Source organism: Diabrotica undecimpunctata, chromosome 8, assembly GCF_040954645.1.
Source record: "Diabrotica undecimpunctata isolate CICGRU chromosome 8, icDiaUnde3, whole genome shotgun sequence".
NCBI lineage: Eukaryota > Metazoa > Arthropoda > Insecta > Coleoptera > Chrysomelidae > Diabrotica > Diabrotica undecimpunctata.
This window is the reverse complement of record NC_092810.1, coordinates 127,266,747-127,410,925: the sequence shown is the minus strand read 5'-3', so window position 1 is coordinate 127,410,925 and position 144,179 is coordinate 127,266,747. Positions and strand designations below refer to the sequence as shown.

At 33.1% G+C, this 144,179-nt stretch overlaps 1 protein-coding gene and 1 non-coding gene across 2 annotated transcripts; one reads left to right on the top strand and one right to left on the bottom strand.

Moving 5' to 3' along the window:
* The first annotated feature begins 40,585 nt into the window (after window positions 1-40,585).
* On the top strand, window positions 40,586-90,866 carry LOC140449102 (uncharacterized). The gene is made up of 2 exons (XM_072542245.1): window positions 40,586-44,154; window positions 90,592-90,866. Exons 1-2 carry the CDS (start codon window positions 40,586-40,588, stop codon window positions 90,647-90,649), a joined length of 3,627 nt encoding a protein of 1,208 aa, XP_072398346.1. The 3' UTR covers window positions 90,650-90,866.
* A 28,590-nt stretch (window positions 90,867-119,456) lies between these two features.
* On the bottom strand, window positions 119,457-119,567 carry LOC140449268 (U6 spliceosomal RNA). The gene has a single exon (XR_011951775.1). It is a non-coding gene; the product is annotated as a U6 spliceosomal RNA (small nuclear RNA).
* Window positions 119,568-144,179: the final 24,612 nt, after the last annotated feature.

The following is a 144,179-nucleotide window of genomic DNA, read 5'->3' as shown; positions in this document are numbered from 1 at the left end:
TTCCCCGAGAATAGCAGGTAAATTAAAATAGATTCATGAACTCTTCCCTGTAAAATTCTGAATCAGTATTAAAGTATGACACCTTTGGGCAGGGTTACCAGGTCTACTGATTTTTTAGTAGATCGACTGAATTTTAATCTACTTGATCTACTGAATACGTAACACCGAAGCATTCTTAGGCGTAGTAATAATCTTATATCCCGACAGCAAAGAAACTTTTTAAGTTGCTATTTTAGTACATGTCTTAATTTCTTTGGTTTGGTCTATATTTGATGTTATGCATGTTCCTAAGTATTTGTAGGTATGCACACTCAATTACAGTAACCTCAACAATCAATTGGATGTTTGCATCTGCTGATTTAGTAATGATCATGCAATTAGTTTTTTTTTTTAAATCCATCCTTAGTATGTATTTATGACAGCATTCATTAAGTCGTTGCATTACGTTCTGTAAATCATTGTTGTTTTCCGTCATTACTCTATCGTCTGCAAAACGCAAGTTATTCAAAACTGCTCCATTGATAGATATGCCATCTATTGAATCTGAGAGTGCTTCTTTAAATACCGCTTTACTGTAGACATTGAAGAGTAGTGGTGACAGCAAGCAACCCTGGCGGACTCCTCTTTGGGTATTTTGGTTGTCGGTTTAACTTGTGTATACTTAATTATCTGATTTTTTAAGATAGTATTAAGAAAATAAAATAGTCTAAAACATTTTTGGTTACCTTTGTAACTTATATAGAAGAGTTATTTGATATTAATGTAACATAATATAAATTCATAAACAAATCTGTTTGAAGCCCTGTCTAAGAGAATGAATACTTAACTTATATAAATTTTAAAATTTATGTATAGCATTTACTAAAATAAACTGAACAATTTTTTTACAGAAGGAATAAGGTACAGCAAATAAATCACTATACTTGCCTCCGTTTTAATATGTTACACTTTCTGTAACTTATTAAATGTGGCAGTAGTATAGAGAAAGTGCCGATGAAGTTAGCTACAAATGAGGGACAGATTTGTATTTGGCAGTGTTGCCATATCACAAATAAATCACGAAAGAGCATGCGATATAATATTAATTAATGTTAGTAAACATTCTTTTTAAGTTTTTAAAAGAAGCTTAATTATTAATTTAAATTTAATTTCTTATAATTTAAATTAACTTTAATTTTTTATTCAGGTACCATTTCATCCCAAAATTATAAGAAAATTGTCATAAAATTGAAATCTGCTGAACATCTGTTGCAATCTGGCAACAAGTGTTTTTAAAGTTTTGACAGTATTGCCAAGTTTATTTTCTAATCTACCAAAGGCCAATTATAATTTTTTTTCTAATAACTAACTGCAACTAATATCAAAAGAAACAAATATTCATTCGTTCGTGTTTTATATAAATTTAAAATATTTTAAAAAATACCCAATTTTATGAAATAATATAAAAATGTATTGTTTCAAAGCATATTTGAGGCATAAAACATATACATAATAAGGACATGGCAATACCGCAAACACAAATTTGACGGATCATTTGTAGCTAATTTCATCGGCACTTTCTCTATACTTTTGCCTTAAATGTTTATAATGCTTTCTTTCTCTTCTTGTTTTTCGATGTTTATATTATCATAATTGAAGTTTTTTAATTTTATGTATTTTTGACTCTAATACATCTCAGTGATTGTTAGAGAACTATTCAATAGGTATATTAGTTTCTCAAATAGGTTCAAATACAACATATATGAAATATCTTACATATAGTTGCCCTGTTCTACGTCCATGTTTTACATGAAAACTTTCTCCGTTCGGTGTGAAAGAATGCACATCCGTCGTCCACAGCAAAATTTCTCTGGATCTAAACGTACACACACTCTGTGAAGTATTGATCGGAGTCTAACCCCATTTCAAACCCCTTGCATCGTATCACGCTGACAAGCACTTTGGCCAGTGACGAACTTATTCTCGAAATATTAAAAGTTCAGTTCAATATTTTCGATAAACTAAACAACAGATTGGCAGAAGATTTCTTAATATAGACAATTTTTTCCAATTAAAAATGAAAAATTATTAAAATATTCACATAATAATGAGGAGATGAAGTTCCTTACAATTGGATGAAATAATAAAGATAACAAGAAAGGTAAGAAAAATTACAGGGCAGCCAAAATTATGCCTTTTTGAGAAGACTGTATGGATGGTATACTTAGAAAGACTAAATAGCAAAATGTTAAAATTAGACTTTACTAAACCAACAAATAGCGATGAACTATGGACATGAAACAAGACAATTTTAGAATTTGTACTATTGAAATACTGATACAAATGAAAAGGATAGGCGCGATCAAAAGGCATTCTTAAGATATGTCCTGTCCAATTCCACTTTAGGTCAGTTATATTTTAAGTTACCTCCTTTATGACCTCTACTAAATCCATGGCATTTTCAAGCTATTTAACCCTCCTTGCTTGGTCGGGATCGTATCTCTCTCTTTAAGTAATGGTCATCTTGATGTAGTGTATTATCCGTCTCCAAAGATCTCTGTCTCTGGTCATTTCTTTTAACTCATGCATAGGTATGTTGCATGTACTTGTAATTGGGTTGATCCATCTTCTTGGAGATATTCCTTGTAATCTTTTGCCTTCTTCCTTTCCTTGGATAATAAGTCTTTCCATGTTTTCTGTGTCTATGTGTCCTTCTGTCCTTCTCTGTTATGTAGTCTATCCACTATCATGATCTTTGTCTTTGAAATGTTTAACTGCATACCAAATATTTGACTTTCGTTTTCAACCAGTCGTATCAATGAACTCTTCTTGACTATTTGCAAAAAGGACTGTGTCGTCTGCAAAACGCAGTTTGTTTATTTTTCGGAATTTATTGAGATGCACTTTTCCCATCTTTTACGCGCTCTTCTCATAATATGCTCCCCGTATATATATTAAATAATTGTGGAGACAGTATACATCCTTGTCTAACACCTTGTTCTGGGTGGAATGCGTTTAAGAATGTGTCAAGCACTTTAACTATTCCAGTAATGTGTTCGTATAGTTCAGTTATAAGCGAAATTAAGTGATGTGGTACGCCTACTTCTTTTAGTATCTGCCATAAGTGTTGCCATTTAACCCTGTCGAACGCTTTGCAATAATCTATAAAAATTGAATTCTCTAGATTTCTCTATTATTTGTGTTTTATGCAGAGGATGTTTTCGAGTACCTCTATCTTTGGTAAATCCAATTTGCTCTTTTGGGCATTTCTCTTCGTAGGAAAGTTCGCAGTCTCTCATTAATTATGTGTAGCATTATTTTGCTGGCATAAGAGGTAACAGAGGTGGTTTTATAGTTGTCGTATTTATATAAGCTGCCTTTTTATCTATTGTCGTTATTGCAGATTGTGTCCATTCGTCAGGCCATTACTTGGAATGCCATATTTTGTTACAGAGCAAGTGAAGCAATTTTATTCTGCTTCCTTATGTAGCTTTAAGCATTTCTGCTGTTATAATATATGGACCTGGTGCTTTGTTATACTTAAGTTTACTAATCGCCAGTCTTATTTCATTCTCGAATATGTTAGATTCTTCTTCGATTTCTTCAGGAGTTTGGTCAACAAGTTTCTGGCGTTGATCATCTTTATATAGATCGTTAGATAGTTAAATATCGTATTTTTCTAAATAGATCTCTTGGCTGATTGTTTTGATCGTGGTTCTCAATTTTTTGCATATATTGTGATAATATTGTTGTTTATCAGCCTTGCATTTTAGTTTTATTTCTTTCTTGAGGTCTCTTAAACTGGCTTTTTCCGTTTCACTATGTACACCACTGTGATAAAAAGATTTCTTAGAGATCGTACATGCGGAACTTATAATCTTTTGGCGTCTCCTTTCTCCTTACATGTTGAGAGAGATACAACTTGCTCCAATTGATTATGCAGGAAAAGATCAAAGGGAAGAGAAGCATAAAGAGACGTAGAATATCATGACTGCACAACCTGAGAGAATAATATGGATGTACATCAAAAAACTTTTCCAAACAGCCGTCTTTAAAGTCCAAATAGCTACGATGATTGCAGACCTCCATCACGGAGATGACACTTGAAGAAGAAGAAGCCTCCTTCCTAATCTCACTTTAGAGGTAAACCAATTTAAAACATAATTTTTTATCCCTGCCTTATTCTCTGACTAGTTGTTCCAGTCCTGCTTGACTTTGTGCCCATTCTGCAACGTAGTCTGCTAGTTCACGTTTCCTTTTTTTATTCAGCGTAATTATCACATCTTTGTTTTGTTTCCTGTTGGGACAATTTTTTTTCTCTCTGCTGCTTTGGTTCCGTTAAAGTTATTTGTATATGTCACAATAGTGGCGACACATATATATTCTCTAATATCACACTAGGAGAGTATAATAGTCTGGTATAAGAAATAGCAAGAAGCATAGTAGAAAGAAAACTAATCGTTGCTGGGGATCTGAATGCAAAATCTATATAATGTATAATGAGATCATCCAGGCTCTAAATTTGGTAGTACTCAACAATGGTAAGGCGAACTTGGTCAGGGGAGAATGGCATCGTCACAATAGCAACGATGCCGATAAGTAGCAAAGTGGCAGAATGAAACGTCCTGGATGGAAAATAATCACTTATCACAGGTAAATTTGGTTTAAAATTAGAGGAAACGCAAAAAAACTAAGGAAGAGAGGTAGATCGAAATATATTGACAAGACAAGACTTAAAGAAGAAATCCAAGAGATGGAGGGTCACGCCACGCCTGAAACTTTAAAGAGGGATACGAGAAGAAAAAAGATATGGAAAAAGGTGCAGTTCGCAGGGTAGGAGGGCAAACAGACTTTGTAAAAATATTGAAAAGGATACCTGGAAAGACGCCTACCGAATAGTTTTTAAGAATTTTAAAGGGACAGTAGGCTTCTTTATGTTTGAGGAGAGCTGGAGGAAAGAACTAGTGAAAGCTTAATTTCCACAGAGAGAAGAGGCAAGCTTTACGCCAGACCAGGTGGAGAAATCCGTAAGTGAACCACAAGAGAAAATGTGACGGAAGCTGGACCTGATAGGATAGCATCTGAGATAATAAAAATCATCATTAAGGAGAAGGTGCAATGGGTACAGCATATTATGAACAACCTGCTAAGAAGGCAAGAATTCCCAAGAGATCTGAAGACGGCAAATCTCATACTCATTCCGAAACTAGAGAAGGTAAAGGAGGTTGGAGCGTACAGAGCTACATGCCTGTTAAATACGTTAAGCAAGGCCTTGGAGATTCTTGTGAAGACATAAATGAACAAGGACATAATGGAGAACGGTGGCATATCCGAGAGCCAGTATGGGTTTAGAAAAAAAACTGCTGTAGACGCTATAAGCAGAATATAGAGGGAGATATCCATGTATACTAGCAGGTGGATGGTGGCTTTCTTCCTCGATATAAGAAATAGATTTAATGATACTAGTTACTCCGGAAAATTATCGTTAGACTACCGGACGACTTGGGGATATGTTCCTATCTGAAGAACTTGGTCAGTGCCTACTTCACAGATAGATACATCAACATTGCGAGGGGTAATTCTATGAAGACCACGGCTGAAGTGTCGCAGGGCCCTGTCCTGGGGCCATTGCTTTGAAATGTTCTGTACAATCAGATTTTGGAGACCGACCTGGGCATTGCTGTACAGGCAATAGCATATGCGGATCATATGGAGATGTTAGTGGAGCGCAACGAAAACTGCTGAATCGTGCATAGAGGGAACCTAGCCCTCTTTTTTCTTCTTAAAGTGCCTATCCGTTCCGGATGTTGGCGATCATCACGGCTATCTTTACTTTGTTTATTGCAGCGCGGAACAGTTCAGTGGTAGTCGTGTTATACCACTTTCGTAAATTTTGAAGCCAGGAAATGCGTCTTCTTCCCGGTCCTCTCTTACCATTTACTTTCCCTTGGAGAATCAGCTGGAGAAGGCCGTAACGTTCTTGATTTCTCATTACATGTCCTAGATATTCCAACTTTTTAGTTTTGACGGTCATGAGAATTTCACATTCTTTCCCCATTCTACGCAGGACCTCCACATTAGTAACTCTGTCAACCCAGGATATACGTAAGATGCGCCTATAACACCACATTTCGAAAGCTTCGAGCCGATTCATAGATGCAACAGTCAGTGTCCATGCTTCCATTCCGTAGAGCAGAACTGTGAATATGTAGCAGTTCAATAGACGGCATTTTGTTTTTAATGATATGTCTCGACTGTTGAAAATAGTTCTCATTCTAACGAATGCTGCTTTTGCTTTTATTATTCGCTGTTTAATTTCTGTTGAGTGGTCCCATTGGCTATTTAAATTGGTGCCTAGATATGTATATTGCTCGACTCTTTCGATATTCTGTTGGTTGATTGTAAGTTGAGCGTTTAGTATTGGTTTTGTACTAATTGTCATAAATTTGGTTTTCTTTATGTTAAGAGCTAGTCCGTATCTGTTGCTGACTTCTGTTATGCGATTTGTTAATATCTGTAAGTCATTCAGATTATCGGCAAAAACTATAGTGTCATCTGCATATCTAATGTTATTCAACCTAGCCCTCAATAAACTAAATACGTGAATGGAAAGTAGATACCTCATGCTGGCAACCTAGAAAACTAAAATTATGCCATGCCTGCCAAAAAAAGTAAAGTACTTGTGACAAGGATTATGCCCAATGCAAGTATTGGTAAAAGGTACTGTCAAAAGAAGAATTTTAATGGAAGGAGTCGACTCTATCGGACAACAAAGGAAGAATAATTATAGAATAAAGCGAGCAAATTTAAGTATGGAAGGAATTTATCGAAAAATCCTTTGCGGATGACAGACACGAATTGCAGCAGATGTTGACGTGGAAAATGAAAGGACTCTCAATACTAGATATAGAGGTAAAACATGCGATACAATGTGCAAAGAATTGGAAAGCTCGTGGACCAGACGAAGTAGAAATACATGTAATAAAACTCACAGAAGATAACAACATAAAACTACTTACACATATTTTTAACAACATATATGAAACTGCCGTAATACCAAATGAATGACTTAACTCAGAATTCATAGCTATACGAAAGAAATTTAGTTCCGCAAATGCGACGAATTTAGGTTCATTAGCTTAATGAGTCACGTAATAAAAATATTCTTAAAGATCATAGAGAATCGAATTTATAAAAAATGAAAAAAATAGTCATAAGTTATTCTCAATTCGGATTTAGAAAGGCCTTGGGAACAAAAGAGGCGCTGTTTGTGACTAAAAATAGTTCAATCAGCAGAAAAAAGTATATGTCTCTTTCATCGACTACCAGAAGGCTTTTGACAGAGTTTAGCAGAGTATGAACTACAGACAATAAAGCTAGACGGAAATAAGAAGCAACCTTAAAATATTCCAACCACACTACTAAAAGCGTCCGTATACAAAGGGGTGTCCGACAAGGCTGTGTCATGTCTGCATTGCTCTGTAACTAACTTGTACTCTGAATGCATAGTCAAACAAGCACTAGACGGTATGCAATATCAATATAATAATATCAGGTATGCAGACTTCTGATAGCCAGAAAAAAGACCCGTTGTTCCATGACGCTCGTGACGACTGCATATTGTGGCGCCAGTTCCGTGACGCTCGCCTCAGCATTTCACTATAGGGAAAAAAGTAAAATAGAACGCCAGTATAAAAGCTTCGCTTCAATATTCGGAAAGCTGATTAAAAATCATAACTTTTAGAAACAAAAGTAGAGGTCCTTCGACCCTTAGTAGCCAAGATAGCCCCATTTTTTTTACGTTAATTAACAACATTAAAGACTGAAATTAATCAGTCTGTTATTAAAAAAGCTCAAAAAAGTTTTTAACAAAATATTTAGCAAAAAAAATTTTAGAAACTTGTTTTACTCTTATCACGTTCTGACTTGACTAAAAGTAGTGAGGGTAGCCAACTAATAAGCCAGCCGCGCTGTCTAAAAAATGTAACACGGTTTCAAAATAGAGCGGTCGGACAAAAATGATATATCTCTGGTTCTACTGAACTAAATTTACTCTTTCTTTTTTTAATCTTGGTACAACGTAATCTCTTTTTCATTGCAAAATTATCAATTATCCAACAACAAAGTAGCTAATAACAATGGGATGTACAAACCTTTTCTTAAGTCGCTTTTTATTACGTAAAGATAGTGCAAACACTCCTGACCATGGAGCTGCGCGAAGGCGGAGTCAAAATTCATGTAAAGGCAGAAAGGTTCTATTGTAAACCAAATTTCGTCTACGAAATTTGACCACTGCGCCCTGGTCAGGATTGTTTGCACTATCTCTAAAGAGAGCTTTTATATATATATATATATATATATATATATATATATATATATATATATATATATATATATATATATATATATATATATATATATATATATATATATATATATATATATATATATATATATATAGATTATAATAGCACTCGTGACTTTATAAATATCAAAGTTTGGTAAAACAGTCTAGATTACAGTTTTCTGGTAACTTCCCTTCTATTTCGAGTAATCTCCCTTCTATTTCAAGCAACCTAAGAAAACCACTTATATAGAATAGTTTTTGGTATAATTGTAGTTTGCTATGAAATAAAAGTTTCGTATCTATCATGAGTTCTCCTCACGCAACAGGCATAGCTTCATTTTTTAATGAGAAAGTACATCACGCGACACCTCATTTAAAAGCTTCTGTTCTCAAAATAGATAAGATAATGGGGTGAGGTAACACCTTCCAGGTTTTACGGCACTGTATATTCTTTACTTTGCATGCATGGTAAGTTCTTTCACACTAAAATCAAGGTAAACTATTATTTATTATTGTCTATGTTTATCAAATGTTAACTTAAAAATTATGTGATTATGTCTTAGAATAAAGATAAATTGCAATAAAATATGTGAATTCTAGTTCATATCTATAGGAGAATAAAGATACATTGTAATTAAATATGTGAATTTTCGTTCATATCTTTCTGCAAAAAAATTCAGAAAAATATCCAGAAAATATGTTTGTGGGATTAATAGAGAAAAGGAGGAGTGTATTTTGAACTTTACTTCAGTCTAACATTATTTTACCCTTTATTTGAATTTCTCTATTTAAAGTGTCTCATTAAAAAAAAACTAATACAACCCTGTGGCAAACTGATTCATGTTTACAAGCTCTTTGTCTGAAACACAGCTCTTAAATGCATCTATCATGCTGTCCATTTCCTCCTATTCCTGGTTCTAGTATAACAGGTGTTTGCGCTGGTACATTCAAGAACATGTCCCTTTGATAAACACTAATTTACTTCGAGGAACGGTTCCAATTATAGCCGCTCAATAACAATATCACTACCGTAGAAGAAATAAGGTACATCTTAGATACACACAACTATTATATTCTTGCCCAGTGTGGACTATTTATAAATACTTTCATTAATAGAAAACGCTCGATAATACATGTGCTATAATATAGGACACTGATATCTAACTAAAGTTTTATTTAACCTGAAAAAATAAATATATATATATATATATATATATATATATATATATATATATATATATATATATATATATATATATTTATATACATAGTGGTTTTTTGTTACTATGCGATAAACGTTATCGTTGGAAATGTATGGTAGCTATGAACTTGAAGCGTAAAGGTGTACCCAAGGCTGACCGAAAAAACTAATGCAACTACATTTAAAAGAAACGAATTAATTCTTTGAGTTGTCGACAATAATTAAAATTCTGATTGTTGGAAAGTTCACATGTGAGGTTCTCTTTTGCCAGAATGCATGCGCTGACATATCAAAGTAGTTCTTATGATTCTTTTTAACGTCGTTAAGGTTCATTGGTGTAACAAAATGAAGTTAATTCCCAGTTTAGGGTAATATTATTATTTAAGATTTTTCTTAATTAAATTTTTTTTAAAAATTATACTGCTCATGTATTATTATTATAATATCTTATTGAGATGGGAATTTTATCTTTTTTAATTAATGAAAATTATTATTTAAGTAGGTTAGTTGTTAATGCAGCTTATTATAGAAGGGAAAATAGAAGGCAGACGCGGCCCGGGTAGACGACAAATGACCTGGCTGCGCCACATCAAAGATTGGACAGGATTAGACTTTCAAAGTTTAATAAGGAAAGCCCAAAATAGGGAAGACTTTGCAGAGGTCATCGCCAACCTTCGCTAAGAAGACGGCACATAAAGAGGAAGAAGTTGTTAATGGATATATCAGTCAAGTTAGTTCTCTGTGATGTTGTAGTGTTATTGGTATCGCATTTAAGTAAAAAGTTGTATATATCGCTTAGATTCTTAATGTCACTCTTAACATTGATGGAGAAATCGTTAAGGAAAATATATGACATTTCAATGAACTCTCTTTTAGATTTATTGTTCTCACGGTGGCGAATTGTAGTGTTAGTATAGTCCATGACATGACCAGTGGAATGTACATGTTTGGCTAATGCACAACGGTCAGGGTGAAGTCGAGAATCACTTTTATGTAGTGTGATACGTGATTTCAATAATTGAAAGGTTTGGCCGATGTAGGAATTGTTGCAAGAGAGGCATGGAATGTTGTAGACAATGTTACTAAGCATATCTATAGGAGTCTTATTTTTGATCTTAGAATAAAGATTATTAATCCTTGTTAATAAGAATCCTTGTTAACCCCGGAGTGATATCACTGAAGTATGGCAATGAAAAATATTTGTTGATAGGAGTATCCGAGACTGGGTTCCCACGTAAGACATCAGGATCAGCATTGTTAGTTACGAAGGAAGGTGAAGTACCCTCGTTATGGACAGTGTTAAACAAAATCTTATTCACTAATGGTGTTGGATAAGCGTTTGAAATGAAAAGTTTCTGTAGGATTTGTAGGTTTTTTGTATGAAAAGAAGGATCTGATAGTTTTATTGCTCTATTTTTCATCCATTTGACTGACTTTGGTAGAATTAATGTGGTAAGAGCGGTAGTTAAGGTATCTACCAGAATGGGTCGGTTTTTGATACCATTCTATTTTAATGTTGTTATTTTCCCTGATCATCCTTATGTCGAGAAAGGGGACGTACCAATTACCATCTTCTCTCTCTCTATAGTGAACTGGATGTAGAAGTCATAACTATTGAAGGTGTTTAATAGTTCATCTACCTTGTCATTGGGTATAGCTAAGATGATGTCATCAACATATTTTTTAATAAATGGAATTTGAAAGGATAATAAAGGAATGACTGAGTCTAACAAATAATCCATAACGTAAGTTGCAATGGTAGGAGAAATCTTTGCTTCCATAGGTACAAACTTTCGGTACCCCTATGGGAGCAAATATTTCTCCTATCATTGCAACTTACGTTATGGATTATTTATTGCTTCCAGTGTAAAAAGCCGCTTATAGGGTGTGTCCAATGTGGAGCTGATTTTGTTTCAACCTCACATTTATTTGTCTCTGGTCGTCTTTCCAGACCATTTGAAGCAGTCCCTTTTGTTCGTGCGTAGCAGAAATTCCAGTATAATTCAGTTCTAACCTCAGAGGTTTTAGTGCATTTTTTTTGTGAAACCAAGGTAACTTTCTTGTTTTAAACTTTCGAATAAAAAATAAACATTAAAATAATAATTCCTTTCATAATTTAAATAATAAAAAAAAGTTTTAATAATTAATATTATAAATCTTGGGGTGTGGCTATGCTGTCATTTTAATTGTTCTCTATCATAAAATATTAAATATTGACATATGACAGCTAGCGACTAGTTTTATTATTTTTGACATTAGCTTATTTTGTTTTTAGAAAAGGTTAACTTCTATGCATGGTTTCATTTAAAAAGATAATTCTTTAATTTTAATAATTTATTTCTGTCATAGTTTATAGCTCAGTTAACTGATAGCTTAATAAAGTTTATAGCTCAGTTAACTGATAGACTAATACCAATTTTTGAAAGTTTTGTAGCATCTTCCACTTGTAAACAAGAGTTTTTAAAACAGATAGGACATGTAAGTGTTTTTTTTTTATTGTTTTGGTATAAACCTTTGAAACTATTAATATAGTATTTTTTGTACCATCTATGTTTTGTAACTGTTTGTAGTGAGACAACAATAAATGCTTAATTAATTTCTCTATATCATTTTTGTTTATTTATTTTAGAAAAGTCTCCTAACCCCTTTTTGTGTTTCTTATTTTAGGAAAGAAGAGCCTTTTCCTTTTTCCAGCAAGACTAGGATCCTTCGAAGCGGCGTCCTTATTTCAAATAGCTAGAGGTCTTTCTTGTTGTTTTTGTTTGCCCATTTGTCCAGAAGATTTATGTAAGTACCAATTTGTTTCATTTTTTTCTAGTTGTCCCAATCCAACCCCCTTGCCATTCACTTATTTACGACCCCAGCTCTCCAAATAAGCCCTGAGTGCCGTTCGCACAAGTATCGTTTATTTTGCTTGCCCAATAGAATACCAACCTACTAATTTAAACACATCATTTTATTTTTAATAATGAAAACAGCTGTAAGTGTAATGAAACTGGATGTGACTCAATGTTATTATGTCCCTAATTATATTTAAAACTGAGCAGAAATAAGTTAAGTCCACCCATAAATAATAGGTATTTGTAGTTATTTTTATTTTCTGGAACGAATAAAATCAAATTATATGATTACCTGACTACCCTATATATTTGAAAATACCCTACTATATTATTGAGACTGAATGAAATTGTTTGTATGTACATATTTTATTTATTACGAAAAAATAAACGCAATATGTTGTATTGATTTTGCTCATAAAATATGATACAATGCCACTCTCCATTTAATATTGTAAATGGTTTATGATTGGGGTCAAAACAGAAATGTCACAAAATATGAAAAATACGGGAATTTCAAATAGTGGACCATTCAGCAGGTATATAAAAATAATCGACAAAAATACGTGCTATAAAATAAGGGTAGATCTTCGACAAATTTTAGATCTGCTACCGATTGGAAATAGTATTTTTCTCAACTATGATTTACACGAACATTTTTTATATTTTGTTTTCCGCTTACGACCCTTGCAGACTGAGCATTATTTATTCCTATTTATCAAAACAGTAAATTCGGTCTTTTTTATTATTCCTACGAGTGTTCCAAAAGAAACACTCATAAATAAGAATATCCATCAAGTTCGAATTCGTTAGTCAAGGTGGGTGGACGTATTCGAGTTTTGTGAATTAGCTGGTGATTGTTTCTTGTAAAATATAAGAAGTGTAATTAGTTGTTAGTTTTGGTATTGATATTTACGGAGAGCATATTAGAGTTTTTTAAGGCGTAAGTGATGTCAGAAAAAACGGGCGGCGATAAGCCGCCCGATGAAAAAAACACTGATAGTGATAATAGCAGGTATGTTCACAATGTTCAGCAAATAGATATGAATAACAGTTATAGACCAGGAGATAATGGCCCATTTTATGTGTTTGTGGAACATAAAATAAAAATTTAGGGAGACTTTTTCCAATTAAAATAGGGCACTTTCTACTTAAAGATGAAATTTTAAAAAAAGATGTAATAGACATTAAACCGGTAGGAGTTAATAGGGTAAAGGTTATTTTTAATACCTTAGAAATAGCCAATAGTTTAGTTAACCACGAAGTTATATTAAAAAATGAGTTAATAGCATTTATACCTAAATTCTACACTCACAAAAAAGGAGTTGTCAGGATGGTAGATACTTTCTTTTCTGAAGAATATTTATTAACGGCTATCAAATCAAACAAACAGGTATCAAGTGTCAATCGTATGAAAAGGAAAATTATAGACTCTGATGGAAACGTAGTTTTGGTAAATAGACAAATGATAATAGTAGAATTTTTAGGAAATGAAATTCCAAAATGTATACAAATAAATTTATGCAATTTTCATGTTGAACCTTACATACAACCCGTTGTACAGTGTTTCAAATGTCTGAGATATGGCCACTCAGCTAGACAATGTAAATCAAAAAATGAGAGATGCCAAAAGTGTACAGATACAAGTCATACAAAAGAGGATTGTAAAGAAAATAATTTGTGTATTTATTGTAATAATAACGACCACCCCTCAATTTCACGTATTTGTCCTGTATATGCAAAGCAAAAGGGGATAAAACAAATTATATCAGTTGAAAACATTTCTTTTAAAGAAGCCGAAAATATATACAATAATCCATCATATGCGAAGGTGGCTACGAATAACCGTTTCTCTATTTTAAACAACGATAACAATTTTCCAACTTTACCGAATACTTCTGGCGACAGTCCATCATCTAATAGTACTTTTAAAAAACCAAAACCAGCTTCTAAAGTGAATACTGTTAAAACAATTAAACGAACACACCCAACCTCTCCTACATCAGATACGATGCCTGTAAAAAAATCTTTTAAACCTAGTCAAAAACCTAAACCCATTATACCTAACCCCTACAGAGAAGAATTTATGGACTATAAAGAGAAAACTATAATGTTAATTACTTCCTTCATAAATAAATTTCAAAAAAATTTTCAATTACCACCAAATACTCTCATGGAATCTAATATCCGGGAGTTTGTAGAAAGTGCGTTTGTTCCAAGTGATCCAAATGATGCCATGGAAACATATAGTGAATCAGATTCAAGTGAAAAACTATTTTACTGATTAAACTTTAAAAATGGCTAATACACAAACAATTAAAAACCAATTAGTAATTTTGCAGTGGAATAGTAGATCAATAACATCTAATAAAAATAATTTGTTAAATTACCTTAATAAAAACCATGTTGATATTATCATACTTTCCGAAACTTGGCTTAGGTCTAATAGTAATTTTAATATTAAGGGATATAACTTCATTAAAAGGTGTCGTGATGACGGATATGGCGGAGTTGGTATATTTATCTTACAAACAATTAACTACCAAGAAAGTGAAATAATTCAAAATTTTTCAAGGGGCATTGAAGTATGTGCAGTATTTATTCCAGATATAAATATTTCTTTCGTTTCAGTATACCTTCAGACATAGCAGCCACAAAAAAAGATTGGTTAAACTTATTGGTACAGTTTGATATCTCTCGTACAATTTTTTGCGGCGATTTTAATGTACACCATTACAGGTGGGGCCCTATTCCGGAAGATCGCGGGGGAAAGGATTTAACAGAAGCTTTAGATTTTTTGGAACTAATTACTTTAAATGATGGATCGCCCACTAGAGTTAATCCCAATGGTAATCACTCTGCAGTTGATTTAACTCTTATCTCCCCTTTTTTGGCAGAATTGGTAAATTGGTCCGTATATCAAGACACTTTAGGTTCTGATCACTACCCTATTCAGATTCAGCTTCAAATTGCTCCCATAGCTATCGAAATCAATCCGGCAACCAAGTGGAATGACGGTCGTGCCGATTGGTCAGCCTTTCAAGCATTTATTGAAAATGAAATCAGTTCAAATTTATCTCTAAATGATTCAGATAACTGTCAAATAACAAAAAAATTATTTGAAGTTATATCTTCAGCAGCATCTGCATCCATGCCCGTTAAAAAACCTTTCATTCCTTCTGTCCCAAGGCCCTATTGGTGGGACAAAGAATGTTCTGATATAGCTGAAAGTCGCTCCCACGCACTTAAATTGTTCAGAAGACAAGGAAATATTACAAATTATCTGAATTACCAAAATATCGCAGCAAAGGCTAAACTCATTTTCAAGTTAAAACAAAAACATAGTTGGATAACCTTTCTTAATCAACTCAATAGATCTACACCCCTTTCAAACATTTGGAATTGTGTAAAAGCTATAAGAAACAAATATCATAAACAAAAGAAACCTCCATTGCACGAAGATTTAATTGAGGATGTTCTGAATCAGCTGGCCCCGCCTTCGGTCTCTAATGTCAATGTAGACAATCAAAAAAATTTTCATTTTTGTTCTACTTCAGATACTATGTCTAAAACTTTTACTTATTCAGAGTTAATTTTGGCATTAAACCAAACCAGAAGCACGGCTCCCGGTTTGGATGGTTTCACATATAAAATTTTACACAATCTTCCAGTTTCAGCTAAACAAATAATTTTAAAAATTTTTAACAACTGGTGGGTAAAACAAGATTATGCTAAGGATTTAAAAAATATTGTTATATGTTTAATTAAAAAACCATCTAAAGATCCAAAATTACCCTCATCATATCGACCTATATCGTTAATGTCTTGTCTGACCAAGACTTTTGAACGCATGATTAAGTTTCGCCTAGAACATTTTATTGAAAGTAATTCTCTCCTACCCACTACACCATAGATAGATGCATTGACCCATATGGTTACAGATGCACAAATATGCTTATCTGATAACAAATACATGTTATGCCTATTTGTGGATCTAAAAGGTGCATATGATGTGGTTGATTTGAGTATTTTAAAAACAAAATTGTGTAAAATGGGTATCAGCAAACAGGTATCAAATAACTTAATAAATTTGTTTCTAAACAGAAAAATTTATATTCGTGACCACAGAAATGTACTCCACGGGCCAAGAACAGTATATAACGGTTTGCCGCAGGGATCAATATTGAGTCCACTTTTATTTAATGTATACACAGCAGAGCTGCATAGTTTGATGAATGACACTATAAAAGTTATACAGTACGCGGATGATATTTGTTTCTATACTATCCATAGTTCATATGAACGATGTATTACAGATTTAGAGTATATTTTTTGCTGCATGCGTGATTGGTTACATACTATGGGTTTTAGTGTTTCACAGCAAAAGACAGCGGTTATGTGTCTTACTAGGCATAGACTTAAAACACCCGATTTGTATACCATAGGTGATTTTACTATACCCGTAGTGAAAGAATATAAATATCTTGGCATCCATATAGATAATAAACTCTTATGGACCAGCCACATAAAACACGTAAAGCAAAAATGTGAGAAAGGGCTCAATCTTCTGCGTGTAGTTTCTAAATATAAATGGGGTGCAGATATCTCTTACTTTTTACAAGTCATACATCCGCTCAATAATAGATTATGGATGTACTATTTATGCCTCAACTAGCAAATCAAACTTATTAATCTTAGACAGAATTCAATATAAGGCAATTAAAATAAGTCTAGGAATTATGATGTCGTCACCGAATTGTGCAGTTCTCGCTGAAGCACAAGAACCGCCTTTGTGCCTTCGAAGAGAGTACTTAGCTAATAAACAGCTAATAAAGTATAGGACGTTTAGTACATTTATGGTCAAAAAAATATCAAATATAGTGGTCCAGAATCTTACAAACAAATATTGGAGAATTAAAACGTCTCCCCCTCTTGCTGATGCTTTTATTGACACTGAGAGACATAAAGAACTAATACATAGTCAAAAAAAATATCCTATTTACGAAATCAATTTTGCAGCCTTAATATTTAAACCAACCATTATAATTCCAAACTATCCAGATAATATATTTCTATCAAAATTAATTTTCAAATCTATACTCTGTAATTTAGGAGAGAATAAAATCATCATCTATACGGATGGATCAAAAAAAAGATTTAAAACAGGCTGTGCATTTTTAGTTTCTAATATTAACCATGTTGAGCAATATCAAGTCCCTTATTATTTATCGATTTTCAGTGAAGAGGCTATAGCTATTAGCAAAGCTTTAGATTGGTGCGAGATGAATTTACCTTTATCTGTGGTAATTGTAACAGACTCTCTCTCAGTTTTGAATGCCATTAAAAGCCCTCCTTTTAATCATTATAATAAAAATATTCTTCTATCTATAAAAAATAGTCTATATAAACTGCAGGAGTATGGTGTACGAGTTACACTAGTCTGGGTTAGAGGTCATTCAGGGATAACTGGGAACGAGGCAGTTGATATCGCAGCTAAAAAAGCACTTGACTCAGAATTGAAAGTAAACATGTGCAACCCATCAGATCTTATTAATTTATATAAGGCTGATGTAAGGGTTAGATGGGAAACTCAGTACAGTAAATTTTCAACTACATCAGAGAACCTCTATTTTAAACTTCAACCGGTTTTACCGACGAACATTCCTTATATCAACTCGTGGGATTATAATAGATATAAGTCATCAATTCTATCACGTTTAAAACTTAATCATGGTCGCTTTCCAGCACATTTGTTTAGGATTGGTATCTTAGATTCTCCGTGTTGTCCTCACTGTCCAGAAAAACCTTTAGCCGATATAAATCACGTTTTCTTAGAGTGTCAAAAATATACTGCACATACAGATATGCTGTACCAAGAACTGGAAAAGTTTGTAAGTCTACCAACTAACATTCCTACTTTATTAGCACAACAAGAGAAAGAAATATACAACCTTTTAATCAAGTTTGTTTTAGAAGCAAAAATAGATATTTAGCTCATATATGGTTAAATATGTGTATATGTATATATGTGTATATAAATATGTGTTTACAAACATTATGTAATTAGAATCCAAACCTCTGTTTTACCCCATTTGTTAATACCTCCTGCCCGTGACCTAGTCTAGTTTGTCTTAATAAAAATGTCTTGATGGGTCCCTAGACAAGAAACGAGTGGCCATGTTTTTATCCCTATCCTATCCTTAATAATAATAATAAAAAAAAAATACAAATATTCTGTGGCAAATAGACAAGTTCTAATGCCATCCACTATCTACACACACACACACACACACACAAGAATATCCATTGACAGTATAATCAATCTTCTTCCAAATTTTTACAGTATAAACATAGGGAAGTGTCTTCCATGAAGAAATTCATTTTGAATGTTTTTCAGCTGTATCTCGTAATCATAATTGGAGTAAGATCTTGCTCTAGCTTTCATAGATGAAAAATTTTAACACCTTCATGCGAAAATTTTTAAAATGAAAGTTTCTTTTTAAATAGTGAACAGTGAAATAAATTGGTCTTGCGAAAACGTAAGAGCAAGACCAAGACTGCAAGACCAAGACCGATTTTGGACAACACTACAAGAAAGGACGTCATAGTCTCTTTTATCTAACTACGTCGTTTATTCCGCTTTATTTATTCCCGTAATCTCATAAGATATATATGTTAATTTTGCATAATGTAATTATTTTAAGTTTAATCTATAATCCAGATGTGCATTGATTCTGTCTAGGAAGTTTAATATTTCATGCAAGGAATAGGTCTGTTCGTATAACTATAAGTCCGCCCTGTAGACAGAACATTGGTTTTGTCTATTTACTCAAGGTAAAATAAAATCGATATGGAACATATGTAATACGTGGAATCTTGTATTTTTTATTTATGTCTACACAGTTCGAGTGATGCTTCAAAAATTCACTGCTTTGATCAAATAAATAAAGAGACAAAGACAATAAATTTATATTTTTATATATTACAACTAGCTGACCCGGCCACGCTTTGCTGTGACTTGGTTATTAGACGAATAATATTATGTTCAATTTATTTAACATAGTTAAGTAAAATGAAGTCCGTGATGGCATCCCGGTATATCCAGAGAATTTAAAAATTCTTTTGTATTATATAAACAGTATTTTGTATTATATAAAATTGTATTATATAAACAGCTTTGCATTAATGCGGTCGTTAATAAATATGAGAAATTATTACTAATTGTAAATAACATTTTTTATAAAATTTATTTAGTTAAATTGAATTGGTCATATATGTTTGTCCAACTGAACACAACCACCATAAACCTATTTATTATGCAAGTATAAATGGTTGGAAAGTATTTATATTGGAGATATAAAGGGTAGTCCTTAAGTAAGTGTACAAAAAGAAACAGTAGATTCTACACTTTAAAATATTACGATTTAAGAAAAATTGCTTTAATAAAATGTTGATATTAAGAAAGATACAGGGTGTTAAAGTGGAAATTTAAAATTTTATTAAACCAAATTAAGAAATAGTTAAACTAAATAACATAACTTTTTGTCAAAGTAAGTATTCGATAGGTCCACCATTTTCTTAAATTCATTTGTCAATATATTCTATAAAAGATCGTCTCATATTAAATAGCATCATTGGTTCTAAAGAAACTGCTGCAGTATTTATTTCTTCCCATAGTTGGCTGCGAATGTTTATTGGGATTCTTATAAACACGTTGATTTAACGCGCCCCATACACCAAAATCAAGCGAATTAAATTCTGGGCTACGTGGTGGCTATAATGTATAATGGATGAATACATTCTTTTGGCTACATATCCAAATCTTATGGTATATTGTGGAACTACATCTTATTTGTCGCAGAGGTTAAATACTGTATTAAACTGTGATGTATCTCGTTCATTGGTTACTTATATACACACGGAATACCTATCGATGACATTACTTATTTTTTATGATTACGTTACAGCTTACGAGTAACTATAATTACATCTCGAAAAAATAGACTATTATGATTTACTAACGAACTAATATTATGCTGAACTAAATTGTCTGTGTGTTTACTGTGTAATGAATAATAAGTATTCTTTTGAGGTTTTTTATGAATTAAATAATTGTATCAATATCTCCCCACATTGCCAAGAAATATGACTACCACGACCAATTCAACGATCAGAAAAGTTGTATTTAAGTATGTTCTCACTGCCTTCTTTCTAGAATGTGGAAGTATACCATCTTGCATAAACCACATATTTTGGGTTTTTAGTATTTTACAATAAAGAAAAAGTAATACAACGCCAGAATAGAAACTTAAGAAGCGATAGAAAAGGGAAATTGTAAACATAATGACGGCCAACGTCTGAATACGGACACGGCACCTAAAGAAGAAGATGAAAAATCTTTTCTCCAATAAAACATTTAGCAGCCATAACAAAGCATTTTGTGATGTAACATTATCATCTTTGAGTCGTTTTAATAAGAATAAACTATGAATTATGCTTATCTACAGATATTCAGTGCTTTACCGCACAAATATTATTATGCAGCTGACTTATAAAATACGGTTATCTCGAAAACTGTATTTTTTCAATAAGTATCAATCAATATCAATAAGTATTCCGTTTATTTGTAAAAATAATGTATTTTTAATATTTTTTAACACAAATAGAGCTAACTTAAAGAGCAAAAAAGTTAAGCGTAAATTTATGCCTCACATGTGATATATGTGGCGCCCTTTATCAGTTACATTAAAGTATGTATAAAATTATAATTTATCCTACTCAAAAGCATCCAATTGTAAATTTTTGTCTAAAGATATGTACAAACTTAAAAGTTATAGCGAAAAATAAAATTTTAAATTTCCACTTTAACACCCTGTATCTTTCTTAATATCAACATTTTATAAAAGTAAGTTGGCTTAAATCGTAATATTTTAAAGTGCAGAATCTACGGTTTCTGTTTGTACAATTACTTAAGGACCACCCTGTATATGAGGGGTGTAGAATCAAAACACGTTTTCTCTAAAATTTTCAAGGCTAAAAACTTGTTAAAAACAAGCCGTTACAGTTATCATATAGATTTAAGTTTCATATTATACAATTTGACCATAGAAACTAGTATTACATAATGAATTAAATCCAACTTTCATCAATAATTAAACAATTGGCTTTTTATTTGGAGAAAGTGAGTTTTGAGCAAACTTTTGGACAAAGCAAGTTTTGAAACAATTCTAATTTTTGAAGATCAAATTTTATAACTTTTGTTTTTGCTGATTTTAAAAAAATAACAGTAATTAACTTGATAATGGTACATCAGATCTTAGGTTAGCAATTGAAGAACTGCAGTTTTACCTTCATATTATTGACACTGCAAGTGGAGAAAACGGTAATGAGGAGGGTAGTGAAATCTGTAGACACTTAGAAGAAGTTGACCTATTTAGAGTTTAATTATATATACCTGTGCACTTTTTATAACCAAATTAAGGTTTTCAATTTTTTAACAATATTTTTTAACCATTATTATATTAAAATAAAAAAATATTTAAAAAATGTTCTATGCATTTTTTGTACCAAGCTAATTCCAATTCGAGATTCTTTCACGAATTATATGCATTGCAACCTATCTTCGATCTTACCCAATTGAAGCGGTTGCTTAAAGTTTTCATGGACCGTTGATGACTGGTTCAACGTGATATTCAGTGACGAATCGAAATTTGATGTTTGAGTGGGAGACTTTCAAAAACTGGTTATCTGAATGGTTAAAAGAACTGTGAAGTTTCCCAAAGGAATTATGATTTAGAGCTGCATGTCATCAGCGAGTCTAGGAAGATATGAAGTAGTGGAAGGCACAATTAGCGCAGCAGAGTATCAAGAAATTTGAAAAATAGTTTTGTACCAAGTGCTCACAATCTCTACCCGGACTTTATTTGAAATGTTATTGAGACATTGTGGCATAAGATAAAAAAAAAATAGAAACTGCGTAATGATATCCAGAGAACTGTCGCCAATTTGAAGAGTAAATTAGGTATATTATGGGATAGTTTCGATCCTCACTTGGGTAAATCCTAAATACGAACAATGCCCGACTGGATTGCATTTGTTGTAAAGTCGCGTGACGATGTAACCCCATATTAAAATAGTAATTTCTTGAATTGTCCGAACATTTAGTTGTTTAGTTGTATTAATGATAGAGTTTAATATATTATTGATCTCGTTTTGGTTCAATAAGAAAGATCGTAAAGATGAATGTTTTCAATAAATTTTCGTGAGATTTGATTCTACACGCTTCATATAATATCTTATTCCATTAATTTTTGGACGTACACCTCCGCTTGTCTCCTCCACTGATCTACATATATTCAGTGTTGTTGTCGTCAATTTTTTTCCAGAATGTTTCCTAAGATCCAGCTCGATATCTAGGATCTTTATCTTCCTCTCCTGTATTTCAATGATTACCAAAATTTACCTGCCTTCTAAGGCCTCCTCTACCTCTATCTTTGTTTTCCATTTTTTTGTATTGTGTTTATACTCTCAAGGTAAAATAAAATCGATAATGGATATTTCTAATTTAATGCGGTGAATCTTTTATTCTTTCTTTATGTCTGTAAAATTTGAACTCAGTGGTAGATCGCGAGAATTTTAGAAAGGTTCATCCAAATCATCCAAACTATATTTGAAGGTTGTTGTAGAGATTTAGGTGATCTAATATGTTGTATAGTTTTTAGGTGATAGTCCTAGGTGATCTCAATGCAAAGATTGGAAAGGGACAAAGCGGAAAGTGTATAGGAAACTATGGTCTGGGAAATCGAAACGAAAGAGGAGACCGTCTGTTACAATTCTGTCAAGAACAGAACTTGATTATTACAAACACATTTTTCAAGTTACCAAACAGACGATTGTATATATGGCGTTCGTCCGCATATACATCGGAGAAAGTAGTCAGGAACCAGATAGACTACATTATGATCAATGAAAGATACCGTAATGCTTTTAAAGCCGTGAAAGCATATCCTGGATCAGACGTGGCCTTACATCACAATCCACTTATCGCCAAGATTATACTCACCCTTAAAAATATTAAAAGACATCAAAGAATCCCTACAATAGACACAAGAAAACTTAAAGAAACTAAAGTAAAAGAATGCCTCCAACATGAACTGCATGTGAACTGCAGCAAATTGAACATAAACACCCATGATATTGACGAGTACTGGGATCGACTAAAACATTTTCTACTGGAACCCTGTAAAGAAATACTAAAGACTTCCGCAAGGAGAAAAGAAGAATGGATGAATGACGAGATACTAAATACGATGGAATAACAGAGACAATTTAAAAACGAAGACAACAATAAATACAAAGAGATAAACCACGAGATCAGGAAGATGATAAAGCAGGCTCAAGAAAAATATTTTGAATAGAAATGCAAAGAGATCGAAGACCTTCAAAATAAATATGATCTGTTTAACCTACACAAGAAAGTTAAAGAACTGACAGGACTAAGAAAACAAAATCCAACTCGTGCAATTCTGAATAGACACGGGAATACTATAACACATACGGACGAGAAAGTACAAAGAGGGGCAGAATATATCGACGAATTGTTCGATCATGAAAGAGGAGATCTGGAGCACATAGAACTTACGTCAGAAGAAATAGGTCCATATATTACAAAAGAAGAAATTTAGACTCATTAAAAACAATAAAGAGTGGAAAAAGCCCTGGACCTGACATGCTTCCTATAGAAATCCTAAAAATTCTAGATGAGAAGCACATTGACGTTTTAGTGACACTCTTGAACCAAATTTATAGTTCAGGCGTATTACCCAAAGAGTGGTTAACGTCGATTTTTATTTGTCTCCCCAAAAAGAAAAACGCAAGAGAATGCAGCGATTACGGCACCATTAGCTTGATGTCTCATGTGCTAAAGTTATTACTAAAAGTCATCCATAACCGAATATATCACAAACTGGACATAGACGTTAATGATACACAATTTGGTTTTCGCAAAGGACTAGAAACGCGTGAAGCTCTTTTTTCACTTAATATACTGATACAAAGATGCCTGGACGTCAATCAAGATATATACGTATGTTTTATTGACTATAATAAAGCATTCGATAAAATACGACATAAACAATTAATGAATGTCCTGAAATCAAAGAAGAGTGACTACAACGACCTCAGGATCATATCAAATTTATACTAACAGCGAGCAAAAGTATGTGTTAACGAACAGCTGTCAGAAGAAATTGAAATAAGATGTGGAGTGAGACAGGGATGCGTATTGTCGCCAATTCTTTTTCATGCCTACTCCGAAGAGATCCTGAAAAATGCTCTTGAGGGTGAAACAGCTGGAATAAAGGTAAATAGGTAAATATAAAATATAAAATAATTAAATATAAACTTCTAATAAACGGAACCAATGTCGAACAAGTGGACAAGTATGCATATCTGGGAACAATGATTAACTCCACAAATGATTACATTCAGGAGATCAAAATCAGAATAGAAAAGGTTAGAGCAAATTTCAACAAAATGAGAAGAGTGCTGTGTACAAGGGATTTAAAATTGGAACTAAGAGTTAGGTTGGCGAGGTGCTATGTTTTTTGACTTTATTTTATGGAATGGAATCTTGGACCTTGCATGCGACATCAATGAAAAAACTGGAATCATTCGAGCTGTGGGTGTATAGAAGAATTCTGAAAATATCGTGGACAGAACACGTCAAAAGCAAAGAGGTTCTGAGAAGGATGAATAAAGAAATAGAAATTTTAAATATAATTAAAACAAGAAAATTTGAATATCTCGGACATATTATACGTGGAGAGAAATACACCTTTCTCCAACTGATTATGCAGGGAAAGATCCAAGGAAAGAGAATCATAGGGAGACGTAGAATGTCATGGCTGTGCAACCTGAGAGAGTGGTACGGATGTACATCAAATGAACTTTTCAGAGCAGCCATCTCAAAAGTCCGAATAGCTATGATGATTGCCGACCTCCGCCGTGGAGATGGCACTTGAAGAAGAAGTATAGTTTTGTTGTTAAACAATGAATATGTGTAAATGTTATTGGCAAAACTTACAGATAATATTAATCTTATTAGCCACAGTGTGAATGTCTTATTGTTTTGTAGTTAATCCAATTAGAAAGAAAAATGGCACCACCCAAATCCAAAAGCAATGTTTGGTTGCATTTTAATAAACGTAAAGAGCAATATTACTGCAATTTTTGCTCCAAACTTTAAAAAACATCAGGAAACACATCCATAATTTACTATGGAATAACTAACATCATCATGACATGTGTTTGTCTTTTTAAAGACGAATTACATGCTATGATTTTTTTCTGATGGATATTCTCAAGTTAAAGTTGATTTCATGTAATCGAATGAACTATCTTATAAGTAAAGTTGTCCCAGGAGCGCAACTCAACAATATTGGCAATATCATTTTAAAGTCGTCTACTTTAAAATGTATAATGTATGTCTGAATTGTCAATTTAAATGAGTCAGATAAAATTAAATTATTCGAAGAATTTTTCACCAAGTAACAAAAAAACAAAATTTATTTAATTTACTAATGTTTGTATTTTGAGAATGATTTCCGAAGTGGAAATTGAAACGTCAATCAACGTACTTTAACCTTTAATTGTGGCTTATTCCCATTTAAATATTAATTACTTTAGCCATTATGGTAAAGAATTTGTCCAAGTTGCTATCTGGAGTACGATAGGGAATAATAAGCTGTACATTAGATTTATTTAATAAACTACCTGTAATCTCATACCATTATTCAAAACAGAGGCTTTTAAGATTCAAAATATTAAAACTTATATTATTTCTAATATGTATACTTACACCTCCATGAGACTTGACCGTCTTGCAAAATCCACAAAGCATCTTACAGCCCCTTATATTGACAGTATGTAGCCCATCATGTACAAGCCAGTGCTCATTAAGACACAAACAGTCAGCTAAAATATCATTGAGCAGTACTTAAAAATCAAGAAGAGAGTTACTCAGTTATTGAGCACTATAATGAACGATCTTTAAATATTTTTTAACTTTGAGAACACTTTTTAAAAAGGATCCAATCCCATTGGCATCCTCTTCTTTACAAAAAACTATGATACTACTGGACCCTTTGGAACATCTTTGTTCCTCGCTTTCTTTAGGTTTTCCCGATTAATAGTGATCTTTATGGAACTACATGCTTCTGGACTTTTTGATTTGTGCTCCATACATTGGGCTTCAGGAAAAAATACAGCTAGCATTTTATGTAAGTTATCAGGGAAAGTTTGCTGTTTAAGACGTGTGACATGCAGAGACACAAATTTTGAAACGGCCTCCATAGAGTTTTTCTCCTCACTTCCTTCCTATACATCTGCCTTCCATTGGCTGGTCTTAGAAAGTGCTTTCTACAAATGGGTCGTTTTTAACACAGAATTCTAACATTTTTTTTTATTTCGGTTTACGACATTCTCGTTTTGTTATATCTCTTTCTTTTTGAAAGTGAAACTGGAACAAACCATGAAGTGGAGATATCCAGGAGTGGCTAGTATACCTGTTGAATACAAAGCACGTGGTGTTCGTGTGTATTAAGGTATAAAAAATTTTTATACCTTAATACACACGAACACCACGTGCTTTCTTTCTTTTTGGATTCACTAATTCAAAAGATATAGATTATATAGATATAAAGATTCATTGATATAAATATTTTCAATGAAAATTTTAAGTTATATAAAAACTTTTAAATAAAAATGCAAAATCTCAAGTATTCTGATATAATTTTATAGTCAATATAATTGCACAATATACCAATTAATAATATTTTTCAAATTTACAATCAGATAAGATATACCAAAATAATTTTGGGCCAAATATGCCTTAATAAAATGTTGCTGAGAAAAAGATACAGGGTGTTAAAGTTAATTTTTGTTTTTCGTTTTTTGCTAATAGTTTCCCTGTATATTTATAAATTGCTATCAAAATTGGCACAGAGGCATAATCTTAGACAAGAAATAGTATTTTATTTACAATTCCACTATCAAATACCAAACTAATAAACAAAGTTGCAACTAACGTAAGGTTTCCGTTTTGACGATAAATCAAAACTAAACACACTTTAACTTCAAAGAACTCACAAAAACTCAAACTAAATGTTCTACATGGTCTCCTCCGATTTCTATGCCTTTTCTAATTCTTTTTAAAAAGGATTTTCGGACGTTAAAAAAATATTATTCTGTCCCCTTATAAGATTAGCTGCATTTTGAATGTATCTCCAAAGTTCGTCTCGTGTATTAATTTCATTGGCATAAACTAAGGACTTCATATGTCCCCAAAAATAAAAATCTAGCGGGTTGTACTCAGGACTTCTTGGTGGCCATCTGGCCATTGAAAATCACTGCCTCTGCCAATCCATCGTTGAGGAAATACGTCATTAAGATGATTTCTAACAGCTAATGAAAAATGAGGTGGCGCTCCATCCTGCATAAACCACATTTTTCTTCTTACATCCAGTGACAGATCATCTAAAATATCACTAAGAGTATTTTCCAAAAAGAATAAATAAGAATCTCCATTTAAATTCGGAGGAAGAACATAAGGCCCTAGTAGTTGGTCGCCTATAATGCCACACCAAATATTCAATTTAAACTCATGCTGAAAAAGTCTAGCTTTAATAGGATGCGGGTTTTCTTTTTCCCAATAATGACTATTTCGCCAATTAAAAACCCCTCGTCTGCTAAAAGTTGCTTCGTCGGTAAACATAATATTCTTAATAAAGTGTCTGTCACTGCGATGTTTATTCAGAATACGTTGGCAAAACTGTAACCGTCGTGGAAGATCTGTTGGAAGTAAATTTTGAACAGGAGTGAAGTGATAAGGATGGAGGTTCTCTTTTTTTTAGAATTCTAACAATAGACGACTGACTTACTCCTGTTGCTGCTGATAGATGTCGTGAACTTATTTCAGGATTTTCATCTACTCGAACCAAAAGTTTATCTTCTTGATTAGGTGTGATTTGTTTTGGTCGACCACCCCGATTTTTAGTGTGAAATGACCCAGTTTCACCTAAACTACGATATAATCTTGCAAAAGTTTTGTGATTTGGTTTTCTTCTGTTTGCGTATAACATTCCATACTTTCTGGCTGCCGAGCGACCGCAAAAATTTTCTTGTGCGTATACGCAAATCATATCTCGCATTTCTTCATTAGTAAAATGATTGTGACGAGGCATTTCAATCAAAAAAAGTAATGATTACTTTTAAAAAATGCAACATTACACTACACTGTCACATCAAAAATAATTTACTCTGAACAAATGACATTTACCAACAACAATTATCTGACAGTCCAAAGCATACTTTTCATAAATGAAATAATATTTGAAATCCTTTTTTAAGACTCTAAGCAGTTCGACTGCGTTTTTATCGAAAACGGTTGAAATTATCATGTTTAAACAAGAGTACCAATTTTACGTAAAAATGATGTTTACGTCATATTTTCTAATAAAAATTACTAAAAAGTTTCATCAGAAAAATTTAGACTCAATTTGATCATTAGCAATGATCCACGTGGCGCCCTCTATGACAAAACGTAAAATTGTAAATAAAATACTATTTCTTGTCTAAGATTATGCCTCTGTGCCAATTTTGATAGCAATTTATAAATATACAGGGAAACTATTAGCAAAAAACGAAAAACAAAAATTAACTTTAACACCCTGTATCTTTTTTCTCAGCAACATTTTATTAAGGCATATTTGACCCAATAGTCATATTTTGGTCCAAATAACCTGTCCTTAGTCTATGTCCCAATAGTTATGACTCACCCTGTATATAAAAATATTTAAAAAATTTGTTGTAAAAATGTTTTAAGAATTTTATAAAACATAAGAGAAATTCTATGTATTAATACTCAAGAAGAATATCAATCATATCTCGTCGGAGCTCATCGCAATCTACTAATATAAATAGCATATGAGTTCTTATTTCGCAAGAAAAAGAATAATGCGTGTCCTTCTCTGAAAGCATCCCCCACGGATCCATCCACTTGTCACTGACGCAGTCAATATGTCAATTATCACCACTGGAAGCAATTACTTGCGGTAGGAACACGAGCCCAGCATATGGTCCACTTCTCACCCCATTCGGCTTTGTCAAATGCACCCACCAGCCCCTATGGTAAATAAATACCATTAAACCAGAATCATTTTTAACAATAGATTGTTTTTTATTGTCTGTAACTAATATAGGGGACACCAGCAAATACAGTATGAATTAAATTAATATAATTATTTAAATGACATTCTGTAATTATGGGTACTATTCCCATCTTCTTTCACAGTTTGTAATAGATAATTATCTATTTGATTTATATTATGAGGCGATAAAACAGGGGAAGAAGAAGCACAGAAAGAAACAACAGAAACATGAGTTTCTTTTGTTTCTTTAGTAACAAAACGTAAGTAGACGAGGAACAAAACGAAAGCTACAAATAGAAAAATGTGATAAGAAGCGATGAAAGTATATAGAATAAAATGCCAAGGAATAAGTATTGTTCTAACTTTTTCAACATGAAAAGAGCAAACTGATGCCAGATTCCAGTTTCTCCCACTTTAGCTTTGGTATCGTGTAGCCACCGTTTTTGTGGTCTTTCTCTACTACCACTGTGCTACATGGTATCCAATGTATGGTTCTTCTCATAGCCTTCTTTCAGTGCGTCAATAATAATAATAATAATAATAATAATAATAATGTATTGGATGTTTCGAGAATTATTTCATGTAATTATTGACGAATCTGACACATGCCAGGGTCGTACTTACCCACAGGTAAGAAACTATGGCATTAAACTAGTACTTTTATTGCAAGGTGGATTAAATGGAAAACAATATTGTTTATTAAATTTATTGTTTATTTATAATCGTATATAATACGATATAAACGAATAAACACAAAAAAGACAGTTTTCAAAAATGTTTATTAGGTATCTAATACACATAATTATTTCAGGGCATATCACGTAATGATATACCTGAAACAAAATCGATCAATAATCGATTCGATAATCAATTCGATTCGATTCGATTGAATAATCGATTCGATTGTATTTTATTTAATTTTATTCTATTTTATTGTATTTCGACTCGATTCAATAATTGTTTCGATTTGATAATTGCTTCTATTCGATTCAATTCAATTGGAAAATCGATGAAATTTGATTATCGGTATTTTTTCAACTAAACTTGAATGGAATGATGCATTGTCCATTATAATTATTAATGGTTCTTCTAAATTTAGTAAAGGCTGATTTTCAAACCATTTTTCAAAATTATTTGAATTCATCGAATCATGGTAGTCACCAGATTTACTTCCACTTTTGAGAATCAACTCAAGTTATCAAAAAAAACATTTTCAGAACCTGCATGAAGAACAATGTATCGTGTACCTTATCCATTCTTCTTTCTGACAGCATTAATACTGCCATCTTGCCAGATCTTGCGGAATCCTCTTTTACTAAATATCCAGGTGTCATCCAAGAAAACTGGTTTTAAGGGGTATAAATCGATTTCATTCTCTTTATAGGCTTTTAAAAACTGCAGTCTTTTTAAGGTCACATGTGGTTGTTCCATTAAATACTTTCTGTTAGAAATGCCACACTTTACTCATCTGCCTCAATTTACCCATTAGAAATATTATTAGGAATTTGTCTATTTAATAACCATTATTCCTTTTATAAAGCATAGTAAAAGAGTTGTAAAAATATATCTACCTATATATTTTACCAAACTACAAGAGCTAAATGGATAAACTTCAGCAAAAAGGTAAAGAGGACTCTTAAATCTTTATTACAATATTGTAAGTAAGTTTACCCATTTATCTTGTGAAGTTTGTGAATAATCAGAATCTTTTTGTATACCTTCATTTGCCAATCGTGTTATAGTTGGCAAAGAAATTTCTAATGCCTCAGCAACACGCTGAAATTAATAGTAGGTAAAACAATTTTATTTTCAGCATAATTTTAAACTTACCTCACGATCAGCAGAAATTGGTAATAAAGTTTGTCCAGCTTCCTTTTCTAATTGAAAATAGTTAAGTAATTTTAGTATCAGTACTTGGTCCTTCTCCGTGTATTGGCATTTTTAAAATATTTTTATAAACAAATAAATAATCCAAAACACAAAATAAAAATAATGGACAGCGCTGTGAAATAATGTGAAATATTGACCTGAACGACAACGACCACTTGACTCTTTGATACTTCGAAAGGATGGCAAATATGAATGTGAAGTTTTACGCCGAGTGTTCGTAATTCGCGTAATTGATTGGTTTTAGAAAGCGCGCATTTTAAATATTAACGAATCAAACCGCTGTTTTCGTCACATTTAACTTAATGAGTTAGAAACAAATCGAACAACTGTGACGCACTGACAGAAGGCTCTGAGAAGAACTTTACAATGTTTCTGTAGGTATACCTACTACCCAGCTCCATCTCATTTGGGCAATTCTTCCAATTACATGTTCCACCTGCCTCATGCTTCGCACGTCCTCATTTAGTATATGTTTTCTCAAAGAAACTCCTAACATAGCTCGTTTAATGGCCTTCTGTGTTGTTCTTAATTCCTTCCTACTGCTGCTCAAGTCATTCGGATTCTTTTCTTCTTCTTCTTTGGGTGCCGTGTCCGTATTCAGACGTTGGCCGTCATCATGTTAACAATTTCCTGAAACCTTTCTCTGTCGGCTGCTGCGCGAAATAATTCTTCTACTGTGGAACCACACCATTGTCTAATATTACGCAGCCATAAAAGTTTCTTTCGACCAATCCATCTCTTTCCTTCCACTTTTCCTTGTATTATAAGGCGAAGTAGATGGTATTTAGGTCCTCTAATTATATGGCCGAAGTATTCTGTTTTTCTCCTCTTTATGGTGTTCGATTCGGATTCTTTTCGTGTTTGATTCTGTTTGCCTGCTTTGATCGTGTCACCTAGTTATATTATATGCTCTTCGTCATGTTCGATCTTACTTATATCTAAATTATGATTAGATTTTCGCAGATTTTCGTTTAAATTTCTTTAGCATGTAGAGTAGTTCCTCTATATTGTTGCTGATGAGTACTATGCCATCGGCAAATCTTAGATGACTTAAAAATCTGCCATTGATTTTAATATCGCGTTGTTCAAAATTTAACTTCTTGGACATATCTTCTAATGCAACAGGAACAGTTTTGGAGAAATACTGTCTCTCTGTCTAAGTCCTCTTTCCTTTCTTATTTTGCTTGTTGTTAGACGTCCTGATTCGTTTATTTGCATAGTTGCATTATCGTATGTGTTAAAGTCTTGACATACCATTAAGAATTTTTATTCCTTCTGTTACAATTAATAATTTAAAATACGTCTCGGTATCATGTTTGAGCGATTTGCTTCGTGTCAAATAAAACCAGTCGAAAATTTCCGTTTTTTGCAACCTGACGCCTGGTCGTAAAGTTTTATTTCTCGGCTTTTGACCCATATTGCTTTAAACAACTATAACAGAAAACAGATATAATGTCTACCTGGAAGTGTGTCGATATGTTTTTATTATTTTCGGAATACTTACTCAAAAGGTAATAAATCTTTCAGTTTAATGTTTAGTTTGACCTCCAGCTGTAATCAACTCTCCTGTTATTCTGTCGTCTCTATAATAGGAGCTTTTTTTAGGATAGTGCTTAGTAATGCTTAGTTCATTTTTCTTTTCTTCAGCTTCTGAATTTTATCTGCTAACTGACATCTTCTGTCCTTATGCAGTCGCTTCCTGGGCTCTTGTTAATTTTTCAATTCTCGATAATATTCTGAATTTCGTTTATAGTCAGAGCTGGTTCTTCATTCTGTTAATTTTATATTTTATTTGCTAGAACTATTGCTTCGTCGTTATTATCACTTTTCAAAGTACTACCTCCAGCGTTCTAATATTTCCTGTTCTCCCATAATCATTTCTGATCCTTTTTTTACAATGTACAGTTTTTGTCTGGTGTGCTCGTTTTTAATTTTTTCATCCTTTGATACAAGTTCTTAATTTTATTATTCTTATAGCTTTGCTCTACATTTTTCAGCTTAGCTTCATAATTTTTTTCTGTACTTTGGTAGTTTTTAGTACTTTTTTGGTTTTATTTCTTTGCTCGATGTAATTTTTCTGCGCTTCTTTTGTTCCTTGGGGTATCTTTTTTAATCGTAGCCTTGTCCGCTCTTACAACTATACTTCCTAATCAAACCATTGTTTTTGTTTTATCTTTGTGTTGTCAGTGCTGTTGAAAATATTTGCTGCTTCTATATCCATTTTTAGAAAAAAAAAAAGTTTCATAACAGAACTGCAAGTACTATATGAAAGAGAACTGCAAACCATTTGTAAAGCCATTTCTCTTTTATCATTACTTTCAAAGGAAGAAATGATATCTACTTTCCAAAAAACTGTTAGGCTGCTGGAAGGTTTAGTGACTACGCCTACGTCAACATCCGAAGCTGAAAGATGCTTTTCTATGTTGAAGAGGATAAATTCTTTTTTACGCAACTTGATGAAAGAAGAAAGACTAAGTGCATCGGGAATGTTTTATCTGCTGAAAAAGTGTTTCTAAACAACAAGACTTTAATAAAAGAGTTATTGACAGTTTTGCTAGTAAAACAGAACGAAGACTAGATTTCAAATATGTTTCAACAGTGTAAACTTTAATTTTAATCATAACTTTTGTGCTGACAAAGTGCCAGAAATTACTGCTTGATACCCTTAAAATTTTTAATATTTTGTTATTCTTGTTCTTGTTGTCAGTTGGTTAAGACATAATATCGTTATTCCTTGCCTTATTTTTATAATTCTCTATCCATGCTGTCATATAATTATACATTGTAGCGTTATAACTGCTATATTGCCTGCTTTCTTTCTTATGTTAATATATTTCGTTAATTCTATTCTCCAATTTCCATATCTTCTGTCATAATTCATATTCTTCTATATCCTCCATTGTATCTCTTATTTTTCTATATATTTTCTCAGATATAGATTGTATCAGAATTATGTCGTTACTTAATTGATTCATTATTCTCTTTTCATTTTAACTGGTATTTGGTATAAAAACCAGTTGGCGTCCAAATCTATCTTCTTTATATATATATTTCAGTATCTATCTTTCCTATTTTCTTAATAATCATCATTTTTATCTTTTACTCAAGTTTCTAAAGAATGAATTTTATTTTCATCTCTATTTCTGTTACTTTGGAACGAGAGGTGCCATCTTTATTCTCTGTTTAGTTTAATGCTAGTGACATTGTCATTGCATTGTTGGTTAACTGTCTGTCAAAGACTCCTTTTTGTTGACATTTCCCCCTTCCCGTTCGATACAAAAGTCGATATAATGGCTTCTATTTCTAAAAATGTCGATTTTCTTCATGACTTCTGTAAAAGTACAATAACCAATTGTTGTGTCGTCTCCTGATTAGGAGTCAACCTCCGGGATACATTTCTCAGGTGCGGGTCAAATTCTATTAACATCCAGAAGACCAACCGGCCTGAGAATGGCACTATCATTCCGATAGGAGAGTTGACTCCGGGGCAAGAAAATCCACAGCTAACAACATGGCTTGCTAACAACAATAGCAGAAAAGATCAGGATAAAACCTAGGATTTGGTGAGAAACATTTTTCTTTACTATAATGTAACACTGTAGCAAGAACAATGTATAAACATGTATTTTTCTGTCATTTTTTTTTTAATATTTTAATAAACATGTGTTAATTTAACTGTGTATTGTTTCTTCTTTTTACTTGTTTGCGTGTGTTGCTCCAGAGTAGGCCATATTCACGTCCTGAGTGAGCTAGCCAGGGAGTGTTTCGTATAACGTCTAATGTAGCAATTTTGCAATTGATACATTAGGGGTTATGATGTTAAAAATTGGTCCCAACGGGAAACGATTTGTCGCTCCAACGTTGTTAGTGATGTTAGTCGGGTTGTAGCAGCAAACTAAGGTTTGCGGTTACAAGTTGACAACAGCAGCTCAACGTTGGGATGTTACAAATTGAGCCTCGAAGGGTTACAAATTGGCACCCAATGAATATTCGTTGGCACGTCATAAATTGACGTCCAATGAATGTTCGTTGGAACGTTACAACATAAATGTTAATTTTAATAAAATTGTGTCAAAAAAACGAAAGAAAAATCTTTTTTCATTATCTATTTGTGCATGGCCTCTTTTAATATTTAAGAGCCGCCACTGCTATAACTATTTTACATTTGAATCGGTTATTTCGAAAAGACCAGATCTCCATTAATTTCACAAAACGAGTTAACTTCGCCATTTTGTTCACAATATCCTTTAAGCTTTATTACACGTGAAAACGCCACATCTCAGCTGTACTTTACAGGCGTATTTCTGTTTATTTCGAAAAGGCCACTTCTTTATTTCTTTATATATACTTTATTTCAAAAGGCCAAAAAGATTTAGTGATTACGGTCGCGGACCTTCCTAGTTTTCTAGAACAGTTGACATTGTGTATTGTTTATACAAAAATGAGTAGCTCTGATAGTGAAACCAGTGTCATTATTGAAAATAAACATAGGAAAAGGAAGAAAGGTATTATTAATCGGGCCCTGTATAAGCCCATATTATTCACGTGGGAAAACAAGTTATGACGCGAAAAACTGGAATCGACTGTACTTACTTGTCGCAAGAAGTGTTGTGAACATTTTTCGGAAATTGACAAGAATGGGTTGTTTACGCCGTTACATGACTTTGATGACAAAAACTCACAAGACTCGTACCTACTTACAAAATATGATTGAAGTAACTCCCATTAAGAGAATGAGAAAATCTCAGAATGCCATTAAACGTATTGAGAGATAATAATTTTTTGTTTCATGTTTGTTTATAAGGAGTACGTAAGCAAGTATGTAAGAAAGCTTTCTTAAGTTTATATGGTGTTGGCGAAAAGCATGTCAGAAGATTATGCCACCTACTAGTGACTGAATCCACTCCAAGAGATAATAGAGGTAAATCTGTTAAATCTAGGCATAATTTAATACCAGATGAATTATGCTTTCAAATACGTGAGCACATACAATCGTTTGATGTAAAGGAAGTCCATTATGCTAATATATTAAAAAAGTATTTACCTGCTATTTTGGATATCAAACAAATGCATAAAATGTTTATAGAAAAATTTCCGGAATCTAAAGTGAAATACAGTTCTTATTTAAAGTATTTTCATGAAAATTTTACATACTCTTCTGGTCGTCCTCAAGTTGATGTATATTCTGCTTGTGAAGAACTTGGCCAGAAAGTTAAAAGTACCACTCTCACGACATTGCAAAACGAGTTGCTGTTGCAGAACTATTAGTTCACAAAAATAGTACTAAGAAATTTTATAAAAAACTAGAGCAGATTAAAAAACTTTCTTCAGAGACGGACGAGATAGTAGGAATCTCCATGGATTAAATGCAAAATTTGCCGATACCTGACATACCTGTACAGGAAATTTTTTATTATCGGCAATTATGGGTTTTTGAATTCAGTATACACAACTTAAAAACAAGAGAAGCTAATTTTTTTTTCTATCACGAGGGCGAGGCCCACAAAGGACCCAATGAAGTTTGCACCTTCCTGAAAAATTATTTTAAAAACGAGGTTTCTGAAAAAGTAAAAGAGGTCCATATATTTTCAGATGGTTGTGCAGGCCAAAATAAGAACCACACGGTAATAAGATTCCTTCTAGCTCTTGCTTCGCCAGGAAAATTCAATCACATTTTTCATTATTTTCCAATCAGAGGCCACTCATTCCTCCCGTGCGATAGAGACTTCGGGGTAGTAAAAAGACTCATTCGCAAGCAGGACCGAATTTTTCTTCCTGAAGAATATTACGAATTGATAAAAAAATCGTCAAGAAAATCTCTTTTTTCTATAGAACTGGTAAAAAATGAAACAATTTTGGAATTCAAAAAATGGTGGCCCATGCATTATAGGAAAACCGTACCTACTATCCATTGACTCCTATGGGAAAAAACCAAACATGAGAAAACAACTTTTCAAATTTCTCAATATAATAAGTTCAAATATGACAACAAAATACCCGGAATTGTTAAAGTACGTCCATTTATCGATGGGCTTATGTTTCATGAATTTTCCTTGGGAAAACAAGCTGGAGTTTGTCGTAGTTTGCCAACAGAGTCTGCTTACACAGAAAAAATCCCTATTAATTCGAAAAAAAATGGACAAAATCAAGAAACTTGTACAATATGTGCCAGAAGACAAAATGTTTTTTTATAATGATCTGATTTTATGGCCTACCACTAATAGTGATGAACCACCACAGGAAGATTACTAAAAGACTATTTCTTAACCTTCAACATGTTTTTTGCCACCTGATAAATTTTTTCCTTAATAATATTGGAGTTTTCCATTATTATTCATAAAATCATCAGTGTTTGTTTGGAAAAGGCCACAACTCCAAAAACTAAATTATTTTTTACAGTGTACCTATGTCTTTTTATGTTGGATTTGTTATGAAACTTCGTCATGCATCACATTTTGAGACTTAACTCCGAAAAGAGAAAGATATCTTCATTAATACCAAAATGAAACGTTTTTTTCGTTTCCTGCAAAATTAACATTTCTGAAGTTGTGGCCTTTTCGAAAGAACCGATTCATTTATTGTTTTCATTTCTTGTTGTTTCACACAGTTTATATCCATTTTATATAGATATTCAATCGTCATTAGGTCTAAAAATAAACATAGATACAACAGATCGCAGACAAAAACCTTACACATTAAAATAACAGGCTAAAAACATCCAATCAACTAATTTAAAGTTTATTCTTCTTCTTCTTCAAGTGCCATCTTCGTTCCGAAGGTTGGCGATCATCAGGGCTATACGTATTTTCGAAACTGCTGACCGAAACAATTCGTTGCTGCTACAGCTATACCATTCCCGTAGATTCTTTAGCCAGGAGTTTCGTCTTCTTCCTATGGACCTTTTTCCTGCTATTTTCCCTTGCATAATTATTCGAAGCAGTTCATATCTTTCGCCTCTTGTAATGTGTCCCAAATATTGCAGTTTTCGTTTTTTGATCGTAAATATGACTTCCTTTTCTTTATTCTCTCGGTGACTCTCTATGACTCTCTCGGTCCATGATATTCTCAGGATTCTGCGATACATCTACAGTTCAAATACCTCTAATTTTTTGGTATCAATCTTTTTCAACGTCCATGACTCCATTCCGTAGAACAGCACAGTCATTTTACTCCAGAACACTCTCTTCATTTTAGTGAATATGGATCTGGCTTTTTCTATTCTTATTTTGATTTCTGCTGAGCTATCGTTGTCTTCATTTATAAAAGTGCCTAAATATTTGTATTTGCTAACTCGATCGATAATTTCATTGTGTAAATATAAATTTTGGACATTTTGTGTTGATTTCGATATTACCATAAATTTAGTTTTCTTTATGTTCAAAGATAGTCCATATTCTTCGCTGCAGTCTGCTATCTTATTCACCAATGTCTGTAGATCTTCAAGTGTTTCTGCGATCAGAACGGTGTCGTCGGCAAATCTCAGATTGTTTAATCTAACACCATTTATTTTAATACCTACGGATTGCTCAGAGAATGTTCTATTCATTACGTCTTCGGAATAGAGATTAAACAGGGTTGGTGACAGTATACACCCTTGTCTCACACCTCGCTTTATTTCAATTTCTTCAGTGGTATTATTCTCTACTCTCACTACTGCTTTCTGATTGTAGTACATATTTGCTATTAGTCGGATGTCTCGTTTATCTAAATTCTTTTCTGTCAGGAGTCTGATTAGGTGATCATGCCGCACTTTATCAAAGGCCTTGTTGTAATCTATGAAATACATGAATACATCTTGATTTATGTCAAGACATCTTTGAGACATAACGTTCAGTGCAAACAACGCCTCTCTTGTTCCAAGTCCATTTCGGAATCCAAACTGGGTATTATTGGTGTCCATTTCCAGTTTTCTGTGTACTCTAGAGTGTATAATTTTCAGAAATATTTTCAGTACATGGCTCAACAGACTGATTGTACGGTAATCACAGCATTGTTTGGCATTTATCTTTTTTGGTATAGTAACAAAGGTGGATAAAAGCCATTCTTGTGGTTTATTAACAAACATTAAAGTTTAGATAACATAAAAGCTGAAAATTACCAAAGATGCAAACTGAAAAATCACAGATCTGTTTATAGGAAAACACGAGGTACCTAATAGGTAAAAAGAATGATAAATTAGTGGAACATGATAGGAAGAAGTGAAAATCTTTACCTTTATAATATTGGCATTGCAATGTACTATATTCTATATGAATAAATGCATATGCACTTAGTTTTCCTTTTTTTTGTGCTTTTAAAAACATTTTTCTATTTTGAAATTTCCAGCTTGTTCATCCACTGCTTTATTATTATTGTACATCTATTGTACTATTTATTTGTATTGTACTATTTATAAGTAACAACCTTATATGGACGATCCCATGTTAGTAAAAGTTATATAAGTATAAAAAAGATATATCTAAATATAAAAATAAGTGTTTGTTTACTTTTATTACAGGTAAACACCTTTTATTTTATGTATATATCCTGTATCATAATAACTACTATTTCAGTTTAGAAATTTGTTATATAATTTTTCCGCGAAACAGCAACAAAATACGGAAGTGAATTGTTTACAAACAGAACATATTTTACATTCTTGTGTATTCTAGTTACACCTCCTCAAATCTTCGTCCAACCATAAAGCGGTGTGTCAAGGTTACAATTTCTTCCTAATAGTAGCGTTCATAGTCACCAGGTGGAATTTCAGGACGGGAGAACATAAAAGTATTCAAGAACCGCGCAAAGTAGGCGTTATCCGGGTGGATCCAAGTAAATGGCCACGCCTTTGGGCCAACAAACTCAAGTAAAATTGTGAACCCTCGTGAAGCGACCTCGTTTCGAGATACATCGGCTATTTTCGACACAAATTCTCATGCACTAGCAAGAACACTTCAGAGAGTTCAGTTGAGTGAGAGTTTTGTAGAATGTGTACTTGTAACGTTTACCGGTCGATCACATCGTTGTGTATATGTGGCACAAATAATAAACAAACAGTGTATTAATCAAATAAAATGTGATAGTGATAAAAAAGTGGTTTGTGCTACTGGTAGCAACGAGGAATGTGCGAAAGAGCGTAAATGCAATGAACAGCGGGCCCTTGCCTCCGGTACCGGGTTTAATTCCTATATCGGCGCTTCGTAAAAGACCACCCTCGAATAATAACATTGACGGGAATTCGGACAGGGGCCTACCAGAGTGTGCCCCTTGTGCCTCCAACCGTTCAGAGGTTATGGGCGAGCAGCGCCCTCGGCGGCGGTCGGCAAACCAGCCTGCCGTCGAACTAATCGATAACACAGGGTCACGTGGCTTGAGCGCCGCCCCACAGGCACCGCTCTCCCGGAAAGTGAGGCCCGAGCGTCACCGTAAATCAGACAGACGACGCGAACGACGCAAACTTACCAGAACTCGTTCGTGTAGTAAACATTCGAAATCTCGGGAAATAAACAGTTCGCAAACCCCCGTTCCGCTTAATCCCCGTGTGAATCCGATTTTTGTGTGGGTCCGGCAGGAAGACACACGCATCGTGGACGTAAAATGCGAAGATTACGACAAAAGAAACCGTATCGTTCTTACGAAGACAGCGCAAGGCTGGCGTGCCATACCACGCACGGAAACCCTCGTGCCCACCCTGAAGGAGGCGGTTAAGGATCAACATCATCATCACCATAAAAATAAACGGTCGCGTAAGAATAAAGTTCGAAGACGTTCTACAGGAGTTCAGGTATGTTCAGATATAGAGCAAGATTACGAAGAACCAGAACAATTGGAACCAGAATCTGAAAAAAAATTCGATGATAAACAAATCGCAAGTTCACCTCCATGGATGTCTAGCGATAATGTTAATGTAGAATCTCTTTTACCGTCCCATACAATAAAAGTTAAGAGGTCAACAAGCCCGAACAATTCTCCTAAACAAGATTCGAATGTAAACAGTGACGTAAGCGATTGCACGCAAACTCCAAATATAAAGTGCAGTGCCGACAAAATATGTGACGTCAGCCCTCTAGATAATTTACTTGCTGTAGCAGAATTAGAATTTAAACAACAAATTGAGTCTGAAGAATGGAATAAGACCACTCATCAACCTCAGGACGAACCTACCGAGGACACGATTGTTACGTTTAATAATTTTGCACAGTCTGATGAGGATAAAGAGTTCATGAAAAACTTGGAAACTTTGAATAGCCTTATCGACTCTGAAAAATCTAAATTGGATTTGACGCAGAACGTCGATTCAGTAGAACCTAAATCAGAGGAATGTGACTATAATGATGATGATGATAACAATTTAGCAATGGATGATATTCTATCTAGATTGGAGCAGTCTCTAAGAAGTCCTGAAAATACCGAGGCAAACAATTGTGATACAAACATTAAAACCAAACCTACGGAGGATAAAAAAGAACATGCCGACAGTGATAACGAAACAGACCTTAAATCAGTACCTGATTATGAACATTACTTCGAAGAAACCGATCCAAAAATTGAAGAACAAAAGGTAGATACCGAAGAAGAACATATTAAACAAGAGCCAGAACCAATAGAAATAATAGATTTAGTAGAATCCTCCACAAATGATGACGAAGAAGATGAAACTCCTACAGATTTGTCAATAAAAGTAAGTGAACAATGTACGAATATACAGGATGATATTAGTAACAACGCTGAAGAACCAACGGATTTAAGTGTGCCAAAAGCCTGTGTAAGTCCCAGACCACCATCGCAAAATTCTGAAACCATTCAATCTCCACAACCTAGTGGCATTCCTGCTGTGCCACAATCTCCGGATATCGTATCAACTACTGTCAATGTAAGTAATAAACCTAAATCAATATTTTTAGAATCATTATTAACTAATACTACGAAAAAACTTGCTCTTAACTCTGAAGTAACAATTACACCACAAATAGAACCTTTAGATCTAGGAAAATGTCGTAAATCTGCAAGTCCTACAATTACATGCTCCGAAGAAATCAATAGTTCATTATCTCAACTGGAACCACCTGCGAAAAAAATTAAGTCAGTTGATATAACATTAAAGAATTTATTAGATGCTGAATGTCAAAATACGAACACAGAAAAGAAAAATGCAGAGAAAATTATGTCAACTGAAACTCCTAAACTATTGGAATTACTACAAACTGAATCAGAAGTAGAACCTTTAGTCCAATTAAAACAATTATTATCAGATCCAACAATTGATGTACCAGATCCAATATTGGTTCCAAAAGAACGATTTAGTCATATATTGTTACATCCGGGCACTGAAATTCCGAAATTGTTAAAAGAACGCCCTGAATTACGACTACCACAAGCTTTAGCATATCCTCACATCATGCAAGATCCTAATATGCTGGTTATAAATATTCATCATTTGGAATCTATTCTTTGTAACAAAAACTCATTGCAAAAAGTAAATAAACCAAGCAGCGAGGTTAAAAGTCAGGACAAGCACGAAAAACAAACTGATAAATCATCTACGGACACAAGTCAAGCTACATCTGCGGCTACAAAAAAGAAACCAAATGAAAGTACGTCAAAGTTGTCAGCCGAAGCTCAAAATAAAATATTTAATGAACTGGCAAATGATATACATGCAGCAACGCAGGCAGCCTTTAACCAAATGTCATGGTTTCCATATATGAATCAATTTGAAGCAATGACACTACCAAATAATCCAGAATTCATGAAAATGTTAAATTCTCTACACCTTCCTTTTTATCTGAACCAAATGAATCAAATGCCGGAAATGTTCGCTAACGTGAGACCGCCTGCATCAATGGGATTTCCGATGCCACCCCCACCAATGAACTATGCAAATCCTATGGAAATTAATATGTGGCAGGAAGCAATGCTGAGGGCACAACTGTTGAAAAACAGACCAGTCGATAATGCAAATAACGAACAGAATATGTTTGCAAACTATTTTGAAAAGATGAATGCAACGAATACTCAGTCTAGAGCAAGTTCATCTAACAGCTGTATGAATCCGAGAGCACAAAACTTTAATAAACCACAAAGCTATACGAACCAGTATTACAAAAATGATCAAAGTTCTTTCCATAATAATCCTTATTCGAATCCTAATTCTTATCAAGCAAAATCATCACATCAAATCAACCAGAAACACTCCACGAACCAAAAACTTCAAAGTTCGATTCCTCCTAAAAGTTCTGCGAATTTTCCTCATCAGATGAATCACAACTTCGCTAATCTGTATTCGCAAATGACTGAAATGGAAAAACATCAATACATGCAAAATCTAAACAACGTCACTACACAGCAAGATCAGTTTCATCAAAACTTCCAGAACTTCATGCGAAAGGAAACTAACGTATCGCAGAAGCAAAAAATGCCGAGCAAATCGTTTTCCAATTCTCATCAAAAGTCACATCCTCATCAAGAGCATCATAGAGAAAAGAGTCATCCTGTCGTAACTGATGTGACAAAGCCGCAAACGAACCAGCCTATTGATCTTTCCGGTTCAACGTCTGGCGCTAAACTCAAGGTTAAACAGCATCTTATCGATCCAACGAATACCCCCAAGTTATTGAAGCAACACGATGACGTTCCTGAAGTAGGAAGTACCACTGCAAGTATAGAGGAAATGCAAGATGCCCACAAGCACTTATGGCACCCTTTATTTGGCAAGTGAGTAATGTTTATTTATTTAATAATAAAATACAATAATATGTTTATATTTTGAAAAAAAAAAATTATAATTATTAACGATTTTATTATTTAATGATTATTACATTTTCATAATTGTTTTTATAATTTCCACAATTTCATAATTATAGATCTTGTTAAGTAATACTTTATTTAGATACCTATGTATATAATATATCGTATGGTCTATAACAGAATTTTAATATATTATAGGAACCTGTATATTTTAAATGTATACAAAAAAGCAGTTTCTTATTTAGGTCAAAAGTTACAATCCCAGAACATACTGTTAGCACAGTATATTGCTAAAGAAATTCTTTTAGAATTAAAATGTGCTACTGCTATGCTATTTACAGAGAAATAAATTAAAAAAGTATAGAAACTTTGGCCCGGTCCGACTTTTTAAATTATTTAACAATTTAAGGCCAAAAATGCAAAATTATAAGAACTTTCATCCACCAGTAAAAATAAAACATTTTTAACGAATTTCTAGGTAAAATACTAATTGACTTATTTAACTTTACCAATTTGTTACTTAGAAAACTATAAAAAACTATATGTGTGTTCTGTGGTTTTCCGGGTTTGACTCCGCATCGAATAATTTTGGTTTTGAAAAAAAAAACCATTATTTTGACGACGTTTCGGCAAGGTCGCACTTATCATTATTAAGTCAGGTAGCAACGCTTCTTGCTGCTGCTTGAAGTAAACTTCAAATGTATAGTACTTTTACTTCAAACACCGCGTTAGTGCCTGACATAATAATGGCAAGTGCGAACTTGACGAAACGGCGTCAAAATAATGGTTTTTCTCAAAACCAAAATTATTCAACGCGGAGTCAAACGCGGAAAACCACAGAACACACACACACACACACACACACACACACACACACACACACACACACACACACACACACACACACACACACACACACACACACACACACACACACATATATATATATATATATATATATATATATATATATATATATCTATATATATATATATATATATATATATATATATATATATATATATCTATATATATATATATATATATATATATATATATATATATATATATATATATATATATATATATTCAAAAACCCTGTTACCACACATAGGGGTGTTGGGCGACAATACCTACAATTTAATATTAATATCAAACTTAGTCTTATTTGTAAACTTAACTAATATTCTACTATATATTTAAATTATGTACAAATTTGATTTATTCCTTCTTATTTCTGGCCAGCGTCCTGGCTTCTGTCTATGTTGTTCCCCTTTTTTCGATGATGTTTCCTACGGTTTCATCTATATGTTTGTCGTGGTCTATCTCTCTTCTTCGCGTTTTTGCCCGCCAAATTTCTTTCATCGGTTTTGAAACCACACCAACTGAGTTGCTTTCTTTCTATATATTCTAATGTTGACTCTACTCGGAAATCTTCTATTTAAATGTTCCGTAGTTTATCTCTTTTGGTAACTCCTCGAAATTTCTCAGATATTTCATGTCTACTGCCTGTATTTTATTCTTTTGTCCTTCTGTTAGAACCCACGACTCACAACCAAAGGTTATTACAGGCCCTATATATTGACTAAACATTAATGTTTGTTTTTCTTGTTTTTTCATTCTTATTTATGAATTTATTGTTTATTGCTTAGTATATGTTCATCGTTTTGTGAACTCTATTATTAATATCTGTTTCCTGTCTTCCGTTGTGTTCTAATTCTACTTCTAAGTATTGGAAGGTTCGTGGTTGTTCTATATTTACCTACTTCTATTTTTATATTTATATTTTCTTCTTGTTTATTTTCTTTTATCACCATAACTTTTGTTTTCTTTTTATTAATTGTATCTCCATATTTTTGTAGTACTTTATTCCATATTTCTATATGTCTTTGTAGTTGTTTCTCATTTTCGGCCAATATGACGATGTCGTCGGAAATGTTTCTTCTGAAATGTCTAGTCTTCTTGAATTTCTATAACCACATGCAGTTTTTTTACTTTTACGTAATATTCTTTAATTATTTCATCTATGGATATTTTAAATAGCATTGAACTTAATCCTCCCCCTTGTCTCAGATCCCCGTTTGTAGTAAATGGTTTTAATGTTCTTTTTGGACTGATGACATAATTCATATTGCTGTTGTAAATGTTCTTAATTACATTTATTATTTTGTGATTAAATCTGTGTATAAATTAAATCATCTTTGTGTTTGATGGTAAATATATGATCATGGGTGCTACTGCTTTTTCTGAATCGGCTCTGTGAAGTGTACTGTCAATTTTTCCGATTATTTTTTTCTTCAATATTTTTTCGTATATTTTCATGGCAGTACTGAGTGTTATTTCTCTATAATTGTTGCAATCTGTTCTATCTCACTTTTTATAAATCGGTATTCTCTCCACATGGCATTAAAGATCGTTAATAATAACTCTGTTGCATTTTGTCACATTTTTTCATCATTTCACTTGTTATTTTGTCATACGCTTTTGCTTTTCTGTTTTTTATTTCTGCAATAGCTTCTTGCAGCGACCCTCAGTCTATTTCCCCAGTCGTTTCGGTTCATCGTCAACCGTTGCCAGTTTGCTACGCTGATCTTCCTCGCGTCCTCGACCACACCATCCCTCCATCTCAGTCTTGGTCTACCTTTACTCCTATTTCCTACTGGTGCCACTAATAGGGTTCGTCTGGGTGGGTAATTTTCATTTGATCTTGATAGATGTCCAGCCCATCTAACCCTACCTGTTTTTATGAAAGGTATTATATCTCTACCATTAACTATTCGAAATTATATCGCTGTCTCCAAATACCAGTCTCACAGATTGCGTCTATTATTCTGCGTAGTATTTTCCCTTCGAATACTAAGACAGAAGATGATTTGTGTCTGTTTTGGAGATAGTCCATGTTTTTGACCCATATTTCAGTACTGGTAGGATGAGTATTCTATATATTGTTAATTTAGTTTTTTGGCTTAAATTTCTATTTTTAGCTGCTTATCTCTATCTATATAAGGATTTTTACAGCTGTCGCCGCCTTCTTTCTTTCATCCAACGTCTCCAGTCCTTTCTGTTCTGCCATTCTCCATCTCTATGGTCTCGTCTTTCCATGGACTCGTCCACTTCATCCCTCCATGATCTTCGGGGTCTACCTCTTTTCCTCCTTCCTATTGGGCTCCAATCCGAAATCTTTGCTATCCACCTTGTATGATCTGTTCTTCTCACATGTCCATACCAAATTAAACGTTTTTCTTCGATGTAGCTGAGTATGTCTTGTTCTACTGCCATTCTTCGTTTTATCTCCTCATTTCTGATGCGATCCATTTTTGTCACTCTGCAGCTTCTTCTCATGAACTCCATTTCAGTTGCTGTGATTTTGGACCTGTTTCGTTTATTTATTACCCAATTCTCTGCTCCATAGGTCATTATTTAGTCCAAATCAGCTGCTTATTTAGTGCAAAATAACATTTGGTCTTAAAAAATTATTACAAAATTATAGTGGTCTAATAGTCCCTACATTATCATCTATTCTTTGGTTTTTTAACAGATTGTTGAATCTTGACAGCAGTTAGTTTGTTGTATCTCTTGGAAATGGTCTTATGTTTTTTATTTTTGAACTTTTTCTTTTCTCTCATTGCTTTGAAAACTCCATAGAACAATTTCTTATTCTCTTTACTACTGTAATGCCTACACTACACTATCGGCGATCATGGTTGATCGTGTAATCGGCACAATCATCCTGCAAGCGTCCACACAATCGTCCGTAATAGTATGTCGAACCACAAGCATCAAGAGATTTTCTTTGATGTGTCTCCGAAAAACCGACAATTCACGGGTTATAGGCGATCATAGACAATGATGGGCAAGTATAGCTGAGTATGCCCTCTACACAGTCGTGCTCGCGCTTAATTGTCTGAAATCGCCGATTATGAAGAGGGGTCATAAAGTACTACTACTTTCACTGTTTCTACTTTACTAGTTACTACTGATTCCATTTTTCTTGCGTATGTCCATGTCACTCCTGTTCTCTCCAATGTCTTCCTAATTACTTCATCCCATGTCTCTCTTGGTGTTCCCTTTTTTTTATAAATAATACCTTTTAAAAATAAATTTTACAGAAATAGTACTTATATTGTTTTATTAAGAGTCAAAATGATACTTTTGCGGCGAGGCTGTACGTTTGACGAGCGTAGCGAGTCCGACATTAAGCCGATGCACAAAGTCATTTTTACTCCGAATAGAACATACTTACTATTTTTTTTTTCAAACCTCGCAAATAATTTTTATGTTACTATGGTTACTTTTATTGACTATCACTTTGACAAATAACAAAAATCTCCGATTTTTGCGCTACTCGTTAAGTTTTGTGAACGTTTGTGCTTATGCCCAAAAGTACGAGTATTATGTCTGATTCCGAAGATTCCACGGCATCGCGTATTCCTCCAGATATTTTGTGTACTGCAAAGTACAAATCGAAGGATTGTTGCCTACCAAGTCCACTGCGGTTTATGAAGCCTTTGAGCTTTTGACTTTTACACATTTGTTCCTAGGCGTAAAAGATAAAACTTATAAACGTATATTTATAAATAAAAGCTGATTATTTTTTAAGTAAATAATAAATATTTTTAAAATATAAAATAAAAATATTATAACAAATAACAAATAATTGAGAAAATGTGTAAGGTAAATGGAGACTTATCCCATAATTATTGTCATATTTCAGCTAACATTCAAAATATATAATAAAGACCATATCTATTATTATTTTAATGTCTTAACCGACATATTGGCTTGCCATTTATATCATTCTAATTTAAGCATTCAATATTGTATGCAAGACATAAAGCAAAACAGAAATAAAGACTTAATTGAAAATTGCGAATTACGGAAATGTCTGAAACATATTGCAAAATTTGATTATTCCGAGACCGATAAATCAGGAATCTTACATAAAGTTTCACCCTCAGTAAATAACAAATGCTATATATACATTTTAACGGCAAAGATATTGAACATTCTATTTTCGGTGTGTATTTTATTTCTTTAAAACTATTGTGATTTATATTGCTCAATGTTATTAACTGGAGTGTGTTACGTATTTTGTAGAATAATCTGCTTTTACGAATAAAGCAACGAATTATTTTTACTTTACGTCATATGGCATCTTCAGTGGTTTTTTTATCATCAGTATACACGATACACAAATACCGGTATGCTATTGCGCACGCTAGCTCTATCTTTCTTGCACTGTGTGACGTCCCGTGCGAAGCAAAGTTTCTATTATTACTAACGCTTGCCCTGTTAGTCGCTTAATATCAAATATATAGGCAATCAAATAAATGAATGAATATTGTTAAAGGATATCACTTATCTTCGTATGTTGGAATTATTTCATATATTTTTGAATTAATAACACTTAATTATGACAAAAATATTTATTTACTAAAATATTTCGCACACAAAATGACAATATTTATATAAAATATCTTATTATTCTTTGTTTTCGCTTTCGTCGCTATTACTAACAACATTGAATATTGATATTACCCTCATTGAATGAGGTAGGTTTTTATAAAAGGGATGATAAAGTGTGTCTATGAAAGGTAATAGACTTAAAATGTCCTTATATTTTTCTTGGCTAATTCGAATTTGCTGTTTTTCATAGACATGAGAAACAATAATGTTTGACGAGTCGTAATTATTCCTTTTTCCTCTTCTTAGATCAATAATTTTAAGAGGTTCATCTTCAAGTAAACTGCACTTATAAAATAGTTTTCCAAAGGATTCTTTGCGTATTTGTATCCAAAATATTTGGTTCCAGAAAACGCTTTCATTAACTTCATTTTTCGTCTTTCTCACGAACAAACTAGATTTCAACAAATCCGAAAAAGAGAAGAAATCTTCAGTTTTCATTTCATATACCCTATATTTCTGACTACTCATTCATACCAAATTATGCCTCAGTCGTGAGGCACACTAATTACCCCATCGAACCGTTTCTTCTTCCTCTCTATATTGGTATGATCTGAGTCGCATTCTAAATGCGTATGTCCTGGAACCAAATATTTGTGATCTATTGTTGTTACACAAGGTTTAATGTTAAATATGTAAGTATAGAGCAACGGAATAATATTATTACGATTTTGGCCTGGGCATGTATTGGAATAGAATATGATATGCTTGTTGGGTATATCCTGAATAAACTTCAGTAAACAAGAAGTAATTTCATTGGCACCACGTTGACCATTACCTTCATGTCACATAAAGCAGCTTGTGGTGTTCGAATTGCAATTCCTTACTGTGAAATTATATGTCCACAATTTACGTTTCTAAAAATTGATACTTGTATTTAAGCACGGTGTAGCAAGACATTGCTGGAGATCAAATACGGCCATCAGTACTTTTCCTTCAGAATTGCGTGATCTAATGTTATCATCTGCTTTACATTTGTAATGAAAATCGGCCTTTTCTTTGTGAATATCATATTCCGACTGCAACCTACACTTATCATTTTCATCGGTTACCGCCTTCATCGCCTTCTGTTTCATTTTTTTTATTGTATTTGGTTTGTTTCATTTTAGCTCTGCATCTTTTGGTAAAGGTCGAATCAATCTTAAAGAAACACTAAGTTAGCTAGAATCTATGGAAACGTTGGTTGTTGGTTGGTTAGATTGATATCTTGTAAATAAAAGTGAAAAATAAAGGCCTTTTAAAAAATGACCGCTCCCTACGTTACCTTCCCTCTCTAGATAAGTAATACATAAGGCTCCAACAACTAAATTATTTTTATTTTCTGCAAAAAGAAATAAAAGTTAAAATATATTATTAATGTCATGTTATAGAACGGGCTTTCCTCAGGCATTAATATTTAATAAAATTATGCATTCGTCGAGAAGAGAAAATTGCACGCTACATCAATCAACGTCAACCCTTTCGTCTTTTAAATTGAAAACAATAAAGTGGCGTTCCTTCCATTCAGTGAAATATGTAGTAAACGAGAAATTACGAGTATAACGTACAGGACTAGCCTGTGCGACTATAAAATATACAGTTGCAATGGAACATAGATCGTAACTTATTTTTTTAACCATAAATCTTGTTATTGATTTGTTACTAAAATTAAACATTCATTTAAATTTTCGATTTGGATTTGTACTCCATTTTATGGCTGTTCTAATCCGATTTCTAAAATTTATTAATAACGAGCCTAGAAAAGTTATGGCAACGTCTAGTGCTTTTCGTAACAGTTACTTACTTATTCGTGGTTCTACAAAAGAATGTTCTGTTTGTTGTGTACCACATTCCAATCGCTATTTCTTCTTGTCATATTTATCGTCTTTAGCGAGATCTCTTTTTTCCATTGGTGTTTTTATTCGTCCGTTCCACTGTCTAATCTAGGACGTCCTCTTTTCCTCCTTCTATTTGGTTTCCATTTCCAAGTTCTCAGCGATATTCTTGTCTCGTCCATCCTTCGCATATGTCTATACCAGAGTCATTTTAGTTTTTCTATTTCGTTATTTAGTGTCTCCTTTCCATTCATTAGTTCTCTAATTCGTTCAATTCTTACTTCGTTCATTAGCATTAATCTGCATATTCTTCTTCAAAATATCATTTTCCATAGCATTTTTTTCTGTTTTCTGTTTATTTATTTGTCACCCACATTTCTGAGCCATACAGTGAGTAGTTTTCCACTATTGTCTTAAAGATTTGGTGTTTAGTTTTGATTGTAATCTAATAATGGAGTCTAATTGTCTTTTCTCTCTCCATTTTATTTATTATATCCATTTGATCTGATCCTGTATTTGATAAAGTTACTCTCAAGTACTTACATTCATTTGATTATTTTATTGAGTTATTATTCTTCTCCAGGTCTTCTGCAGTGTTTCCAACGACCGTGTATTGCGTTTTATCATAATCTATTTAAAAACCCGAGCTTCCAAATTCTTCTTCTAGCTGTTTTATCATGTAGGCGATGTTGTCTTTGTCGTCTGCTAAAATTATTTGATCATCGGCAAACAAAAGACTACGGATATAGTTGTCGTCATTTTAAATGAAGTTGGTAACAGGAAGCATCATTGTCGAATTCATATCGTCTTTAAACGGTTCTGATCAGTTTTGCCGGCTACATTCATTGTCTTCGTAAAGTGATATAACGGCATTTATACAGGTGTTATCAACTTCGTGATTTGTCAATGCTTTTATCATAGGTCTTTCGGAGGTGGGAGTTCAACGTTGAATGCTATTGTTTTTTTCTATGAGCTGTTTTATATAAAATATATTTTATCAATACATGCGCGTCCAAGACCAAAACCACTCTGTTCTTCTGAAGTTAGCAGCTGTTATAGCTGCGTTGTTCGCCATACAACCTACCCACAGAAGATGTAACATATATTCTTTTACTTTTATTTTGTTTCTTTTTTTATGTATTGAGCTTACGTAGCCCATTTTCCATTCCTTTTATTTTTGCAATAAAGCCAAAGGGGAGCGTTTTAGCAATTCTGCAGATATGTCTCAGGGCCATGGAGTAATTTTTCTTTTATTTTTCTTATTTCTGATTTGGTTATCCGATATATCTGCAACTTGTGTTTGATTCTTATTTTTGAATCTTTTTCTTGTAATAATTCTGGGTAATATTTTACCTATTTGTTTATTTGTATTGGTTCTATCTTTACCCTTTTATGGGTACTCTGTCTAACGTTCCTCAACGTTTTCCATGTCTCCCTTGCTCTTAAGCTTCCCATTAATGAATATATGAAGACTTGAAATAAATAATGTGGTAAGTGCCAAAATCATTATTTCGAAATAATCGATTTTTTTCTTCCACAATGAATGTATTAGAAATAACTTTCTCAAAATTAAACATATGTTTATTCAAGTAAATTATGTTTTTATGCATTAAATTATTTTGCGAACTTTTTGTAAAATAATGGTAAAAAAAATAAAACAGCTATAAAATCTTAGAATGTGCTAAGTGCCATCACAAAAATATAAAATGTTGGGGTAAGTTATAATGAAAAACACAAAACATGTAGGTTCTAAGGAGTATTGGGATTAAATAGGTCTTTATAAAATTTTCTATTTTCTTTCTTCAAATAGGAAACCATTGCCAACAAGTTTTGTTTTTTTTCTTCAGAAATTCTACTCTGGTAAGTCAAGTTAGGAAGAGTCATTTCTGCAATAGTTTTAATTGTAACATTTCTCTTTAAAACCTTTGTTGATTTCCAAGTTTCCAATTCATTCAGAGTTTCTCGTATTTTAACTAATCCCGGATTTTGTCGGTTCATGTTGATCCATTGAGCTTTTGACATTTGAAGCTTGGATGTACTGATTGAACTTTCAGAAGCAACTTTAAAATCGAAGAAGTCCTCACGGTTCATTAATGTAACAAGAAATGGTGTTTTCTTTACAGCTGTTGTCATCATTCTTACCAGATCCATAGGTATCTCACACTTCTCTTGCTTTTTTCGCTTTTCAATTTGGGCGAAATCCCTGTCGCAACTCATAAATTAATGACCCGATACTAGAAACTTGTGATTTATCTCATCGAAATACCCCTTGGAAAATAAATAAATCCATAAAAACAATAACATTTTATTTTTATTTTTATTTTGTCCGGCACAGTTGTCGCTCCAAATCGTTTCTGTGTCCGTATATTAATGAATGCTTTCAACACGACGCAATTTCATTCTCTCCACGTCCTGTTATATCCTCATGTCACAAAAACATGAAGCCTGTGTTATTGTCCCCTAGGTGAACACAAAGGTTGTAGTTGGAAAGCTGTCGCATATAATACATTTGACTATGAGTTAGAGTTGGCAATGATAAGAACTGCTGTAGATCCATAGAAACTGTTATGGTGTCACTCGTGGGTTGCTGACAATTCTGATGGTCTTTTCTCATTGCTTCTACAGCTGCTTTAGCTTTTCGGTGGTGAAGTTCTAACTTAAATTGAGCATCTTTCTGTGTGGGATTTTTTGTTTACATGTGCAGTAAATCACAGGTAGCACAGGTATCCGTTCTAGGCTTTTACGAAATCTTTCATTGGAAACATTCTTTTTGAAAATTTGAAAGTAAAAACAATAGCTCACTGCTGAATCAGGATGAGCTTCCTTAAACGCCAAGTAAAGTCTATTTATATCGAGATCGGAGCTCAGATACTGTTTCTCGCTTTTTAAACGGTTGTAATGTCCCAAGTCTCTGGGAAATTTGTTTATGTGCTCGATAACCAATGTTCTATCTTCCGGCATGAACTTTCTAAACTGCAGTTTATTACCTCTCCTTTCCTTATAAACTGAATCTCCTTTTTTTTCAACTTAGCTAATGTTTCAATTTGTCTTGGAGTTATTTCAAACACCGCGCAAAATGTCTTCCTACACACCTGTAAAATTTTGTCTTCTCCGTTGGACAATGTGAAGGAAAGCGTAACCTGTCTCTTACTCTCTTCTGGTCTCTCATAATTTCCATGCTTTCTCCTCTTGATAGCACAGACATGGATAAAATTTATAGCATACGTATTTTGCCGTACATTATCATTCAAACCATAAAATTCGTGAGCATTTGCATTTGCACAATATCTAAAACAAAATTTCAGAATAACTACTGCCCAAAAATAAAAACAATATTCGACTAACCTTATATTTAGGAGGCTGCTTGGCAGGAACTTTTTTATTATTTTTCTTTGTATAGTACTTTTCTTCAGCATTTCTTTTTTTCTGCCTTTCCTTTTGCTTATTGCCCTTTCTAGAAGTAGCACCAGCATTCATTTTTATATGATTTTAAGATTATGCAGAACGAGATAAACAATAACGACTTTACTAATACAACATCAAAACAGTACTGAAACACGCACTCTGTTGAGAATTTTTTAAGTACTTAATAATAACCCGGCGACATATCGCATCATATAGGTTGTTGGTTATGGTACTTGGAACATTTTAAAGGTATAAAATAAAAATGAGATGTTTTGGCACTTACCACATTATTTATTCCAAGTCTTCATATATCTTTACAAGTGTTTTGCCAAAATTATTTTTTTCTGCTCTTTATTTCTTTTCTATTTTTTTTTATAAGTTTACCTTCTGTATTCTCTTCTGTCTTCTTGATCTTCTGTAGTCAGCCACTTTTTTGTAAGCTTTCTTCTTTTCTTTTATATGGTTTTCTATCTTTGTTGTCCATCAATATGGTTTGTTTTTTGGTTATTTGTGTTTTCGTATTTTTATGTTGTTCTTTTTTTCACTTCTGCTTAATTTCGTAACTTGGTTACCGTTAGTCCTAGAATATTTTATTGTAGACTATTTTAAAGTATAGAAAATAAGCTTTCTTTTTTATTTAGTAATGCATATACCTAAATGTACAAGAAAAAAACTAAATCAGAAATTTAAAAAATAGCTATCTTACTTAAAATTAGTCGTAGAACCTTCTATGACAGACCATTTTAAAGATGATTGATTTTTCTTTTTATTAAATGTACCACTAAATTTAGTACTTATACCTAAAACTACGTAGAACAAAGTTATAGAACAATGTTTGAGAAAAAATAGGGAAATAGGGATAATGTGAACCCTAAAAACTTCTATCAAACGTTATTTTGAAGAGAAAGGCTAAAAGTTTGTTTTCTGTGAAGCAATGCATATACTTATACCCTCGTGGGCAAAAGTTATGGAACAAAAAAGAAACATCACGTGTTTTCGTATTTCTTTTGCTTCGGTTTTTGAATATATTTTGGTTTCAGGTGACATTTCGATAGGAAATTTAATTTTGAACAACTTTTTTGTACATGTATACTTACAAAAAGTCCATCTAATTCACCAAAAGGCACCCTAGAAACTAAATACCTTTAACGTTGTTTAAGCCCTAACCTGTTTGAAAGAGCCCTTTTTTTGACAAAATAAATAGCCTAATGAGGTGGGTGGATGATCTAAAACATCCCGTTGGTTTCAGGGAAATGCACATGACTCGAGATAAAAAAAGGTGGAGGGACAAGGGGAAGGCCTATAGTCCAATATTGGATGTCTTATGTCTAGTAGATAGATAGATAGAATCGTAATTATTAACTGCAGTTATGGTTACCACTTTATGATCGTTCCTTTGTTATTCGGTCTTTCCCCGGATTCTTTCTATTTTTCTATTTCATTAATACTTCTTTTAGTTTGTTTGGTATTATTCCCCGTGTTTCATTATTTTCCATTATTTAGTCAATTTGTTTAAGATCCATTTATCCATCCATCTTTGGTAGTATGTTTCGCTTCTATCAAGACTTTCATTTCCGTTTTTGCATTCCGTAAAAATCATATGTACCATGTTTAATAACGCATGTGTCTTATTACAGAGCTTCTTATACTTTTTGTAAACTTTCGGTATTTTTTTCGATGTATACAAGGTCTGGCTATGAAATAACGAGACTGCTTATGAAAAAGAGTTTTATTTTAAAAATTATTCTACAATCGAATGCTCTCCTTCAATTTATTCTCCTTCTCCCGCTACACACCGTTCCATTCGTTTTTCCATTGGTCAAGGCAATGCGGGAAGTCTTCTTTTGTTAGAACTTTTAGGAGCTCCGCCGTTTTTTGCTTCACCTCGTCCATTGACTCGAACCGGACTCCTTTTAAGGCAGACTTGATCTTCGAAAACAGGAAAAAGTCACAGGGTGCTAAATCAGGCGAGTGCGGCGGGTGTTCGAGCACTGGAATGCCTCTAGCGGCTAAATAACGCTTCGCAGACAGCGCGTTATGGGCAGGTGCGTTGTCCTGGTGCAAGATCCATGGCGTGTTTTTCCACAACTCCGGCTGTTTCTTACGAACTCGCTCTCGCAGCTTTAACTTTGATTTCGACATCCTTGCTTTTTTTCATTCTTGGCGATGCAGAAGTTTTCCAGTGCATGGATTGTCGCTTAATTTCAATATCGTATTTGATCCAGGTTTCATCGCAAGTGATAATGTTTTCCATTAATTCAGGCTCTTCATATAACGTCTCAAGAAAATCTGGGCAGATCTGTTGACGGACGAGGTTTTGGTCAGGGGTCAAATTTTTTGGTTACCAACTTCGCACAGACTTTCTTCATGTTTAATTCGTCTTGTAAAATTTTCCGAATGCTCCGATCATCCGAATGCTCATTCATACGACGATCTCCGCGCACAATTTCATTTATTTTGGTCACTGTTTACGGAGTTGAAACAGAGACAGGTCGACCTGGACGTTGGTCATCTTCGGCGCTCTCTCGGCCTTCAGAAAAAGGTTTATACCATTCGAAAATACGAGATAGAGAATTCTCACCATAGGCCTTTTTCAACAAATCAAAACTCAGTCGGAGTTTTTTTTTAATTTAATGAGAAATTTCACATTAATCCGTTTTTCATGTTTTTCGTCACACATTGTTATCGGCACGAGAAAAAAAACGTTCTTTTCTAACCTCTACAGAAAAAATACTACTACAGCGACAAAAACGTGTTTTCGTACTGAAAGACTTGAAAGAGTAGACAGTAGACACTTCCAGCTATCCAATGCTGCATTCGTTTCCCACTGTTCCCCTCTAGGACGCCTTCTGCGCGCGCAGTGTCGTTATTTATTAGCCAGACCTCATAATCCATATAAGTATAGTTTTCCGTAACGTTTTCACCAAGTGGTCATGTATTGGTTTGTTTTGATATTTTTTCACAATATTCAGCTGTATTTTCCTTAGAACTACTTTGTGACCATTGCTTATGTAAGCTAAGCTTAGATACCTTAAGTTTAATACCTGTTACTTCAGATATAAAAAAATTAATTTTCTATAATGTTCCTGTTAGCTCTTCTTTTCAGTTTTCTTTCGATTGGCCATCCTTTTTTACTTTTTTGCGGAACATTCTCGCTCGAGGTATAACATTTAAAATAAAAATTATATCTTTGGCATAGTAAATAGAATTTGATTTAAATAGTTTAGCACGGTAATTAATAAGTTTGGTGTGTTGCCAACAAGTTAAATCATTTTAGTTCCGTACTACTAGTTCAGACTTCCTATAAGTATCTGCCAAGAAAAAATTATCCATGTCGCAGTGGGTTTCGTAAAAACACACAACTTTGTTGCACACAAGCTTGAAATATTTTAACTACTACAGAACAAGAACATAGGCTAAGAATTAAATTAATATGAAAATAAGTTTTTTAAATAAATGAGAGGAATAAAATAATTATATGATATATCAAAAATTTTTCTAGTGCAAAAAAATTTTGTTTTATTTTTAAAATGAATCTCGACTCATCTATCTGCTATAATTGGTTATCGTCTGAACAAATCAGATTTTAATTGTTTCATCTATCTTTGGATCTATTTATAAATAATAATTTTTTGATTTGTGCATCTCGCTGCATGATGGTTTGTAATGTGGAAGTTTAAATTCAGCATTTTTTAGTCATTTTTCAAATGCCTCATATTTCCCGACAAAACTCAAAATCCAGATTTCATGTTAAGTATATGTTTTGACGATTAGGCTCTAACAATAGAAATTCCATAGCGATCGGTCAATGAAGGTGATAAATTTTATTGATCTCATGAGAATCATAAATCATAGCAAAAATCACGCAACGTTTAATTATTTAACACCTTATAAAGACTGACTTTATATGCGATAAAATGCAAGAAATTGCATACAAAATCTGCACTCTGAAACAGGAGTGGAACGAACACATTAGTAGAATGGCAGAGGATAGGATAGTGTGAATAGCACGAGATAAGTCAGCAAATGGACGAAGAAGTATTGGCAGATCAAGAAAGAGATGGTGCGACAATTTAAACAATTTATGAGCCTAATATTGAAGAAGAAACAGGCTTTAAAGCCTACATACAAGAAGGAAGAAGAAGAAGAATATTATTTTTTATTTTTAATAATTATGATTAGTAAAGTAATTGTTTTATTTGCTACCAGCTAAGGGTTCATGGTTTAATTCATAGTTTAAGACAAGACGAATTCACACTTGAGAGACTGAGCTAGGTGAAGCATAGACGATAAGCTCCCATGGTTGATTGAGGTATTATTTTTATAATAGTATTTCAATTCTCTTTGGTAGTCTTATCGTTACAGTTCAAGGTTTATTTTGAAGCTCTCGCAGTCAGTTTTTTTATTAGACAATATTGGATTGAACTCTTTTTTGATCACTGTATCACTCATAGTTAAAATTATCGGTGAATGATCAGAGTTCATGTTCCAGCAGTCATTGATATCCAGATAGTTAGCTGAGATATTTTTGAAAATAAAGAAATCTATCAGGTCTGGAATATTGTTAATATTGGTAGGCCAGTATGTTGGTATTTTTGTTCTTTAACAGCTGAGCAATAGTTATTTTCCTTTAGTTGTAGTTAGTCTAAAGCCGCAGTGGATATTCTTTGCATTAAAGGGGGTAAGACTGTCAAACTTTTTTTGCACCTTTTTTGATGTCCCAAAGGTGACATTCTCAAAACTGGACTAATTTTGAATTGTTCAATTTAAATTGTAATTGTAATGCAATTTTATCCATCAGGCCTTTGTTATTAAATAAGTACCTAATGATATTAAATTACATAAAATTTAAAACATATTAACATATTGACACAAAACCAATTTTAACGTGGTTACGATGCAACAATTATTCTAATCATAATGCAATTTGCATTTCACGCATAATTATTTGTCACGCCAATTAAATTTATTAGCATTAATAATTAATACTGTAAAATGTATTAAAGTACAAATCCGGCACAGTTCAGGTTGTTGAATTTTATTGACCAATCGTCACATTTAAAGATAAATACATATATAAGAAAGGATTGTATTGGATAGTTAAAAAAATAGGAAGATTTTGTGTTATGAGCAAATCATGTTAATACGAATAAATTATTATTATAATGTATACGTAAATAACATCACATTTCAATATAGTAATATCCAGATTTAAGCCATATGGTTCTCACTCCCTCTAAAGAGAAAATGCATTCATCCCATACCCTTACGTTAGCAAAAGGACTGAGCTCTGGCGAATTCGCGACTTCGATCAACAACAGATCGGCAACAGATATTTCTTGATTCTTCGATGCACCCAGCATTGGTGTTTAGAGTTGAGAGTTGAAAGTTGATTTCCCAAAACTCTATCTGGTGATGAATTTCTATCTGGTTTGGGTACAATTAATTAGCACTTTCCACAACAGAATTGAATTAACAATAGAATTTTCTACAGATTTTCTCTAAATGCTCAAAAAGTATGTGTCCTATTTCCGGTCGTTACTCACTGTGTATGTTAGGCGGCCTGAATAAACGGATAGTGTTTGTTTTAATGTACCCAGTTACTTTTAAGCCGTTGTTACTTGGATCTTGTTGTGTGTACCGCAGTGCTCATGTTGCCGAGAGGGGGCATTTGGGCCTGTAGGACCCATCGCCGGCTCTTCGGACTTTTTCCTGTCTCCGGAATTGGAACGGGTGTTAACCATCTTCGTTTGTCGCTAGTGAAATGGGTCAGTACTGTTGCCGTTACAGAATAACCGTTACAGCGACAAGTATCTGTTACAGGTAACGGTTCCAAGGAACAGTTACAAAATAACAGATCAAAAATGGAAAACAGAACAGGTAAAATAATCTAAGTATTCCTTGACTTACGGAAGGAATAACTTGGTAAACAATAAAATAAAATGGTATGATAAATGTAGTGCAAAGAATATGTTTCTAAGTGTTTCTTGACTTACGGAAGAAACAACTTAGAATGAAAAGTAAAAATGTACAAGATCAAAGAATAGAAAAATGCAGAAATATGAGTAAAAATACACAAGGTAAAAGAATGCAGAAATGTTCTTAAGTGTTTCTTGACTTACGGAAGAAACAACTTAAGAGAGGAATATAAACAAATGAAATAAGTAAATATAAAACAATATGTGAAAATATGTCTAAGTGTTTCTTGACTTACGGAAGAAACAACTTAGAACAGAAAAACAACAAGAGAATCAAATATGCAATAGAAGAATATAAATATTTACAAGTGTTTCTTGACTTACCTACGGAAGAAACGACTTGTAATATAGAATAGAAAAAAATAAAATGCAAAAATAAGAATACAAATATTTACAAGTGTTTCTTGACACACAGAAGAAACAACTTGTAATAGAAAATAAGAAAATAAAATGCGGAAAAGATATAGAAATATAGCTAAGTGTTTCTTGACTTACGGAAGAAACGACTTAGCGTGAAAATGAAAATAACAGAGACAAGTATACGAAATATCAGAAATAAGAGTGCAAATATGGAAATACTTCTAAGTGTTCTTTTGACTTACCGGAAAAGAACGACTTAGACACACAATGAAACACAAGTGAAATATCAGAAAAATATTTCTAAGAGTTCTTTAACTTACCGGAAAGAACTACTTAGACACAAATACAAGAAATATAAACAATCAAAAATAATCAAATAAAATAGTAAATAAATCAATACATGAACAATAGTAATATTCTAACCTGAAAAGGTCTGAATATACGACAAATGCTAAAATAAAAAGGTACACAGGAAATCAGAAATAAAACAATAGCTCAAGTTGATACAATAAAGCACCGACTAGGTCTACAGTAAGAAGAGGCAAGCTCGACTGACCGATGAGAGAAAATCTACCTGCTTTTATGTAAAACAAATCCTTTGTTTTACGTAGCGAAAGTGGAATTTCCCTGCATCGAATCAATTAGAAATTTGGATTTGGCCAACCTTGGAATTCCCAAGTATTTTAACCGATATCCAAATTCCTTGATGCGTCGAGGACACTCAACATTACCTCTTCAGCTCGCTTGCCTCGAATATATTTTCATTTGTCCAATATCGCCGTGGCATTAACTCAATTTTTCTTAGGGTAGCATTCTAGGATTAAAAGAGATTCCACGCCACAATCCGATATTAGACCCACATCGTGTTCTAATCTTACTGTCCATGACGTTAGCAATTGATTTTGCTGCACAGTAAATCAGCATGTAGAAATATTAACAATGTGTGAACTTTTAGGACGTAAGTGGATAGGACTTCAGTGTTTATAATCTCTAACAACTTATCTAGCATCCAGCTTCTTATTCTTAGAGTGTGGTTGGAAAACTGTATCATGATCTGTGTCCACTCACAGCCTATGGAGGGCCATGGTCGCCCGTTGGTGTTTCTAGGCTGTAAAGTTTTACAGGGTGTGGAGGCCAGCCACACGATTAACTTCTCAAAAAGTCCAGCGTTTTTATATCTAAAATCGTTACTAGTATGTCTTCTTTGAGGAGATCATTTCAGTGTTATATATATTTTATTTACTTGACTATAGTTGAACATGTTTTCTTCTTTCCTTTGCTTGTTTTTCACATTCTCGTATGGATAGTTATTTAAAATCCTGGTTAATAACATCAATTTATCCTTTTCTGGGCCTACCTCTCGGTTTCTTCCCGTTTAATTCTGTTCTAAGTACTGTTTTTGTTCGGTTAAAAAAATTAAAAAACAGAAAAGCACCTGTCCTGATAAGATAAACAATGAACTGCTAAAATATGGAGGAACAACACTACGCAAATGGCTCCTAAAATTATTCGTCGATATAATAAATACCGGAGTAGTACCAGCGGAATGGAAGGAAAGTCTCCTGCTACCGATACTTAAGGGAGACTCGAGAAATCCTGAAAATTATAAAGGCATTAGTCTGATAAATAGTAATTAAAATTGTTAACGGCAGTCATAAAAGATAAAATCGAGGAAAAAGCGAACATGACAGATAAACAACAAGGCTTCCGAAAGAATCGCAGCACAATAGACGCAATTTTTATTATCAGACAAATAATAGAGAAGTCTATTGAATATGGAAAACCAACATACATGTGCTTTGTAGATTTAAAAAGTGCTTTTGACAGGGTGAAGCGAAATGACATCTTAAATTTATTACAAGCTGAACAAATAGACCATCAGATAATAAGGACAATTAATGAAATTAACAAGAACAACAAGACCAGAGTTATAATGCCAACAGGGGAAACAGAATGCATAGAACTAAAAGGAGGAATTCACCAAGGAGACTCGCTCAGCCCATTGTCATTCAATATGGTGATGAATCAAATAATTCACGAAGTAAGAAAACGACACGGATACCACATGGGAGCCCCTAAAATCACGATACTATGCTATGACGATGATGCAGTACTAATTGCTGATAACGAAGATGACCTACAAAGGCAGCCCCACATCTTCAATATCACAGCAAACAAACTTAATATAAGAATATCAGTAGAAAAAACTAAATGTATAGTGATCAGTAAAGAGCCGCGTAGATGCAAACTAGAAATAGACGGCAAAATTAAGAGAAACCATATGGGGAAACAAATATCTGACGATGGAAAGCAAAATGAAAGTATACAAGACAACAGTAAGACCAATCCTAACATATGCAGCGGAGACAAGGACCGATACAAGAAAGACGAAACAACAAATCAACAATATCGAAATGAAAGTATTAAGATCAATAGCGGGCATATCATTAAGAGACAGACAAACCAACAGAAGTATACGCGAACAATGCAAAATTCAAAATATTAACAGGTGGATAAAAACAAGAAAAAAAACTGGAACGAACATGTAAACCGAATGGGACCAGATAGATTAGCGAACATCTGTAAAAACAACAAGCCGTATAGCAGAAGACTCGTTGGAAAGCCGCCAAAAAGGTGGAAAAGATAATGTACAGTCAACAACGACTGAAACAGAATAAGAGGCAGACAAACAGGAGTAATCCTAGTCGCGCGAAAAAGAAGAAGAAGTACTGTTTTTGTATTTCTCTTATCAGCCATCTTTTTATGTGTCCCAACCAACTTAGTTGCTAACTTTATATCTTTTGTGACAAACTGCAGAAACGGACGCAGCCACCGGGTTCATCAAATGGACCCAAAAATGGTCGCAAGCTCAACCAAATACAATTATACCTTGCATCACAAAGACACCACCTTGATTTGGCCTACCACGTAGGACCTGGTGCAAACTTAACGGCATCAGAACTTAACATGGTCGATGTGCGTATATGTTGCATAGATTGCGTAAGCTAACATCAAGCTCATGAAGCTGTGGGGGGACCTTTCTATCAAGCACACAATGAAGGAGTGCTACCATCGAGCCAACTAGGGCAGTTCCCAAGATTTCCTGGGAAATCTCTTGTTTACTGTTTATTGTAATCGCATAAATGTGTTGAAATGCCATACGCTAAATAAAATAAAAAAATTCACAAAACAGTTTTAAACCGTTAATAGTTTAAAAAAAATCGGTTTTATTTTGTAACTTTAACATTCCTTAACTTTTTCTAGAAACACTTTTGCGTATATGTAGGTAAGTTATATCAAATCAACTTTTACCCCTAACAATCGTGGTATAATTTATGACCAATCTTTTTGTAACACCCTTTATAGAAGCAAATATATGACATAAAAATCAAATATACGAAAAAACTAAAAAAATGTCTAAAATGCAAATAATAATAGATAAACGTTCTGGATTAAACTTTTTGTTATACTATTAGTTTACTTCCCATTTACGCATATGACTATTAACATTATATTATATGGCTTTCCATATTGAGTGTCTTAGTGTGTGTACGTGAGAGAATTTGCTACAACTCTTAAGATATGTCTCCATAGAAGACATTAAATTGACTTATGACCTGAGAACGTTTAACCGTTTTTTGAAACTAACATTTGTTTGTACTTTTTACCTTGGTTATAAATAACTGTAAAATCTTTATGCTCAATAAGATATGGAGAAATTTTCTTTAACAATAACTGCCTAAATCCAGCTTCATCTCTTACACGCTATAATGGATGAGGCCAAGATTTAGAAGGTATTTTAAAATAACATGTACCGTATCTCCAAACTTACATAAATGTAAAACTTTAGGAGAAAAAATTCCTTAGTAAAAGTGGCCAATAGAAATCGCTGGAAATAACTTTAAAGTTTCTGGGTTAACCGCCAGGAGGCGTAACCTGTGAAGAAAAATTTGAAAACCAGTTTTTGTGAAATATGTCCAATTATACCAAGTGTTAAATAAGTAAACTAGAAAGAGGCCTAAATTCCGCACAAAGTTGTTCAAGTACTTTTTTTTTATTTTTTCAAATAAAGGGTGGGGGAGAGTGGGAAAGTATTTGTGGATAAATACCTATAACTTTGGTTTGGATCAACCGATTTTAACGAAATTAGTGTCATTAGAAAGAGTGTGAATAATTTAATTTACATCTACTATAAAACAATTGCATTTAGTTTTAATTGTCATGGGTAGAGGGTACTTTCGAATAGAAAAAATTAAAATTTGTTTTTCTTCAAAACGTTTAATGGAAACACCTATTATTGTAAATTATAATGGAACTGGATTAAATTCGTAACAAAATGGCGCAAACTGCATGTTGATAGCTTTGGTCGAACTCGAGATATGAATAAAAACGCATAAACATAAGTAAGTATAGTTTTGACTCACCCTTTATTATAACTTAAAATTAAATATGTGAAAGATCATACAAATATCTCGATCATTAATTAAATGTTCAAATTGTTTTCCATCGTTGTCCACACACAGATGTAATCTTTCGCGCGGAGACATAACAGCTGCTTCAATCTCAGCTGTTGATATACTATTTATTGCGTTTATAATGCGCTGTTTCATATCGTTTCGCGTGGTTGGAGTTTGGTACACTAAGTCCTTCAATATTCCCCACAGATAAAAGTCCAGACATGTTAAGTCTGGAGATCTAGCTGGCCATGAAAATATACTTCCCCTTCCAATCCATTTATTTGGATAACTTGCATACAAATAATCTCGAACTCGTCTGGAAAAGTGCGCAGGTCAACCGTCATGTTGTAATATCATATCTCTTCTTGTTTGTAAGGAAATATCTTCCAATAAAACAGGCAACTGATTTTCCAGAAAATCCAAATATGTTTCGCCATTTAAAGTTCTATCAAAGAAATATATCCTACGACCTACGATCTTTCCATCAACTATACCACACCAAACATTAAGACTCCATCTACCTTGAACCTTCACCTCATGTATCCAGTGCAGATTTTCTTCAGCCCAATAATGCATATTATGCAGATTAACACCACCCGCACTATTAAACGGAGCCTCGTCTGTCCACAAAATCTTTGACATGATATGCGGTTGTTCTTCTAGCAGACCTAACATCCAATTGCAATAATCCAGCCTTGCATCAAAATCTCTCTCATGTAAAGCTTGGTGGAGAATTAAATGATAAGGATGCAGTCTAAAAAACAGAACAACAAATATTGGTGAAAAAGAAACTATATTTATTAAAACTCAAAAAATTTTGAAAAGTCCATAATTGTTTCACAAGATAATTCGTGCGTAAGTATTTTTAAGAAACGGATAAAAGGATAAAAGCGCCGTGTTGCCGTTTTTATCGGAATATTAAAATATCAGTTGAATCTAAAGTTTAAAGGGAATTCCAAGTTTCTGACTTAAACGTTCACTTTATAATATGAAAAACCAACCTGTGATGTTTTAAAATCCTCAGAACAGTAGTTTTGGGTATGTTTAATTCTATAGAGATTTGCCGACTACTTATATGTGGATTCTGTTGAATTAAAGCAAGAACATTGATTGAATTATCTTCGGTCATGGACGTATATATAAAGATATATATATATATATATATATATATATATATATATATATATATATATATATATATATATATATATATATTTATACGTCCATGTCTTCGGTCATACCTCTACTACGTCGTTTACAACAAGGACGATGAAAACTACCAGTTTCTCTTAATCTTCTTGCCTTTCTTTCAAATACTTCTTTGCCATAATGTCTTCTGTCAATTATTTTACAGAATAAATACGTGAGACAATAGCGGCATTTTGGTGACATTCGAAATAAACTCCAATCATATCATACAATTCTGCATTTGATATACTCATCACGAATTATTAGTACTGATAATTAATTACTAATATTAGCAATATTAATATCTATTGAAAAAAGTAAGTGCAATCTTTAATTCGAATTATAATATAACACTTCTTAACAATGTTTTGACTGCTGTCAATAAATAAACAATATGAACTCCCCGTTAAATTCATTGTTGTAGCCTACTTAGTTTCCAAAAAACTATTTTTAATCATATGAAATATCAAAGGTCAAAATAGGTATCAACATTAAGATTTTTCTGCTATAAAAAAATTTGAAAGTACCTACTGACTTATTTTTTAATTTAATTTATAATACAGGGTGAGTCAATACTATACTTACTTATGTTTATGCGTTTTTATTCATATCTCGAGTTCGACAAAAGCTATTAACATGCGGTTTGCGCAATTTGGTTACGTATTTAATCCAGTTCCATTATAATTTACAATAAATAGGTATTTCCATTAAACATTTTGAAGAAAAATAAATTTTAATTTTTTCTATTCGAAAGTGCCCTCTACCCATGACAATTAAAACTAAATGCAATTATTTTATAGTAGATGTAAATTAATTCATCCACACTCTTTCTAATGACACTAATTTTGTTAAAATCGGTTGATCCAAACCAAAGTTGTAGGTATTTATCCACAAATACTTTCACACTCTCGGTGCATCATGGTCCTAACTGGAATAACGTGATGTTCTTTGATGAGTCAAAAATTGGCTTGGTATTTTATTCGCGAAGAACACTGATTTGGAGGGCCCCAGGCCAACAGGCCCGACTAGAAACAGCCCAACCGCGTGTCCTATTTGAAAGTGCCAGTATTATGGTTTGGGGTGGTATTATGAGTGGTACACGGACACCACTGCTGGTTATGGGGAGAAGAGTCACTGGTGCTGTGTACATCGAGGAAGTTTTAAATCCTGTCGTACGTCTATTCTGAGGGGCAGTAGGTGATGAGTTTGTGTTTATGCATGGCAACGCACCTCCTCATCGAACAGCAGCAGTACAAAATTTTCTGGAAGAAGAAGGAATATATACATTACAGTGGCCCTCGAATTCCTCCGACATGAACGTTATTGAACATGCTTGGGACATTCTCAAAACACGCATTAAGAAGCGAAACAATTCCCATATTACACTTTGAGAACTAAAAGATGCTGGATGCTGAATAATTAATATTTCCTCCCAATGGAATTCCTCCCAAATTTTACTAGGATTTCCTTCCATACTTTAGCTCATTTTTTTACTATTTTTGCTCTGAGCAAACCTTCTTTCTCATCTTTGAATATACACCATTTGATTATTGTGATATCCTCCTACATTTTGGTTTCGTTTCGCTTCTTTCTTCAATACACAGTACTAGTAACTTATGTCGTTGGCTTACAGTCTCACTGATTCTGACTTTGCTGTCCATACTAGATTAGACTTCCAAACTCTAATAAGAATAGGACAGGTTAGAGATGACTTCCATTAAAGACGTCACCTAAAGAAGAAAAAGAGAACTACAGAAAAATGTAGAGAACTGAAGAAGAGAAAGATCCTTTTAGTCTCATAAGGGGACGACTTTTTTGGGCAATTTATAAACCTAATTTTTTAAACAATGCTTCTGTAAAATTAAACCGAAACTTTCACAAAAAAATCGTTTTTTTTTTAATTAAACTGATTTGGAAAAGGTTCCAATTTGAAACCTGATACTAAAATTTTATTTGACTAGGCTAATACAATAAATTGCCAGTAAAATCACGTAAATATTAAGCGATTGGTACTAAAAAGATTTTACTGAATAAGTATAAATCATAAAATGTATTAGTTTCATTTAGAAGTCATCCAACCTGACAAATGGTAGTTTGGTAATTTTAACAATACCGGTAACAAATTACGAAGTATTTCGACCTTGAAAAAGTTCAACAAACGAAACGTTGAACCAAGAATATATCTCGTATCCTGCCACCAAATCCAATTACCGTAAAAAACTATTGATGAAAATAACTGTTGTTTCTTGTATACATTTTTTGCACTATAGATAAACACGTAGACACAATGACTACCATTAGTTCACAGCACAAAGGTTCGTGTGAACATTTATATTGTCCAGAGAGAATTAAATAATCAAAAGCGGGAAAATCACAGAAAATATATTTTAGTGTGAGGAACTTTATGTATGAAGTATCTCTAAGCTGGTTGAAGTCACAATAATTGTTTTTTCATTAATATTTCTTTAACGATATTTTTCACAATAAAATCTGTTCGATTATTCGATGTTCTATACAACATTTTAACATTAAAACAATCAATAATATATTAATAACAAGAGGAATCTAACAAAAATAATCTGCGAATTTAACATAACGAAAAGGTCATGTCTGTAAAGTTTTATCATTTCCATTTTATAAGGCCGAATTCAGACTAACAATATAATTTATTGCTAATTTATGACGAACAGGAAAAAAAAATTCTGTAAATAATCCCATCATTCCTGAAAAAATCTAGATATTAGCAAAGAACGTTGAAACCAGAAAAGTAAACCGCTATGAATTAATTTCTAATTTATTGTCGAAGTTTTATGCCAAGATTAGGATACACTTTAGTGCTGCAACCGTTTCCCAAAAATAATAATAACTGAACCTATCTTAGCGTCATATTGTATTACTAATTAAATTTTCATAAATAATGTTCAACTTACTGCAATTACTATTTTAATGGGAATAAGCCACAATTGAAATTTGAAATAAGTTTATTGGCGTTTTTATTTTCACTTTGGCAATCGTTCCCAATATACAAACATTAATAAATTAAACAAATTTTGTTTTTTGTTACTTATTAATTCTTCTAATAATTTAATTTTATCTGACTTTATATTGTCAATTCAGACATATATTATACATTTTAAAGTGGACGACTTTAAAATGATATTGACAATATTGCTGAGATGCGTTCCTGGGACGACTTTATTGTAAGATAGTTTATTCTATTACATGAAATCAACTTTAACTCGAGAATATCCGTCAGAAAAAATCATAGCATGTGATTCGTCTTTAAAAAAGACAATCACATGCCATTATGACAGTAAAATTCTTCTGTTAGTGATTACATAGTAAATCATGAGGAAAAAAGCAGGAAAAATCCTCATAATACTATCCCGACATGGTAAGTATTTGGTTTTACATTTAGTTTAGGTACTCTCAATAAACACCAAACTCTGATTTTGGATATATGTTATTTAAAAACATAAATGATCATATAATGTATTCTCAATATGGCCTCATGGAGATCAGAGTTGTTAAACACCTGAATTCCTGAATCCTGAATAATGTAAACGATAAAGAAGAGACAATAACATTTACCATGGAAAAGGAATATAATAATACACTACCTTTGTAATGATATAATTTGCCTACCACATTGGGTATCACTTATAGGGGGTTAAAAGTGGGGACAGCAATTACTGGGCTTTAGATAGGGTAAGCAAACAAACCAAAACCTTTGCGAACTGACACTCTTGATTTGGATGGAGAGCTGAGTCGTAAGTAAGTGAATAAAGGAGGGACTGGGAGTGGTGACTACAAAGAAAGAAATTAAGAAAATACTTACATAGATTTCCTGGGCAACAAAACACAAGAAGGTTCCTAAAATATTTGAATTTTGACGCCGTTTAAAAGAATCCTCTTGCTGGATAGAAAGAAAGGCTTTTCTTTGTTAAAAAATATTAAACGGTGAAAATCTTTTTAAAGGAAATAACTCTACAACTCCTGGTTTAGGGAGAAACAAAATCACTGCATACAACATACAACTGTGTCCCACACAACTTGGAATTGGTCTGGGGTGACCAAGGAACACAAAATAGACAATTCTTGGGAAGTTGGACAGTGATTCGGGCTTCGGATTATCCTGGATGGCAACTAACTGCAATCTTCAAAACTTGGCCACTCAATTCCTTCTTAAAACCATGTGGACATCTCATATCGTTGAAAACGCCGTCTTAAAAATCTCCTACATAGGGCACAGCACAACCAATCGGTGATTAACTCAACAAAAACTGCCAAATAGCATTTTGAGCCCAAATTCACCTCTCAACTTTGCCGGCTTTGAAGACTACACACCGAAAGCTATCTCTTCCAAATCCAAATCTCTTCCCCTTCACTATAACTACCAACTGCTACTTTCGCTTTACAGTTGAAATTCTCATAACCAAAACGAATAAAAAAAAAACAATAACGAATTTAAAGAAAATCCGGACTAAGCAATGAGACCGACTCCTATCGTGGATCATCGTAGAGTGACATCAAACGCATCAGTGACGCAAAAAGATTGAGAATATTTTTCGGTGTTTTAATATATACGAAGGGAAATCGAAATGCTACACCTTTCCTGGATGTTTTAATCTCTAAGAACGATACTGGATACGAGAGTCAGATGTATAGAAAACCAATACACACCAACAGAAATCTAAATTACAAACCAAATTACATTAATATTAAAAAGGGAATCATTAAATCCTTGTACGATAGAGCCAAAATTACTTGTTCTAACGAAAATTCGTTCTTAGAGGAGAAACATTTGTTAACATATGTTTTATTAAAAATTATTATCCTTTAACGTTTATAAATAAAGAATTTTTAACAATTGACCGAATACAACAGAACAACTTAGACCTAGAGCTCCTAAATATACAATACCATATATAAAATAATTATCAGAAAAACTTAAAAGGATTGGAAATAAATTTAACATTTCAACAACATTCAAAACAACAAACACATTAAGATCTATTTTATCTAAAACTAAACCTAACAATGAATCAGAAAGAACAAAGAATTGTATTTATAAAATACCTTGTGAATGCGAACAGTTTTATTTAGGTTAAACATCAAGACCATTAAATGTTAGAATAAGAGAACATCAATCTTAAATTAAAAATAGAGAATTTGATAGATCTCAAATATGTAAACACGCATAGGATAATGAACATAGGGTCCAAAGGAATGATTTAAGTATAGTCCTAAAAGAAACGGATGGTAAAAAGAGAAAATCAAAGAGAATCACATGCTATGATTTTTTTTGACGAAAATTCTCTAGTTAAAGTTGATTTCATGTAATCGAATGAACTATCTTATAAGTAAAGTCGTCCCAGGAACGCAACTCAACAATATTGGCAATATCATTTTAAAGTCGTCTACTTTAAAATGTATAATATATATTGTCTGAATTGTAAATATAAATGAGTCAAATAAAATTAGAAGAATTTTTCACCAAGTAACAAAAAACAAAATTTGTTTAATTTATTAATGTTTGTTATTTGAGAACGTTTTCGGTAGTGAAAATTTAAAAATTAATAAACTTATTTTAAACTTCAATTGTGGCTTATTCCAATTAAAATAGTTATTGCTTTAAGATGCCACAAGAAAATTGCTTCAGAACAAGTTCAACTTACTCGCTAAGTTGTTCCCATCATCCTTCAATGCAAATCTTATCCCTGATGAAATATTGCTGATACAGTTTATAAAAAATAATATATCATTTGACCCTCGCTTTCAGATTGGAAAGCTTTTTTCTATATTCTTTGCATCGACCAGATAATATTTCTTTTAAGCTACAATATCCATATAATATGACAGCTACGAGATATAGTCCATATTTTATTGCTAAATTTGTGCTAATTTAAAGTGCCCCTCACACCGTGTCGTACCGATCTCACTCACTCCCTTAAATCCACAAAAAAATGGAAATAAACTAGTTTTAAAATAAGTACACACATGCGTCATTCATTGTTAATTTATTGCTGTTGTTCTTTGCCTTTTATTAATTCACCATCTTCCGAGAAACAATGAGTACTGTACCTTCCGGGAAACAGTGGGCGTTGTAGTTTAAGTATGAAGCAATAATTTTTGTGTTTTGGAAAAGGATGAAGCAGTAAAAAGCATTGTTGGCGTTGAACTGCATCAACAGATTAAATAAAAACCATGTATGAGCTGGTCTTAATTACTTAATACATAATTTTTCCTGAAAAGCATACAATTGGTCATAAGTGTCTAATAACCAGTAGCGTTTTAACTTCGGCACAGGTAAGGCGTATTTACATACAGTGTGTTTAAATATATGTGACCACTCAGATAATAACTAGTATAGATTATAGGATATTTCACCGTTTTTCAAAAACCTGTAATCCTTTTCGTTACCGAAATATTGAAATGGACAGTCACAGCATATTGTTTCTTGGAGTACAACTTTTTATAAAAAAAACTAGTGTCTGTAGACCTTGTATATAGACTATTCGACGATTATTGTCTCTAAAAAAGTAAAATAACGCTGTCTATTTGTATTTGTTTCATTTCTTTGATGGCGTTATATATCTTTCCCGCTTTGCACGTGTAGTTTTAACATTTCACGTACATGTATTTATTTTCCTCTTGGGAATTAATGTACAGATGATGCTAAATAGAGTAAATACAATTGGCAACCAATTTGGACTGAAGATCAATAGAAAGAAAACTAAATTTATGGTGATCAGCAAAAAGAACATTCAACATATCGACCTGAATATTGAAGCCGAACGTATTGAAAGAGTACACCGATTTAAATATCTGGGATATACAGTAAATGATAAGTAGGACCCAGATGTAGAGATTAAGATCCGAATTGAAATAGCAAGATCCAAATTCATCAAAATGAGAAAGCTCTTAAGCAACCGCCACCTAAGCGTTAACCTCCGATGGCGCGCCATGAAATGCTACGTACTCTCTACGCTACTTTACGGAGTTGAAGGGTGGACGTTAACAGCAGCAACTATAAAGAAGTTAGCGGCTCTAGAAATGTGTCTGTATCGACGCATACTGAGAATACCTTGGACAGACAGAGTGACCAACACAGAGGTATTAAGACGAATGGGTAAAGAGATGGAATTGTTAACAACTGTTAAAAGGAGGAAAGCGTCATACCTGGGCCATGTGTTCCGTAATGATAAGTACAGTCTGCTACAGCTTATCGTGGAAGGCAAGATTGAAGGTAGAAGAGATTTGGGTAGAAAGAAGAAATCCTGGTTGAGAAATTTGAGAGAATGGTTTCAAATACCAGAAGCCGCGAACATAATACATGCGGCACAAAACAGAGAAACCTATTGTTTGATGGTCGCCAACCTTCGGTAGAAGACGGCACATAAAGAAGAAGAATTAATTGCAGCCTTTGCCCATTTTTTTCCCCAATGCTCTTTTTCTTTTTCTTCAGTCTCCGGTGTTTCAGTTCCTTAATAATATCCATATCTGGGAGGCATTCCCGTCCTCTTGCTTTAATGATAGTCGGCATCCGCATAGGTATACGTAAATAATCTTTAATAAATTCCTACGGAATTTGTTTACATTTCATTTATTTTTAATCAGTTATGTCACTGATATTCTATGGGATTTGAGTTAGGACTATTTGCTGTCCATTTAATGGGCCATTGTCCTTGCTGTATGGGCTCCGTGATTATCATGCATTCAACTCTCAATTATAGAAACTGATAAAGCCGGCATATCTAGTTATTTTATACCAAGGGTATTAAATAGATGTTTATGCCCAGAGGGCGACGATGTCACAAACCCGAGGGCCTCTGGCCCGAGTCGCCTGAGGGCATATACATCTATTATTACCCGCGATGCATACAAACTTTTATGTTATACTAGTTCGTTATTGCATCTACAAATAAATATGTTCTAAAGAATCCGAAAATTCGATTTCATTTTGACAATATATTTACTAGTAGACATTCTATCGTCCGTGTTATGTTGCTACGCTACGGAAATGCTGTCAAACTAATGAAAAGATGACACGTGATAACGTGTCAAACTAATGACCTTGAAAATGCAAGATAATTTTGAGATCCCTAACCAAATTTAAAAAAAAAAGCTGAAAAAGCAACGCAAAAGTTACTACCGCATAAGTCGAAAGATGCCTACGACAAGGAATATGAAAAATTACAGCACTGGATGACAGAAAACCATGTAGAACATAAGTAAAACTGTGATACTTGTATACTTTGCCGATCTCGCCGAAACATTTTCTCCGAGTTCCCTGTGGTCCAAAGATTCAATGGTAAAGAAGACTTTAATCTTAAATAAGAATATTAACATTGCCAATTACCATGAATTCACCGAATATTTGAAGAAAGACTCGAAAGGCTACAAGGCCAAAAAAGTCTACAGTCTTGCATAGAGAAAATGTTTTAAAATTTATTCACGAAGCACCGAACGAAATATTTTTAATGAACAAAGTAGTACAGTATACTCCCTCTATAACGAACACGGTTATTACGAGGTTTCCCTTATAACGAGATACATTAGATCTCCCGTGAAATTTCTATTGAACTATAACCGTCTATAGCGAGGCAAATTTGGTTATAACAAGAGAAAATAAGATCCAAAAACGTGTTTTTTACGTTTTTAATCCGGTCGTGGCTATAAATAAATACCTTTTCAAACAGCCCCTCAATAAACTTAACTGCAGCCCGCAATAAACTTCTTTACAATGAATAAATACAACTGTTTCACATCTTTAGAAAATATATGATAGAATGATACTGGACCATTTAAAGCAGTTAAAAATAACAGAGTTCTTAAAATTGCAGAAGCAATAGTTTATGTTATCCTTGAAAATACGATTTATACATTATGTAGTTGGAAAAAAATATAAGTCCGGCTTTTTTGTTTTAACGTATATCATTGATAATAAAAGTAAATAACTTTTTTTCAAAAACGCCATTCAAACAATATTTATTAGCATCTTATATTGCACCGAATGGCTTCACTATAGGAAGTTAATGGTTTAGAAAACTACAGATTCATATGTATGCACAGTATTATGATTGTCTGATATAACGAGATTGGCTTATAACGAGGTAATTAGTCTGTCATTTCAGTTCTCGTTATAGAGGGAGTCTACTGTATTAATATTTGGTGTATTTGGTGGATGCCGACGACAAGAACTTGCAAATATGTTGGTTACTCACGTAGAAGATAGAAAATCAGTTTTCATCGTAAACTTACCAGCGACAAAAACCGATAAACAGCGTGTTTTTACAATTATTGACGAAGATGAACTGAAGAGTTTGAAGTTAGTACGGGATTACATGTCTTTACGACCCCGTGGTTCTTCAGAAAAAAGGCTTTTTTTGACCTACAGACAAGGTCGTTGTAGGTACTGTACAGCCAGTTGGAAATAACACATTTGGAAAAATCCCGTCCACCATTGCAAAATATCTGGGTTTGTACAGTCTGCGTCGGACTTCGGCAACTCTTCTGGCAGAAACTGGAGCCAGTATGACCACGTTGAAGCGCCATTGTGGATGGAAGAGTACGTCGGTTGCTGAAAGATATTTAGAGGACAGCATATCTTCAAATAATGAGGTTTCAAGAATACTAGCAGGCATACCTTCTGGATCCGGCGTTTCCTTACAGAAACTTGACACCCAAGCTATGAAACATGAGTCAACGTTTGCAGCGGGTAATCTAAATATCACCGGGTCCTTTCAGAATTGCCAGTTTTATGTGAATTCTAAATAATGTTTTGAAATGTTGTTAAATAAAGATGTTTCTAATAAGTTATCTTTTTGTTTATATCTTTACGCCCGTGTGGGCCATAAAGTACACTATTACGTAGTTGGTAACTAAGCAATAAAAACACAATAATAAACTAGTACGACATAAAGCAAAATATGTTCTTCAAGGACGTTTAATGAGTACCAATCAGCAGTGTTCTTAAATTTACCTGAATGATCTCTGTGTGGCTCTTCTAATTGATGTCCTTCAGATTATATATGAAATAGTTTCCAAAACTAAGATTAGGAGGAAGATTACCTGCTGCGAAACATTTCCATGATCTGTATGTTGTGGTTGTGGTGGTAGCTGCAATGGGTTAAATATGAAAAGTAGAAAAGTTTTCAGTAAAGGAGAAAACCCTTCCGTATTCACATCTATATAAATAATATTTATCTTTTAGCAAGGGAAATGATAATCGATTTCCTATTGGCCCATTGACATACGATCTTTTGGAATTTGTGTATTTGACTGAATTGATCATATGTGTTTGATAAACAGAAAACAACTTGTTTTTAATATATCATCTATTTCAGTTATTACGACGATATACGACTACATTTATTAAGATTCTATAATGACTAAAGTCTCCTTATTACTGTTTCTACTAATGCATTGACTTGATTTGAATTCTACAACTAATTTCGAAATTGTGGTTCAAGTGCGAGATTTTATAAAAACTGAAATCTCAAAAATCGTAGTCTACTCTATCTCAAAATCTCTTGATACTCTACATCTTTTACCACTTTGATTAGGGCGACTTTTTATCAGTTTCTTTGTGTCGTTTTAGTATAGTAGTGTATGTATAGTCGGTTCGCTATATTTACGCGGGTTTCGGATTAACAAAATTATGCTAATGACTCATTGATAACCAGTTGCAGTAAACGACTTCCCAGAAAATTAGGTAAAAACTGCATTAATGGTCATATTTTAAAATACATTAAAATAACATTAGGGTAGGTATAAATTTGTTACAATATTGCAGTTGAGTTGATTCTTTGCCAGTGTTGATATTGTATGTTTGGTGGAAATATTTAAAAATGCCTAGACGTGTGTTAGATGTAGATAGTCTAATTTGTAGTGTACATAAGTATTTTACGGATGAAAAAGAAAATGGCGCTCCTTTAAAATCGGTAATGTCTGTTCAACAACGCGTATGTGATGCTCTAGGAATTAGTGAAACCAAACTAAGAGGAGTATTACAAAATCGCAATAATGAACGGCCGAAAGAAGATCACCGAAAAACTCGCCTATCATTGAAAACGAAAGATATTCCAGATGGAAAAAAATTTGAAATTCGTGATACCATTTATCGAATTAGAGCCAACAAGGAACATGTGACCTTAAATACAATTCTCTCGGAATTAAAAGATAGAAAATTTGACGAAATTGGCAGAACAAGTCTATGGCAAGTGATACATAATTTGGGTTTCAAATTTCAAAAGGAGGATAACAGAAAATCCCTTTGTGAAAGAAGTTCTGTTGTGCATAAAAGAATTAACTTTCTAAGAAAATATTCTAAATTAAAAGAAGAAAGGGCAAATTTTATATATTTAGACGAAACATGGATATTTTCTAGGGGTGCAACCAAGAGAATATGGCAAGATGATAACGTAAAGTCTATCAAACATACTGATGGAGAAGGGAAGCGACACATAATTTTACATGCAGGAGGGAAATCGGGTTTTATAGAAGGTGCTGATTTAATATTTTCATCTAAATCAAAATCAAGTGACTATCACGATAATATGAACACACAAATGTTTGTAAAATGGTTACATGAAAAACTTCTCCCAGGTTTAAGTGAGCCCAGCGTAATTATTTTAGACAATGCACCTTACCATTCTGAAGTATTAAACAAAAGTCTAACGAATTCTTGGACTGTTAATAAAATTAAAGAATGGTTGACAAAGGAACATATACCATCTACACAACATATTTTAAAATCAGAATTATTACGCTTGGCAAATATCCACGCAAAACCAAAAACCTTTGTTGTGGATCAGATTATTGAAAGTTACGGTCATCAAGTTTTACGTCTGCCACCGTAGCATTGCCAGTTTAATCCCATCGAATATATATGGGGAATAGCAAAACAATATTATGACAACCATATTGGGCCTAACGGTTATAGCGACGACGCAGTTCGGGAAACTTGGCGAAAGGCACTTTCAATTGTAACTCCAGAAGTGTGGTGCAACTGTATATTCAAGTGCGAGAAACTAATAGAAGATTGGTGGACTCGTGAAAATAAAATAAACGAAATAAGTCCAATCATAATAACAATTAATGGTGATGACAGTGATGATGATGACGATTATGATATTTTTGATGATAATGACTGATTTTCATTTTTGTTGGCAAGTTAAATTTTTTTATTTTTCATTAGAAATTCTCTCCATGGAACAAATATACATAGACCATATTTTTTGTGTGAAGTGTAATATAAAATTATTATTAGGTTTATATTAGCCACATTAGACTCCATTAATGAAGTAATTCTCCTTATTATACTGTCATTTATATAAAAGATTTTCCGTTATTATTTAATTAAAAAAAGTTATGGATTATTTTTCATTTCATTTGACCAGTTGATATTTCCCCAAAGAGCAGGTAATTAAAACTGGGTACTTACAATAAAATTTTTAATCCGAAACCCGCGTAAATATAGCGAACCGACTATATCACTTTTTACCTAAACAAACCATTTTAGCCCATTTTTTTATATGTAGATCACATGTAGATGGTAGAAAAACCAGCGAAAATGCGAATTTGACGTAAAGTAAAAATATTGAATTGCATTGTTGCTGATGCAAATGTATTATTTTTTATCATCGTCGCTTATTCATTTAAAACGTCAATATCTAAATATTATTGTTTTTGTAATAAATTGCAAAATGCGTAACACATTCTAAGTTAATAATATTGAGCAATATAAATCACAATAGTTTTAAAGAAATAAAATACGCGCCGAAAATAGAATGTGCAATATATTTGTCATTAAAATGTATATATAGTATTTGTTATTTCCTGAGGGTGAAACTTTATGTAAGATTCCTGGGTTTATTGGTCTGGGATTAATCAAATATTGCAATATATTTCAGATATTTCCGTAATTTCCAATTTTCAATTATATCTTTATTTCTGTTTTGCTTTATGTCTTTTATACAATATTGAATGCTAAAATTAGAATCACATAAATGACAAGAAAATATGTCCGTTAAGATAATAAAAAAAGCAATAGATATAGATGGTATGTGTTATATTTTTGAATGTTAGTTAAATTTTCGAATGTTTTGAATCATGAAATATGACAATTATGGAATAAGCCTGCGTTTTCATATAAACCCAAACAAACAACAACAAACCTTATATATTTTATTCATTACTTGTTAATTGTTATTATCTTTTATTTTATATTTTAAAATTATTCAAATTTTTTTCATGTGACACATAGTCGTTATTTATCACTCCGTTCGACGACGGTGTCTGTTAGGCCAAGCCTACGACGTAAAACGTTATTTTCATAAAAATAAATAATCTACATTGTCGGGATTTTCAGTACTTTTAATAAAAATGAACACCTACACTTTACATTATCATCATCATCATCAGTAGCTCGACAACCTTTTCTGGATCCTGACTTGTTCTAGGATTTTCCGCCATTCTGTTCTGTTCCTTGCTTTGTTTTTCCAATTGGTAATCTTAAGTGTTTTCAGATCTTGTTTCACTTGTTCCATGTATCTAAGTTTGGGTCTTCCCTTTGACCTTCTCCCTACTGATGTTTGCCTCATTATATGTTTTGGTGTTTCAGTCTCCAACATCTGTTCAACATGGCCCATCCAGCGCAGAAGTCCGACCTTTATGGATGTTATGACCTCGGGTTCATTGTATGCTGTGTATAGTTCAAAATTATATCTAAGTATTTTTCGTTCAAACGTACCTAATAGGTTCTCATCGCTTTTCGACAGTGTCCATGTCTCTGATCCATATACAAGGACCGGTTTTATCAGGGACTTGTATATTTTGCATTTGGTTTTTCTTGTGATGTTAGATCTTAGATGTTTAATTAGTCCATTATATGTTTTATTAGCGATATGTATTCTTCTCTTAACTTCTTTACTGACATTGTTATCTGCGGTAACTAGTGAACCTAGATATGTAAAATTTTTTACGCTTTCGATGTTATAGTCCCCTATTGTCAGATTCTGTAGGTTTCTTTGGCCTGTCGATTTGCTGGCCTTCATGTATTTAGTTTTTATTTCGTTAATGTTTAGGCCAATGTTTTGTGCCGCTCTTTCTATTGCATTAAATGCTTCTATCATCTCTATTTCGCTGCTAGCTATGATATCAACATCATCAAGGCGAAGATCTGATCTATTGTGGACTTCTACCTGCAGAAACCACATTAATCTCCCCCAACTATTTGTTCCGCATATGGTCTCAATCGGTCATACACAATATTTGACAGTATTTTATATGCCACAGTTAGTAGCGTTATTGCCCGGTAGTTTTTACATTAAAGCTGATCTCCCTTTTTATGTAGTCGGATAATTACTCTGGTATTCCAGTCTTGTGGGAGTTGTTTATTATTACATATGTTCACTATTAGTTCGTGTATCGCATTCAATAGGGAGTATCCGCCTTCCTTTATTAAAGTAATGTTATTGTCTAATCCAGGTGATTTGTTGTTTTTCAGTCTGGTAACTGTTTCTTGCATTTCAGCTACTGAAGGGGGGATTGTTTCTCTGATATCTGTTTGATCCAGTATAATTCCATCATATATTGAATCTTCGTTTTTTTCAAACTTTTCTTTGAAGAATTCTGTCCAACTTCGTAGTATTTCACTCTGTTGAGTTACTATATCTCCTTCTTTGTCTCTGCACGTCATTGTTCTTGGTTTAAATTCTTTTCTACTTTTGTTAAGTTTTTGGTAGAATTTTCTGTTTTCTGATGGTTTATTTAGTTCTTCCATTTCTTCGAGTTCTTTTTCTATATGTTCTCTTTTCTTTCTGCGATGTATTTTCTTCTCTTCCCTCCTTAGCATTCTATATTCCTCCTGTGCCTTTCGTGTTGTAGTCGTTGATATGCATTATTTTTCCGCTCTGTTATGTTACGACACTCTTCATCGAACCACTGTCCTTCAGTTGATTTGAGCTTTTTTCGTAGACCCAGGGTCTCTTTGGCCGCGTCTTGTATGATGTTTTTACATTTTACATTATATGTTACAAAAAAAATCGTTTTATTTTTTTCAAAAAAAAAAACTACTTTATCCTGATAGACCACCGTCGTTCGTATATGTAAGTTTTTTCATATACAGGAACTTTATTTATTTATTTTACTTTCTCTCTAGTTTCGGGTATCTAAATTGATGAGTAAATCGTAGAAAATTATGTAAATATTATACAGATGGTATTGCGTATCCTGATTTTAATGTTAGTAAGTAGGTCTTTTATTAATTTTTGAGATTGAAACTTAGAACAATTATTTCAGTGATGAATCATTATGAAAGAAAAATTCAACATCTAACTATTCTATATGAAGGAGTAACTTCGGATGCAGAAAATGATTCCGATAGTTCTATTGCCGACGATGATAGAGAAGAGTTTAGCGATCATGACACAGAATCTGAGCAAGAGAATATTCCGAAAGCAACACCAACGATTGAAGAACAAACAATTAATGAAGAACAATCTGACCGGAGATTATATTATTATGCGAAGGATGGAACTAAATGGAAGAAATTGCAAAACCTACAAATATTCGCACAGGACGGGAGAATGTAGTTTCTCACTTACCAGGAACTATCCGAGAAGCAAAAAACGCAATGAGTCCCATTGAATGGTGGGATCTTCTAATGCAAAATATTATTGAACATGTAGTACCAATATTTATATTAGAGAGATATCTGGAAGATACAAAAATCAAAACGACGTCAAACTTACGTCTGTTCCGGAAACGAGAGCTTTTATTGGTTTGTTGTATTTAGCAGGTTTGGATCACGGCTCTCGAAAAAATTTAGAAGAATTTTGGGCAGACGATGGCATGGTATCAGAAATATTTGTAGCAATCATGGTAAAAAGACGATTTAGATTTTTGTTAAAAGTAATACGTTTTGATAATAAACAAACCAGAGACGAAAGACTTAAAATCGATAAACTAGCTCCGATAAGAGAGATTTTTGAAACATTTGTAAAAAACAGTCAATCTTGTTATACCGTTGCTGACTATGTAACTCTCCATGAGATGCTTTTTGATTTTCGTGGAAGGTGTAGTTTCTGCATGTACATTCCAAGCAAACCTAAAAAATATGGCATCAAAGTATTTGCCACTGTCGACGCAAAAACATTTTACACTAATAATATGGAACTATATGCTGATCAACAACCTGCTGGACCATATAACGTAGATATTTCATGTGCAGTAGTTACTACAAGGATGTGTGATCCTCTCTATGGAACAGGAAGAAATATTACGATGTATCGCTGGTTTGTTACTTGCAACTTTGTTATCCAACTGAAAAGAGAACACAGGCTAACAGTTGTGGGTGCGATTCAGTCCCAAAGAAAAGGATTGCCCCCTATTATGACCAATGTGAAAGACCGCTCTATAGATTCCTCTGTTTTTGGTTTTGGAGCACATATGAAACAAATTGATTGTTTTTCCTAAGTGAATCTGAAATCTCCGTCAATCTGTTAATCTATTAGATAGTTTAGGAGGTAGCTAATTTTAAATAACAGTATCACTCACTGTTAGAAGGATGAAAGAATGGTCGGAGTTCATGTCTCATACTTCTTCAACGTGTAAATAATTATCAGAAATGTTTTTAGTTATAAAGAAATTAATCAGGTATGAAATTTTGTGAGGATCAGTAGACCAATATGTCGGTTTACCTGTTGAAAGTGTTTAGCATTTTAATTACTTAACTGCCTGCAAGAGTTCTTTTCCCTTGGTTGTCATTATCCTAAAACCAAGGTGTTCTTGGCATTAGGGATGGGAAAAACCTACCGGTTTTAACCGAAGACCGGTTTTTTTACTTCGCAATAACCGGTTTTATTGGTTGTTTGTTTTGTCCCGGTTATAACCGGTTTTTTATTTTTAAAGTAAAAACCGGTTATTAGGATTTTACGGTAATTAGGATTAGGTTAGGTATTATTTTGGATCCCAATCATAATTATTATTCTCAAGTAATTATTCCAAACAAAACCATAATTCAAATTTAATTTTATTTTATAAATACAGAAGCAAACTGAAAGTGCAAACTTATAACCTATTTGATTAAAAAAACCGAAAACCGGTTTTTGCAAAAACCGGTTTTTTGGCCGGTTATAACCGCCAGGTTAAACCGTAAGCAAAAAAACCGGTATAACCGAAAACCGGTGTTTTGTCCAAAACCGCCATCCCTACTTGGCATTAAAATCCCCACCAATTATAATTTTTTTGGGGACATTTACATCAAGTAACGTACAAGCTGGTGAAGGTTGCACAATTCTACAATTGGTATCATAAAGGAATGAAAGATGTACAATAAGTTAAGTGGCTTTACTACGGCCGATTTTTAACAGACTTTTTCGAAGTAAAAACTATGTTCTACTGCACGTTTTATATTTTTATTTTTTAAATGTTTCTGGAGACTGTGAACAGTTTTATTTGCTATTGCCACGCGTCACAAGATATGTGAATTCTTTGACTTGCTCAAAGGTATAGTTGTTAATTTGAATTCTCTGTTGAATATTTCGGGGGTTTTTAGAAACCAATATATTTTTGCTTTTTTCCTCGTTTACCACAAGTCATAATTCACTTGTCGCGTCCGCAAACCTTGTAAAACACTGCACCAGGTCTCTCTTACTTCTGCCCACTATAACTATATCGTCAGTGAATGCGAAAATTTGCGTCGATCCATTAAAAATAGTTCCATTCATTCTAATATTTAATTGTCTGATTGCCTTTTTCAAGGCAACATTAAAGAGGAGACACGCCAGCGCGTCCTCCTGTCTAGACCATTATTAATGTCAAAGAATGTTAAGTTTTCTCCTTCAATTCTAATGCATGAGTTTACGCTTTGCATTGTTAGTTTAGTCAACTTAACTAACTTACGTGGAATCCCAAAGTCTATCATTGGATTATATAATGCTGTTTTTTACACTGTCATAGGCTGGTTTGAAGTCGACAAAGGGATGGTGTGCATCTATGTTATATTCTAGTGATTTTTCTAGAATCTGCCTATGCGCTTTAATTTGATGTGTAGTTGACTTTCCAGTAATATCCTTTGTAAAATGTTTATGTCTCCTGAACAATACTTTGCCGAAGATTTTATACACAGATGCTAACAAAGTAATGCCTCTATAGTTCTTACACTCCAGTTGATCACCCTTTTTATGCAACGGACATATTATTTCCTTTAGCCACTTCTGATACCAATTCATTCTGTCATATAAGTATTATTAGTTTATGAATTTCTGCAAAAGTTGATCACCACTTTTTTTTATACATTTTCGAACAGATTTCATCGATTCCTGGGGCTTTATTGAGTATTAGGATGGCATTTGATACTTCTTCTCTTGTTGGGTCTTCACTGTGTAGTTGACGTTGTAGATTTTGTTGATTGTCTATGTTATAACCTCCTTCAATATCGTTTATATTAAGATGTTCGCTGAAATGTTGTACCCATCTGTTAAGAACTGAGTTTTTATCACGTCTAGTTTATTATCTTATTTTTTCACCGTTAGTGTCTTTACAAATTTGTAATCGTGGTTTAAATTTTCGACGGTTATTATTTAAGGATTTGTAGTATTTCCTCGTTTTATTTTTATCGAATAAACTTTGTATCTCATTGAGAGTGATCTGTTCGTATTCCCTCTTCGTACGTTGATGGATACGTTTTTCCTCTCTTCTAAGACGTCTACACTCTTATTTTTTTCTGCATGTACAACCTGCGTTCTTTCTATTTGTGGCAATTTCGCACTTATGATCAAACCAATGATTTCTATTTTCTGACTTCTTCTTCTTCTAAGTTTTCTGTCCTTATTTGATATACATTCATTTTGATATGCTGTCTATGTACATTTGCAATGTCAGGATCTTTTAGTTTCTCCCGATCTCCTTTTTTAAATTGGATATTCTCTCTTTAAATCGTGCTTTAACCAAATAGTGATCACTATCTATGTTTGCTCCTCTAAAAGAACTAACTTCCAATAAGTTAGAGCAGTATCTTGCATTGATGATATGATCTCTTTGGTAAATCGTTTCATTATCAGGAGATTTCCAAGTTCCCTTATGTATATCTTTATGAGGAAATCGTGTCCCAGCTATTATCATGTTCTTAGTCATCGCAAAGTTTATGATTCTAAGACCGTTATCATTAGAGTCTACGTGTAGGCTCTCTTTTCCGATGGTGGGTGAAAATATATTCTCTCTTCCGACTTTGGCATTAAAGTCTCCTGCTATTATTTTGATGTCATTTTTTGGTCACTCATCGTACTCTCGGTCTAGTGCCTCTAAAACATTGGAGCGTGGATGCTAATTGCTTTAAGTCTTATTCGACATATCCTATGATCAATAGCTTTGAAATCAATTGCAAAATGTTTGACCTTGCTGCTTACAATAAATCTGGTACAAAATTTGTGTCAGATAGAATGTCCACTGTAGTAAATATTGCAGTTATTTTTTTCCAGGATGCCTGAGCTAGTCACCTCATTTCCTGTAAAGCAATGATATCTGGTTTGACTTTATTCATTTCTTGTATGAGCAGAGCCGTGGCTCCAGGCTGATAAAGGCTTCTTACGTTTCACGTGCAAATTTTTAAAATATTATCCTTAGTTCGTTTGCGAGTTCTTCGTAAGTTAGACAGTCTGGTTTCTTTCTTTGTAGCTCTCATAACAAAAGGTTTTTTACAGAGTTGGGTAATTAATCCAACACCAAACCCCCTTTTCGAAGGACCATTTCACCAGCTCTCGTCAGCTCCTGACCCAACTTTTCACCCAGGTTGGATACCGGATCTCCAGTTGTGTTGCTTGGTTTACAGGGGACACCAGCGTGAACTTGAGAGTCGGATTTAAGTAGAAGATGCTAATTGGAGTAAACTAGAATAAACTCCATGTTTTCTCATTCTACCCCTTTATCCCCCTATGTGTAAAAGCTCGCCAGTGTTATTTATGCCTCTTCAGTTCTTTATATTACATAATCACGATGTTTGTTTGCGACCTAATCCTCGCTTGCCCTCAATCTTCCCTTGAATAATTAGCTGAGGGATGGTGTATTTTTTTCCTATGCTATTATCGGCCAATTTGTATCAATATTCTGATTAAATAATAAAATTAGTCACTTTTAATAAGTAATTTGCAATTAAATGCGCTTACCTTTTAAAAGATACAGTTTCGACGAGTGAAATATCGATGTTATCGACTATAACCTATAACACATATCCTGTGTCCCCTTGTGTTTATTAATTACTGTGTAGCCAATAAATAATTTATTTATAACAAAATTGTGTTACAAAGTATATTATGCAAATAGAGAATATGTAAATTCAAATAAATATAATTATGTAGAAACATGCAATTGACATGTTAACGTGATACATATTAATTAGATACAAGATTGTTTTAATGAGTGCTGGCATTCTTTGGAATAATTGTTGCACGAGAGTAATTTATTTATTAAGACAAATACCATAAAATATGCCCGGAAGTTTTTACTCATTTTAATTAAAAGCATTTACTTTAATAAATATTGAAAAAAAAAGGAATTAATCTTAGTTATGTCCAGCTTTTCAAGACAATAATTATCATCGTAATAAGAAAATACAGTTTTGTGATAATTTTCCGCTTCTGAAAGATCTTTCCGAAAGTTATACTGGGTTCCCTTGGGATTTGTCAATAAAATACGTCGTGCTGTGCAGTTTTCTGACTAGAGTTGCACAAATTTAACTTAAATGTTTAAAATTGACTTAAGTTTGACGTAAAATTAAGTCAAATTCAAGTCAAGCCGTCTGACAAATAATTCAAGTCAAACCAAACTGGTCAATGGTTACGGTCTTGAAAATTCAAACTGTTTGTCAAACTATTTTGAAAGAGTTTGAAATATAATTTATTTTTATTACAAATTAAGTGAAATCAAATAGTCACCTGTTTCTACGATTCTTCTGAGATCTATGTTAGGGATTTTTGTTGAAGCTACGAATTTAAACACATTAATGTTCTAATAGACTGGTCATTTAATCGGTTTCGTTTAACTGTCAAAGAAGCTGCCGAAAAATAGCGTTCTATGCAGGCTGATGTAGCTGGAATGGCAAGAAAGTCGTTCGCTCTTTCCTCCCTTATTTTTTCTTCTTTTAATAGATTTTTAAGTCTTCTGGTAATTCTGCTTAGGTTTGTTTTGTCAATAGGTGCGTGTATGTTTTGCAACTTATTCCTTAGTTTTTTTTCTCTTTATGCTTTCCTTCTATATTGTCTGTTTAGGCGTAGCACTTTATCCCGCCTTTTGTATGGAAGTAGTAAGATATTATACAGCATTTCCAATTTGTATTTCTGTTTTGAGTGGCAAGTACATTGATATTTGTTCTGTAAGTGCACTTTGAAATATGTTCCAGTTTGTTTGGTTATTGGTTAGGACTGGAGGCTTACTTTTAAGTATGACTTTGGAGTCTAGTTTAATTACGGCCCAACATGATTCTATTGCGCAGTAGATAAGATATATACCTTTATTCACACAAAAATCTAAGAGAGCGGGTGTTTTATTTGGATCTGTAGGCCAATAAGGTGGTTCTTCTGTAGATATACATTGTAGGTTGTTTCCCAATATTGATTTCAGAAATTGTCTATCCCTTGTTGTGATTACCCTAGAGCCCCGGTGGTGATGTTTTCAGTTAAAGTCTCCGCCTGCTATGAGTTTGTCTCCAAGAGAACTAAAGTAGGTATTAAAGTTGTTTTCGTTGATGGATTGGCCAGGAGGACAGTAGACTGCAGATCAGGTAAGGTTGCCTAGCCAGTCTTCAATACCGGTGCTAGTTGATCACATTTAAGTTCCAGACGGCTATTTTAAGTCTCTTTTGCATTAGTGCATTTTGAAAATAATAGCGGTATGGAGATTAAACATAGTGTCCATTCTCTCCATTAGTTTTGCCATCAGGTTTTCAAGGGTGGCAATTGTAGTTAAATGGATTGAGCCGACATCACTTTGTTGGTTTGTGTTTTCAGTCGTTTGACTATTTCCTGAAGTTTTTCGAGCGTAAGAAACACCAGAGATTACTGTTTGATTGCTAGTTTCCTTGGTGCCTGTTCTATGGGCCTCTGGTTTCTACCTAAGTAGGGGGAATTTTTATTTTTGTATTTGTTTGTATACGTTGAAGCCCTTATAGTTGGCCGGATGGTTTCCCATACAAAGTACACACTGTACGCTATTGCTGCGTTCCTTGCGTGGACAATTTAAAGTATGGTGATTGCTTGTACACTTTACGCATCTTGCAGGCAGGTGGTAGAATTTTTTGTGTGTCCGTAGCGTTGACAATTGGTACATTGGGGTACCTGACTCTTGGGATGTGGTGGTTCAAAGGATAAAATCATGTTTTGCGGTACTCTTATTTGATATGTGTCTTTATTATTGATTTAGTTTTCAGTTCTACATAAAAAAGTGGAAGCGTGGTTTTGGAACCATTCTTAATCTATATATTTTATATATATATATATATATATATATATATATATATATATATATATATTAGCTACATTGGTTACTTTGTGTCCCATTTTCCCTAACTCATGTTTTAAAGCATCTTTATCTGCTGTTTGATGCATATTACGAAGCACCACTCGAAATGTGCTTTCTTCCTTTGGTAGGCATAATGGTGGGTTTTTTTCTCATCGAGTGCTTTGTTTATGTTTCGGTAATGTTCAGAGATTGTCGGCTGAATTTTTACTTGGTCATTATAAAGACATTTGATGGAGTATCCTTCACCAGATCCGGTTTGGTTGGTCTCATCAGGTACCTACTTCATCTAAGCAAGCAAATCTATTAGACGTGGTTATTGGTGCTTTGAGCCAGTAGTCGCTTATTACTGTTTGTTTTAGTTGTTTATTATCTTTAGGGCTGTCATTTCTTGCTTTTTTGCGGGATTGAATAGTTTCCCATTCTTTCTCTTGATTTTCGTGGCTATCTTGTGGATTAATGTTATATGTTTGTGAAGTTTGATAAAAAGAAGAAGAAGCATGATTAGAAACAAAAGAGTTACCTGGTTGTTTGTGTTGATTGTCAGTCGACTCTGTCTCTTGAGGCAGTATAATGTTTGCTGCGCAGTTGTTATTGCTTGTAATTCGCTAGACGAGGTTGTATTTATCGATGGTTGTTGCATGGTACTTATGTGTAATAACTCCATGTAATCCAAATTTTATCCAATATTTCCAATGATTTGAAATAAAGCAATCTGGTCCTAAGATTGATTCTACTATCACAATTTTCTACACAATGTTATTACTGGCCTATTAATGTTTTTTGTCACTGAACAGAACAAAACATACGTTATTCGCCAACTTTTTATCCATCTTTTTATAGCTGCATATCTTTGTAAGATAAACTGATAATATCTGTATGGATTCATATATGAAACGTCTTAGTACCCTACCCGTACCCTAGTGAACTACATCATATATATATATATATATATATATATATATATATATATATATATATATATATATATATATATATATATATATATATATATATGTATATATATATCAAGACAAAATGAAATAATATTAGTATTGATATTAGAATGATGAAATAAATATAAATTAGAGAGTTATTATAAATAAGTATAAATTCAAATTATATAACCGAATAAAAAATTTGAGTCCATTACAAGATCATGAATTTTGTTTGATTTATCCCTGTCTGTCAACAAACTAACACTTTTTTCTTCTTTTTCAGCCAAAAAGGTTATACGAGTCCGTGGAATTGGACGACGGTGACAGCTACTGGCGAATAACATAGGTTACAACCTCCACAACAAAGCTGGAGGTCGAATTCTTCACACCAACTCCACCAAGGTGTCAATAGTTTGGATACCTCTTTCACAGGGTTAGACTTTGACTTATTTTCAAAGTAAGAAACACAATTCTTAGGAAATTCTCATGCTGGTCGTTTAGGTCACTTTGTTGAGGTACAAGTACAACTAGAATTATTTTGTAAAGTCATATTTTTGAATAGATCTTGTACAATCTTTGTAGGAATGAGTTCAGAGAAATATTGAAATGTTATAATTATTATACATACATATTGTACGTAATAAATTAAAATACTTGCTAGTACCACATTTAACAAAAATTTTTAATACTATTTATTTATTTTGGGATCTTCTTTTCTCCATAATTATTTTGCAATTTTTTTTGTTTACAATGCAGAAATTAGTAGGAGCCTATTTATATGAATTTATTAGATATATAATATATAATTGACGAGTGTTCTACAGCTGGCGCAATTTCTCGCATTCTAATTTCCAGCGTTTTCTGTCGAAGCAAGAAGCAATCTTCAGTTTTTAAATCTCTGGCGCGGTCATTACATCTTTATTTTATCTTCAGAACCATCTGGATCTACATCGTTTTCTTCTAGTGGGCAACTAGTTCTTTTCCATGGACTTAATTTTTGATTTAAATTTCCCTTAAAAGTAATATTTTCTCTGGGTATTTTATTACTCCACAATATAACTTGCGATTCTTGCTTGGCCAATCCTTGAATGTATTTCCTCGTTAGTTCCTGATTTGTATGTTATTTGGACTGCCAAGTATTTGAAGGTTTCAGTTGATTTGATAGTTCCAATTTCAATTTTTAGAATCTCTGGTTTTTTCCTGCAGTTCCTCTTCCAGTTGTCTAAGCATATAGTCTATAGCACTCTCGTCTTTAGCTAGAATGGCTTGGTCGTCAGCGAAGTGTATCGTGTACAATTTCTCGTCTTTGATTAGGATACCGATATTGCAGCCCTTCCTTCTTCACACAGAAAGCGCGTTATTCAGATATACTGTTGTACTGTTGTACTGGTTTTAATTTTTTCTTGTTTATTTCTTGTTTTCCATTGCTATCTAGAGCATTGAAAGTAGTTTATATCGTATGCTTTTGTCAGATCTATAAAGACTATATGAGTTGTAATATTTTGGGCTAATCTTTTCTCAATAACCTACTTTGACCACTGATCCAAAAATAAAGAAGTACTAATAAACACATCGATAAATAGAGAAAAATTTAAACAGAAAGGAAGTGGCTAGACAGCCTTATATTATTAAATGTCGCTTTATGAAACGTAATTTAAATATCCCGTACTAGTGAACATAACATATTATATTTAGTTAGTTGTCTAATTGCCTTGTTACTCAAATATTTTTTTAATTTGACCCCCGAAATTTATTGTGCCTACACATCTGAATAGCCAAAGGTCTTGAAAACAGTCTGAGGTTGTTACAGCTCGGTTACATAATTAATTGAGCAAATCACCAATTTGTTTTTAAATGAAAGAATGACCGAATGAATGAATTAATGAATTGTAACTTATTTACTAATAGAAATCAATAACAAGAATCTACAAGGGTTTCTTGAAAATTTGCTTTTTGAAGAATCTCGTTCCCTGCATTCCTTTGATAAGAAATACGAAATTAATACAGCATGCTCGTTTATCTATGTTTACTCTATCACCAGTTGATATTAAGTTCCAGTATAATCTTTTTCGTTAATAATCTCTTCTTTATGGATATTCATGAGTAAAATATTGAAACTAAAGGGAATATGATATAAAAGAGTTTATAATATTATATTTCATTTCATTATATTTCAAAATTACTGTAACTATGGGTAGAGGTGTAAATTTTAATTAATCATCAAATTCACACCTTGTCGATATTTCGAATATGCCCTCTAGTAACAATTCATGACCGAAAACCGGACACATCAGAAATCCCAACCGGAAAGTCATTTTCAAACATAGTCCCTCTTCTCTCGTGTCATAGTTATTACAATCTATTATAGCGAGTCGAAACGTCCACGTTCTCTATCTGTTTGACAGATACATTGTTGTTGATTATGGAAATCAGAATACTCAAAATTTTGTCGAATATACGAAACAAAACATTAATTTTTGATTGATCGAAAAATGTCAGTTTTTCCATTCAGTAAAGTTTTTACATTGCTGGGGCTTCAATGACCTGAAGTGTATTTATATAGAAAAAAATATAGATAGAGCCGATATGAAAAAGAGTCTGACTTAAAACTTATGTTGTACACATCTCAGAACTTTATTACAGATTGCAGGTTATTGTATTAATATGCATGAGACTTCCATAACTATAAGTCATATTCAAATTGGATTCAGAATTATTTTATATAGTAGCTAATTATTGTACATTTACAATATTTCATTCTAAAATAACTTATTACGCCAGTAAATAACTGGTGTCACCACCGAATTGCATAAAAATTTGGATGTAGGTTCTACTTACCCTGAACTTCACTTTTGGACTTATGTGGACTTATTTTTTAATGGTGAAAACTGCTCCCATCAGAAAAAAAATCGTATAATTGTAAATTCAAACAATTTGGAATTATTTAATTATACATTAAATTATATATACATACATTACTATAATATACATTACTATAATGACATTAAATTTAGGTTTCTTTATTTTTTAAATTTTTTACCACTTATACCCTTATAAAAAATACAGCCTGCGAATAAATTTGAATGGTTGTAGTATTGTTTTTTTCTTTTTTCATTGAAACTATAAATACAATAATTTTTTTAATCAAAATATTATGAATTTAGTTTATTTCAACTTAAAAACATTCCTTATTAGTTTGTAAGGATGGATGAAAGTATGTATGTGCCTTAATAGCATATTATGTGTATCTTAAAGTACTCCAGTATACGGTTTCTGATTGATATCTCCTAACGGGTTGTAGTTGAAAGGACTAAACGAGTCACTAAACACGAGTGTATGCAAACTTTGAACAGCCATATCTTAACCAATTTTTGTCTTACAGAAAAACAAAAAATACCAAAATGTTCATAAACAAAAAAGGTATATTTGCCTTTTAAGAGATTTTTTGTATCACTAATATTTTTTAAGTTATTTTGAAATAAAAGGCATATTTTCAAAATTTCAAAAATTTTCTTTCACTTTAAAACCAATTTTTTTCAAAAATAAGCACTTTGATCAGGTCAAACTTACAGACCATATATATATGATACATAAATAAAGTAAATTGTTAAATAATAACGATTGATTTTATTTGGAGTGCTAATTAGGCGGGAATTTTCACGATTTTTTAACAAAAAAAGAAACGAACTTTATTTTGAGCATAACTCGCTTGGATTTGATGCTAGAAACTTGTTTAAAAAACAGAAGTAAAGCTTTTCTTAAACACTTTGAAAAATAATTGATGAGTTTTTTCCGAAAAGTGTTTCATTTTATGGTTATTTCACATTAAAATATTCGATTTGGAATTTGACATATTATAAGAATCTACTTTTCATAAGCTACAAATCTGCTTCTACTGGCTCTACATACTTCATAAATACACCATTTAATTTGTTTTTTTATAAGTTACATTTTTGTTACAAAAAGTTTTTTGATAAAATACTTACTTATTGAGTTATGGTTTTGTCGAAAACCGTCTGGAAACGTGTTTTTTTGAAAAACATACATTTTCACTCGCAAATAACTTAAAAAGTATTGACTAGTGAAAAAACCCTATAAAACAAAAGTGGCTTAGAATTAATCAATTTATCCATTTCAGGATTATTTTGAACGTATATTTTTCAAAAAGGGGTGGCTCCCCCAATTAAAGAGTCCCTGGGCTCGAGTCCAAAAGTGAAGTAGAGGGTAAGAGGAACCGTAATCCAAATTTTCAAGCAAATCCGTCGTGACAAGGAAAATTACACTCCAAAACCGTCATTTACTAGCGTATATACAAAAACCTTGTTTACCGAAAACTTTTAGAAAGTGTTCTTGTTCTTATTTCGTTCGACTACAATTTTAATGTTTAATGTTTCTTGTTCTCCTTCGTCTTCTTACCTCAGGCGATACACTACTTGTACGTAGTACTTATACGTGAGACATTTGTACTAAACTCCGTCCTTGTATTAAACTCCATTAAGTCCTTTGCTCGACTTTCTTATGGGACGAACTTTCTTATGGACAATCCTTTAAACATTGTGTTTCTACATATTTGGCACTATTAGGAGGCTATCCATACTTTATACTATCACTTGTTGGCTCTGTTTTCATGTTTTTGGTTTCAAATGAAACGACAAATCTTCTAAGAACCAGTCGAATGGATTGTGTTTGTTTTGAGTCATAGGTATGTCAAACTACTTTTGTGACGGCCTTTACTTTCATTTGATTATTTATTCTTATATTAGCATTGACATTAATTTTCTTTGTGTTAAACTCTGTCAGTATATCGGTAGTGTTCGTGTTGTCTGTGAGATTACTTATTGTTTTAGGTGAAAGGTTTGAGCCCTAATTTCCTTTTGGATTATTAATTCATTAATTCTTTAGGAGTTAGTAAATAAGTTGTCTCTTTATTGGCCAATTCGTCTTCATCTTTCTAATTTAATTCTTGTGTTTCAGCTAGAACTTTGGTTAAGTTCTGAATACTAGTATCTGTATGTTGTTTAAGGTTTTCTAATTCTTTTTTAACTTACAGTTCTAATATTTTAAGTGATGAAAAATTTGGTGGATTTTTCGATAAAGTTTTAGCAACAAAAAACTAACAAATTTTGTTTATAAGCATCTATATACTTATTTTAAGATATCTCTGACAGTCAATTGAATTAAAATGTTTGACACTTTTATTACGCCATGTCTACGGCAATTACAAAATGCTAAAAAGTCAACTTACTGTAATTTTATTATTAATTTCTATAATAAACCTAGAGACTACTGGAAAATAGTAAATTTCGAAAGAAACAATACAAGATCCAGTTCCGCACAACCTGATTTACCTCTAGACGAAATAAATCAGTGTTTTACAATTGCAGAGAATATATCTCTTCCCACTATTATGGTCGATGTCCTCTTCAATTACAGATAGTATCCTTCTCTGAGCAAGTTCTTTTTTCGTCCCATTGTGGAAGAAGAGGTCCCACAATTAATAAAGTCTCTTAATATGTAATTCTAATTGTAAGGACATTCAAGAAATAAGTAGCAGGATTTTAAAAGAAACTTACCAAATAGTTTTAACACCTTTTACTCATCTTAATAATTTAATTCCATCAACTGGAGTATTTCTGGAAGTACTAAAATACTCAAAAGTACTACCTTGTATAAAAAAGGTGATTCCTTAAAAACTAACAATTACAGACCCATAAGCATTGTTACTACTTTTGTGAAAGCGATTGAAAAGGTTATCAAACCACAATTTTATGCCTATTTTGAATCCAATAATTACTTTAGCAACTCACAATATGGATTCAGAAGTGGTCGTTCTGCTACGAACGCTGTATGTAATGTTGTGGCCGATTTCTCTTTGCGGCTTCTCGAAGGCTTTTGACTACGTTTCACGCTACATTTTGCTCTTCTTCTTCTTCTTCCTTCTTGTAACTAGGCTTTAAAGCCCGTTTCTTCTTCAATATTAGCCTCGTAGATTGTTTAAATTATCGCACCATCTTTTTCTTGGTCTGCCAATACTTCTTTGTCCATTTGGTGACTTATCTCGTGCTATTCGTACTATCCTATCTTCTGCCATTCTACTAATGCGTTCGTTCTACTCCTGTTTCCGTTTTGTCACCCATCCATTTATGCCTTCTATATTGCATGCTCTTCTTATGTTTTCGCTTCTCTCCCTATCCAACAGGCTTTTCCCTGATATTCGTCGGAATATTTTCATCTCTGCTGTTTCTAGTAGTCGTCTCGTTGTAGATGTGTTAGGACTTGTCTCCGCCGTGTATGTTATTATAGGTCTAATTGCTGCTTTATAGATTCTTGTTTTTGTGTCTTGTCTTAAGTGTTTGTTCTTCCAGATTGTGTCATTAAGAGATCCGACGTTTTGCTCATCAAATTAAATTACTCTGGAATCAGAGGTATCCCTGTTAAACTTATAACTTCTTACCTATGTGGCAGACACCAGGTGCTAGTGTCTAAAAGTCATCGGGACTTTTTAAAAGTCGAAAGCTTTTGACTGTGTTTCACACAACATTTTGCTCGGCAAATTAAATTATTATGGAATCAAAGGTATTCCTCTTAAACTTATAACTTCTTACCTATGTGGCAGACACCAGGCGCTAGTGTCTAAAGGTCTCTCCGATTTTCTATCCGTAAGACATGGAGTCCCACAAGGTTAGGTCTTAGGACCTCTTTTGTTTATTCGTTATGTCAACGATTTGCCTAAATTCATATCCATGTACAAATCCGTATAATTCGGAGATGATTCGACATACGTTATATCAGGAAAAAATAATGATTTAAAAATCTCTGACGAAGAAGTTTTTTCTAAATCTAGCACATGTTTTTTTGCAAACAAACTGAAACTTAACTCCGATAAAACGCAAAACTTGTTTATATCTGCGAGTAATTTACATAATGATCCAGATAACAAAGAGACTGTTAATAAACTATTGGAATACCCATAGATAATCGACTGAACTGGTCGGCTCATATCTCACAACTAAAGAAAAAGCTATTAAGTTGATTATTTTTTACCTACCTACTGTGTTGATATTTCAAGTTCTGACTGAAATTCACAGAAAAGGGACATTTAATAAAGCAGTCTGATGTTCACGTTCACAATAAGCGAAACTGTCACTACTTACGAACAAACCGCTGTAGATTGCTTCTTTCGGATAAAAATTGCCTTAACTATGACTATTACAATATTTTACCAAAAAGTATTAAACAGCTAAGCTGTAATAGTTTGGAAATAGTTATAAAAATGTCTTTTGAAACATTGCTTTTACTGCTCAGAAGAATATATGACTCATTGCAGAACATCTACTGAATTGCTTACCGTGACTTTGCCATAAATCATTTTCTATTAATCTGTGTTCTTGTTTTTGATATTTTTAAGTTACAGTCGTCACCAAATTATTGTAGAATTTATTATCTACATGTCATTATGAAGTCGTTTCTATTTGATAGGATTATTAACAAAACCAGGTAGCAGATATAATCATAAATAAATAGTCCTTTGTTTTGGTCTATTTGTTTATGGTAGATACCTCTCAAAACTTAATGACACCACTCAAATACAAATGACTTTGTAATAAGCTTAAGATAAGGTTTTCTCCAATAATTTGTTGGCAACTATAAGTTTTATATTCCTTTTTTATATACTATTTATTTTTGATTTGCTGCAAACAATATTTGTATTTGTTAATTAGTTAAATAAATAAAACTTTTTCTATACGTCTGCAACGACTTAATGTTATGTCTGTCGCTATTTTACTACCTTCTTATGTTTACCCAAAGAATGTTTGTTCGTGTTAAATCGTCTCTTTTTATTATTGGTATTGGCAAGCCAAATAAAAGACCTGAGATTCTTTTTGAGTGTTTCTCTGAACTCATTTGTAGAAACGAAACAAAACACAACCGAATATTACAGCTAATTAGCAAAGTTTTATTAGTTGTACCTCTTCAGATGAACCTGTTTTCGACTTTATAGGTGCTGGTAACTGATTAAGGTTTGAGATATTTTAGATAGGATTTAAATTAACATATTTGTATATTTGTTGTCATGTTGACATTGTTGGAAAATTGTCAGAATAAGTTATTTTTACTTACTTTTTACTGCAAAATACAGTTTAGTTTAGGTATGTGCACTTTTAAAACAATCGTTCACGTATTTTGTCAATTTTTTAAGACTTTCTGATCATTTTTCAACATCGACAACTAAAAAATTTGTTACAGATCATGAAAGTCATTTATATCGATTGAAAGAAGGTCCTAATATGTACAAAAAATGGTAACTCAACGCATTAAAATTGTTTATAAACATTGCTTTTGATACCGTTGATTCATTCAATTCCACCACATATTTAGCAATGAGCTATTAGCTAAGAAGTACTGATTTATATTTAAACTGATTAACTTTTATAAATTCATTTTTGATTTTCATGTTTAATTGATGATTATATAATAATTAGACCAATAGTAAAATAAATAGATAAACAGGAAAATCGAGTTTGAAGGAAAAAGTTTATTGGCAGTTTATTGATCTTAAAATCAATACAATAATTATAATATTATAGTATCTATAATATTAAAATATCTACATCATTACTCCATATGGTGTTTTTATCATTCGAGTAAGATATATAAACCTTTAAAAAAATATATTTTGTGTTAACCTAAAACTCAAAGCGTTTCTAAAAGTAATTCATAAGGGGATTTAGGACAAATACTTTTTTAAATAAATATCCCATTTAATTTGCAATCTGTAAATTTTACAAGAGGCAAATGTTAATGGACCAAAACATTTAGGAAAACTATTCAGTGACAGTTTCCTTTAATGTATCTAAGGTTGGGTTTGGGAAAATTAACTACTACACAACACTGCACTATAGAACAGTACTATGGTTCGAAAATTTGACAGGAAGGTCACATGGAAGATGCCTTCTTAACCTTCGCTGGATGGGACGTGTCATTAGGGGTTGAGCCAATTCGTTGGGTTGATTTCCTATGCGTTCGTCATACTTCTGGGAGAAGTAGGATATTTCTTCTTTGATAGATTTTATTTTAAGATCACGAGCAATACCACTGTTAGTTACGTACCACAGAGCATTTACGATAATCCTAAGTACTTTGGACTGGAATCATTGTAGGATTTCGATATTTGAGTGGAATGCTGTCCTCCACAATTAAATTCTGTAGCTCCATATCATATATATATGGCATGGAAACGTGGACTTTGAAAAAAACATCTATCAACAAACTTGAAGCATTTAAAACGTGGTCATTGAGAAAAATGATGCGCATACCTTGGGTGGATAGAGTTCGAAACGATGACGTCCTTAAGAGAGCCGGCGTGGAAAGAGAACTCTTTAAATTAATTAAAAAACGCAAGATTGGTTACCTTGGGCACATATTGAGAGGAGCAAAATATGAAATACCACAGTTAATCCTACAAGGGAAGATCGAAGGTAGGAGAGGAGCCGGCCGCAAACAATTATCCTGGTTAAGGAATATTAAAGAATGGACAAGAATACACAATACAGGCGAGCTGTGTCACGCCGCCAAGAACAGAATTCTAGTAATGAGATAGTCGCCTACGCACTTTGGTGTATGGCATGTTAAGAAGAAGAAGCTCCATATCGGTTTTAGGATGACTTTGCAAATTAGCAATTTATTGGTAACTATAAATGTGATTTACTATCCAACATCCAGTACAATTTGCAATGTGTCTTCCATGTTAATCGTCGGTCCAGATGGATACCCAGATATTTTGCATCTTTGTTGCAGGAACTTACCATTTAATACCACAGTTGGACAGTCAGCTCTTCGTAGGGTGTAGATGACATGGATAGATTTAATTGCATTTGCTTTATTTCGCCAGTTTTTTAGCCAAGAGCAAATAACATCCAAGTGAGTTTGCAAGATTTGAGAAGCAATGACAGGAACTTTATTAGATGCCAGCGGTATCTTCTGCATATGTTGCAAGACCTTATTGGAATTGTGGTTTTTAGCCAAGAGACAATAACATCCAAGTGAGTTTGCAAGATTTGAGAACAAATACTGGATCTTTGTAAGATGTCATGACATCAGCATCATCGGCATGCGTTGCAATGGTTATATTTTTACTAATGGAAAAAACAGCTGTGTAAATAATAGAGAGGATCGGACCAAGTATACTCCCCAAAGGCACACCATATCTTATTGGGTGTAGAGTTGTGGTTTTGTCTTGAAACCTTACTTGAAAGTATCTATTTTGAAGGTAAGATTTGAGAACAAGAAAATGTTGTTTGGTAAGCTATTTCTGATTTTGTATAATAGTCCATCTTGCCAAACTTTTTCGAAAGCTCGCGAGATGTCTAAAAAGGCAGCAGAGCAGTATTCTTGATCTTTAAAGGATTTATATAATTTGTTTGTAACTCGGAGAACTTGTTGGATGGGGCATGTTTCGCTCTAAATCCAAATTGATGTTTAGGAACTGATTTACTTTCACAATTGGTTCTATTGTCTCTAAAAGTAATCTTTCTATTAACTTTACCATAACAGGGAGTAGGCTAATAGGTCTATAGGATGTTTTTCGCACAGTAGGTTTTCCTGGCTTAGAGATAAGTATAATTTGGCCTACCTTCCACAAAAGCGGAAAGTACCCCGTCCTTAACACAATGTAACCATCGAACGACCCATCAGAAACGGTGGGTGCCAATGGGTAAAAATATACCTACCTCCGAAAGTTGGGAGCCAATGTGTAACCTTCAAAGTCTAGGTTTTCACAAACTTCAATAAAATTCACAACTTTCTTTGGGAGCCAATTTTTAGGCATTTATTCGTTTAGCTCAGTCTCTCAGGTGTGAGAACATCTTATCCTAGAAGTAGATATGAAAAATAATGGTTTGGCTAGGACAAATAAACTAAGATATTAACTAATCATATTTATTATACATAAATAAATATAAAAATTTAAAATTTTTATACTCTAGGTAAATTAAACAAAACAAATCTTGCTTATAGGCTTTACATAAAGATTTTTAAATGATAATTAAGTATGGCATCAGATGATATTGTCTTCAAGTATCTGGACAGGATCTCAGTAGAATGTAGTGGTTAGATATGGTTGAATTTAAATACTTGTATCTTCAGGTGGTTTCTTTGTAATACGTTTACTGTGAAAACTTTACTTTTCTTCTGTCAGCACAATAAACACAGCCACATTTTTTTATGTTAAATTGTTTCTTTTTCTTATATTCCTCTAATGGAATCCCAAGTATATTTGTTATTACACGATTTAAAATTATTTTGTACTTTAAAACCAACAACTGGTGACATATTCCTGTTGAAAATACCGTTTTAATGTCGGTAAATTAACCGAGTGGCAACATACTCATTTGTATGGGAAACTATGAATAGGAAATATCACTTAATAGGAGCAATGCATTCCCCGATCTATGAATTTACCTTCAACGAACACGCAACCCAGAAATAATCAACTTAATGGTTAATATCAATCAAGTTCATTCCGGATTTAGAAAGGCAACAATCGTCAATAAAGAATATTTTGTAACATCGGGATATATATGTAGTAAATTGTAACTTTAACTTGAGACGTAGAAGATATCGACCCCCAGCAGAAAATCAATAGCGGAAAGCAAACGTAGAGCGACGAGAGAAGCGGTAGTAAACTGGACATACTTTTGTGGTACACTGCAAAAATATTGCTGGAAGATTTATTAGGTTTTGAAAGTTATTTATTTAATTTAATTCACATAATCATACTATTGTAGGTGTCTTCTATTTTTGTTCTCAAATGATTTCATATGAAGTTTTTTCGTGTTATTTTTTATAAAAAGATTTCATATGAAGATATTTCGAAGGAGGAAAGCAATATTAGGACATTTTAAAATATATTAAAACCTAAGAATGAACGTGTTCTTTGCATCTAGAAAAGGACAGCTTACTTTCAATAATGCACGTAAAATAGTCAGAATTCTTCGTCTTGTAAAGCCTATCGGCTTCGGATGTTGATGACCATCATGGCAATCTATAGATTTTTCAACCAGGAAATCTTTCGTCTTCTGATTAGTAACGTGGTCAGTATAGGATATCTTCAGGATTCGATGATAAAGCCACATTTATAAAGCCTTAATTTTCTTGCAGGTATCGTCTGTGAGAGTCCACGAACTCCGTACAACAGTACAGGAAAGATTTAACATCGTAGTAACCTAAATTTTATGGGTACTAATAAATCCTGGCATTTGTATCACTTAGCCATTTTTTGAAATGCAGATATTGCTTTCTCTATCCTATATTTGATTTCTAGAAAATGGTCCCAATTTTCATTGACGTTCGTACCAAGGTAGGTGTATGTTTTTACTCTTTCTATTGTCTCTCGTCTGTCTCGTCTTTCTATTGGTTGACCATTCACACTGATTTTTCCAATTTGCTGTTCCTTCTTACAGATCATCATACATTTTGTTTTCTTAATGTTTAGTGAAAGTTCATATCTCTCATTACTTATTTCTGTTTTTTTATTAATAAGCTCTTTCTCCGAGAGAGCTTCGTAACTGTCAGCGAATACCACCGTGTCGTCTGCGTATCTGATATTATTGGTACATTCTCCGTTAATTCGAATTCTGACTTCAACATCCTTTACTGCTACTTGAAAGATTTTCTTAGATAATATTTCCTCAGATATAAAGATAGAATGATAAATTCAAAAAGCAGGAGAACGCTGTACTTTAAAACCTAACATCATGGTACGCACAAAGAACCGAATTTCTTTTCCAAGCAGCAGTCAATATTAAGCCGAATATGTATGATAGATACCATTCGCTAATGGGATATAGAACTCAAAAATAATGTTTTCTTTAACCAGTACTATGTGTTCTATAAACATGACGGTACTTTATGTGTAATATGATTTATCTGTAGTTGATGTAAAGATGAACATCTAGTCCTAGATATAGTACCTCCTTAAAATGTTTGCCATTGTTGGCTGTTTGTTGTAACTAGCTTTCCAGTTTTGTGTTTGTACTTATCATATTTAAATGGACCTTCTCATCAGTACTCTATTTTTTTATTTAATATACGGTCACTTAGACAATTTTAAACATATTCGGAACTTTAGAGTTGAGAGTTTTTGAATTGGACAGTGTATAATTTAGTTCGCTGAATACTTTCCTTAGCTTCACTCAGATGTATTTGTCTTTTTAATTCATCGTTTATATAGTATCTGGCTACTTTAACTCCGTCTTCCAGGCATCTGTAAGTATATAAGTGTATATGTTATGGAGTTGTGTATGTACTCTGTGTCAAGTCTATAATCTCTCAAAATGTCAAAATTCATCAAGTCCCTTGAACATTGCTTTGCCCCTGTGCTATCCCTCGGGTTTGGTGAGCGCAGTAGTCGCAGCCTTAATATAATGGTAAATCATCATTGTATGATGAATCAAATATGATGCGGCTGTCTGGTGATTTGCCGATTGAGCATTTTGTAAGTGTATGTGTATTTATGTGTAGGTGTTTATGTTTTTGTGTATGTGAGTGGGTTGTGATTATGCAGGTGTGTACATATTGGGGATGAAAACCTTCCCACCAAGTCTATTCTGTGCGTAGTTCTATTCACTGTCATGCCTTAGAATCACACGGTGCATGGTGTTATTATCATGTTAGGGACGTTAAATACAGCGACTTGTTTTTCTTTTTCATGTGCCTTATCTTTACGGACATTAAAGATCATCACGGCTCATTTTACTCTGTCTGCAGCAGTTCTGAAGAGTTCTATTATTGTTTTTCCACTCCACTGGTTTACATTTTTCCATCAAGACGTGTGTCATCTCCCCGGTCTTTCTTTTCCTTCCATTTTCCCTTGTATAGCCAATCGCATCAACTTATATTTTTCATTTCTTAGTATGTGACCAAATTAGCTCCTTTTTCTTTCCTTTACGGTGTTGAGTATTTCTTTTTATTTTTTCATATTTTTTAATACTTCCGTGTTTGTTACGTGTTGTGTTCATGATTGTTACTACATTCTTCGATAACACCACATCTTAAAACTAGCAAGTATTTTTTTCAATTGAATCCGTAATTGTACAGGCTTTAACCCCATATAAAAGGGGAGAGCATCTTGCATATTACTGCTTTCATCTTATTGAAAACGCTTCTGGCTATCTTAATGCGTCATTGTATATTAGTAAAGTATTAACTTCGAAATAAAGTTGCTAGCCTTATAGAGCCACCCAAGATCAGAGTGCTAGTCCATTAAGGCTCAAAAAGAAGTCAGGTATTGATTGACAATATCTGTAATGCTCTGACAAGAAATTTTATTAAAATAATCTGGCATCCAACAGCTACAGTAAAATGCTGCAATTTCAGCAAAGTAAATAGCAAGCCAGTTAAAAAAGGAAAAGACACAGAATAGTGAATACCCAACAAATATTTAAAACTTCTGTATAAAATGAAAAATAATAGCACTTGCCACACATAACACTTGCATTGTAGTTGCTTGCAACAATGAATCTCATAATGAAGTATCTACCTAAATTTTTGCCCAACTAGTCCTCATGATAAAGATGTACAATAAACAAATATTTTTAAAGTAGTAAAGCAACAAAACTACTGGTTAATTAAAAAGCGGATGCATAAATTTTATTTGTAATGAAGTCATACGCTGGCCATTGTTGAAACCGATGTTTTACATCATTTTTTTGTATTTTTTGCTCATTAATGTTTATGTTTTCATATAAACACATTATATAATTTAGCCAGGAAATAGCAAAATGCTAATTAACTGTTACATATAGGTGTTTGTACATTTTTTAATGACTTTAAACTCATTTTTGATGTAGTATGTAAAAAATAATACTGAAGAGTCTTCCAATTTGAGGAATAGTATAAACCAATGAATTAATTTTTAAAATCTATAAAAAATACGAAAAAAATTATTCGAAACGTTAAATAAAGTATTCCTAATTGTATCTGTTTACAAAAAAGTTGTGAGTTCAGAGACAACGTTTATGTTTATTTCATCGACTTCGAGAAGGCCTTCAACTAATTACAACACGATATACTTTTCGATTGTCTTCGGGCAGCAGCACTACGATATAAGACTGCAAAAATCATCATCATCATTGGTGCTACAGCCCTATAAAAGAACCTCGACCTTCCCAAGTCTATTACGCCAGTCAGTTCTATCCATTGCCAACTGTTGCTAGTTTGCTGCGCCTATTATTATAATCAAGTAGCCTCTATATCAATTAGATATAGTCATACTGAAAAACTACCTATCAAACGTGGAGTACGTGGAGTACGACAGGGTTGTGTATTTTACACCCAGTCTTTTTAATTTATGCTCTGAAAAAATCTTTAGGGAGGCTTTGGATGACAAACAAAACTAGGCGTAAGGAGTAAGATTAGGCGGAGAAGTAATCAACAATATCAGATACGCTAACGATACATCCGTTCTTGCGGAAAATTTCCAAACATTAGTAAATCTAGTCAGTGAAGCAAGTTATCGAAGAGGCCTTAAAATTAGCATTTCAAAGACAAAGTGGATGACAGTTGGAAAGAGTCTGCTTTCTCTTAATGGAGAGGAGATGGAACGTGTAAACCATTTTATATACCTTGGCAGCTGGTTACATGTGAGTTGTGCCTCTGATGAAGAGATACAAACCAGGATCGAAACATCACGTAAGGCTTTTATCATCTGGAAATCAGTTTTATGTAACAGAAACCTATCGATATATTTTCGCAAAAAGGTTCTAAAGTGTTATGCGTCTTCTATCCTATTAAAATTGTGAACGCGTACATTAAAAACTACAAAGCTAAACAAATTAGAAGCTAGTGCTTAGTGCTATCAGTGGATCTCAAAAATATCGTGAGTTTCGCACACATCCAATGAAGATATTCTTAAAATGATGAATTTAGAACGTCTGGTAATAAATATAATAAAAAATACCTAAATACCATCAACTTCGCCTTATAATACGAGGAAAGTGGAGGAAGGGAGAATTGGTCGAAAGAAACTTTCATAGCTGCCTAATATTATGCAATGGTGTGGTTTCACAGTAGAATGACTTTGCGCAGCAGCAGATAGAGAATGGTTTAAGGAAATACGGACACGGTTCCTAAAGAAAAAAGATTGTTAAAAATACTATTTTGATTTATTATCCCGGTCTTAGTACAACATAAAGTGCTTTTGTATTTTTAATTCTGTAATATATTACTATATTACCATTACTTATTAATTAACTTACTACATAGATTTCGGTCTTCGTTAAATGAATAAAGAATTATTTAAAACGTAAATTAATTACTACTTGAAACTAACTCAAACTGCAATCTTTCAAAACCTGAAGAAGCTTTTTGGTTCATTTTTTCATTTCATTTTTCTTTTCTGGCCTTCTAGTCCAATTTTTCCCATATCTTTTTCTACCTCTTGATTATATCTATTTATCTATTTTTTGGCCTTCCTTTTCTCTTTGTTGAAGCTATAGTGTAGTTTAGTACCGTTTTTGGAGCCCTCGTATTCGGCATCCTTTCTAGGTGATCTCGCCATTCTAGTCTCTGTACCTTTATGACTCCTATTATATTAGGTTGATTATATAATTACTTTAACTCATCATTTTATCTTCTTATCCATAAACCGTCCCTTATTATTCCTCCATATATCTTCCTCAGGATTTTCCTTTCCCATATCTCCAGTAAATTTTGTTCATTTTTTATCATTGTTCATGTCTCACTGCAGTATGTTACTATTGGTTGTATAGTTGTTTTCTATAACTGTATTTTTACCTTTCTTGATAAAAACTTGCTTTTTAACATTCCACTAAGAGCTTGTATTTCTTCTTTAATGTTAGGTTTACGCGATATTATTGCACCTAGCTATGTCAATCTTTCTACCATTTCGAATTCGTATGATGATCCTATCCTTCTTCTACTCCTACTTTAAACTTTTGTCCATCCCTGAACTGATCATCTGTCTACTGCATACATTTTGTTTTAGTTTAATTTATGTAAAGTCCCATTTTCTTTGCTGCTTTTACTATTCTCTGTACTATCTCCTGTAGCTCTTTTTTCCTCTTGCCAGCAACACTACATCATCCGCAAATGCCAAAACTTGGTGTCTTTTATGATATAGGAGTCCTTCTCTATTGATTTTCGCTTCTTGTATTATTTTTTTTAGGCATAGATTGAAGAGTAATGATGACAAAGGATCGCCCTGCCTTAATCCTTAGTTTACTATAAATTTGTCCGATGCTGATTGTTTACTTTGACTCTGTTTTCTGTATTCGCAACTTTCTGCTAACTCCCATTTCCTCAAGGGTCTCTTTTAATTCCTTCCTCTTTATTCTATCGTATGCTTGCTGAAAGTCGATGAATAGCGCTATCGTTGGTAAGTTGTGTTCATAGCTTTCTGCTTGTAATTCTCTGATTACAAATACTTGGTCCGTTGTGCTGCTCCCTCGTCTAAATCCGCACTGATATTCGCCTATTATATTTTCAACTTCTTTTTCTGTCTTATCTTTTATGGATTTGGATAGGATTTTATATATGGTATTTAGTAACGCTACTCCTCTGTAATTATTGCATTCTGTTTTGTCTCCTTTTTTGTGTAATGGGCAAATAATTGCTTTCTTCCAATCTTCTGGTATTCGTTCTTTTATCCATATCTTCTTTATGATCTTGTATATCCAATCATTTAGCAGAAAAACGGAGGATATCAAACCTTGAACCAGGTTGAATTTCTTTCTTGCCTCGACGGCAAAAGGACAATGAAGAAGAAAGATTGGTAACATATTGCCGAAGGGCATTAAAACTGCATAGATTGCGATAAGTTGATGGGTACGGCTAATGAATTCCGGCAAAAGGAAAGAACTCTAGGGAGATAAGGAAATCTTTCTATATTTCTATCTATTACAAAATATCTCAAATTTGCCGCTTAAATTACGAGTTCTCGATCACACAAGCGTATGTTAACGTCACCAGCCATTGCACCAACAAAACTAATAATATCTTAAATCTAGGCGTTTGGGTATTCTATATCTTTCTTTCAGACAACTTAAAAACGTTCTTTTAAACACTTTTATTAGGAACTTGAAAACACAGTCTATAATAGATAGTGTAGTCAGATTTTGGTACAGCAGTAACAAAAATTTTAAGGGATTGAAAAACGAAATGCTACAATATTAAATAAATATTTGTATTGTTTCAATTAAATGTAATCGTGTAATTATTTTATGTAGTTATTTGCAATACAGCGCTGCTTAACACAAGTTGATACAAAAAGGTTTTGAAATAAAAATCCAAGTATTCAAAATTTGTTTAGAAAATATTCGGTTTCGAATATGTGCTACGGAAACTGATCGGATAGGAAAAAATGAGATTTAAGAGTTAATGTTTTAGATAGTATATATGTGTTAGTTACAATTACATGATTGACTCGGTATCTCAAGTCATAAAAAGTTGATTCTATGGTAATGCTAATCAATGTTATTGTTGCTAAAGCACCAAAGAACTCCCAAATCGGTTCGGTATAAAAAAAAACTTCGTCGGACAATGGAGTAAAGCAGGCAGTTAAAGGAAAGCACTGATCTTGTCTTTGTTCTCTGCTGTAAACTGTCTTAAGAACCGCATGCGTGTTTTGCTATAATTCACAAACTGTTCTTAGTGAAGTAATTGTTTCAATTGATAAACTTTCTTGATAAACAACAACGAAGACATCATAAAAACAATGAATATATTTATAAAAAAATAATTACAGTTTCGGCCAATATAAATCAATCCCACCGTACATTTTTCACAATTACAATAAAGGTAAATGAGACTCTAAATTACCATACATCAATGAATGTAGAAAAGGAGAGATAGAAAAAGTTAGAGAAAGGAGAAACGATAAAAATAGACAAAGAAATATAATTTAATACAAATATATTTTGAATTCATACACAGATACTGCAATTGTTTATCAATTTTTTAACTTATTCAATCCATATCAATGTTTGTAACACCTTTATGAAATACACGGATACTTTTTGTCAAACAATAAATGTCAGTTATTTATTTTTTCTGTGTAAAGCGTTGTAATTTTACTGATTTCTGTTTTTTTTTTACTTTTGATGAAACTTTTTTCTCTTAGCTGTAGAAGTCAGATTGATTCTCTTCTTTGTTCTTATCTCACATCCCCTTAATTTGATCTGCTTGATTAACTCTATGATTACCACTTTATTCGTCTAGATCTCTTCCCTCTTGAAGACTAATCAAACATTTTAATACCAACAATGGACTCCCCTTTGTAGAAAACAAAAAAAGCGGCCAGAGATACGGTCACAATTTATCTCCGGTCGTTCCATTGATTTCGGCAGCAGGAGAATTAACAACGTCCTGCTTCGGAACGGATGGAAGTAGCGAACGAGCCGAGCAGCAGGGTCATGAGTTCAGCGCAACTCAGAACCAACGGAGATTCTATATATAACTATGTTTTGCGTTGTTCATACTATTGCGCGGCCTAGCTTTTAGTACGGTAGCTTTCGAGCTAAAAAATACTATACTGAATATCAAACAATCATTACAGGACGTTATAGCATCTGAAAAAGACGTAAAAGTTGTTTAAAATATTCTTTCAATTAAGTCTTGTTAAAAAAACATATAAGCAGCTTCCGTAATCGTCTAAATATCAACAAATTCTGAAGAGTCCACTGAATACATAGCACTACATCTAGCCCAGTCTGGTTATACAAAAATCATCGATTTCACGCCAAAATTTTTCGCAGATATCTGAAGCTTTTAAGACATAGTAGGCTTTTAAGACATAGATGACGAATAGATGAAAAGGTACTCGTATTTTTACCTTGCGTTTTTTTAAACAATAATTTATGGTCACAATTTGATTTTTTTTCTATAAGTTTTTTCCCTTACATTTTAAATAAACAATATTTATATCATTTTTTTTTATATCAAGAATATCTTTATTTTCCCGTTTTTTCAATTAAAATTGATAAATAATTTACGGAGATATTTGCAAAAAAGCAGTTTTTTTGCACTTATTTATAAATTTTATTAATTTTTTTATTAACAAAATAAAATGTTATTAATACATTTGAACATCGAGGACTTACCGTCTTCTAAGTTTGTGCGAAATTTCCCCCTGATCGGTCAAATAGTTTAAAAGTTATTTAATTTATTTATCTCTGAGGCTAAATATTTAAACTATTGAACTTGCCCTATGAACACATTTAGCAAATTTCATAGGATTCTTTAAGACTTAAACTATCTCAGAAGTTAAAAGCATATTGCGTTTTCATCGAAATTATTTACAAAATAAACGTTTGAAAAAGGAATATGTTTTTTTGATTATTAACAATTATTGTAATAACTTCTATATTTTTCAAGCTACAGAATTGTACGTACAACTATTGGATAGCTGGTAAAAAAACTCACATTTAAAAAAAAACCTATGACCAATAGGAACGAAGTTAGCGACTATTTTTTAAAAAATCGTATCTCCATTGTTTATCAACATTAAGAAGTAAAATTTGCACAAATTTTGAATGAAAATCTAAACTTTTCATTGAAACTTATATCTATAAAACTCATCCAATTTTTCGAAACTTACAGCCCTTCGAAACGAAAGTAATGTCGAAAGATCGACATAGGATAGTTTAGAGGATAGCTGTTTCAGCTCCGTTTTTTTTTTCGACATCGGAACTTCAAACACTACACATATTGTAATATACGACCTATTACTTTATTCAATGGAGAATCTGTAATGATTTGGGGAGGAATATCCCTTACAGCGCGAACGGACCTTGTTGCTTTACGAAAAGGTGCCTTAACAAGTGAAAGGTATATTACAGACATTTTGTGTAATCATGTAGTTCCATTTGTTCCTTACATAGGAAATAATTTTCTTTTAATGCGTGATAACGCTCGACCACATGTTGCACATGGCCATCCTGCAACCCTGATCTCAATTCCATAGAGAATTTGTGGGATATTATTGATCTACAACTCAGGAACCGACATATGTCTCTCTTGACGACATAGAAGTTACGGTGAGAGAAGATTGGGATGCAATTGATCAAGACCAAATACGCCGCTTGATTTTAAGTATGCCTCATCGCTGTGAAGAAGTGTTTCTTGGAATGGGAAATTGTTAAAGATTATTTATGTTATATTTTCTTAGGCTTTATTTGTATTAAATGCCAATAAAGTTTATGTAAGTAATGTTTTCTTTGCTTTAAATGTGTGTAATAAGTGGCTGTACTATTAGAGATACCATCTCATAGGTTTCGTGGGTTAATACTTCCCATTGTGAACAAAAGTCCATAGTTCGAAAGCAAATTTGAATAACAAATCATCATTGACGCTCTTCAAATTCACGTTCGTAGAGAATAAATACACAAATGATCATAACCGGTATTACAAGCTCGCTTGCAGGAGCGAATGGTTCCCCGATGAGCAACATCTTTGTGCTTCCACGTAATTCCTTTTCTTCGACTGACGTGAGAAAAAGGGGTGAAGTTGAAAATAAATGGAAGCTTTTTATCTCACTTTTCACTCTTTAAGGATTACCCTACATGTCTTTGAGGGAGATCGAGGTCAAACTGGACTTGCGGATAAAAGCGTTTGCTGTTTGAAACATTTACAGGTTTCATCTTCGCGAGCCAACTTTAACTTTGTTGCAAGAAAGCGATTTCGTCATGTTAAGTCTATGGTATTGCAGCATTAGCTTTAAATTACATGAAACAAGAATATGATATTCATTATATATATATATATATATATATATATATATATATATATATATATATATATATATATATATATATACAGATTGAACGAATTTAAAACGGAACATACAATTTAATATATGTCTGTTTGAACTGCATTTGAAATAGTGGACCAATATAAAACTTGGACAAAAATAAATCCATACCCAGTGATAGACATTGTATAAAATATCGTTCAACTATCTGTCTCCTTTAAAGGAAAGAGGAGCTTGCCTAATAGTCGGAGAGATAGAGCCGAAATTTTGGAATGATCAGTAATATGACATTTCTCTATTGGAATATATTCATTGTAACTGGGTTAAGACTTTGCCTTACAGGCAGACGCCCCTCGTGGTACAGGGGGTGGCTATACAGGGATGAAGTTGTAATTTTTTTCGGAAAAATTAACGATCGATAATATGGCTGAAAATTTGCCCAGAGATTATCTTGGTATAACTAGACGAAATCCCAAAGGGCGGACGCGAGAGTGGATACATAAGGGGTGACAGGGGTGAAATTGCAATTTTTTGGGGAAAAATTAACGATAAGTAATATGTCCGCCATTTTCATGGCTCATTATTTAGCCCCTAAAAACTCTAAATCCAAGAGCGGACAGCTGGGTTGGTACAGAGAGCCATAAAACAGGGTCAAATGTACCACTTGCCTGCGCATTTTAGGTCTCGGTAACAATTTTCAAACTGATTTGATTATGATATTTTTATACCGATTGATTTGAAAATTTGTATGCTCACTTCTGTTACTATTCTGAAAAGCGTCAAGTAGAATTTTCCTCAAAATTTTCCAAAAAAATTTCCGTAAATGAAAATTTTCGTAATTTTTTGAGGTAAAATCTAATTTGTAGAATCCTTTCGATTTTCTGTCAGTTATACAATGATTTTTTTCAAAAATTTTCAAACGATTTTTTCGATAAGAAAAAAAAATTTAGAAAAACTTTAAAAATTTCGTCATTTTTCTCACTCTCATTGATGTCATCACATTCATCATCTTCGTCACTTTCACTTTCAATAATATCACATTCTGATTCTGGCATCTGAGGTCCACTAAACCATTTGAATTTATATGTTTCATCTTCAAACTCCCAACCATGTTCTTTAACAATCAATTCTGTTGGTACTTTTTTATGAGCATTTGTCCAAATATTTGAAATATAATGGGCTCGCAGTAGATGTTGGTGTAATTCATCTTGACATGGTGGTAAGCTTGAAGCATCGAAATTTTTTAGTTTTTTTTTAAAAAGGCTCGTTTACATCATGCAACTTATACTGCCGGTTAAATAGTGAAAATCTGACATCGTTTACTTTTCTTTTTGGAATTGTTCTCGTCAGTCCTGTACCATATAAGTGACATATGAAAGTTTCTAAGGTTTCAAAAACTTCATTACAATCGAAGTCAGTTTCACCAAGTTGGATAAAAGCATCTTGATACTTATTACATTTAGCGCATGCGTCTAGAATTACTGATCTAAATGGAACGCGCATCATTATTATTTTAATATTTTAAAATAATAATGATGCAAAATTAATGTCCAAACAGAATTTGTAAAATTATAATTAACTAATGAAAAAAAAATTCAATCAATTTAAAAGTTGTAAATTGATTGAAAAATATTGAAAAGTAAAAAAAAATATTGAAAATATCTACAAAGTAAATTTCAAAACTTAAAAAATTGATAATTCCACTATTAAATTGATTTTTATTAATAATTATTTGTAAAATGTTAAAGGAATTCTACAAATTGAATTTTACCTATTGATAAATAGAAATAATATATTTTGTATTTGATTATTAATGTAATAATAAATCAAATTTTTCTTATATCTGAACAACCATTATTTATGCAATATAAATTTAAAAACCTTTTTATTGTAATAAAAAATAAGTAAAATTATTATTTGATATACTAAAAATATTTAATAGTTAACATTATAAAATTACTTTAATTTAATAAAATATGAAATATCAAACATTTATTCAATTAAAAATTAATTCGTAAAATATTTATATTTAAGAAAAAAATGTGATTTGTAAAGTAAATATGACTTTAGTTTGAAAAAAAAAACATACAGAAAATCGAAAGGATTCTACAAATTAGATTTTACCTTTAAAAATTACGAAAATTTTCATTTACGGAAATTTTTTTGGAAAATTTTGTGGAAAACTCTACTTGACGCTTCTCAGAATAGTAACAGAAGTGAGCATACAAATTTTCAAATCAATCGGTATAAAAATATCATAATAAAATCAGTTTGAAAATTGTTACCGAGACCTAAAATGCGCAGGCAAGTGGTACATTTGACCCCGTTTTATGGCTCTATGTACCAACCCAGCTGTCCGCCCTTTTGGATTTAGAGTTTTTAGGGGCTAAATAATGAGCCATGAAAATGGCGGACATATTACTTATCGTTAATTTTTCCTCAAAAAATTGCAACTTCACCCCTGTCCGCCACCCCTTATGTATCCACTCTCGCGTCCGCCCTTTGGGATTTCGTCTAGTTATACCAAGATCTTACTCTGGGCAAATTTTCAGCCATATTATCGATCGTTAATTTTTCCGAAAAAAATTACAACTTCATCCCTGTATAGCCACCCCCTGTACCACGAGGGGCGTCCGCCTGTAAGGCAAAGTCTTAACCCAGTTACAATGAATATATTCCAATAGAGAAATGTCATATTACTGATCAGTTCAAAATTTCGGCTCTATCTCTTGGACTATAAGGAAGCGATAAGTGGTTTGACAGCATAATAACTGCTTGTGTAGTCTAGTTTTTTCAGTGATTCTAGGCAACCTATTTGGGTGGAGTTTTGACTTGTTCTTGAATGAATTCAGAATCCAGCAGCCCGCTGAAGTATTGGATTTTTATAATATAATTATTTGACAACCTTTTGTTGGCCAACCACCTAGAGCGGAGTTGAGCCGAAATACATTGATTTCGTATGTTCCGTTTTAAATTCGTTCAATCTGTATATATATATATATATATATATATATATATATATATATATATATATATATATATATCACAGGAATATCACATATTATAAATAATGTAATACTTTTTGTAGCCATATAATTTCGTCTATTTCGCCCAAATAAAACACAAATAGTAATATATGTACAGTAGATCTGCTGGATCTTTGCACATTGTCATCATTTGTGTTATAAGAATAAAGCAACACATGTGAGCCAAATTTTTAGAAGAATTAGAAAATAGCTAATATTAAAATGAACGTTTTTATACTTTTTTTTATTTAATTTATTGGATTTTAAAAACTGAGTATACATTAATCAGAATCTGAGCTAGTCATATTACCAGTCTAGTATAGTTGGTTGAATATCAGTCTTCTACTATTTGAGAAAATCTTCTAGATTTCTTTTCAATATTTTTAAGTCTTTCTTTTTCTTCTTCTTTCTTTTTATAAGCATTTCTGCTGGTTCATTGGCGGATTAATACCTCTAGGGAAGGTTGTTTTAAGCTTTTATTCTGCTTAATCAATTTCAATATGATTTATGTCTTATATTTTTATACCTACTAGCTTCTCCTATATATTTTGTTATTTCTTTGTTAATATATCTGTATTGTGATGTGTTTTTCTATGGATGTTCAATTTTTTCTGATCTTGGTTGAAAAAATCCCAAAATAAATATTTCTGTCAACAGCAATAAACAAACCATGGTTTGTTAAGCTAAACTTTTTCTCATAACTTATGTTTCATGTTACAACTAGAATAATATATAACATGAACAGTTACAGAACACAAAGAGAGGGAAAATGATGTGTACCTAGAACCCCTATGGTGACGTTAATCTTCAATTACTGTGTCATTCGTTCAATGTGACTTTAATTTCAACCAGATTAATTTTATATTTGTTTCGAATTTAAACAAACCCACATAAAGATAAATGCGAGATATTTTAAATGGAAGCGAAATATTTTTAAGAGAGGCTTTGTAAATGTCTCATATTAATTTTCGTAATTGAAAAAGTTTGTTTAACCGTACGAAAACTCTCCTCGCAAACCACATTTAATGCTCAAAGGGAAATCTTTATAAATTGTGTTCATTAGTCCGTACGGAAAAATAAAAACACCGACAATTCTGAACATTTGAATGCATTTATTTTCATCTAATTCCACTCACAGTAAAAGGGGTTCAAATTAAAATAAATGGATGCCGTTATCTCATCCGAGTTTTTAATACCATTTAATGGAAGCAATACATATATGTCTTACACAAAAAGTCGTTTATAAAATCAGAAATACAATACATAAAATTGTAATCAAGAACATCTAACAAATGAAATTGAGGCGGTGGTTAGAATAAGGGCCTATGGGCCTATGGGTTCTTCCGGAGAACACAGAATTGAACTCTTTATGTTGTTCTCTGTCAGTCTATTAATTTTTTCTACGATATTACGGTTTTTCGCGTTGGTACAACACTTTTTTTAGTGAAGTGTTGGCACAGCTGAGAAAGATTTGTGTCTCTAAATCAACTCTGTTTTGGTGAATTTCTGATAATGTGATTGAGGTTATGTTATATTTTAAACTGTAAGTTTAAGTGTATTTTAAAACAATGAATAGTCGGAACGCTATTTTAGATAGCGCGGTGTCAAAAGGTGCCAAAAAGAAAATTGTTTAGAAAGACCATTGGGAAGAAAACGTGGCAAAATCTAAGAGATATAGTAGACAGGAGTATGTGCCAAAATTTAGGGGAAAAACTGTACAGAGTAAGGTATTTTCTGTTGTCCGTAAGTGTTGTGTAGAAAAATGTTTTGCAAAAATGACTTCGAAAGATCAAAAGCGTTTGTTTGACTCTTTTTATGATAATGGTTCAAAAAAGATACTCTTTTAGCAGGTTGTATGGCATTAGGGGAGCCTCCAGAAAGGTATAGACAGATAGAAAATCACAAAATTAGCAGACAGTATCACTGAAAATACAAGCTTAAAACTTCTGGTTGTGATGTGCCCGTGTGCCGTTCCTTTTTTGTTGAATTATATCAAGTAGGTGTGAAGCGTGTAAGAATATTATAGAAAAAACTCCACTTGACGAAAAACATGGAAAACACGGAAACCAAAGAAAAATTTCAGATGATGTTTATTCTATGGCTTTAGAACATTTAAAATCTATTCCACCTAAACCAAGTCATTACACAAAACAAAACTGGAAAAACAAACAGATTGTAGTTCGACAACCTAGACCTAACGATTAAGAACATTTTTAAACAGTTTCAAAAGTTGTTTAAAGACACTACTGGGAAATATCTTACCATGAAATACAAGACCTATTTAAAAATTTTCAGATAAACTAATTTTACGTTCAAAAAACCGAAGACTGACACGACACATGTGATTATTGTCGTGAGTGTGAAATTAAACTAGAAAAGAACCGGGATGATGAATGCCATGTTGATTACAATCTCCATAAAAAGAGACTCGGGGCATAATCCAAGCTAAAAAATGATTACTTGAGAAAGACAACAGATGAGAGTGGCATTCTTGTCCTAGAATTTGATTACGCACAAAATCTACCGTTGCCAAAGCTCAGTATAACAAAACAGTTCTATAAAAGACTTTTATGGACGAACGTATTCAATATACACGTACATAATGATGGATCATCATATGTATATTCCTTCATAAAATCTCAATGTAAAAAGAGAGCAAGTAGTATTGCTTCATTCATCTTTGACTGTATTCACAATAAATTAGCAGATTATTCCAATACCAAGCCTATTGTTCATCTATCAGATGCAGCTGAAAGCCAAAATAAACATCAGACTTTGTTATGGTTTTGTTCTTGGATATCAAAACTATACAGAGTTGAAGTCGGTTGTTGAAGTGACACATGTTTATCCTGTTCGTGGACTTTAGTCAGCATGACAGAAATTTTGGGGTTATAAGATAGGCCTTAAAATAGTTCAAGATGTCGAGGAACCCAAAGTCTAGAAAAAGTCGTACAGTGCAGACAAACCCCTTCTCCTTTTTGGCTCAAACATGACTCCTCTATAATATATGACTGAGATGCAGCACTTCTTCCTTATTTTTTGACGAAGCCTGTAAATAAAGATTGTGAATTTAAAATACAACAGTATCACGTACTGTATAAACCTTGTGGGACATTGGCAGCTTCTAAAACCTACTTTGAAATGTATACCCCTTTTAAACATGCAAACACGTTGCCACTTGACATTACTGTTACACCTTTGCCTTGGGTTTCTATTAATCAGTCTAAAATAAAAGACGTGAGAAACTTGTTTCAGTACTTAAGAGAAGAACTTGTTTCATCTTTTTAGATGAAACTATGTAGAGAGGTTAATCTTCTTTAAAAACAAAACAAAACTAATGTCAAAAAATAGTAAAGCTAGCTGTCATATGTCAACATTAAATTTTAAAACACAGAACAAATAAAATGACAGCAATGGCCATACCCTAAAATTTACAATATTAATTATTACAATTTAAATTGTTATGAAAGCAAATTATTATTAAAAAATGTCTATCTTCACTTTCAAACAAAAAAGTTACCTGAGTTTCACTAAAATGCACTTGAGTTGTAAACTGGACTTCACTGGACTTTGGAATTTCTGGGAGAACTGGACTGAGAATCTCTGACACACGAACAAAAAAACTGCATCTATAGTCTGGAACGACGACCAGGTACAAACAAAAGTGAGGTTGAAGTGGCACTAAAGGCAAACCTTGGACTTGGGTTCTTAAAAAACAGGGAACTGGAACATGTGGATATCTTTCAAAACCTCACTTAAAACTGTAACTGAACCATAAACTGCCAAAATACACTACATATTTTCCATGAAAAGGGACGAAAAGCAAGAAAAAATTTCAAATTTTACGTCAAATTTGGACTAACGCTGAAGTCAAGCGCTCTTGACCACGCCTCAGCAAGAGTGTCGCAATTATCTTTCCGGCAAAAACTTCTTAGCTATCTAAATGGATGTTTATTTGAAACGCATATATCTAGCGGCTTTCGATCAAAGAAAATACGCGTCCGTGGTATATAAATAAACTATAAAAATGTGTTTATATCTACCCGGCGACGCAAAGAGGAATTGAAAGAATTCGGTGTTTTTAATACATACGATAGGAAATGAAATACACTAAAAATATTCTTTGGTGTTTTAATACATATACGAGGGGATTTCAATATATACCAAGGAATTTACAAATGCTACAGTATTAGGCGGAAAGTTAATTCGGCATTTGTTTTACTCTACAAGCAGCTAGAAAAATATTTCCCTGCTATCTGTCTGACAGACGTCCAATTGATACCTTTTTAGGTAATTACAGGAATTTAGAAATAAGGCAAAAAAAGTTGAGTAACGATGATCTCATTTAAAATCTCTTTATTTTTAGCACTTTCCACGATTTTCTATATCAACCTTGCACAGGAGCCCTGTTAATCTACTACATATTGTTCCCATTGTTGTATATGTTCCCGACCCAAGTACAAGAACGTAAAGTATTCCACATTTACAGACAGAATGACTACTTCTTATAGCGCGTTATTACTATATGTGGGTTTATGAAATTTTATTTCTATAATAAGACATACAGGCATATCGAGCAATAATTAGTACCCTCTTCATAAAAATAATAAAATTTGATGTATAGGGAATACTTGTAATACTCAATATTTTCATAGGTTTGGTAACGTCGTATTTAGTTCTCAATATGGCTATCTATAAAGTTTAAAAATATCAATTTTCAAAGTCTCTTTTTAATTTAACAAATGGATATTCTCCAAATTTCTTTGGAAAGAGACTAAAATAATGTATAATTTCGTATTTAAAAAAGTGTGTCAAAACAGCGTGGCTAATAACTCAACCGGAACCCGGAAAAAATAAAGCATCTAAATTTGTGAGTTATAACTTCAAAAATATTTAAAACCTGAAAAGCATTTTTAGCACGTCGAAAAACACATACTTTGAGTTTTCAATTTGTATCTAAAAAGGGTTCAAGGCAGAAATCATTCAGTCGTTTCTACCCTTTCAAGATGTTTTAAATTGATGGGTAAGAGAGGGCGTTCGTCCGTAATAACTCTGGAGTCGAATGATGAAAACATAACAATTTTCCAAGACATATTCAAAAGGGGAAACTCAATTCGCGGAGAACATGCAATTTTAGACCTATTAAGTAAAGGCAAACCCCAAAACAGTAAATATTTTTAATTAACTAAAAGTGGTGTTTATATTACAGATAAATCAATTAACTTCCCCGAAGTAACTATTAAATAGAGTTTAAGACATGCAAATTTTGGATTAAGTTGTTCTTCTCGTCTTTCTTCTTATTCGTCAACTTTTTAGGGTGATATTGATCTGTTAATTACGTTGTAATATTTGTTGGGATGTATATTCTAAAAAATTTTCTCTTGGGAATTATTTCTGTGGGTTTTCTTATTATTACTGTACGCGATTTTTTAATTCTTATTCTTTTTAATATACAAAAAGAGAACGCGAGATCTATAAAAAAAAAGGAAGGAAAGTGACCGATCCATAAAACTACAGAACCATTTGATTTTCAACAAGTTTTAAGATCTATACAAGAAAACAGGAGAAACAATTGTGGGAAATAACACAAAATAAAATACGAATAAGCCGCATATAGAGCTGGAACGCAAAACAAAGAATGATTGATGAAAAAAATTGAATGGACATAGAAAATCAAACACGACCCAGTCAAGCACAAACAATAGTAGGGTGTTAAAAAGGTAGGCTGGTTAAAATATACAACCTTTTGTGTGGACATAATCAAATCTTTATAGCTGATACGAAAACAAAGATGACTGAGTTATTTATAGGATGGACAGAGGAAATAAGGAAAATGGAGAGACCTTTGTTCTGCCAGTTCATTTTGCTCAATATGCTGAATATATTTTTTAGAGTTGCAGTGAAGACCTTGGGAATATTGCATCTCGTTATCGGATGCATCTGGTAGTCAGAAATTCTGGGATCTTTTCATAAATTTCTACTTTAGCTTTTGCTTTTCTATATATATATATATATATATATATATATATATATATATATATATATATATATATATATATATATATTTACAAGATTCTCTTTGTACGGTTTTTCAATGCCTAGGTTGTATTACTGCCTTGAAATATATAGAATCGGAAGCATTCTCGAAGTCTATGAAGCTTAAGTCTAGCGGGATTTCATGTTCTTTAGCTCTAATCATTAGTTCTCGAAGAGTAGGAATATGATTCAGGGTATTGAAGCCACTTCTGAAGCCAGATTGCTCTCTGGATTGTATAGCATTTAATTCTTTTGTTAATCTGTTGTTGACGATTATCTTGTATATGATTGGTACTAGACTTGTGGGCTTTTTATGAATTTGTTTGCTATATTCCAGTAATATGGTATGCATCTTGATCTTAGGCAACTTGTAAATATACCTACTACGACTTTCCAGGCTTTTTTGTTAGTGTATTGGCAATTCCACTGTTATGCCATCTATTTTAGTTGCTTTATCGCTCTTTATATTTTTGTGATTGCTGATTGTACTTCTTCCGGAAGGATTTCTGGTACACCGTCTTTGATACTTGGTTTACTGCTTTTTTCACAGCCCTGGTCTCTGGATCGTCAAACCATAATAACATTAAAAGGAAATCAAATCTTTCTTCTGACATAATGCACCTTTTTGTCTGCCTTCCGTTAGCTGAATTTTAATTTTTACGTTAAGCTCTCTCCCTCTTCCAATTCTAACGTTTGTCCATTTTACAACCATTTCACAGATATCATCACCAAATAGGATTTTTCAAACTGTGAATGAGTCAATAGGATCTTAAATATTTTTCGCTGTCTCGCGTAAACCAGGTAACTGTATAATTATATTTTCTTGTAGTCGTTACGTTCTATTAGAGGTTTCAGGTTGTTTGGACTATTTGAATCTATTGTTTCCATAAAAATAATTTGTATTGATAGACTTTCTTCTACTACCAATCAATATTATACATCATCGAAAACATCTTCTTCCATAATCGGATAAATGGAAAACTAACACCGTGTATACCAGTACAAAGCGGAGTCAGACAGGGTGACTCGTTAAACCCACTTCTCTTTAATACAATAATGGACAAAATAATACAAGCAGTACGTAAAGGTCATGGGGAACGAAGAAATCCAAATATTATGTTATGCAGACGACGCCGCATTAATCGCCGAGACAGAAGATAAGCTTTAAAGATTAACACACATCTTCAATACAACAGCCAAGAAATACAATATGATAATATCAGCAGAAAAAAACAAATGTATGACAACATCTAAATACCCACTACGATGTAAAATTGAAAGTGATAGGAAAATAATAAAACAGGTAGCAAGATTTAGATATCTGGGAATAGATATAACTAGTTACGGAAATGTTGAAGAAGAAGTACGACATCAAAGCTTAAAAGCATGGAAAGCGGCGGGATCTTTTAATGACACAATCTAGAAGAACAAGCACTTGAGACAAGACACAAAAACAAGATTCTATAAAGCAGCAATTAGACCTATATTAACATACACGGCGGAGACAAGACCTGACACATCTAAACGAGACGACTACTAGAAACAACAGAGATGAAAATACTTCTACGAATATCAGAAAAAAGTCTGTTGGATAGGGAGAGAAGCGAAAACATAAGAAGAGCATGCAATATAGAAGACATAAATGGATGGGTGACAAAACGGAAACAGGAGTGGTACTAACACATTAGTAGAATGACAGAGGATAGGATAGTACGAATAGCACGAGATACATCACCAAATGGACGAAGAAGTATTGGTAGACCAAGAAAAAGATGGTGCGATAATTTAAACAATTTAGGAGGCTAATATTGAAGAAGAAACAGGTTTTAAAGCCTACACACAACAAGGAAGAACAAGAAGGAGACTTTCTTCGTTTTCATTCTTTACACTTTCTTAATCCTCATTTTGCCCTCGCACCCTTCAACATCCATATTCTCATCACTTCTAACAAAACAAATCTAAACACAAGTTCGTGAAATTTAGAAATATTTATTACCTTTAAACGCAGATTCCGAATTCTGGGATCTCTATAGCAAAATCTTTATCACAACCTGATTTTATATCACTGTTATCGCTGTCAGCCTCTCTAAACTAATTTAGATTGTTTTCAAAAGTCTTGTCGTCGTATTGTACTCTCTTGGAATAACGGGATTGCTAGTCCATTGTGTGCAAATAAAACTAAAAACTAACATTGACACTATGACTCCGTCTAGTAGACGGTACCTGCTGCTTGAATAAAATATATTCGCTCGTCCGAATATCGCCCTAGTAACCCCCAGTCTGTTAAGTGGATAAGATATGTTATCAGGTGAGATAAAGATACGAGATTCAGAAACACTTTTGACAAAAGATGACTGGTGGGAAGATGAACCAGAGGAAGACTGAAACTTAAGTATCTGGACAGCGACACTTTGGCGTTGAAAAACTAAGAAGTGTTGCCAAAGACGGAGGAAAGGAAAGCTTATCTTGATAATATTGGAAATTGGCGAATGATCTTCATAAAAAATGGTGAAAACCTTGAATTATCCATGTCTGTCTGTCCGTGAACATAACCTTTTTATTATTGGAAAGGACAGAATGAAAAACGAGGTGTCGAATGAGAGTTTATAATCCACAGATGGTATTAAAGATGAAAAATTTGACCTCGGAGTTCTGGTTAAAATTGTAACTGGAAGTACTGTTTTAAAGTCGCCGAAATAGTGCATGTGATATATCAATCGACGAGAATTAAAAAGTCAAGCTCCAATATTTAGTTTCGATTTTGATGCTATTTCCGGTTAAAAAGTTATGACCTTAGGTTTAGAAAAATGACTAAAAATTAGTGAAATCCTATATCAATCGACAGAAGTTCAGATATCGATTTCCAGTTCTGCTTCTGTTCACGTTGGGGGCTTAAAACCTAGGGCTTAAGAAGTACAATTGCTTGTTTTAGTATGTAGTAATTGTAACCTACCTTATTGTATGTAGTAAAAAATCGCTGATTAGAGTTGTTTTAAAGCTATAGGATATTGTTTTACAGCTGTGGGATATAAACACGCCACAAAATCCTATAAAATGGTTGTAACAGACCACTACATTCATGCATATGTAAATCATTTCCGTGTAAACTACAAAAGAACTCATCCCACCGAAATGGCTGATGGCTTGCAAACAGTTCTGATTTTTTATCTATTTCTTTACGGTCCTTTGTAGAACAAAGGAACTTCAATGGCAGCGCCCTTTTTTATGAGGTTGTTGACTGAAGCGTCAACTTTATGGTTAACCAGCAGGTGTAAAACTAATACTAAAACAGTAATTATCACTGTAACAGAAAATAATCTCTTTTCTTATAATTTTCAATTTCCTTTAAAAAACCAGGTGGCTCGACAAAAACTTAGCTGTTACGCTTAGTATTGTTCCGCTTTTTGAATAAATGGTCTAGAGACAACTATAAGAAGTGATTTAAAATTATTGCAAGTTAACTGTTATTTATGCGGAACGTTACCGCCTATTTGCATAGTAAGAATAATAATGGCAACAGTACTATCGACATTAATAAAATAATGAGATTGTCGTGGTTGTAAAATTTTAAGGAGTTATTTAAACATAAAATGCCAAAGAGTACACACAAATGGATGCAATGGAAATCGAGTGGTACATAGCCATGGGAAGTATATGTTTTCCACACCAAAAATACTTGATGAGATGATGACTTTGACTTCATCCGATGACTTAACGAATATCCGAATCGATTATATACTTATAGAAGCTAGACACTTCTCCAACATAATTGATTGGACCTCCTTCTAGTAGGCACAAAGATTCGAGCTAGGATCTCAAATGTTAACAAGAGGAGAAGCACCAAAACAAATGACCACAGTATTAAACTCATAAAATTTCTACAAATACTAGAATGGTTTTAAACAATGGTTTCATGTTGCTACATTATGGCAGACCATAGCAGCAAGGTCTGTTTTTATTGTTAATTGTTTTACTCAGAACTGGCTTGGTTAAATATAAATATTGTTAAATTATATAGTTCTTTTCACAGTGTACTATTAATCTCTGCATTTAGTTTGAGGATTGGTATGATATCCTAAGATAGCCTTTTGAGGTTATGATGTCTGCTTCCAATAATAATAATTGTGGTGAATGTTCACTGGATTTGAGTCGTGATGAGAAACAAACCATTGCTATAGAACTAAATTTCACTTGGTAGACAGATGTTGTAGATAGTCAACCACTGTGACAAGAGCTGTTGTGTTGCAGAAACGGTTACTAATGTGTTTTGTACTACATGTAGTACACATTTAAAACGTGTTCCAATATTTGTTCTAAAAATTATTTAGTTGGAAAAAGAAATAAGCATACAAAAGGATGAGATTGTGTCTCTGGAAGGCAATAACACTAAAAATACATCCAGTGCTGTTTATTATGAAGTCCTGCAATGAAGAAAGATCTCATAATCTTATGATTTACACCTGAATGCAACTCAACGAATCTTAATGACCGTATTGATTATGATAGGAATAAAGTAATTGGGATTTTTAATAGACTTTGTTTACAGCAGTCAACTTATACGTGTAGGTAAACCGTCAGGTCAGAATAGGCCAACCAAAGTCATAGGTAATGCTGCCACAGTTAAATTGGAGCTAAAATCTGAAGATAAACTTCGAGGAACCACATTCAGATCTCTAAGGACCAGACAAAAATGGAACAAGATGCCTATAAGGTTGCTAAAAACGAATTAATGGAAAGAACATCTGTTGGGAGATTAACTTGATTACTCGCTATCTTAGTAGTGTACCAATCGTGTTGCTAGCTAAACAAAAAAAACGAGACTCTACCCCAGTAACTGTATAATACCAAAATATAGAAGATCTACGTACCAAACTTTTTGATCTTCTAAAAAATATTTCATGCTGCTCCTAAGATATAATTTTTTTAGTCGAAAGTAACTTACACAAGTAACAGGATAATAGATAGCGCATTAAAGTGTAAAGGTTTCAACATTTATAGAAGTGATAGAAACAGTAGAACGAGTAAGAAATTACGTTTAGGTGAAATTCTAGTATTCATTAATAACAATTTTCAATCTCAGTTTATTTCTATTATTAAAGATCGCTTTACATTTACATTTACTTATGCCTCGTTAGTCTTATCCAACATGGCCACTCCATTGAAAACATTCGTCAGATGTTTCTCTCAATTAATATTCATATATTTGGTGACTACAATTTACAGAACGCATTATGGTCTAACGATGAGTATGGTGTATTGGTTCATTGTCCAGGAGGCGATCCTGCTGCGTATGTTGCTCAAACACTTCTTCTTCTTCTTAAAGTTCCATCTCCTATCGGAGGTTGGATATCATAACGGCTATGGTCACTTTGTTGGCTGCTGCTCTGAAAAGTTGTAGTGAACTACAGTTAAACCATTCTCTAAGGTTCTTCAGCCAGGAGATGCGTCTTCTTCCTATGCTTTTTCTTCCTTGGATCCTTCCTTGCATAATAATTCTCAGCAGCTCATATTTTTCTCCTCTGGTTATGTGACCCAAATATTCTAGTTTTCTTCTTTTTGTGCTGTACATAATTTCTAACTCCTTATTTAGACGTCGTAGTACCTCAGCATTGGTAATCCTTTGAACCCACTGAATTTTTAATATTCTTCTGGAACACCACATTTCGAACGCTTCTATTTTTCTTATGTGTTGTTTCTTCAATATCCAAGCTTCCATTCCGTATAGTAAGATAGAAAATATGTAACATCTTAGAGCCCTCAATCTGAGATGCAACTGAAGGTCTCTGTTGGTAAGCATTGTCTTCATTTTCACAAATGCTTGCCTTGCAGTTTTAATTCGGACTTTGATTTCTCTGCTTTGGTCATTTTTGTCATCAACCCAGGTTCCCAGATATTTATATGTCTCTACTTTTTCTATTTGGGTTTGCTCTATCATTAATCTTTCATTTCCCTGTTGCGTTTTTGAAACAATCATAAATTTAGTTTTTCTCTTATTTATTTTTAGTCCGTATCTAATGCAATAATCGTTAATTCTATTTACCAATTCTTGTAGCGATTCCAGGGTGTCTGCGATTATAACGGTGTTATCAGCGAATCTTATGTTATTTACTATTCTTCCGTTTACAGAGATTCCATCACCCAGATCCGCTATCGCTTCCTGGAATATGGCTTCACTGTATACGTTAAACAATAATGGTGACAGAACACAGCCCTGTCTTACTCCTCTCTTTATATCTATATTTTCGGACTTTTGTTCTTCTATCTTTATATTCGCCTTTTTATTCCAATACAGATTGATAATGATTCGTAAGTCTCGTCTGTCTATATATTTGTTTCTCAGTACTTCTAATAGTTTTTCATGTCGGACCCTGTCGAATGCCTTCTCGAAGTCGATGAAACAGGAATAAATATCTAGGTTCATATCTAAGCATCTTTGAGAGAGGACATTAAAAGCAAACAATGCCTCTCTCGTTCCCAGTCCCTTGCGAAACCCAAACTGAGTATCATCCATATCATCTTCTAGTTTTCTATATAATCTTCCATGAATCACCTTTAGAAATATTTTGAGGGTATGGCTTATTAGTGATATTGTCCTATAGTCTGAACAATCTTTGGCATATACTGTTTTTGGTATTGCTACAAAGGTGGACACCAACCATTCCTGTGGTATTTTTCCAGTTTTATATACTTCATTAAATAGGTCCAGAAGTACAGGTAGAGTTTCATCGTCTAGACATTTCAGTAGTTTCGCAGGTATTTCGTCTGGACCTACAGTTTTTCCGTTTTTTGCGTTTCGTATTGTTTGTTCGATTTCCTCTATTATGATCTCTGGCCCCGTTTCGCTGTCGATTTCTTACGGTTCTTGTCGATTATCCTCAAACAGACCTGTTATGTATGTCTTCCATTTTTTTAATTTCTCTTTAATTTCTATAATGATTTTTCCATTTGCGTCTTTCAGAAGGGCATCTTTCTTTTTTCTCAGTGTATTTGTCATTTCCTTTATCTTCTTATGCATGTTAAAGCTATCATACTATTTAGCATATGCCTCTATTTCACTGCATTGATTAGCAAGCCAGGTGGATTTGGCCTCTTTTATTTTCTTTCCTATCAATCTCTGTCGTTCCTTGTATTTTGCTTTACTCCTGCCTTTATGTTTCCTTTTTTCCTCCATTAGATCTAAGATTTCTGAAGTCATCCATCTCTGTTTTTTTCTTATTTTTGTCTGCAGTTCTTTTCTCCTGCCTTTATTAAAGTTTCCTGTACCATGTTCCATTTGTCATTAACATCTGTTGTTTTTATCACGTCTTGTTTGATTTTCTTTAAGTTATCATTTATTTCTTGTTTTAAGCTCTGACGTATAGGTTCTTCTTTTATCTTTGAGACATCAAACCGTGGTATATTTGTTTGTTTTTGGATCTTCTTCAATTTTATCTGCATTACGCCTACTAATGGATTATGGTCTGAATTTATCTTTCATTTCTTTCTCCCAAGCCAAATTCCCCCACACATCCGTCCACTTTTCCTTTTCCAATCTTGGCGTTGAAATCTCCCATCACCAACAATATATCATCTTTTTTTGTGGATCTTATGATTTCGTTCAATTGCATGTAGAACCTCCCTATCTCGGTCTCATCTTTGTCGGCAGTTGGTGCATATATTTGCACAATGTTTATCTTTTTAGAGAATGTCTGCAATTGAATCATCATCAATCTCTCTGAGTAGGGAGCTCAAACACATTCTATATCAAATGAGAATATTTTTGAATTTGGGGAAATGAATGTTATAAAAGCAAGTGATCCTCTACCGAACTCAAGTCTACATCATGTTGCCTATGAATGTTGTTTAACAATCTCAAATGTATATAATTCGTCAAGACTAGCTTATGAGGAATTTTTTTCATATGTGTTTAGCTGTTTACTATTTCTCGAAATGAGACATTATTCTTTACTTATATGCTAGTCGTACTGCACTGTAATATCGATTCTCCCATTTTCTTTTACGGGCCACGTACTCAACTGAGGCAAAACAAACAAACAGCCCAAGCCTGAGAGCTGGACTCCACGTAGGTACTCATCGTACCCTGACGGTTGTCATCATGGAAGTAAAGAGATGACAAAATTCATTCTCTTGCGAGTATTCATTCTCCCACCAGCTAAAAGTGCTCCATCCAAATTCCAATCTTTAATCGACCGCTAATTACTTTCCTTTTTCACGCCGGCATAAGTCAAAAAATTCAAATTCATTTCATTCGTGAATAGCCCATATGAGAACTTAGCATTTTATTTTAAACTCTATCGGCGGAACCGATATCAAACGAAAGAGTCATTTGCTTATTCTAAACAGACTATAAAATGTTTAAATTATCAACTGTAGAAACCCAAAAAGATTAAGAATATTTTTTGGCTCCCTCGATATACAGGGTGAAACAAAAATTATTTAAGTTTCAGAACCTTATGGTCAAATGCTTTTTTCACACATGTTAAGAGTTTATAAATTTCGCTTTCTGTGCACTTCTACGACGATTTTAACTGTAAACTATCTAATGTTTAAATCTTAAACCTGCTGGTTCTTAGTGTAATTACTCTTTTTATCTATTTCTACTATGTTTAGCAACATTACCTTACTCTCTTACCTTCGTTTTCACCTTGTAGAATCTACTGTAAAAGTGTTAATAATTTCTTTGTCTTTTCTTAGTCTCTGGAGAATAGTTATATTACTTGTGTGGTGTATATATGAGACCCTCAACATACGTCGGTAGCACCACATTTCAAATGCTTTTAAGCGTTTTATGGCATCTTCGAGACGTTACATCTAAGAATTCTTATGCGTATATTGATACTGAAATATAGGTTGCAGAGAATCTTCCTAAGGCTGTTAAAAGAGCTTCTGGCTTTTTCAATACGAGTTTTTATTGCGTAGCTGTGATAGCTAGGTTTTATTATTGTTTTCCTTGATTTTTTAGGATCAGTTTTTGTGCATCTTTGATGTAATGGTGGGATACAGCATTTTCTCCGATCTTCAAAAATTTCTACACAGCTAGTTTAAGCGCCTTTTAACTAATCTTCTAAGAATTTGCAACAATTATAAAAAAATGTTACCCTAAAACGTTAGTAAACACAGAAACTAACAGTCTGTACTAAACAGCTCGTTAAAATCCTATCGCAGCTTACAAAGTTATATCTTATTTTTTTATAGAGATGCGGTTATCATTGGGAATCTGTTATATGACTATTATCTGGTTAGATCCGTTGATTTTAATTTGAGAGACAATTTAGGTGCTATAATTTCTATATTAATTACGATATCGCTAGTTAGTGTGTAATTATAAATCGCAAATTTATAATCCTTAACAATTTTAGAATAGATTCTGTAGATAAAAAAAATTAATTAGTGGCATTAGCACATTAAACAAGCGATTTAATTGCATACCTAATTCGCTTTTATTTCCTTGCGTTTGATGAAGAATTCTTGGAATAAAATCTCTCACTATGAAATAATTCAGGCTTCTAATATAATGCTTCTTATTACAAATGAAATGCATTCTTGACGATTTTAAACCAATTAAGATCGCTTTAATGAAAGAAATGCCATGGCCTATTAAACCTTATGAATTTTTAACTAATTTCTCGTCTGACGAGAGTTATACGACAAAGAGTCGTGCAAGGTGGTCAAGTTGAGTTAAACCAGTTAATTTGTAATATCCATTGTTTTTATAATAAAATTGTTTATTTATTTTAGAAATCTTTAATATATTTGTATCCTGTTGCTTTTCAACTACATTTTTTAATTGTCCTTCTTCAGTATGTCTTTACTGTCACCATAACATTTCTGTCTAGTTTTGTTATTTTTATTGCAGTTTATTTTCTAGATTACGTAGATATATAGAAAATTCTAGTATTTCGGGAGTGTTAATTTTATATAAACTGCTATATTCTTTTCCAACAATTATTTCACTCCTATATCAAATAAAACAACGTATGTATTAACAGTACCGGTAACCAAAATAGTAAAGGAGGTATTTATCTAAGCTCTATAAAAATCCATACATCCTATGGCCCTACACCTCAATTTGAGCCCTGGCTTCTCTCAGCAAACCTCTCCATTCTTTACGGTCTGCAGCCATTCTCCACCACGATCATCTGTCAAGGAAATGTGCTGTCTCCTCATCCACCTCATCCTCCCATCGCTTTCTCGATCTTTCAATAGGTCTCTTCCCCTGTATTTATGCAATTAACAGTTTTTTTGGAAGCCTATTTGAAGCCATTGAAGACGCTGTAGGCGGACATACTGAGATAAAGGTGGTTCTTTATATATATTTCATAATTGTATTTAATTCGCTACCTGTTATTCTCATTTATAGAGCCTACAATTTGTCTTTACTGTCCTCTACGGAGTAGAAAGCTGGAGTCTTACAGAATATGTCATAAAATGATTAGAGCATTTGAAATGTGGCGCTACCGACGTATGTTCAGGGTCTCATATACGCACCACACAACTAACATAACTATTCTTTAGGGCTAAGAAAAGACAAAGATATTATTAAGCAAGATTTAGGGCGAGAGAGGCCCTGGGCACAGACGTATATCCTGGCTAGCCACTTTTGGGAAATGGACTGGTCTAACCTCAACTGATCTATTTCGAACTGCTGTGAATAGAATAAGAATGGTTAATGTGGTTGCCAACATCACTAGAAAATAGGCGTAATACGGTCTTATAAATCCGTATCTTAGTTCTTTGATGTACGTCTTGGTATGTAAATATCTGGTTCATAGCAAAGTATGCCGGGTTGACTAGGATAATTCTTCTGCTAAGCTCTGCATCGTCAATGTTGTCGTTTGTGATGTTGACTCCTAAATATAGATACAGCTATCTACTTTTTCTAAGTTGTCAACTGTCAGGTGAGTCATGTTGGACCCTACCCAAAAAGAGAGACCTTTAAATCAATTTGATAAAAGTTGAGATTTCACAAAACACAGTATTAGAATATTTAATTCTGTTCAAAAGTATTTGCATCCATAATTTTCTCGTACTATAAGATATTATTATATAATATTAAAATTAAAATGTATAAAAACCCTTGAAATGTTATGAAAATGATTGAAATTTAAGAAAACTACGTTTATAAAATCCAAAATTAATATCTTTTATGAAATAAAAGAAACGTTAAAATCCATTTCATTAATCTTAGAGGAGCCTGCAAAACAAAGCAAATTAAAGAGATTGATGACGGATGGTTTATGGTCCTGTATACATTACAACTTCAAGCAGTATAAATCATTTGGAAGAGCTGTCTGTAGATGAAATAGATACAATAAAAGACTTTCTATTCTTAGATAATGCCCTTAGTTAAGCATTAACGTAAAGTAAAAACATAAACCAATGTTGATGGATGATAGAGCCATATTTATGTATAATTGTTTTTTGCCATAATCGAGATAACCGTTTTAACTTTTTTTTTAATAATGGACTCATTGTTGCAAAGGTGTTGAAATGTGAGCGTAAATGTTTTCACGTTTAGAAATTGAAGAAAAATTAATAAAAACCAGATTAATATTAACCAGAGCTGGACAAAGATTAATAAAAAATCATTAAAATGAAAGACTATAACTAAGAAAAATACTAATAATGGCAACTTAAAAATAAACAACAGAATTATTCATGCCTACAGCTGTCTTGTTATAGCTTTTACTATATCAAAATTGGGCAAGCATAAAATCATCCTGTTGCGGGGACAAAAATTAATGATATTTCGTTTCTCTTAGGATTCTGCGTCAAGATTAAGCTCAAAAAACAACCAACTTAATTAAAACTGCAAAAATAATTATGAGGTGTAAAAATAATCTTGTATATTATTAAGAAAAGTTGACGCTTCGTTAAAAGATTCATGATGTATGTTATACACTGTGTTTATCTTTCTTAGTTCTTTAAATAATATTCTTATGTTTTGTAAAATAGTCACTTTGTTGTGAATATATTAATTTTCTATAGTTTTTTTATTTATCAACAATTTCAATTGTATTAAAATGCAATAACAGAGAGATTAGCGTAAAGACGCATGTTGTTCGAAGAGTTCGTCAAGAACATGTTTTGTTTGTTAATTTTGTGGCCTAATAAATGGCAACAATTATTTTTTAAAGCAAGTTCTTAGGATATCACTAGCTTTCTTCTTGTAGTCCTATCCGTTTCGGATGTTGGCGACCATCATGAAAATCGTTATTTTGCAAACTACGATTCTAAAAAGATTTGTGATCATTGTGTTGAACCACGTACGTAGATTTTTCAGCAGGGAAATTCTTCGTCTTCCTGGTCCTCGTTTTCCCTCTACTTTTTCTTAAGAACTACTAGCTATTATTACTAAAATTACTAGAATCACTAGCTTTGTTTTATCTAAATTATACGATATATTCCTTCTTGGTGTTATTACTTACAATAATGGCGTAGAATCTCGAATACCTTGAATTCTTGTTCTGCACTACCAACTAATTTGGTTTATTGTTCGATAAAGACTGTCATTTCTATTTTTAAATGGATCAGTTATTATATCTTTATGATAGTCAGCTGAAGGTCCAAAACCTTCTCTGCATTAAAACTTTTTTGAAGCATTCGTTAAAAGCACGCTCTAATATAATACCATAAAGACTTCTTTTGCTGATGACGGATATTAACTATCGTAAAGAAAAATCCCATGCAAGTCTCACAAGATCTGCAACGTCACTTAAAAATACTTAATGTTCGGTACGCGAGATGGCCAACTCAAGTAAACAGAATAAAATTGACCCAAATAATATGTACCAACCGTTACAATCTAACAGTACCAGACATACGTAAAATACCTTGGCCCAAAATTCCGGCAAATTTACTATCCACTTCGACAAAAATCAAAACTCAACAAAAACAGAATTAATATAATGTAAAGCTATAGTCTAACCCTAACCTATCGATACTGCGAACTCCAATGTCTATGTAAAACTAATGTAGCTGCATACCATCCAAATATTCCAGTTTAAAGTCCTAAAATTTGCAAATATTCAACGAGCTACGTAGTCATACTGTGCGCCACAAACACCAACTAATAACGGAACTACATATACAACAATGGTCTTGCCACAAGAAGTCTAGATATAACCGGGCCTCAATATCTACTTCAAAATGAAACTAAAGTGAAATAAGGTGAAATATTGGATACCTTGCCTTCATGTCCAAAATCTATGACATATTTACTTGATACTTTGTAAAGCTGTGGATTGTAAATAATACCATTTACCTCAAATAAGAATATTCCTAATCATATGTTTTTTTTCGAGGATATTGGATACGAGTTTCAATAATATCTTTAGGTGCGCTTGTCGACCAAACGTCATAATTATAAATTTTGCTATTAATAAAATAATTTCCTTGACGAATATTGATAGATTTAAAATTAAGAATCCAGGTTCTAGTATTTTTGATCTTTCTTAAAATCATATGTATCGTGGTCCACCCTCAAATTATTTAGTTTTTGGCTAAATAACAAACTAAATGTGCACGTGTTATTGCCTGAATTGAAATATCTTTATTATTAATTTTGACATTTATTAGCTTCATATTTAAGCCATTTCACACCCTCTAGAGAGATAATTCACCCTTCCCAGATATCTACGGTATCAAAAATATTGAGCTTTGTGAGACTCTTGCTCTGTTATGGCGCCCTAAGTGACTTGGAATATCTCCCAAAAAATATTGTACACATCTGAAGGTACAGCTTTAGGAATAGTCTTATAAAAATGTTAACTCAGACCCAGCTTTTTATGTTTTATAGATGGTTCTTCGGAATGACATTATTGTTTCCATATTTGAATTTCCAGAAGAGGTTACAAAATTGGAAACAAAGAAATAAAAATACTCTGTTACGCAGACGACGCAATATTGATAGGCCAAGATGAATATAGTCTGCAAAGACTGGTCCACAGATTTAACATAAGAGCAAAAGAATTTAATATGACAATCTCTTCTCAGAACACTTAAACAATAGTAGTCAGCAAAGAACCAACCAGATGTAAAATAGAAATTGATGACATCAGTATTGAACAAGTAATGAAAATAAAAATACCTGGGAATTACACTGTCTAGCTACGGAGACCTGTACAAAGAAGTGAGAGATCAAGTACGAAAAACAAATAGACTGGCAGTATGCCTTAATAACACTATATGGTGAAACAGACACATTAACACTGAGATAAAGTCAAGAATTTATAAAGCCCGTGTAAGACCAATAATGACATATGCCTCAGAAACAAGACCCGATACAGCCACAACGCAAAGGCTACTTGAAACTGCAGAGTACTGAGAAGAATTACAGGAAATACGCTGAGAGATCGAAAGAGAAGTCAAGATATTAGAAGAAAATGTAACGTACAGTGTATTAATGAATAAACACAAAATGGAAAAAAGAATGGAATAACCACATACGCAGAATGGAGGAGACCCGTGTCGTCAAAGTCACCAATCGGAAGAAGAAGTATCGGACGACCGCGCAAAATATGAAGTAACAACCTTCCTTAAAGATATTAACCCGCCAATGAACAAACAGATTTGCTTATAAAGAGGAAGAAGAAGAAGAATTTTCAGATCTCGGTACTGGTGATCTTTTCGTTATGCTTAACACGCAATTATTGTTGTTAGGTATCAGCACATCAATTAGTGTTTGTTGTTTAGTTACGTTATTAACTATTATGATATCCGGTCTATTATGGACCACTGGTTGATCTGTGAGCACCACAGATCAACCAGTGGTGCATAATGTCAGGGACACATTGATAATAAGGGAAATTGTTGGTTTAGAGAAGTCCCAGTTTGTTAGTTATCTCTTTAGGAAAGTTCTTTTTCCTTCTACTGAGTCATGCCTTTCCGCATATTCAGTTGCAGCAAATGCTTGGCAGCTCACTGTAAGATGTTGGATGATTTCTTCAGCTTGACATCCATACCGGCATTTGTAATTTTAGACCTGAGTATTCTTGACAATATATTTCAGTTAATTTTGGCTGGTATAATCTGATCCTGAATGTCGAGTAGAGAACCTACTATTTCAGGGAAAATCTTTCCTGGTGTCAACCAATAGGTCAACGCTGTATTGTAGACATAATCTAATTTCATTGAAATGTTGCTCATCTAGACGTACATTTTTTGTCCGTCTTAGAAAGTTGGTTTATGCGCATTTCTGGTTTCATCACTTTAAGCGGTTTTGTGTCATCTACTGCGTAAATCACGTACTGTAAAGTAGATGTCTTAGCCTGCATCTGAAAATAAGTTTTTAAATTAGCAATCTGTAATTCCTTTTCCCCCCAAATACCGCGACAATGTCGTCCTTTCTACTGCACTACAACGGTGATATTTCTAACATCTTTATTATATTTATTTTCTCTTTAATTGAGCATGACATTTTATTAACTTTATTATTGTTATTATTTATGTTTGCATAAAAAAGCTCTACAAAGGTTCAGTACAATGTATTACAAGCACAAAATCATTATTTGTGCATCTGAAATTCATGTTATATCGAGCAAACAAATTTGATACTAAATTAACAGTTTCAAAAAGACCACATGAAAAAATCGACTGGACAGTGTGAATTTCAGAACGTTCAAGTGCCTATATATATTTCAATTTTCTACACTCTATGACTTCTGGTTTGAATTAATAACTTAAAGTAATCCACTCGTGAAACCGTATCTCTTTTGTAAATTTGTGATATTGTAGCTGCTTCATGAATTCTAAGTCAACGGAAGAGTAGCACACGGAAATCTTTCCGTTTCAAGAACTTATTTTTATAATTACCTTCCGAACCGTAAAAAAGTAATATACAAAATTATCCACAAGACTATTTGTCACCTTTGGGAGACACAGTACTTCATTTAACCAATGTCCAATAACCAAATCGATCATAAATAACACTCGGTATGTTAAAGTATCTTCCCAATGAAAATAACAGCCATAAGAAGCCACTAGCCAGCTATAAAACTTTATTTTGAGTAGATCGTCAGACCGATGAGCGGGTGTAAAATGCAAATGTGATGTAATAATGCGACCCACAACCATGTAATAATACGTGTCTACAACATTAGTTGATTATCAACTTCCAACTAAAGGTTCCTTTTAAATACCATCCTCTTTCATTTTATGTGCAATTTATTTCAATTACACGTGAACACTTTACATTCTACGAGGAGGAAAATTGCTATAAGGTTATAGAAATGTGGAAATAACTATCAGATCGTGTTTAGTGTTTGTTTTTACGATTAAGCCTATCCAGTCAACATGCAATAACTTAAATTACTAATTGACATAAAATGTCGATAATGTTTTAAGTTATGTTAGAAAACAAGTTTTTGTTAGCCGTAACGAAAATTAATTATGATTTCTAATAAACCAATCCTAAAAGGGGCGTCAAACTTAGTATCCGTTATAATCATTTAAGAGTATATATGTCGAGTTAAAATAACTTCAATTAGTTACATTGCAATATAAAATTAATCGGAATATTTAACATACGCTCGCCTGTTTTATTTCATATATTTCTTTCATGTTCTTTTTTAATTAGAAATTTTTCTGTTATCTGTTATTCTGTAGATGTGCTTTAATCGGAGCAGGCTCGATGGCTCAGATGATTGGCAGACTCGTTTCGATAATAGTAGTTGAGCTTGAGACACACCTCGGGTAAAGCAAGGGAGTGGGTACATAAGCTGTTTTCAAACTTTTTCCATACTAGTACTCTCCCCAAAACTTTTAAAAATGCCAAAATTATCGCCATTTTAAAATCTGACAAACCAAATAACAGGCATAAAAGCCTTAGATCCGTATTGTTACTGGGCTGTGTTGATAAACCTTTGGAGAGACTAATTTTTAAAAGAATCTCTAACAGAATCCTGGAAAATCCGAAGAACAAGCAGCTTTTAGGCCTAATCGGAGCTGCTTACGAAACAACTTATATCGAAGTCAGCTTCGGAACTGCCTCAAAACATCTTCTTTTAAATGTGCCTATCTTTTAGAGATGTTGGCGGCCACATTGACCCATCTTATTCTATTCACAGCAGCTCGAAATAGATCGGTTGACGTTAGACCAGTCCACTTCCTAAAATTGGCTAGCCAGGATATACGTCGACGTCCAGGGCCTCTCTTACCCTCAATCTTACCTTGTAGAATCAATCAACTGTAGAAGTCGGTATTTATTATTACGCATGATGTGTTAATAATTTCTTTGTCTTTTCTTAGCCTCTGGAGAATAGTTATGTAACTTGTGTGGTGAGGTATATATGAGACCCCTCAACATATGTGGTAGCACCACATTTCAAATGCCTCTAATCGTTTTATGGCATCTTCTGTAAGGATCCAGCTTTCTACTCCATAGAGGAGGACACTAAAGACGTAATATCTAAGAATTCTTATGCGTATATTGATGCTTAAAGATAAGTTGCAGAGAATCGGCCTAAGGCTGTTGAAACAGATTCTGGCTTTTTCAATACGAGTTTTTAGTTCGTAGCTCTGATCCCAAGTATTCTTAATATTGCAGGCCAAATAGCATATTTTTTCCACTCTTTCTAACGGTGTATAGCCTATTGTAATTTGGACGTTTATGTTGGTGTTCTTACTAATGATCATTATTTTTGTCTTCTTGGTAATTAGTTTTAGGCCGTATTTGTTACATGTTTCTACAACGTTATCCATCATCCTTTGGAGCCCTTACGCACTATCTGCCAGCAACACTGTATCGTCTGCATATCTAATATTGTTTATGAGGTGGCCATTTACAGCATCCCATCTTCTGATTCGTCCAAGGCCTCTCTAAAGATGTTTTCAGAGTATATGTTAAATAATGTCGGTGACAATATGAAACCCTGTCTAACACTTTTTTCGACTGTGAAGATCTCGGACAGTTCATTTTATAATCGCATTGTTGCTTTTTGTTGGAGATATAAGTTTAAGATGAGTCTTATATCCTTACCATCGAGTCCTGATGGTTTTAGGATATCGATTAGTTTCCCATGTCGGACTTTATCAAATGCCTTCCAAAAAAGTGCTTCCCTCGTTCCGAGTCCTGCTCTGAATCCAAATTGAACTTCACTCAGGTGTTCTTCTAATTTGGTGTATATGCGCGAGTGAATGACAGTAAGGAGTACTTTAAGTACATGGCTCATTAAACTAATTAATCTATGTTCATTCATATCACATTTTCTAGCGTTGGCTTTTTTAGAAAGTAGAATGCATATTGATAGTAGCCAGTCTTTTGGTAAGTAACCAGTCCGTAGATGTTATTGAATAGCTTCGTAAGAGCTGTGATTTGGTGTGCCTCTAATAGCTTTAAAATTTCTCCATGCACCTCATCAGGTCCTGGTTATTTCCCCTCTTTAATCCGCTTAATGGCCATAATTACTTCTTCGGCCGGATATTTCTGGGGCCTAGGGAGGTTGTAACTCAAAAAATCAGTGGTGTTTATAGACATGACAGTGGCTTATGACGCAGTCTGGAGAGAAAGGCTGATGTATAAGTTTGCAAAACAACTGCTCGAATAATCGAAATTTGAAACTTATAGTAAATATAATGCAGTTTATTTAGCGTACAAATCTGTCGAATTTGGTTAGTATTTTTCGTTGTCGTCAGTACTAAACTAACTATTATTAGACGTAGATCAAGGAGTACTTTGCTCTTTAAATTTGTACAGTTAGATGTTGCTACTGCTTACAATTGAATGAGGCAGGTGAAAAACTATATGATTGAAAGGCAGTTTAAAAATAAAAATCGACATTTGTGATTATTTCTATCAATTTTGAGAATTTTTGAGGTCTTACTCCGTTATAAAATATTTCTAACACCGTTTATTAGTTTTATTATCTTATAGCATGTATTTACGACTATACTCTGATGCTGTAAACATCAATTGATACCTTAGATTCCGTGGACGAATCAATAAATTTGATTTTTACCATTTTTACCTGAGACTTTTTCTTTTATAGTCATTTCTTCCATTTTGTTTATCAAATCTATGTTCTGTTTAGTTTTTAGAGCATACTTTCCCGTTATATAAGTTTTTGTCCATCCATCCACCTTCCTGGGGCCTTCCTTGTCGTCGATCTCTTGGATCATATCAGAAACAGCGTATTTTTATTTATTTATTACTTAATAATAGTTTTGTTCTTTGTCATTTTCATAGTTTCTATTTTTGCAAATCTTAATATGTAACAATAAAACACTGAAAACTTTGTTTTCAAAACTTCCACAAAATTTATTTTAAATTCTTATCACTACAGCTGTTTCGTCTCATTGCCTTTCTCAAGTGATCTGTTTTTGGCATGGGTTTACACTTTATAGTCTCTAATGAAATAGGTTGAGGAGGGGAGAACTGTTTGTCTCAAGCTGGTCATTCAGAATTATATCTGTGTTTTTTAATTTGTTGATTTCCATAGATTCTAACAAAGATAGCTTAAGGCCTTTATTTTGAATGTGGAGAATTTTAAATTCGTCGTTAAAAGAATGATTATGATCTAGAAGGTGAAGTGCGTATGTAGAATCTGTTTTTCTATTATTGAAAGCCCTTTTATGTTCTGCTATTCGCTTATTAAAATTTCTACCAGTTTGACCAATGTAAGTTTTTGGGCAGTCGCCACATTTAAGTTTGTACACACCACTGTGTAAGTTTTTTTTATGTTGGCTCTTGTTGTTTTTAATATATTTGCCTAGGTTGTTATTTGTTCTGAAAGCTGGTGTTATTCCTTTCTTTTTTATGTGTTTGGCTATTTTTGTTGATATTTTGCCTGTATATGTAATCGAGCAGAAGGTACTGGGTTTTTTCTCTGGTGGTGGAAATACTAAGTTCAGGGCTTTCTTGTGTAGTTTTTGATTTAACTTTAAATTTAATTTTATTAATTGTTTGTTCGTTGTATCCATTGATTACTGCTATTTGCTTAATGATATTTAATTCTGTCTCAAAATTGTATTTTGACATCGGAATTTCTGTTAATCTATGTAACATACTATGATAGGCTGCCAGTTTATGTTGTGTGGGATGGGATGATGAATTGTGAATAGTCGTGTTAGTATGGGTAGGTTTATGAAATACGGAGAAGTCATGTTTGTTTTTAAGTCTGATAATTTTTAAATCTAAAAAATTTATGGATTGATTTTTTTCTGTTTCTATTGTAAATTCAATATGACTCAAATTCAAACTTGACTTGACTTGACTTGAATTCAAACAATTCAATAGAAACAGAACAAAATCAATCCATAAATTGTTTAGATTTAAAAATTATCAGACTTAAAAACAAACATGACTTCTCCATATTTCATAAACCTACCCAAACTGACACGACTATTCACAATTCATCATCCCATCCCACACAACAATAACTGGCAGCCTAGCATAGTATGTTACATAGATTAACAGAAATTCCGATGTCAAAATACAATTTTGAGACAGAATTAAATATCATTAAGCAAATAGCAGTAAACAATGGATACAACGAACAAACAATTAATAAAATGTTAAATCAAAAACTACACAAGAAAGCCCTGAACTTAGTATTTCCACCACCAGAGAAAAAACCCAGTACCTTCTGCTCGATTACGTATACAGGCAAAATATCAACAAAAATAGCCAAACACATAAAAGAGAAAGGAATAACACCAGCTTTCAGAACAAATAACAACCTAGGCAAATATATTAAAAACAACAAGAGCCAACATAAAAAACACTTATACAGTGGTGTGTACAAACTTAAATGTGGCGACTGCCCAAAAACTTACATTGCTCAAACTGGTAGAAATTTTAATAAGCGAATAGCAGAATATAAAAAGGCTTTCAATAATAGAAAAACAGATTCTACATACGCACTTCACCTTCTAGATCATAATCATTCTTTTAACGACGAATTTAAAATTCTCCACATTCAAAATAAAGGCCTTAAGCTATCTTTATTAGAATCTATGAAAATCAACAAATTTAAAAACAAAGATATAATTCTGAATGACCAGCTTGAGACAAACAGTTCTCCCCTCCTCAACCTATTTCATTAGAGACTATAAAGTGTAAACCCATGTCAAAAACAGGATCACTTGAGAAAAGGCAATCAGCCGAAACAGCTGTAGTGATAAGAATTTAAAATAAATTTTGTGAAAGTTTTGAAAACAAAGTTTTCAGTGTTTTATTGTTACATAAAATGAATTTCCATCAAGTAACGGTCGAATCCATCAATTAAATCTTAATATATTTTGTGTTCTGTTCATATGGGCTCGAGTTTGGATATCATATTTGAATATCTTACTATCATTTTACTCTTTGTATGTTTACTCTATGTTCTTGATATGTTAGCTTTACTCTGTATAAAGGCTGTTTAAATTTAAAATAAATCATGCACATTGTAACTTATTTGTCGAATTCGAATACCTTTTTAGCGAATTTTCGTAATATTGAGATTGCATCCATGGTGCAATACTGCTCTTTTCATATTCATCATTTCATTACTGACCTACTACATCCACACCTACAACATTCCTGTTTTTCGGTCAACTGTTCTTCCTCTCAAATATATTATAGACACACTCTACCTGCAACTGAAATTGTTTGACTACGGCCGGATTGCACAAATGCATCAATCCAGAAATAGTGTCCATTGATTTTAATAAATGCCTGTCGCTCGGAGCAAGTTGCTCTTTCATAATTAATAATGGAATGATTCGCCGCACATCTGGTTTTATCTTTTATCGATTTCAAAGCTAAAATTACGCCGTTACAGGCTGGTGGTATTGATTAATGTGTCTTACCATGACCTCATTATCTGATAGACGATTAACGAATATCAAATTTAATTTTTAGTATACAGTGTACAGTGTCTATATGTCTATATATTAATTTTCACAGAAATCGATATGCATATATAAGTATCATATACAGTTGAAAGAATAAATGGGTCTTATAGAATAAGTGCATTCACTTAAAGATAGTTTCTATTTTCATTAATGTATACATTTTTTAATTATCAAAAATACAATATCAACAAAATTACTTACAATCGCATGACCTATAAATAAATACCTACAAAAATGTCCATCAAACAGCAGCACAAGCTTACAAATAATTGTAATCATTGCCCAAATCAAATCAAGGAGAAAGTCGTGAACAAACTAAAAAATAAAATAAACATTAGTCAAGTTCACATGGTCATACTTCTTCTTCTTCTTAAAGTGCTCTCTCCTCAATGGAGGTTGGCTACTACAATTGTAAACTCTTCTCTGTCTTCATCTATTCTTATTAGCTGTTTAAAATTTAGCCCTGTCCATTGTCGGGTGTTTCTTAGCCACAATAGTCTTTTCCTTCCTAGTTCCTAGAGATACAAATCTTCGATGGAGGCTGTCGCCGGGCTTGTTCTTGTTCAACATGTACTTACATGTAAGGGTGCATTCATTACGGAGACCATAGCATGGTATCCTCGCCTAGAGCATAGCACTAACACTGAACGCTCACATTTAAAATAATGCATTTATTTTACGTGGTGATGATAATATAATACCATCCTATGGTCCGATCGAGGGTCGGCGCCTCGTTATGAACGCACACTAAGACACCTTGTGTTAGCGACAGCTTTAATTTAAAAAATTGCCTTGCCGTGAGATTATAGAAAAACAATTTAAAAAAAAATAGCAGAGGGCAATATATATTATTAAAATAAATTACTTGAATTAATTAAAAGATTATGCTTACATATACCATTATTATATGTATGGATAAAAAGAGAAACGAGTGGATAAGAGAGAAAACAAAAGTGAGGGATGTTAGACAAGAAGTTGCAAAATTGAAATGGAGATTTGCCGGACACAATATAAGACAAAAAGAAGACCGATGGAACAAAATTCTTATAAGTTGGAGATCGTGGTAATATGGACGAAGCAGAGGAAGGCCCCAAATGAGATGGGCAGATGATATCAAGAAGCACGTGGGCTCTAGGTGGATGACTGTAGCGACAGACAGTGAAGAATGGAAAAGGATTGGGGAGGCGTATGTCCAAAGATGGACCGAAG

Excerpts from the sequence above, each read along its gene's own strand:
- LOC140449102 (XM_072542245.1), top strand. The coding sequence starts at position 40,586 with ATGAACAGCGGGCCCTTGCCTCCGGTACCGGGTTTAATTCCTATATCG. Across the intron at positions 44,155-90,591 it reads TGGCACCCTTTATTTGGCAA|CCAAAAAGGTTATACGAGTC; the intron begins GTGAGTAATGTT and ends CTTCTTTTTCAG.